Raw genomic sequence first — 141808 nt, 5'->3', positions numbered from 1 at the left:
AGACAGGAGTCTCCTGATTGTGGTCTGGCCTCAGGGGCAGTGAGTGCAGGGATTGGAGATGCCTGGGACAAGCTCCAAGTCCCCAAGTGCTGCGGTGTGGTCCTGAGGTCAGCTGCAGGAATAAGCGCTCAGAAAGGCTCCGGGTCAGACACAAAGGAGTGCGCTGTGCGGGGGCTCCTCACAGCACCGCTCTGGCGCGTCCTGTCCCGTCGCGTGCACCGAGCACTGTGGCGTGGCCCTGTCACCGCCAGCTCCTATGTCAGCACCTGTCACAAAGGGCCCTTTGACATCTGCTCCCGTTGCCACCATCCCACGGTGACCGTGCTGCAGCGTGTCACAAAGGGCCCTTGCACACACTGCCCTCCGCCCTGGGGCCGCCCCCATTCCCCCCAAGTGGCCCAGCTTGGAAGGAATCCCTTGCCCAAAGTGTCTAAGACAGCCTGATGGGATCTTTAGGAACAGCTTGTTAGAAATGAAATGGAGCCAAATTTATCAGCAAGAATTTTATTGAAAACTTTGTAAAATTTACTCATGGAAATGTCTCGGTGTTGAGAGACAGGTGTCTGCCAGGGAGGGCAGGAGCCTCCCTTGGAATGAAAAATGTAGACCCCCTCCCTCCGAATTATGATAATCCTGAAATCAAGGGACTCTCAGGCAGGATCAGTTCTTTACTAATATTTATAACCAGGCAAACAAACAATAACTACAGCGTTAACAAGAAAACAGAATCAGGGACCCCGTGACAGCTTTCTGGGCTGAGACGGGAAAGGATGGAGGAGAGGCTTTGTTTCACAAACCCCCTCGGGTTGGCAGTCAGTGCCAGTGCTCCTGCAGGGCTCTGAGGAACACTCAGCTGGAACAGCAGGGATGAGCTGAGAGCCCGGGCCAGTGGCTGAGGTGGATTAGCAGCTCCACGGTGGCTGGCACTGCCACACGTCCCGGCAGGACAGGGGGTGCGAGGCCACCAATGAAGAGGGAAGGAGGAAAAGAAGCAGCAGCTCCATCTGGGTGATGGCGAAATTCCCTTCTCCCCACCACAACAGCTCTGCACCCAAAGTGTTCTTCTCCGAAGCTGAAGAAGCCACCAAACTGTCCCCACCCTCCCCTTTTCCTGCCCCCTTCCCCTACTGGGGCCAGCCAAACTCTTTGTATTTCCTCAAGCACCCACCAAGTACCCGCAGTTGAGTTTTCCCTGCAAGTCATGAGTAAAAATTCCACGGGCAAGCCAGAACTAAATAAAAAATAAAGGACACCTAACCCCCAACACCTGTAAGTTGTATCTTGAGAGTCAGCCAGGATCTTTGTTTGCCAGAAACACCTCTGAAGTTTAATCAAGGCATTAGTCATCAAAATTATTTTGTAAATTTAAAGATCAAAGTAGCCAAAATACTCAATGTAACTAATTGCTGGGTATGTTCTCAGCTCAGGTTGGGAGGAATGGGGTTCCCTCGGAGGGCTCACCCTGTGGGGTGGCCAGAACTCTGTCAATGGGCTCTGATCGTAACAAATCCAGTGCAGGGACACTCACAGAAAACTGTGCTGTGGAACACAGGAATGCAATTATCGGTTTTACAGGATTGACTGAGATTTCCCTTCAGGAGAAACCAAGCCCTGTTCTAGTTGGAGACCACAATGTGAAAGGATTTCTGTGCTTTACCATCACAAGCTTACTCATTCTTTTTCCTCACCCTCATTCACGTTAGGAACAATAATTCTGTTGTCCATGGAGCTGGCACCTTTTGAATTCCAGAATAATGTCCCCAAGGTCCTTTGCTGTTGAGCTTTACCGCGCTGTCTGTGGCTAACAAGGCTTGCTGGGGTCCTTTCCCCTTCAGCTGGAGAGGTGCCGGGTCCCAGTCCCTGAGGGATAGCCAGGTGTCCTGGGTTGATTATGATGTTAAATTCTATCCCCATTCGTCCACCTAACCCAGACACAGGTTTTGTATTCCTAAAATTTCTTCTAAGAGTAAAAGTGAGTGGAAAAGAAGCACCGAGTCTGTTATCAGAGACTGTACTTGCTCCCCCCCGCATCGGGAGTTTTGACTACAGCACAGACAGACAACAAGACACAGATCGCCTTGGCTTTCCAACTAGCAGGAGCAGAGAGGTCTTCCTGGACAGTTTTCTTTCCCTTTCTCTGAAAGAAATCGAACCTGCTTTGGACTGGGGACTCAGGGGAGCACCGGGAGCTTGCATCCGTGGACTACCGGGAGCCCAGCCTGGGCAGCGGCATTTTCCAGCGCCAGAGGGACTGACAACAGAGAGAACACCCACAGGAAAGAGACTCTCTGAAGTTTGTCATCTCTTCTGAACGGCGAGAGGTTTTGTAATTTGATATCATTCATTTTTGTGCTGGGTAGTGCTGTACCTGTGAAATAAACAGGTTTATTCCACTTCTCTCAGAGAAATGTCTTCCCGAACCGGTTGGGAGGTGAGAGAAAAAGGCCACGTGGGTTTGCTCCCTGGGGGGAGCCCCACTGGAGATTTACTCCCAAATTTGCCCTAAACCAGGACAAAGAGTAACAATGAAAACCTCACAAATGGCACAACTCCCCTGTGCACAGGGAAAAGAAAGAACAAGTTGTCAAGTTCTTCAAACATTTGTCCTGCTTTGCTGCAAGAGTTGTGCTGCACTCACAGTGTGGGAAGCCAAGAGAAGCTACAGCTGGGGGCACATCTTGTGACAGGAGCTGCGCCTTGTTCTCCAGGACAGGTTTTTGGAAAGAACAGACAGGACTGTGGAGAAAATTCTGAGAAAATTGAAACAGCTTTTTAAAGAAATGAAAATAAAATCAAAAGAAACAACCAATATGTTTTTCTCTGTTTTTCTCTATTTATTTTTATGTTCCCCTTTTCCATCTTGCACTTTCTCTATCCCATTCATTCCAAATGGATCTCACCTCTAAGATCTGAGACTTGGCAAGTTTTAGACACTGTAAAATACCATGAGCTATACCCAGTTTACCTTCCCCTGTTTTACTTGGAAAGCAATGCTGGAGACACAAGTGCAGTGCTTGGCTCAGGTACAAATTCTGCATTCAGGGAATGTGCTCAGACAGTGTCTGACCCTCAGCAGGGACAAGGCACAGCAGCAGCCAAGGGCATTGCTGTGTCCCTGGGCAGGAGTCCAGACTCTGGCTCTTGGCTCACCAGGGCAAAGTTCCCGTGTTTGGCCAGGCTCAGGGGCTGCCCGGGGAGCGCGGGGCTCGGCGCGGGGCCGAGTGGGCAACGAACAAACGGACACGGGGACAAACAGCCCCGGTGCTTCAGTTGCAGCGGCAGCAGCGGCAGCAGCGGCAGCAGTGGCAGCAGCAGCAAGAAGAGAATTTAGCAATTTTCTGTCTCTCCTCTCCCTCTCTCGCAGTCCTGCATCTTCTCCCGGTCTCCCTTTCCCAGTGCCCAGCTGGGCCATGCCCCCGGCCTGTCCCTGGCCCCTTGAGGTGCTGCCCCGTTCCCGTCCCCGTCCCCGTCCCCGTCCCTGTCCCCGTCCCCGTCCCCACCCCTGCCCGTCCCGCGGAGGTCTCCTCTTTGCCTGGCTCTGGCTGTGCTGGGCGGGCATCAGTGCCTGGGGCTGGGGCGGCATTGCCACCCTTTGGCTCCGCCTGCCCCACCCTTGGCCCCAGCCCCGATGCAGGCTCCGGTTCCGGTTCTGGTTCGGGCCCCGGCCCCGGCTCCTCCCAGGGCCCGCGGAGGACACAGGCGGCGCGGCCGCTGCCGCCGCCTCCACTGCGTCTTCCCCAGCCCGAGCTCCGCCGCTCAGCGGCGCAGCTGCCAGTCCCGAGCCGCCGCTGTCGCGTTCCAATGAGGGAACACCTGCGGATGCCCGGCCCAGGGAGGTCGGGGAGCGCTTGGGGGCCATTCCTGGCCCCGGACCGAGCGCTGACGACTGCGTCTCTTCCACAGGGAAGGTGCAGCAGGCTCTGCAGCAGCGCTACAGGATCGGCTCGCTGCTGGGGCGCGGTGGCTTCGGCAGAGTTTTCGCGGCCACGAGGCTCTCGGACGGACTCCCGGTGAGCGGTGGGGCCGGTGGCGGGCCGAGGAGGAGGAGGGGGCAGAAGAGGAGGAGGGAGCAGAGGAGTAGGATGGGGCTGGATGTGGTGGGCGGCGAGCTGAATCCGCTGTTCCCTTTGGCTTGCAGGTGGCCATCAACAAGGTGCCACGGAACCGCGTCCAGCACTGGGGCGAGCTGGTGAGTGAGCGGGGCCAGCGGCAGAAGCCGGGGAGTGCCGGGCGGGGATGAGCCGGGGCCTGGAAGGGTGGGAGCCGCCAGGACACCAGGAGGGAGAGCGGGCATGGGGCCAGCGGAGAGCACGGAGCATCCCGGGCTGGCTGACGGCTTCCTGAGCCCTGGCACGGCCTCAGCCCAACTGACGGCACCGTGCTCCTCCTGCAGCCGGACGGCACCAACGCACCTCTGGAGATCGTGCTGCTGGACAAGGTGTCCACAGGCTTCCCTGGTGTGGTGCAGCTGCTGGAGTGGTTGGAGCTCCCCAACGCCATCGTGATGGTGCTGGAGCGCCCGGAGCGGTGTCAGGACCTGCGGCATTTCATTCCTGCACGGAGGTTCCTGTCCGAGGCATCTAAAATCCCTGCAGTAACTCCCCCTGAGGCCAGACCACAATCAGTCTGACCCGGAGCCTTTCTGAGCGCTTATTCCTGCAGCTGACCTCAGGACCACAACACAGCACTTGGGGACTTGGAGCTTGTCCCAGGCATCTCCAATCCCTGCAGTCACTGCCCCTGAGGCCAGACCACAACCAGGAGACTCCTCTCCTTGTCGCAGGAGCCCTCAAGAGCCTAGGGCAGGACTTGCTGTCCTGTAGTCTTGGCAGGACACACTTGAGTCTTGCAGGTGCCTTCCAGGCACGACTGCAGCTTCTCCCAGCTGGGAGCTTCTCCCAGGCATCTCTCCTGCAGGTAGCCAGAAATCCAATCACTGCCATGGAGCGGCGACCCCCGAGAGTGCCCAAGTTGGCCTGGGTTGAAGAGGAGGAGGAGGAAGAAATCCCTCAAACTGCCCCAGCAGCAGAGACTGAAGAGGTGCAGCCGTTCCAGCCACTGGAGGAGGGTGAGTGGCAGAGCTGGCCAACAGGGTTCTGACTGTGGCTGGCTTGGCCCCATCCCGTCCTGTCCTGTCCCGTCCCGTCCCCTGGAAAAGGCCACAGAAAGGATGGAAGAGAGGCCAGGGCTGCCTCTCCCCGCAGTGACCGTGCTGCATCCCCTGGGGCATCCCGGGACTGTCCCTGCCTGGGGAAAGCAGGGCTGGGCTGTGTTCTCCGGCCTCTCCCGCAGCCCCTCAGCTCTGGCTGCTCTTTGCCAGATGCAGCCATGGACGGGACACAAGAGCAGGACACCGCCCGTGGCCGCTTCCGCAGAGCAGCGCAGGTACCTGCAGCCATCCCCACCTGGGCTGGGCCTGCTGGCACTGCTCAGCCCAGCACCGCACTTGGAGCACTCCATGCAACTTCCCTGCCTTCCTGCCCTTCTCCTACAGCTTCTTTACCAATTCGTCACGAGAATTGGCAAGGAAGAGCCCAGACCCATGGACACTGAGGTCAAAGCATCCTCAGAGGTCTTGGAAGAACAGAGCAGCGCTGCCCAGCTGGATTCACTTGTAGAGACAGCTCTTTTCAGTCCAGAGCAAGTAAGCAGCCTGTGGCCAGCCTTTGATCCTCCAGCAATTGCTTGGCTTTCCCAAGCCACGCCTGCTGCTCACTTGACAATTTTGAGGCCATGGCAGCGTGGTGGAAGAGAAGCACTTGTCTGGGGAAGAAGCTGGGCACATTGCTGACTCCCTCTGCTAGCATTCCAAGGCTCCCTGTGCCTTCTCCAGGTGCCCGCCGTGGTGAGGTACATCCACCAGTGGCTCATGGCCAATGAGTCTGCTGAGCACAGGATGGACTGGGCCCTGATGCAAGTGGCCGAGGCAGAGCCCGATGATGTGGCCATCACTCTCCTGCGGGTGGCCCCAACGTGTGACAGGTATGGGGCCCACCTGCCCCGAGGCCTCAGGGCTCCCCAGCCCATCACCCTGGACAGCCTGGCCCAGGGCTGTGAGCAACACAGAGTTCCAGGGCCCTCTGGCTGCTCCCTTTGCCAGCCCTGCTACAAAGTCGGCCCCCGAGCCTGCTGCCGTGCTGCCAGCCTGCCCCTCAGGGGCCTGTCCCCACAGGGCTGGGCTGCCTGGCTGCTGCTGCCGCTGAGGGGCAGTGGGCACAGGCAGAGCTGGCGGCCAGCTCAGCTCCCCGCTGCTGCCCAGCCCACGGTGCTGTGTCTGACCCCGCAGAGCTGCTATGGCCATGTGGACGACCATCTTGCTCTCGCCCTGGATTTCTGAGGAAGTGACACCGCTCCTCATCAATGTGGTGGGGAGCTGGCCGCAGAAAAACCTGGGCACCTCTGATGGGGACAAGACGGCTGTCTTTTCCCTGGCTGTGAGTTTCTGCAGCTGGTCTTTGCTCACCGCAAGGCCGGCCGCCTCTCCAGCAGCTCTCTTGCCTCCTTCCCCCACTGCATCTCCCTGCTTCAGGCACTGGGCACAAACCTGGCCTAGGGGCAGCTTCAGGGCCACCAGGCCCGCTGCTCCCCCTTCGTCTCCCCCGGCCTCTCCCTGCCACGCTCAGGCCCTGCCACACGGACGCCCCAGCACTGAGCGCTGTCTCGGGCTGCTTTGTCCTCTGCAGGCAACTCTGGTGATGTGGAAGATCCTCCAGGGGCCCTGTTGTCCACAGATCCTGACAGTCTATTTCCCCCGCCTCTTTGTGCATCTCCTCTTCCAAATGCACTTCAGTACTTTGTATATGACAGAGGACGTCCGGACCTTCTGGAAGGAATGCCAGGAGCAACACGGCCTCTCCACCAGCCCCAACAGGTGCTCCATGCCAGTCCTCCTGTCCCTGCCACTTCCCCAGCCTCGGAGCCAGTGCTCCCAGCGTCACCTGGGCTTTGCTGTGCACACAGGTTTGCAGTGCGGACCCTGAAGGCCCTGCTCTGCAGTCTCCACTTTGAGCATGTGGTGGTGGCAATGGAACGCAAGCGTGGCTGGGACACGCTGCTCTGTGCTGACACCCACCGCTATGCCGTGGGTCTGCTGGCCAGGTGAGCCCCCCTTCTCCCCACTGCCTCTGACATTTGTGCCCCCGGCCCGTGATGCCCCCCACAGTCCCCGTGGCCATGGGCCTGAAGGCCTCGTCACCGAGGGCCTCGTCACCGAGGGATGGGCAAGGAGACTGGAAAAGGCTGTGAGAGGAGGGAGTCCAAGAGCAGCCACATCTCAAGGGCCCACATCCCCTCGCAGAGTGCTGGGGCTATAAGATATCTGTGTCAGTCAGTCCTGGGAGAGGTTTTTTGCACCCTTGCTGAGGCTCTTTGTGCCGTTTTCTGCCTTCCAGGGAAATGCGCCGTGCAGCTGTCCACTTGTGTAAAGGCATCTCAAGCTACCTGCTTGAGCTGCTCAGCAAACCGATGCCACACTGGGATGTCCCTGCCATGGCATTCCTTGTGGAGGTGAGCCTGATGGCCAGCACTACCTCGCTCAGCTCCCTGCCAGCCCTGTCCCCTGGCATAGCCACAGCTGCCTGGCACGGCACCCGCGCCCTGTGCTGCTGCCTGGGCCCAGCCCTGCGCACTTCCAGGCTCCTGCCGGCCGGCTCCCCTCTCACTGCCCTGTGCCTTTCAGCTCCTAGATTGCCTGGACTTGAGTGAATGCGGTGACAGCCTAATGGAGATCTTGTACAAGTACCTGTGGTTCAATAGCAGGAAGATGCATCACCAGGTTCTCAGGGCTCTCCTCCTGCTAAGGGACCATCCCTCCATGGTGAGAAGGGGGCAGCAGCTGAAGCCGTGTGGGCAGCATGAGGCTGGGCAATGCTGGCACTTGGCCTTGGCTGGCCTTTGCCTTGGGCGCTGAGGCAGCTCCTCCCAGCTCTCCTGCCTCCTGCTTCAGCTGCCCGAGTGCTTTGGGACAGGCCTTTGGCCTCTGGGCCCTGCCCCAGCTGCCCGGGCTTTCACACCCTTGTGTTCTGCACAGGCCGAAAGAATTCAGAGCCTGACAGGAAGACTAGTGCACCTCCTGTGGGACATTGATAATGACGTGGTCAGGATGAGCATTGTTCTCCTCGGCTACATTTTCTTGGATATAGACACCCCAATATCCTGGCGCAGGGCCCTGCAGTTGGCTGAGCCGCTCCTGAAACTCCTGGACAATGTAAGGCTCTGTGCCCCGGCCACGGCCACTGGCCACTGCCCGGACACTTTGTGCCCTCTGCATTTGAAGGGCTGTGCCAATGTGGGCCAGAAGAAGCCAATGATGAGGTCATTTTTCCTTCCTTTCTTTCATACAGCCTGATAGCCAGGTGCAGCTGCTCTCCATGTCTCTCCTTCAAAGAATAACGTCTTTGGCAGAAGAAGAAGGAAGAAAGCCCCTGAAGAAAAAAGTGTACCAGAGCCTGCTCCCACTCTTTTTCCACTGCCAAGATGAGAATCGGCATGTGGCAGAGGTGAGGACTCCTGGGCTGCTGCTGCACCTTGGCAGGGGGCTCAGCTGCCTCCTGCCCTGACGCAGGCTTGCAGGCTGCAGCCTCCTCCAGGCCTTGGCACTGGGACACTCCTGTGCCCTGGGGCTTGTGGGGCCATTTGCGGCTCTCTGCTGCTCCCCAGGCCTCTCGGACAACGCTCCTTTGCGCGGCTGAATTCCTGAAGAGGCCAGACCTGGAAAAAGCTGTGAGGAAGGAGAAACTGTGGAAGTTTGCCAAGCTCCTGGTAAGGACGGCCTGGAAGTGCCAGCCTCAGGCTAGAGAAGCCCCCTGGCCCCGGTGCTCAGTGTGTGGGGCTGGCAGCTGTGCCCCTGCCCACTGCTGCAGCCGGGGGCCGCACGGCTTCTTCTCCAGCCCCCTGTGGCCCCGAGCCGGGTGCCGATGGAGCCCCGGCCCAGCGGGGCTGCGGGCCGGGCCGGCACCGCGGCTCCCCGGGCAGCAGCCGGCCCTCTGCCCCCTCCAGAGCCCGGCGCCCTGGAGCGGCTGCTGGCCGGGCCTCAGGGCTGGCCGGGCACGGGAGGCCGGGGCTGGCCGCAGGCAGCAGCGCCCGGCCGAGGGGCAGAGCCCGCGCCAACCCTTCCCTCCTGCCGCTCTCTCCAGCTGGCAGACAACAGGATCCCCTTGGCCGAGCACCTGCGCCGGGCCCTGCAGTACCTGCAGGACCCACAGGAGACCCTGCGAGCGGTGGCCATCAGGGTCATCGGTGAGTCACGAGCCCCGGCTCCCTCCCCGCCCCGCCGCAGCTCGGCCCCAGCCCCGGCAGCGGCACCCGAGCCCGGCGCCCTGGAGCCCCGGCTGCCCTCGGGGCTGATGCTGCCGGCCTCTGGCAGCCGTGCCCTTGGGCTGAGTCAGGATGTGGCAAGGGCCTGGGCTGAGCCCTGCCGGGGCAGGAGGCCGTGTGGCCACAGGGCTGGCCGTGCCGCTGGCAGGGAGCTGTGCTGCTGGGACCCTGACAGGCTCTGTGTTCTCAGGGATGGCCGGGGAGCAGCTGAGGGGGCAGCAGGCAGAGCTCCAGGACTTGTGCAGAGGTGAGGCAGGGCAGCGTGCTGACAGCAGTGGCTATCGGGGGCAGCTGCAAGGCCTGGCCTGGCTGTGGAGGGCTCTGCTCCCTGTGCCGATGAGGGACGGTGTGGGCAGAGCACAGCGAGATTTCAGGGCCACGTGGGGTATTTGTGGCCAGCAGCTTCGGGCTGATCCCCTTTGTCCCTGCCCCCTCCTGGCCAAGGCAAGAGCCGGCTGGCATGGCCCTGGCAGGGGGCTCTCACTGGGCCCCCACAGCTCTGGGGTCTGACCGTGGCTCTGTTCGTCTCTCTTCCAGCCCTCGAACACCTGACGGAGGACAGAAGTAGTGACGTGTCAGACCTGGCACTTGAAACGCTTTATGTCCTCCGGGCCATCCAGAGTGCCCGATATTCCATTCTCCAGAGGATGCAAAACCAAATCGTCAGGGCATGGAGGACACGGCCACGTCTGTCGGGCCTGGGCTGGCTGCACTGCTGGAGATGTGGTCAGAGCTGACCTGAGAGGCTCTGTCTACTGGGGCTACCTGGGCGACATGGGATTTTTATGTTATATAAGAATTGTTCTTTTCCTTTTTTCTCTTCTTTTTAGTCTGTAAATAATATAGGATATGTTGTAATACACAAGAATCCCAAGGCCTTTCTTTTGCTGCCCAGGGTGTGCAGGGCATAGGGGAAGAGAGAGAAAAGGGTGCTTGTGTTCAGCAACCTGCCGGGGCGTGCAGTGGTGCAGGGGAAATGGGCAGAAGCCCCTTGGCCTTTGGTGGCTGTGCTGAAGCCACAAGCCCTGTGCCAGGCAGGAAGCGCCATGTGTGTCCTGCTGCCCGTGTGTTGCTGCCGTGATGGCTGAGGAGCTGCTGGAGCTGCTGTGGGGCTGCGGCGCTGCTGCCGGGCCAGGCTGGGGGAGCCCCTGAGGGCACGGGGTGCTGGGAGGCCGTGAAGGGATGAGGGGCTGCGGAGGCCCAGACGGGACAAGGCAGTGGGAAGGCACGAGGGGCATGTGTGAGGGAGTGAGTGGCAGGAGGTTCCAACGGAGCAGAAGGCCCTGGAGGAGCCAGGCTGGTGGGAAGCCCTGAGGAATTGGGTGTCAGAGGCCATAAGCAGCCCCCGGGCAGCCGCCTGGTTCCTGACACCCAGCTGCTCTGGTGCTTCCCCAAAATGTCCCCTAGGCCTGCAGCAGAAGGCCTGGAGGCTGGGACACCACCGCAGCGGGAGGGTGGGGACAGCCCGAGGTGGCCAGGCTGGGCTGGCTGGGGACATGGAGGGCAGGGGGTGCTGCCAGGCCACGGCCACTGGGTGCCTCCAGGAAGGGGCAGTGGGCAGAGGCAGGGCTGGCGGCCAGCCCGGGCTCTCGCGGCTGCCCAGGCCACGCTGCTGTGACCGAGGCCCCCCTGACACAGAGCTCGGGGCCCACAGAGCTGCTGCCACCATGGGGATGGTGGCCATGTCTCCTCCAGCAGGGCTGCCCAGTCGCTGCTGCCCAAGCGGCTCTGGAGCCCACAGAAACAGCAGCAGAGTGTGCACAGGAACAGCAGCAGCCCCAACGTCGGCACCTGCGCACTGAGGCGTCCGCAGCAGCCGGGTGCCAAACAGGGGGAGGCTGTGGGCACAATTGCCTTTGCTTTGGCAAAAGGCTTCAGCAGAGTTGGCCACAATGGCTTTCTCTTCACTTGCAGCCTCACAGCAACGCTTGCCAGCTTCAGCTGCTGCATATGCCCGTGACTGACTTGGATGGCCGTGCTTGAGGGCGAGCTCGCCTTCCACACTCAGGGGTCCCAAGGCAGTGGCATTGGTACCATTGTGAGAAAGAGAGAGAGAGAGAGAGAGAGAGAGAATCTGATGGGGCAGGAGCCCTGTGCTGCAGCTGCCCTCCCTCTCTTCTGTCCAGGCACCTTAAAGACACATGAAACAAAATCCTGGACTTGCTTGGAACAAAGGAAGAAGCAGCATGTGCTGAAAAAAAGCAGGGACTTACATGGATCAGTTTTGCTCTTCACTTGGGCAATCCCAGAATCCCTGAGCACTTGGTGTTGCAAAGTATCATCAACATCATCCAGTCTCCAACCACCCTGCCATGGGCACAGGTGGTGTGCAGGCACAGCCGTCACTAGAATTGGAAGAACACTTTTCCATGTTGACCTTTTCCTCTCCTGGATTTCAAGCAAAGATGAAAAAATCATCTGGTGAATCAAAGGTGAATAGTGTAGCTCACAGAACTAGGAGTAGGAGTCTCCAGTGGCCCATGGTGTGTCCATTCAACCATTGTTAGATGGTCCAGTTGGAGCTCAGCGCGGTGCAGCGCGGGCACAGGCACCAGGCTGGTCCATTTCAGCATCCCAAAGTCTTTGTGGCTCCCTGTGCACCCATTGTCTCCTGAATCCATTCTTGAATTCCCAGTTACTGCTGTGAAGGACATGAGAACACAGGAACAGCTTGTTTGGCTCATTCTTGCCTTTGCTGCTCCTGCCTAAAGGAATCATCAGGACTATATGCTGATGGAATGGTATCGTCAAACAGCAGGGACTTGGTCTGTAGTGTCTAAAACTAAAACCATGACTGACTGTTCAGACACTCTAAAATCCAGGGTGAGAATGACAGCTTTGGTATGGAAGAATCCTGGAAATCTTGATTTGTGATTTTTCTAGTCAAGGATTTTTATGCCAATGTGGAAACTACAAAAATATTCAAACTTGTTTTCATTGGCAACCCCTTTGAAATGGCATTAGCAGATTTCCAGGGGACAGGGTATGACAGTGGGGACAGTATTTGGCAGCTCATGGCTTCAGATGTGGGAGGTAAATATTTTGCCTGGGTACAGCCCGAAGTTCAAGTTTTCCCAGGGTTTGGATTGACTGGTCATTGCAGGTAACTTTAATCAAACCAAAAGGATGGAAAAGCACCGTTTCTGGAGAATGTGCACTAGGGAGAAAATAGGGAGAAAACCTTGAACACAGCCAGCAGTCTCTGGAAAAATTTAAAATAAGTTAAAATTAAAAATAGATGTAGCTCTGTGACTGTTCAGGCAGGACTCTTTTATCTGGAGGTGATCGTAAAACGTTTTTAAATCTTAGGAAATTCAGGAACTCGGAAAGAATTTCGGCTTGGCAAGCTCGGGAAGAGTAGGCCGTGGGAAATGTTAGGCCTTGAGCTTGCTAAAGATCAGGTCAAACTTCACCTGTGTAATCAATGTATGATAAATGATAGAATTGTTAGATGTGATTAGATATAATTATTGTTTAAAGAACATGAGCAACAATGTTACGGTGTTTGAGGGGGGAACACGAGAAATTCATGTTTGGGTAAAAACAATGCATACAATAGAACAACGTAAGCTTAATAATTAATATGTAAGTTGTATAATGATAGAGTATAAAACATGTTCAGCTCAAACCCAAGATGGGTCAGATTTGGGTCTGTGTACCCCTGACACCCAGAGCTCTTCAATAAAGCACCTTCATATAATCATTCTGTGATGATGTGTGTTCCTGAACTCTAACATTTTGGTGACCCAGATGGGACCTTGTGAGTGCTGCTGAGCGAGCTCGCGACCCGATCCTGCTCCAGCCGGCACCAAGGGATTCTCGGGGAGCCCATCGGCCGCGACCGTCTGCGCTGCTCACAGCATCCCCAGGAGAAGAGGTAAGGTGCTTTTACTTTGGTTTGGGTGCCTGCCAATAAGAGGCAGCAAAAGCTGCGCTTGGTTGGGCTAAAGGAATTCCTGTTGGTATTGCCTAGGCGCCGTCCGTCAGACGACTGCGAAAGCGCTGCAGGTTCGGCATTTGTGGTGTATTGTAGTTGTGACATGGAGAAGCTTAAAGGGGTTTTGGGCAGCAATGCTCTCATAGCATCTCTGGGGTGCTTATTAGCACATTAGAAACAAGGTAACTTTGGGGAAGAATTACATAAGGCTAAATTAATTTTGGCGACATCTCCCCATGGAAAAAGACCCCAGCGACCCCATCTCGTCTGTTGGTTGCTATAACCTCCTCTTCTCTCTTTCTTTACTTTGTTTTCTTTATCTCTCTCTCTCTCTCTCTCTCTTCCTCTCCTCCATCATAAAACCCTTGTTATCGCTAAAACAAAGGTACATTATTGTTGTTGTGATTTAAACTGAAATCCCTTGTGTCCTTTTTGCACTCTGAGATCAAACAAACTTCTCGTGACTCCCACTCATGTTTGTGAAATGTGCCATTTAAACTGGAGTCACGGACAGGATTTCTGACAGACAGAAGGGGCTGCAGGTTTGTTGTGCAGTCTGTATTAGGGGAAAGACGTTTTGCTCCAGCTGCACCCAGCCCGACACTCCCAAAAGAGTGAGCGGTGTCTAGAAAGCAAGGGGGGCAACTCGAATTTCCCACAAACTGCACACGCCGAGGTGAAAAGCACCCCACACTCACTTGAGGGCTCTGTCTGCAGAATTTCACAAAAGATCTCTTAGTGCAAACAGACAGGAATGTTTTTGTTGTTGTTGTGGGTATGAATTTTGACTGCTTGGTGTAGCGAAGAGAGAGAATCAGAATTTTAAACTGAAAGAGGGCCTCCCAAGCAGATTTGGTCTTTTTACCCATACAGGGAAGCAAAAAGCAGTGTGTGTGTGTGTGTGTGTGTGTGTGTGTGTGTGTGTGTGTGTATAATTGAAGTTTATACCTCCCTGTAGTGGTTTTCCCTTTGTAAAAATGACTGAAAAGGGCAGTGCAGAAGTTAAAGCTGCATTTTATGCTCTGTTAGCAAAACACAGTGCCAGATCTTCTCCAAAAAGGGAAAAGTGGGCCTTTAGTTACTGGTTTAATTTGGAAAATGTGATTGATAGAGTATGTTCTTTACAAGATGAAAGAAAATTTAAACTGGGCAAAAATAAAACTATATTCTGCTCAGTTTTGGGAGCTTGTTTTACAGCAGCTCTAGAAACTGGCTTTAAGCAAAGAAGTGAGGAAAGAACTAGAATAGACTCCCTCCAAAACCCAGTTGAAATTTTGCAAAAACAATTCAATGAAGAAAAGAGTAAGATCAATCTGTTGCGAGCAGCCGTCCGTGATGAAAATTAAAAAATACTGAATTGCTGAAAGAAACAGAAGAGGGGGAAACCCCTCTCCTGAATCAAATTTACACTCCAAAAGAGATAATTCATTCCAGTAGAAATGATGGACCTGTAAAAATCGCAGAAGAAAAATCAGAGAAAGCAAAGGTGTTAGATCCATTGGTTCTCTTAAGGAAAACCCAGAGAAGAGAAAAGAAATCTCTCACTGCCAGTATTGGTGGTCACTAGAGATAAAGAAGAGGGTCCCCAGAAAGGTCATAGATGGCTTCTCACTTCAAAGTTGAGTAAAGTTGTTTCTAATTGGCACTGTCCCAAGTTCATTGTATGGAATGCCCCATTGGATAACCCAGCACAGCTCCACAGGCTCTGGGCTGTGAGCCAAAGCCGTCTCCTTCTCAGCTTCTGGGAGTGGAGCCCAAAGAGCCTCAGAATCAGGGAAACTGGGAACTCTGCCTCTCATGGGTGAGCAGAGAGGCAGAGGTTGCTTTTATTTCAAATGCTCACTAGAAAGAACAAAACTGGAGACATACTGATTGCAGCAATAGTGTGTAGAGAATATTTGAACAGAAGGTGGGCATGATAGTTTAGTAAAGGCCTGTTTGCACAAACCTGCCTTTGGTATAAGTCGTGATATTAAAGGCTCATGTCCTTGAAACTTTCCTGAAGCAGAGAGAATGAAGCAAAACAATATCCTTGTGTATAAGAGAAAAAATGTAAACCTGTGTGGATTAACCAAGAGTAACTTGCTTAGCCCGGGGACCCTGTAAAACCCTATAAAAGTGTGCGAAAGATAGAAATAAACAACGTTCTCCATACTTCTGTGAAGATTAGGCTGAATAGTCTGAGCGGTTTCTCAATAATAGTGGGTCCTATACATCCACTTTTTACTTTCGTAGTTAACACTGGAGCCCAAATTTCTGTGTTGACCAATAAAGACTAGTGCAGGATTTGAGAGCAATAAATGGAATAACTGAAGATATTTGCCCAGTGGTAGCTAATCCTTGCACATTGTAAGCATCTATAAACAAGAAATAGAAATGATTTACTGTAACAGATTTGAAAGTTGTCTTTTTCTGCACATCCCTTGACAAAGAAAATAGGAAACTGTTTACCTTTGAGTGGGAAAATCCAGAAAATGGAAGGAAAACTCAGCTCACCTGAACACGACTCCCACAAGGATACAAGAACAGTCCAACCCTATTTGGAAGCCAGCTGGGGAAGGAGCTGGAGATTTGGACCGAGAATGGGCAAGTACTGAGAAAACAATACCTGTTGTTACAGTATTTTGATGATATACTGATAGCTACAGAAGAGAAAACAACCTGCATAAAGGTAACAATTGAAATTTTAAATCAACTGGGAATGGGAGGATATGAGGAGTCTAAAGAAAAAGGCACAAATTGCCTGGCAGACTGTGATTTCCCTGGGATGTGAAATCTCACAAGGGCAGTGTAAGCTGGGTACTAATTGTATTCAAGCTATTTGTGCTATTTCAGAACCCCAGAACCTGCATGAGCTGCGAGTCTTCCTTGGGATGACAGGGTGGTGCTGCCTGTGGATCATGGACTATGGACTAATTGCAAAAGCCCTGGATGAGGCCCAGAAGACGCAGCCGTTTTCCTGGGGCAGAGCACAGAAGGAGGCCTTCCTCAAACTGAAGGAGGCATTGACAACTGCTCCGGCGTTAGGATTGCCAGATTTGTCCAAAGATTTCCAGCTGTTTGTGCATGAAAGACTCCACCTAGCACTGGGAGTGCTGACCCAAGGTTTGGGAAGCTGGGAAAGGCCGGTAGGCTGCTTTTCCAAACAGCTTGACAAGGTGAGTGCTGGATGGCCTTCATGCCTGCGGGCAGTTGCAGCCAGCGTGATGCTGGCACAAGAAGCCAGGAAACTCACGATGGGGAGACACATAGATGTCTGTGTGCCACACATGGTGAGCACTGTTTTAGAACAAAAGAGGGGCCATTGGCTATCTCCAAGCAGGATGATGAAATTCCAGGGAATCCTGACTGAGCAGGGTGATGTCACACTAAAGACAACTGACCTCTTGAATCCAGCTTTGTTCCTAGGTACCACAACTGAAGAAGGCCCATTAGAGCATGACTGTGTAGAAGGAATAGAGGACACCTATTTGGCAAGAGAAGACCTGAAAGACATCCCACTGGAGCAAGCAGAGTGAGAGCTATTGACAGATGGAAGCAGCTTGGTGGAGAACGGGACCAGATACGCTGGATATGCGGTAACAACAGTCAGTACAATGGTGGAGGCAAAAGCATTATCAGCAAATCCATCTGCCCAGAGGGCAGAACTGGTTGCCTTAAGCAGAGCACTAGAATTGAGTAAAGGGAAAAGGGTAAACATCTGGACTGGCTCAAAGTGTGCTTTGGAGTAGTGCATGTCCACAGAGTACTGTGGAAAGAAAGAAGACTACTGTCTTCTCAAGGTACGCACATTTAACATCAAGATGCAGTCCTGCAATTGATAAAAGCAATACAAAACCTGAACAAGTAGCAATTATGCCCTGCAAAGCTCACCAATCAAGAAACTCCAAAATTCGTAAAAAAAATCGAAAAGCAGACTGGACAGCTCAATAGATTGCTCAAAAATTGCAAAGAACAATGGCATTGATATCTCTAAAAGTTAATGTATCTCAATTTAATTTGCCTCCAAACCCAGAATATTCAATAGGAGATGAGAAATTGGGACATTTGCTCAATGCAGAAAAGAATTCATAAGAGTGGTACATAACGGCACAAAGACAAATAGTGTTAACCCCCTTGATAATGAGAGAAATTCTATAAATTAATCACAACAAATGCCATTAGGGTGCAGAGGCATTGGTAAAATGGATCAAACAAAAATTAATCTCGGTACGGATGCCAACAATGGCAAAATCAACTCAGTGGCAAGACAGAGGCATAGCTAGGGAAGATTAGGATAGGAACAGAATCAAGATGACACTTGGCAAGAACCCTCTAGTGATGTGAAATTTAGGTGGGCCCTGGAGTCTTTGCTCGGTCCTATAGCAAACTATCAGAATAAAGAAATGTTGTACAAACCTACAGGTCAGGTAGATAAATTAGCAAGAGTGACCTGGGAAAGATTTAAAGAACTAAACATACAATTACAATTTACTACTCCTGAAAGAGCATGGAGTGTGTGGGTTTTTAAAGGGATGGATTGATCACTGCTGTGTCCATATCCCAAATGTGACTGTAGATGTAGAATATGACATCCATCAGTTGCAACAAATAGAGCATAGAGTAGAAAAGGGCAAAAAGATTTGACTATAAATTGGTTAGGCAAAATCTTCAAAGGGTTAGGGTGGAATGTGAGTTCATGGATTAAATCTATCATTGAGAGTGTGATAATCATACTAATTGTATTCTTAGCAATTTGGTTAGTTTACAACATCTTCAAGGGAGAAATACAGAAGAAAACATCCTTGAACCAGAAAATAATAAAGGCACTGAGACGAGATCCACCCCCACCATCTTCTGGTTCTCCAGTTCCTGACAGCATCCAGGACAGCGCTTACATCAATCAAGGATTCGAAGAACATGGAGTGTAAACTCAGAAACAAAGGACGGTATCAAGTGAAAACATTTGCACTTATAGTGAAGTGAAAATGCTTTCAAAAGGGAGAATGATAGGAAAGGGTTTTAAAATCTTAGAAAATGTGAGGACTCAGAAAGAAAGTTAGGCTTGGCAAGCCCTGGGAAAAGTAGGCCCTGGGAAATGTTAGGCCTTGTGCTTGCTAAAGATCAGGTGAAACTGCACCTGTGTAATCAATGTATGAGAAATGATAGAATTGTTAGATGTGATTGGATATAATTATTGTTTAAAGAACATGAGGAACAATGTTAGGGGGTTGAGGGGGGATCACGTGAAATCCATGCTTGGGTAAAAACAATGCATACAATAGAACAGTGTAAGTTTAATAATTAATATGTAAGTTGTATAACGATAGAGTATAAAACATGTTCAGCTCAAAAGCAAGATGGGTCAGATTTTGGTCTGTGTACCCCTGACACCCAGAGCTCTTCAATAAAGCACCTTCATATAATCATTCTGTGATGATGTGTGTTCCTGAACGCTGACAATTTCATCAGATTTTCCTGGAATTTTGTGGGATATTTGTGCAATTTTGTGGATTTTTTTGTGGAATTTTGTGGGATATTGAAGAGACTTTGTGGTATGCTTCTGTAATTTTGTGGTATTTTTGTGGAAGTTTGTTGGATTATGTAGAGACTTGGAGAATTTTGTGGGATTCTTCTTAAATTTTGTGGTCATTTACGTAGATTTTGTGGGATGTTTCTGGAATCTGGTTGGGTCAGAGATAATTCAAGGAAGTTTGTGGGATTTTTCTGGAACTTTGTGGGGTTTTTCAAGAATTTTGTGGGATTTTTCTCGAATTTTGTAAACATTTGTGGAGATTTTGTGATATGGTTCTGGAAGTTGGTAGGCTTTTGAGAAGATTTAGGGAATTTTGTGGGATTTTTCTTGAATTTTGTGGAATTTCTCTAGAATTTTGTGGGATTTGGATTAGACTTGAAGAATTTTGTGGGATTTTTCTTGAATTTTGTGGAAATTTGTGGAGATTTTGTGGGATGGTGTGGCCTTTCAAGCAAGGCAGACACCCAGGTTCAGGAGCCAGCAAGGTGACCACACCCAGGCCACTCGGACCATTTTACCCACAAGACATCAATGTGATGGATGGCGAAGAAATGGCGTTTATTGCAGGAGAATTTGACATTTTATAACCTGGGGTCACTGTGTTACTCCCATCTGCTTTCATCACAGCCTGGTGCTATTGGCTAATTGCAGGGGTCATTACCATATTACGGAGAGGGCGTTCACTAACTTTCCGTTACATCCCGAGATCTTCAGAACGCCAGACCTTACTACTACAACATCTAAGAAAAATCCCTCAACATTCTTCAAGTCTCCTTCAAATCCCACAAAATTCTGGAAAAGCCCACCAAAATTCCAGGAAAATCGCATAAAATTCCCTAAATTTTCACAAAACCCAATGAAATTCCAAAAACATCCCACAAAATCTCTACAAATGGCCACAAAATTCAAGAAAAATCTCTCAAAATTCTTAGTCTCCTCCAAACCCCACAAAATCCCACAAAAATCCCACAAAATCTCCTCAATATCCCAGAAAATTCTAGAGAAGTCCTCACAATTCCAGAAGAATCCCACAAAATTCACAAAATATTTTCAAAACTCCACCAAATTCCAGCAACATCTCACAAAATGTTCAGAAATGTCCACAAAATTCAAGAAAAACCCCACAAAATTATTGAAAAGCCCCACAAAATCCCACAAAGCGCCCACAAAAATCCCACAAAACGCCAAGAACATCCCACAAAATCTCATATCTCACAAAATTCTAGAGAAATTCCACAAGATTCCAGAATATTCCCACAAATTTCCGCAAAATCTCCTCAATATCCCACAAAATTCTAGAAACATAACAGAAAATCTCCACAAACTTCCACAAAATTCACGAAAAATTTCACAAAATTTTAGAAAAACACCACAAAATTCCTGAAAAATCCCACAAAATTCCCTAAATCTTCTCAAAATCAAAACAAATTCCTGAAACATCTCACAAAATCTCCACCAATTTCCGCAAAATCTAAGAAAAATCGCACAAAATTCTTCAAGTCACCTCCAAATCCCACAAAATTCGAGATAAGTCCTCAAAATTCAAAAAAAATCCCACAAAATTCCTTAAATCTTCTCAAAACCCTACCAATTTCCAGTAACATCCCACAAAATCTCCACAATTTTCCACAAAATTCCAGAAAAATCACACACAATTCCCTAAATTTTTTCAAACGCCAACCAAATTCCTGAAACCTCTGACAAAATCTCTAATTTTTACAAAATCTAAGAAAAATCATTCTCAAAATTCTTCAAGTCTCCTCAAAATTTCACAAAATCAAAAAAAATCCTACAAAATTCCAGAAAAATGCCACAAAATTCCCTAAAACTTCTCAAAACCCAACAAAATTTTAGCAACATCCTACAAAATGTCCACAAATATCCAGAAAATTAAAGAAAAATCCCACAAAATTCTTGAAAAGCCCCACAAAATTCCAGAAAAATCCCACAAAATTTTCTACATTTTCTTAAAACCCAAATTCAAGAAAAATCCGACAAAATCTCCAATCATTCCAAAAAAATCTTAGAAAAATGCCTCAAAATTCTTCAAATCACCTCAAAATTCCACAAAATTCCAGTAAAATCTGATGAAATTGTTAGCGTTCAGGAACACACATCATCACAGAATGATTATATGAAGGTGCTTTATTGAAGAGCTCTGGGTGTCAGGGGTACACAGACCCAAATCTGACCCATCTTGGTTTTCAGCTGAACATGTTTTATACTCTATCGTTATGCAACTTACATATTAATTATTAAACTTACATTGTTCTATTGTATGCATTGTTTTTACCTAAACATGGATTTCTCGTGATCCCCCCCAGCCCCCTAACATTGTTCCTCATGTTCTTTAAACAATAATTATATCTAATCACATCTAACAATTCTATCATTTCTCATATATTGATTACACAGGTGCAGTTTCACATGATCTTTAGCAAGCACAAGGCCTAACATTTCCCAGGGCCTACTTTTCCCAGGGCTTTCCAAACCAAACTCTCTTTCTAAGTCCCCAAATTTTCTATGATTTTAAAACCTTTTACTATCATTCCCCCCTTTGAAAGCATTTTCACTTCACTATAAGTGCAAATGTTTTCACTTGATACAGTCCTTTGTTTCTGAGTTTACACTCGATGTTCTTCGAATCCTTGATTGATGTAAACGCTGTCCTGGATGCTGTCAGGAACTGGAGAACCAGAAGATGGTGGGGGTGGATCTCGTCTCAGTGCCTTTATTATTTTCTGGTTCCAGGTCGTTTTCTTCTGTATTTCTCCTTTTAAGATGCTTTAAACTAACCAAATTGCTAAGAATACAATTAGTAAGATTATCACACTCTCAATGATAGATTTAATCCATGAACTCACATTCCACCCTAACCCTTTGAAGATTTTGCCTAACCAACTTGTAGTCAAATCCTTTTGCTCTTCCTGTGCTTTGTGCTCTATTTGTTGCAACCGATTGAGGTCATATTCTACATCTGCAGTCACATTTGGGATGTGGACACAGCAATGATCAATCCATCCCTTTAAAAACTCACACACTCCATGCTCTTTCAGGAGTAGTAAATTGTAATTGTATGTTTAGTTCTTTAAATCTTTCCCAGGTCACTCTTGCTAATTTATCTACCTGACCTGTAAGTTTGTACAACATTTCTTTATTCTGATAGTTTGCTATAGGACCGAGCAAAGACTCCAGGGCCCACCCAAATTTCACATCACTAGAGGGTTCTTGCCAAGTGTCATCTTGATTCTGTTCCTATCCTAATCTTCCCTAGCTATGCCTCTGTCTTGCCACTGAGTTGTTTTTAAGCAGATTTCACATTCTGACATTACTGATTTTGGCATTGTTAGCATCCGTACCCAGATTAATTTTTGTTTCAACCATTTTACCAATGCCTCTGCACCCTAATGGCATTTGTTGTGATTAATTTATAGAATTTCTCTCATTAACAAGGGGGTTAACACTATTTGTCTTTGTGCAGTTACATACCACTCTTATGAATTCTTTTGTGCATTTAGCAAATGGCCCAATTTCTCATCTCCTATTGAATATTTTGGTTTTGGAGGCAAATTAAATTGAGATACATTAACTTTTAGAGATATCAATGCCATTGTTCTTTGCAATTTTTGAGCAATCTGTCGAGCTGTCCAGTCTGCTTTTCAATTTTTTTTACAAATTTTGGAGTTTCTTGATTGGTGAGCTTTGCAGTGCATAATTGCTACTTGTTCAGGTTTTTGTATTGCTTTTCTCAATTGCAGGACTGCATCTTGATGTTTAATGTGTGTACCTTGAGAAGACAGTAGTCTTCTTTCTTTCCACAGTACTCTGTGGACATGCACTACTCCAAAGCATACTTTGAGCCAGTCCAGATGTTTACCCTTTTCCCTGTACTCAATTCTAGTGCTCTGCTTAAGGCAACCAGTTCTGGCCTCTGGACAGATGGATTTGCTGATAATGCTTTTGCCTCCACCATTGTACTGACTGTTGTTACCGCATATCCAGCGTATCTGGTCCCGTTCTCCACCAAGCTGCTTCCATCTGTCAATAGCTCTCACTCTGCTTGCTCCAGTGGGATGTCTTTCAGGTCTTCTCTTGCCAAATAGGTGTCCTCTATTCCTTCTACACAGTTATGCTCTAATGGGCCTTCTTCAGTTGTGGTACCTAGGAACAAAGCTGGCTTCAAGAGGTCTTTAGTGTGACATCATCCTGCTCAGTCAGGATTCCCTGGAATTTCATCATCCTGCTTGGAGATAGCCAATGGCCCCTCTTTTGTTCTAAAACAGTGCTCACCATGTGTGGCACACAGACATCTATGTGTCTCCCCATCGTGAGTTTCCTGGCTTCTTGTGCCAGCATCACGCTGGCTGCAACTGCCCGCAGGCATGAAGGCCATCCAGCACTCACCTTGTCAAGCTGTTTGGAAAAGCAGCCTACCGGCCTTTCCCAGCTTCCCAAACCTTGGGTCAGCACTCCCAGTGCTAGGTGGAGTCTTTCATGCACAAACAGCTGGAAATCTTTGGACAAATCTGGCAATCCTAACGCCGGAGCAGTTGTCAATGCCTCCTTCAGTTTGAGGAAGGCCTCCTTCTGTGCTCTGCCCCAGGTAAACGGCTGCGTCTTCTGGGCCTCATCCAGGGCTTTTGCAATTAGTCCATAGTCCATGATCCACAGGCAGCACCACCCTGTCATCCCAAGGAAGACTCGCAGCTCATGCAGGTTCTGGGGTTCTGCAATAGCACAAATAGCTTGAATACAATTAGTACCCAGCTTACATTGCCCTTGTGAGATTTCACATCCCAGGGAAATCACAGTCTGCCAGGCAATTTGTGCCTTTTCTTTAGACTCCTCATATCCTCCCATTCCCAGCTGATTTAAAATTTCAGTTGTTACCTTTATGCAGGTTGTTTTCTCTTCTGTAGCTATCAGTATATCATCAACATACTGTAACAACAGGTATTGTTTTCTCAGTACTTTCCCATTCTCGGTCCAAATCTCCAGCTCCTTCCCCAGCTGGCTTCCAAATAGGGTTGGACTGTTCTTGTATCCTTGTGGGAGTCGTGTTCAGGTGAGCTGAGTTTTCCTTCCATTTTCTGGATTTTTCCACTCAAAGGTAAACAGTTTCCTACTTTTTTTATCAAGGGGTATGCAGAAAAAGGCATCTTTTAAATTAGTTACAGTAAATCATTTCTGTTTCCCTTTTATAGATGCTAACAATACAGATGCTAACAAGGATTAGCTACCACTGGGTAAATATCTTCAGTTATTCCATTTATTACTCTCAAATCCTGCACTAGTCTTTATTGGTCAACACAGAAATTTGGGCTCCAGTGTTAACTACAAAAGTAAAAAGTGGATGTATAGGACCCACTATTATTGAGAAACCGCTCAGACTATTCAGCCTAATCTTCACAGAAGTATGGACAATGTCATTTATTTCTGTTTTTAGCACACTTTTATAGGGTTTTACAGGGTCCCCAGGCTAAGCAAGTTACTCTTGGTTAATCCACACAGGTTTACATTTTTTCTCTTATACACAAGGATATTGTTTTGCTTCATTCTCTCTGCTTCAGGAAAGGTTCAAGGACATGAGCCTTTAATATCACGACTTATACCAAAGGCTGGTTTGTGCAGACAGGCCTTTACTAAACTATCATGCCCACCTTCTGTTCAAATATTCTCTACACACTATTGCTGCAATCAGTATGTCTCCAGTTTTGTTCTTTCTAGTGAGCATTTGAAATAAAAGCAACCTCTGCCTCTCTGCTCACCCATGAGAGGCAGAGTTCCCAGTTTCCCTGATTCTGAGGCTCTTTGGGCTCCACTCCCAGAAGCTGAGAAGGAGACGGCTTTGGCTCACAGCCCAGAGCCTGTGGAGCTGTGCTGGGTTATCCAATGGGGCATTCCATACAATGAACTTGGGACAGTGCCAATTAGAAACAACTTCACTCAACTTTGAAGTGAGAAGCCATCTATGACCTTTCTGGGGACCCCCTTCTTTATCTCTAGTGACCACCAATACTGGCAGTGAGAGATTTCTTTTCTCTTCTCTGGGTTTTCCTTAAGAGAACCAATGGATCTAACACCTTTGCTTTCTCTGATTTTTCTTCTGCAATTTTAACAGGTCCATCATTTCTACTGGAATGAATTAGCTCTTTTGGAGGGTAAATTTGATTCATGAGAGGGGTTTCCCCCTCTTCTGTTTCTTTCAGCAATTCAGTATTTTTTAATTTTCATCACGGACGGCTGCTCGCAACAGATTGATCTTACTCTTTTCTTCATTGAATTGTTTTTGCAAAATTTCAACTAGGTTTTAGAGGGAGTCTATTCTAGTTCTTTCCTCACTTCTTTGCTTAAAGCCAGTTTCTAGAGCTGCCGTAAAACAAGCTCCCAAAACTGAACAGTGTATAGTTTTATTTTTGCCCAGTTAAATTTTCTTTCATTTTGTAAAGAACATACGCTATCAATCACATTTTCCAAATTAAACCAGTAACTAAGGGCCCACTTTTCCCTTTTTGGAGAAGATCTGGCATTGTGTTTTACTAACAGAGCATAAAATGCAGCTTTAACTTCTGCACTGCCCTTTTCAGTCATTTTTACAAAGGGAAAACCTCTACAGGGAAGTGTAAACTTCAATTATACACACACACACACACACACACACACACACACACACACACACACTGCTTTTTGCTTCCCTGTATGGGTAAAAAGACCAAATCTGCTTGGGAGGCACTCTTTCAGTTTAAAATTCTGATTGTCTCTTCGCTACACCAAGCAGTCAAAATTCATACCCACAACAGCAACAAAACCATTCCTGTCTGTTTGCACTAAGAGATCTTTTGTGAAATTCTGCAGACAGAGCCCTCAAGTGAGTGTGGGGTGCTTTTCACCTCGGCGTGTGCAGTTTGTGGGAAATTCGAGTCGCCCCCCTTGCTTTCTAGACACCGCTCACTCTTTTGGGAGTGTCGGGCTGGGTGCGGCTGGAGCAAAACGTCTTTCCCCTAATACAGACTGCACAACAAACCTGCAGCCCCTTCTGTCTGTCAGAAATCCTGTCCGTGACTCCAGTTTAAATGGCACATTTCGCTAACATGAGTGGGAGTCACGAGAAGTTTGTTTGATCTCAGAGTGCAAAAAGGACACAAAGGGATTTCAGTTTAAATCACAACAGCAATAATGTACCTTTATTTTAGCGATAACAAGGGTTTTATGATGGAGGAGAGGAAGAGAGAGAGAGAGAGAGAGAGATAAAGAAAACAAAGTAAAGAAAGAGAGAAGTTTAGGTTATAGCAACCAACAGACGAGATGGGGTCACTGGGGTCTTTTTCCATGGGGAGAAGTCGCCAAAATTAATTTAGCCTTATGTAATTCTTCCCCAAAGTTACCTTGTTTCTAATGTGCTAATAAGCACCCCAAAGGAGAAGTACCTGCTATGAGAGCATTGCTGCCCAAAACCCCTTTAAGCTTCTCCATGTCACAACTACAATACACCACAAATGCCGAACCTGCAACGCTTTCGCAGTCGTCTGACGGACGGCGCCTGGGCAATACCAACAGGAATTCCTTTAGCCCAACCAAGCGCAGCTTTTGCTGCCTCATATTGGCAGGCACCCAAACCAAAGTGAAAGCACCTTACCTCTTCTCCTGGGGACGCTGTGAGCAGCGCAGACGGTCGCGGCCGATGGGCTCCCCGAGAATCCCTCGGTGCCGGCTGGAGCAGGATCGGGTCGCGAGCTCGCTCAGCAGCACTCACAAGGTCCCATCTGGGTCACCAAAATGTTAGAGTTCAGGAACACACATCATCACAGAATGATTATATGAAGGTGCTTTATGGAAGAGCTCTGGGTGTCAGGGGTACACAGACCCAAATCTGACCCATCTTGGGTTTGAGCTGAACATGTTTTATACTCTATCATTATACAACTTACATATTAATTATTAAACTTACATTGTTCTATTGTATGCATTGTTTTTACCCAAGCATGGATTTCTCGCGATCCCCCCTCAAAACCCCTAACATTGTTCCTCATGTTCTTTAAACAATAATTATATCTACTCACATCTAACAATTCTATCATTTCTCATATATTGATTACACAGGTGCAGTTTCACATGATCTTTAGCAAGCACAAGGCCTAACATTTCCCAGGGCCTACTTTTCCTGGGCTTGCCAAACCCAACTTTCTTTCTGAGTTCCCGAATTTCCTAAGATTTTAAAATCTTTTACGATCACCACCAGAGAAAAAGTCCTGCCTGAACAGGCACAGAGCTACATCTATACTTAATATTAAATTTTGAAACTTTTCCAGAGACTGCTGGCTGTGTTCAAGGGTTTCTCCCTATTTTCTCCCTAGTGCACATTCTCCAGAAACTGTGCTTTTACATCCTTTTGTTTTGATTAAAGTTACCTGCAATGACCAGTCAATCCAAACCCTGGGAAAACTTGAACTTCGGGCTGTACCCCGGCAAAATATTTACCTCCCACATCTGAAGCCATGAGCTGCCAAGTACTGTCCCCACTGTCACACCCTGTTCCCTGGAGGTCTGCTGATGCCATTTCAAAGGGGTTGCCAATGAAAACAAGTTTGAATATTTTTGTAGTTTCCACATTGGTACTAAAATCCTTGACTGGAAAAATCACAAGTCAAGATTTCTAGGGTTCTTCCATACCAAAGCTGTCATTCTTACCCTGGATTTTAGAGTGTCTGAACAGTCAGACAAGGTTTTAGTTTTAGACACTACAGACAAAGTCCCTGCTGTTCGGCGATACCATTCCATCAGCATATAGTCCTGATGATTCCTTTAGGCAGGAGCAGCAAAGGCAAGAATGAGCCAAACAAGCTGTTCCTGTGTTCTCATGTCCTGCACAGCAGTAACTGGGAATTCAAGAATGGATTCAGGAGGCAATGGGTGCACAGGGAGCCAGAAAGACTTTGGGATGCTGAAATGGACCAGCCTGGTGCCTGTGCCCGCGCTGCACCGGGCTGAGCTCCAACTGGACCATCTAACAATGGTTGAATGGACACAGCATGGGCCACTGGAGACTCCTACTCCTAGTTCTGGGAGCTACACTATTCACCTTTGATTCACCAGATGATTTTTTCATCTTTGCTTGAAATCCAGGAGAGGAAAAGGTCAACATGGAAAAGTGTTCTTCCAATTCTAGTGACGGCTGTGCCTGCACACCACCTGTGCCCATGGCAGGGTGGTTGGAGACTGGATGATGTTGATGATACTTTGCAACACCAAGTGCTCAGGGATTCTGGGATTGCCCAAGTGAAGAGCAAAACTGATCCATGTAAGTCCCTGCTTTTTTTCAGCGCATGCTGCTTCTTCCTTTGTTCCAAGCAAGTCCAGGATTTTGTTTCATGTGTCTTTAAGGTGCCTGGACAGAAGAGAGGGAGGGCAGCTGAAGCACAGGGCTCGTGCTCCATAAGATTCTCTCTCTCTCTCTCTCTCTCTCTCTCTTTCTCACAATGGTACCAATGCCACTGCCTTGGGACCCCTGAGTGTGGAAGGCGAGCTCGCCCTCAAGCAAGTCAAGTCAATCACGGGCATATGCAGCAGCTGAAGCTGGCAAGCGTTGCTGTGAGGCTGCAAGTGAAGAGAAAGCCATTGTGGCCAACTCTGCTGAAGCCTTTTGCCAAAGCAAAGGCAATTGTGCCCACAGCCTCCCCGTTTGGCACCCGGCTGCTGCGGACGCCTCAGTGCGCAGGTGCCGACGTTGGGGCTGCTGCTGTTCCTGTGCACACTCTGCTGCTGTTTCTGTGGGCTCCAGAGCCGCTTGGGCAGCAGCGACTGGGCAGCCCTGCTGGAGGAGACATCGCCACCCTCCCCATGGTGGCAGCAGCTCTGTGGGCCCCGAGCTCTGTGTCAGGGGGGTCTCGGTCACAGCAGCGTGGCCTGGGCAGCCGTGAGGGCCCGGGCTGGCCGCCAGCCCTGCTTCTGCCCACTGCCCCTTCCTGGAGGCACCCACTGGCCGTGGCCTGGCAGCACCTCCCTGCCCTCCATGTCCCCAGCCAGCCCAGACTGGCCACCTCGGGCTGTCCCCACCCTCCCGCTGCGGTGGTGTCCAGCCTCCAGGCCTTCTGCTGCAGGCCTGGAGGACATTTTGGGGAAGCACCGGAGCAGCCGGGTGTCAGGAACCAGGCGGCTGCCCGGGGGCTGCTTATGGCCTCTGACACCCAATTCCTCAGGGCTTCCCACCAGCCCGGCTCATCCAGGGCCTTCTGTCCCCTTGGAACCTCCTGCCACCCACTCCCTCACACATCCCCCTTGTGCCTTCCCACTGCCTTGTGTCGTCTGGGCCTCCGCAGCCCCTCATCCCTTCACGGCCTCCCAGCACCCCGTGCCCTCAGGGGCTCCCCCAGCCTGGCCCGGCAGCAGCGCCGCAGCCCCACAGCAGCTCCAGCAGCTCCTCAGCCATCACGGCAGCAACACACGGGCAGCAGGACACACATGGCGCTTCCTGCCTGGCACAGGGCTTGTGGCTTCAGCACAGCCACCAAAGGCCAAGGGGCTTCTGGCCATTTCACCTGCACCACTGCACGCCTCGGCAGGTTGCTGAACACAAGCACCCTTTTCCCTCTCTTCCCCTATGTCCCGCACACCCTGGGCAGCAAAAGAAAGGCCTTGGGATTCTTGTGTATTACAACATATCCTATATTATTTATTATCCCATAATATCCTATATTATTTACAGACTAAAAAGAAGACAAAAAAAGAAAAGAACAATCCATATGAAACAAAAAAATTCCAGGTGGCCCAGGTAGCCCCAGTAGACAGAGCGTCTCAGGTCAGCTCTGAGCACAGCTCCAGCAGCGCAGCCAGCCCAAGCCCGACAGACGTGGCCGTGCCCTCCATGCAGTGACGATTTGGTTTTGCATCCTCTGGAAGATGGAATATCGGGCACTCTGGATGGCCCGGAGGACATACAACGTTTCAAGTGCCAGGTCTGACACGGCACTACTTCTGTCCTCCGTCAGGTGTTCGAGGGCTGGAAGAGAGATGAACAGAGCCACGGTCAGACCCCAGAGCTGTGGGGGCCCAGTGAGAGCCCCCTGCCAGGGCCATGCCAGCCGGATCTTGCCTTGACCAGGAGGGAGCAGGGACAAAGGGGATCAGCCCGAAGCTGCTGGCCACAAATGCCCCACGTGGCCCTGAAACCTCGCTGTGCTCTGCCCACGCCGTCCCTCATCGGCACAGGGAGCAGAGCCCTCCACAGCCAGGCCAGGCCTTGCAGCTGCCCCCGACAGCCACCGCTGTCAGCACGCTGCCCTGCCTCACCTCTGCACAAGTCCTGGAGCTCTGCCTGCTGCCCCCTCAGCTGCTCCCCGGCCATCCCTGAGAACACAGAGCCTGTCAGGGTCCCAGCAGCACAGCTCCCTGCCAGCGGCACTGCCAGCCCTGTGGCCACACGGCCTCCTGCCCCGGCAGGGCTCAGCCCAGGCCCTTGCCACATCCTGACTCAGCCCAAGGGCACGGCTGCCAGAGGCCGGCAGAAGCAGCCCCGAGGGCAGCCGGGGCTCCAGGGCGCGGGGCCCGGGTGCCGCTGCCGGGGCAGCAGCCGGGGCTGGGGCCGAGCTGCGGCGGGGCGGGGAGGGAGCCGGGGCTCGTGACTCACCGATGACCCTGATGGCCACCGCTCGCAGGGTCTCCTGTGGGTCCTGCAGGTACTGCAGGGCCCGGCGCAGGTGCTCGGCCAAGGGGATCCTGTTGTCTGCCAGCTGGAGAGAGCGGCAGGAGGGAAGGGTTGGCGCGGGCTCTGCCCCTCGGCGGGGCGCTGCTGCCTGCGGCCAGCCCCGGCCTCCCGTGCCCGGCCAGCCCTGAGGCCCGGCCAGCAGCCGCTCCAGGGCGCCGGGCTCTGGAGGGGGCAGAGGGCCGGCTGCTGCCCGGGGAGCCGCGGTGCCGGCCCGGCCCGCAGCCCCGCTGGGCCGGGGCTCCATCGGCACCCGGCTCGGGGCCACAGGGGGCTGGAGAAGAAGCCGTGCGGCCCCCGGGTGCAGCAGTGGGCAGGGGCACAGCTGCCAGCCCCACACACTGAGCACCGGTGCCAGGGGGCTTCTCTAGCCTGAGGCTGGCACTTCCAGGCCGTCCTTACCAGGAGCTTGGCAAACTTCCACAGTTTCTCCTTCCTCACAGCTTTTTCCAGGTCTGGCCTCTTCAGGAATTCAGCCGCGCAAAGGAGCGTTGTCCGAGAGGCCTGGGGAGCAGCAGAGAGCCGCAAATGGCCCCACAAGCCAGGGCACAGGAGTGTCCCAGTGCCAAGGCCTGGAGGAGGCTGCAGCCTGCAAGCCTGCGTCAGGGCAGGAGGCAGCTGAGCCCCCTGCCAAGGTGCAGCAGCAGCCCAGGAGTCCTCACCTCTGCCACATGCCGATTCTCATCTTGGCAGTGGAAAAAGAGTGGGAGCAGGCTCTGGTACACTTTTTTCTTCAGGGGCTTTCTTCCTTCTTCTTCTGCCAAAGACGTTATTCTTTGAAGGAGAGACATGGAGAGCAGCTGCACCTGGCTATCAGGCTGTATGAAAGAAAGGAAGGAAAAATGACCTCATCATTGGCTTCTTCTGGCCCACATTGGCACAGCCCTTCAAATGCAGAGGGCACAAAGTGTCCGGGCAGTGGCCAGTGGCCGTGGCTGGGGCACAGAGCCTTACATTGTCCAGGAGTTTCAGGAGCGGCTCAGCCAGCTGTAGGGCCCTGAGCCAGGATATTGGGGTGTCTATATCCAAGAAAATGTAGCCGAGGAGAACAATGCTCATCCTGACCACGTCATTATCAATGTCCCACAGGAGGTGCACTAGTCTTCCTGTCAGGCTCTGAATTCTTTCGGCCTGTGCAGAACACAAGGGTGTGAAAGCCTGGGCAGCTGGGGCAGGGCCCAGAGGCCAAAGGCCTGTCCCAAAGCACTCGGGCAGCTGAAGCAGGAGGCAGGAGAGCTGGGAGGAGCTGCCTCAGCGCCCAAGGCAAAGGCCAGCCAAGGCCAAGTGACAGCATTGCCCAGCCTCATGCTGCCCACACGGCTTCAGCTGCTGCCCCCTTCTCACCATGGAGGGATGGTCCCTTAGCAGGAGGAGAGCCCTGAGAACCTGGTGATGCATCTTCCTGCTATTGAACCACAGGTACTTGTACAAGATCTCCATTAGGCTGTCACCGCATTCACTCAAGTCCAGGCAATCTAGGAGCTGAAAGGCACAGGGCAGTGAGAGGGGAGCCGGCCGGCAGGAGCCTGGAAGTGCGCAGGGCTGGGCCCAGGCAGCAGCACAGGGCGCGGGTGCCGTGCCAGGCAGCTGTGGCTATGCCAGGGGACAGGGCTGGCAGGGAGCTGAGCGAGGTAGTGCTGGCCATCAAGCTCACCTCCACAAGGAATGCCATGGCAGGGACATCCCAGTGTGGCATCGGTTTGCTGAGCAGCTCAAGCAGGTAGCTTGAGATGCCTTTACACAAGTGGACAGCTGCACGGCGCATTTCCCTGGAAGGCAGAAAACGGCACAAAGAGCCTCAGCAAGGGGGAGAAAAACCTCTCCCAGGACTGACTGACACGGTTGTCATATTGCCCCAGCACCCTGTGAGGGGATGTGGGCCCTTGAGATGTGACTGCTCTTGGACACCCTCCTCTCACAGCCTTTTCCAGTCTCCTTGCCCATCCCTCGGTGACGAGGCCCTCAGGCCCATGGCCACGGGGACTGTGGGGGGCATCCCGGGCCGGGGGCACAAATGTCAGAGGCGGTGGGGAGAAGGGGGGCTCACCTGGCCAGCAGACCCACGGCATAGCGGTGGGTGTTCGCACAGAGCAGCGTGTCCCAGCCACGCTTGCGTTCCATTGCCACCACCACATGCTCAAAGTGGAGACTGCAGAGCAGGGCCTTCAGGGTCCGCACTGCAAACCTGTGTGCACAGCAAAGCCCAGGTGACGCTGGGAGCACTGGCTCCAAGGCTGGAGAAGTGGCAGGGACAGGAGGACTGGCATGGAGCACCTGTTGGGGCTGGTGGAGAGGCCGTGTTGCTCCTGGCATTCCTTCCAGAAGGTCCGGACGTCCTCTGTCATATACAAAGTACTGAAGTGCATTTGGAAGAGCAAATGCACAAAGAGGCGGGGGAAATAGACTGTCAGGATCTGTGGGCAACAGGGCCCCTGGAGGATCTTCCACATCACCAGAGTTGCCTGCAGAGGACAAAGCAGCCCGAGACAGCGCTCAGTGCTGGGGCGTCCGTGTGGCAGGGCCTGAGCGGGGCTGGGAGAGGCCGGGGGAGACGCAGGGGGAGCAGCGGGCCTGGTGGCCCTGAAGCTGCCCCTAGGCCAGGTTTGTGCCCAGTGCCTGAAGCAGGGAGATGCAGTGGGGGAAGGAGGCAAGAGAGCTGCTGGAGAGGCAGCCGGCCTTGCGGTGAGCAAAGGCCAGCTGCAGAAACTCACAGCCAGGGAAAAGACAGCCGTCTTGTCCCCATCAGAGGTGCCCAGGTTTTTCTGCGGCCAGCTCCCCACCACATTGATGAGGAGCGGTGTCACTTCCTCAGAAATCCAGGGCGAGAGCAAGATGGTCGTCCACATGGCCATAGCAGCTCTGCGGGGTCAGACACAGCACCGTGGGCTGGGCAGCAGCGGGGAGCTGAGCTGGCCGCCAGCTCTGCCTGTGCCCACTGCCCCTCAGCGGCAGCAGCAGCCAGGCAGCCCAGCCCTGTGGGGACAGGCCCCTGAGGGGCAGGCTGGCAGCACGGCAGCAGGCTCGGGGGCCGACTTTGTAGCAGGGCTGGCAAAGGGAGCAGCCAGAGGGCCCTGGAACTCTGTGTTGCTCACAGCCCTGGGCCGGGCTGTCCAGGGTGATGGGCTGGGGAGCCCTGAGGCCTCGGGGCAGGTGGGCCCCATACCTGTCACACGTTGGGGCCACCCGCAGGAGAGTGATGGCCACATCATCGGGCTCTGCCTCGGCCACTTGCATCAGGGCCCAGTCCATCCTGTGCTCAGCAGACTCATTGGCCATGAGCCACTGGTGGATGTACCTCACCACGGCGGGCACCTGGAGAAGGCACAGGGAGCCTTGGAATGCTAGCAGAGGGAGTCAGCAATGTGCCCAGCTTCTTCCCCAGACAAGTGCTTCTCTTCCACCACGCTGCCATGGCCTCAAAATTGTCTAGTGAGCAGCAGGCGTGGCTTGGGAAAGCCAAGCAATTGCTGGAGGATCAAAGGCTGGCCACAGGCTGCTTACTTGCTCTGGACTGAAAAGAGCCGTCTCTACAAGTGAATCCAGCTGGGCAGCGCTGCTCTGTTCTTCCAAGACCTCTGAGGATGCTTTGACCTCAGTGTCCATGGGTCTGGGCTCTTCCTTGCCAATTCTCGTGACGAATTGGTAAAGAAGCTGTAGGAGAAGGGCAGGAAGGCAGGGAAGTTGCATGGAGTGCTCCAAGTGCGGTGCTGGGCTGAGCAGTGCCAGCAGGCCCAGCCCAGGTGGGGATGGCTGCAGGTACCTGCGCTGCTCTGCGGAAGCGGCCACGGGCGGTGTCCTGCTCTTGTGTCCCGTCCATGGCTGCATCTGGCAAAGAGCAGCCAGAGCTGAGGGGCTGCGGGAGAGGCCAGAGGACACAGCCCAGCCCTGCTTTCCCCAGGCAGGGACAGTCCCGGGATGCCCCAGGGGATGCAGCATGGTCACTGTGGGGAGAGGCAGCCCTGGCCTCTCTTCCATCCTTTCTGTGGCCTTTTTCAGGGGAAGGGACGGGACAGGATGGGATGGGGCCAAGCCGGCCACAGTCAGAACCCTGTTGGCCAGCTCTGCCACTCACCCTCCTCCAGTGGCTGGAACGGCTGCACCTCTTCAGTCTCCACAGCTGGGGCACTTTGAGGGTTTTCTTCTTCTTCTTCCTCCTCTTCAACCCAGGCCAACTTGGGCACTCTCGGGGGTCGCCGCTCCATGGCAGTGCCTGGATTTCTGGCTACCTGCAGGAGAGATGCCTGGGAGAAGCTCCCAGCTGGGAGAAGCTGCAGTCGTGCCTGGAAGGCACCTGTAAGACTCAAGTCCTGCCAAGACTACAGGACAGCAAGTCCTGCACTCGGCTCTTGAGGGCTCCTACCACAAAGACAGGAGTCTCCTGATCGTGGTCTGGCCTCAGGGGCAGTGACTGCAGGGATTGGAGATGCCTGGGACAAGCTCCAAGTCCCCAAGTGCTGTGGTGTGGTCCTGAGGTCAGCTGCAGGAATAAGCGCTCAGAAAGGCTCCGGGTCAGACACAAAGGAGTGCGCTGTGCGGGGGCTCCTCACAGCACCGCTCTGGCGCGTCCTGTCCCGTCGCGTGCACCGAGCACTGTGGCGTGGCCCTGTCACCGCCAGCTCCTATGTCAGCACCTGTCACAAAGGGCCCTTTGACATCTGCTCCCATTGTCCCCATCCCACGGTGACCGTGCTGCAGCGTGTCACAAAGGCCCCTTGCACACACTGCCCTCCGCCCTGGGGCCGCCCCCATCCCCCCCCAAGTGGCCCAGCTTGGAAGGAATCCCTTGCCCAAAGTGTCTAAGACAGCCTGATGGGATCTTTAGGAACAGCTTGTTAGAAATGAAATGGAGCCAAATTTATCAGTAAGAATTTTATTGAAAACTTTGTAAAATTTACTCATGGAAATGTCTCAGTGTTGAGAGACAGGTGTCTGCTAGGGAGAGCAGAAGCCTCCCTTGGAATGAAAAATGTAGACCCCTTCCCTCTGAATTATGATAATCCTGAAATCAAGGGGCTCTCAGGCAGAGATTTGGGATTAGGAATAACAGTTCTTTATTAATATTTATAACCAGGCAAACAAACAACAATAACTACAGCGTTAGCAAGGAAACAGAACCAGGGACCCCGTGACAGCTTTCTGGGCTGAGACGGGAAAGGATGGAGGAGAGGCTTTGTTTCACAAACCCCCTCGGGTTGGCAGTCAGTGCCAGTGCTCCTGCAGGGCTCTGAGGAACACTCAGCTGGAACAGCAGGGATGAGCTGAGAGCCCGGGCCAGTGGCTGAGGTGGATCAGCAGCTCCACGGTGGTGGCTGGCACTGCCACACGTCCCGGCAGGACAGGGGGTGCGAGGTCACCAATGAAGAGGGAAGGAGGAGAAGAAGCAGCAGCTCCATCTGGGTGATGGCGAAATTCCCTTCTCCTCACCACAACAGCTCTGCACCCAAAGTGTTCTTCTCCGAAGCTGAAGAAGCCACCAAACTGTCCCCACCCTCCCCTTTTCCTGCCCCCTTCCCCCCCTGGGCCCAGCCAAACTCTTTGTCTTTCCTCAAGCACCCACCAAGTACCCGCAGTTAAGTTTTCCCTGCCAGTCATGAGTAAAAATTCCACAGGCAAGCCAGAACTAAATAAAAAATAAAGGATACCTAACCCCCAACACCTGTAAGTTGTATCTTGAGAGTCAGCCAGGATCTTTGTTTGCCAGAAACACCTCTGAAGTTTAATCAAGGCACTAGTCATCAAAATTATTTTGTAAATTTAAAGATCAAAGTAGCCAAAATACTCAATGTAACTAATTGCTGGGTATGTTCTCAGCTCAGGTTGGGAGGAATGGGGTTCCCTCGGAGGGCTCACCCTGTGGGGTGGCCAGAACTCTGTCAATGGGCTCTGATTCATAACAAATCCAGTGCAGGGACACTCACAGAAAACTGTGCTGTGGAACACAGGAATGCAATTATCAGTTTTACAGGATTGACTGAGATTTCCCTTCAGGAGAAACCAAGCCCTGTTCTAGTTGGAGGCCACAATGTGAAAGGATTTCTGTGCTTCACCATCACAAGCTTACTCATTCTTTTTCTTCACCCTCATTCACGTTAGGAACAATAATTCTGTTGTCCATGGAGCTGGCACCTTTTGAATTCCAGAATAATGTCCCCAAGGTCCTTTGCTGTTCAGCTTTACCGCGCTGTCTGTGGCTAACAAGGCTTGCTGGGGTCCTTTCCCCTTCAGCTGGAGAGGTGCCAGGTCCCAGTCCCTGAGGGACAGCCAGGCTCCTGGCTGGAATTGCTGTGGAAGTCCCTCAGGGTCCCATCAGCCTTCACATGGAGCCCCGTGGATCTGAGCATTTTCCAAAGGGGCTGTTGGGGCAAACAGGGAGATTTGGTCTGGCAGCATCTGTAAAACAATATCCCATCCCATTGACTTGTTCTGGCAGAGAACACTTGGCTGCAGGGACATATTCCCATTGTTCCTGCCCAGGTCTCAGGATTCAAACAGTGTTGTCTTTGCTCAGAGCTGTTCCTTTAGCTGGCTCGGGAGGGCCATTTGGCCTCTGGACCCACACTCATGGTCCTTTATTAGGACTGCTGGATCCAAACCTTTTATCTCCACGAATGGAGGTGATTTGAGGTGGATGTCCTTTCTTCACAATTATTTTTAAAATTGTGATATCAATATTTCTTCTACCTTGTCATGGGGTTGAACAATCAAATCTTGTTCACTGTTGTTTAACAGACTGACTTCAATTTCTCCTTGATAATCTGCATCAATTCCTCCTCCCATGACATGAACACTTTGTAAGGCCAAGCTCCAGTGAGCAGTTACCAAACCAAAGTGTCCTGGAGGAATCTGAATTCTTATTCCTGTATTGTAAACTCTCATTTGCTTCTGATTGATCCTAATGAATTCCAGTGCATGAAGGTCCAGCCCTGCAGCCTCTGGGGTGGCCCTGGCGGGGGCCATCACACCCAGAACAATTTCCCAGGCAGTCCAAGTCTCACTGTGCATGGTTGTGTTTGCAAATTGGGTTCAGCCCTGCACACCCAGGGGTTTCCATTTCCCAGTGGGCCCATTGTTAAAGGCATGGAGCCCATCTGGGAGATGGGTTCTCCACCGGGACAGGTTCCCATCTCCTCATTTTATCAACTGCTCTTTTAACAGCCTCTTCAGCCATTGAACCAATCCTGCCATTTGTGGATAGTGTGGTACATGAAAAACCCAGCAGTCTTAATCACTGTGTTTTTCACAGGAACAGACAAAGCATTCCACATCACAGCATTGCCAAACCCTATAAAAATAGCCAGTTTTATCCCTTCCTCCTTTATTCCTTGTATACAATTCACAAAGTTTACCATTGACATTTGGGTCTTTGCTAGTCCTTTATTGTAGGGTATTTTAGTGTTACAGTGAGCAGCCAAAGCTAACAAATTGGAATTGTCAGCATTATTTCACATTATCGATTTTTAGTTATATATATATATATATCAATATATATTATGGTGTTATTCTTATTCTTATTGTTATTGTTATTATTATTTTACTTGGACAAACAAACTTGAGCTAAAGACTAAAACCTTCTTCTGTCACTCTACGTGGGAGCATTCCGAAAACAATTGTTCCTTCTGTTGGTGCCGTTAACAAAATCCATCCTTATCTTCCCAAACCCATAAGTTCTTTTCCTTTTTCCATATGCAATGTTTGGATGCATTTTAAGACATCCAGCGGTTCAGCCTCTTTTAACCGACTGCCCTACTGCTTGCACGGTGCTCCGACCTCAGCCCCACTCCAGAGCCAGCGAACTCTGGGGAGGGCTTCCCTTCCGGGAATTACAGATGGGACTGATTCCTTACATTTACCTTTTAAAAGTGACATTTTGTTGTGATCTGGCTAGACTTTGCCAATTTTGTTTCACCAGCGGGCAGAGTCAGCACCAAAGGCACAAACACCACCTGAAGGAATCAGTGTCACTTACTGCAGCTCCAAGCAGCTAAGGATCACAAAAGGAGTAGCTCAGCAATGAATCCAATCATCACTGCCAAAGATTGCCTGCAGGGATTAACAAAGATCCAGCACCAGTTCCCCTCAGACTTTGCCATCCCCAGATCCACACATCAGCTGGGGAAGCTGTCACAGCCAAGGGCTGGAGAGCCACTCCAGACCTGGGAATTCCTGCAGGTGCCTTTCAGCCACAGGTGAGGCTCAACCCCTGCTGTGAGAGAGGGCCCAGCTTTGATAGGGCTGAATAAACAAACTGACAGCACTTCTGGTGTGGGAACATCTGGTTTCATCCTCCTCTTGGGTCCCTACCAAAGCCTGGCCAGGGCTCAAGGAGGAACCAAGGGAGTTGACTCTGATCATACACCCCAAACAAGGCCAGATGTCGGATTTCATAGCCTTGTCTGGCTTCTGATCACAGAAAGGTCAATCCATGTTTCATTGATGAGTGAATGCATCTATCACAGTGTTCATGACCATGCATATTTCAGTAATGAGCAGATGGACAGATAACCTTTGGCTGGAAGGTTCATCCAGAGATCACCTTTGGCTCAGGGCCTGTTGTTCAGGCCTCACTCAGGGCCTGTTGTGCAGACCTTGGCACTTGAGAAACGAGGTTTAGTGCGGGGCTTGACACTGCTGGGTGACTGGCTGGACTGGATGAGCTCAGAGGTGTTTTCCAGCAGAATGGATTCTATAATACCAGGATTCTATCTGCTGCATTCAGCTGGTTCCATTACTTAGCAGCATTACTTTAGTCCAAAAGCCCCCTCTTGCTCAGCTCTTGTGGCCTGAGGCTTCAGCTCCTTCAGCTCCTGGTGCTGAGCTGCTCAAGCTGAAGGAGACAACTGGGAGAGAAGAATAAGTTCATTCAATTCCTTCTGGGACATGGAGAGGGGAAATGTGAAAACAGGAGCATTGTTTGGTGTGGCCTCCTCTCTGCCCTTCACACCTTTCAGTGCTTTGAACCAGCCAAGAGCTTTCTCCAGGATTCAGTGAAGCAGCTGTTCCTGCTCCCAGCTCTGGCTCTTCCCAGTCTCTGACCTTGACTGGTTTTGTCCCTCTTGCTGTGCCCTCTGTTCCCCCAGGGGGCTGTCCCAGACTGAGGGATCAGATCCAGGCACTGCTGCTGCTCCCTCGGGACCAGCCCCAGTTTGGTTGTTGCTGTCAGTGCCAGCAGAAGCCGTGGCTGGAGCAGCGGGTGCTGACAGTGCCCCAAGGCCCGGGGCTGGAGGGGTCCCTGGGCTGGGGCTGGGAGGGAGCTGCCCCTTGTTCTCCCTCTGCCTCACACAGAGCTGGGCCGGGCACAAGTGGGGCAGCAGAGCCAACAGGGAGCCTGCGAGTCTCTTCCAGCCGTGCCTGCTCAGAGTTTGGCCTTGGTGCTTCAGGTGGGCAAAGGCAGCTGCTCTGGTCCCTCTGCGTGTCCCCGTGTTCAGCAGTGCTGCTCCATCAGTCTGTGCCCAGCAACGGGGAAAAGCCTCAGCCCTGCAGGGCCAGGAGCTGCCGGGCTCTGCCTGAGCAGCTCAGCCAGCGGGAAGGGAGCTGCTCCACACGGGAACCAGGAGCAAAGGACATGCCTTTTCTAGGACATGTTTTCTGTAAAAAAAAACAACAAAAAAAAACAAAAGCAAGCAAAAAAATACGAAAAAAATATGAAAGATAAAAATTACCACCAAATGTGTAGTGAAAAATCTTCTATAACACTGGAGTAAGAAAGAGGTAACTGATCTTTTGAAAAAGAGAACTCAGCTTTGATTTTAGTTCCTAAGTTTGTACATGTGCTAGTGAAAAGGATCCATTAGCTGCCTTCCTTTAGAGATTTTATGGATGTTTTCCAATATTAAGATATTTTACACTGCAGTTAAAGGAATAGGAAATTGAAATACATGTTCTTCATGACTGTGTCTTGAGTGTAAAAATTTTGCAGTTTGAAACTTGGACCTAAATGATGAGTTTGGTGGGAGAAATGCAGCACTCAATATGAACGATCAGCAAGTCTCATTTATTGGTAACTCTGAAACCACTTATATAGCATCAATAATTAGGCTCATACATAGTGCAAAAGCAAGCTCATTATTGGATATTTTTATTTAAGGTCAACTCCACCTAATTCCACATTCCTGTGATCGCTCATCTATGCTGAATTCACATTCTTCTGATCACAGTGTCCTGTTCTCAGTTAACAGTTATCACTAAGGTCTTCCTGACTTTGCAACATCTCACACCAACTGTACTCCATTGTCTAATTCTTTCCCAGCTAACTGCTGCATGGGAACATGACCTTTGCTAGCTAGCCATTCCTCTATAATTCCCCTGTGTTCTTTTTGTACTAACAAAACTGTAGAAGTAGCCTTCTTTACCATGTTTTGCAAGCATTGCAGTATGCAAGGAATAAACAGTAACACAATCACAATGATCAATATAACAACAATTGCTATCTGTGCCAAATGTTTTAACCATCCTGTGAGACCTAGGGATTGAAACCATTCCTCTAATGGATTTGTTTCCATGGTTAATTTTTTCATATTTTTCTGTAGTTGTTGAAGACGAGCATGAATAGACACTGAATGGTCAGAAAGATTCATGCAGCACATTCCATCAAAGTCTTCACAGCCATGGCCTTGTGCTAATAGCAAAAAATCAATAGCAGGTCTATTCTTTAATACAGCATGCCTAACACTGTTCATGTCCAAAAGCAAATCAGAGAAAACCTTTGATGTAATATTAAACTGTTTTCCTGTCCAGGACGCCAGTCGTTGTTGTTACCTCTCTCCCTTTGCCTCCTTTGGGCTCAATTCTCTGTGGATACAACTTTTCTCTAGTCTCTCTTCCTTCTTTGGGCTGAATTTTTCTGGGATCCTCCCTCGTGGGGAGTTCTACTTATCTCAGTCCTTATTATTCGAAGAAAACTCCTGGGCTCATTAGACTCTGATTTCTCGTGTTTATTGAAGGATCCTTACAAAACTTGGCAGGTCTATCCAGACTAACTGCACAAGCTTAAATCACCACAGCCTGGCTCATCTTGTTCTAATGATACAAAATGGCCCCAAACCACGCGGTCTTTTTACCTTTATACCAACTTTTATCCTATTAGCCACAGACACGTATATTGTTATTATATCTCAACAAATAAGTTTTCTATATCTACTCACGTAATTAAAAGTGCGACTAACTCTAAACCAATTATATTTTGTGCTTTTATAAACTGCAGAAGCATGGAGAAGAAGGAAGAAGAAGGATTAAAAACTACACCCTTTATCTTCCATCTTTACTCCACGTGTAGAACCCTCTTAAAACTTATACTTTCACCTCTGTGTCAAAAGAAACATTTTTCTACCTTCTATTTAATTTCTTACAAACTCTGGCTTACTCAGGGATATTTGGAAGCCTTTTTATCAGTATTATATATAATTGATATATTTTTTAAAGGATTACATAGACAGAGAAATGTCCCTGCATTTCTAGACTCCTACAGTTGTAACTGTGTTAAAGCTTGAGCACTAGATACTCCAGGTGTAAAAATAGATGACACAATCACTGTAGGACGTTCCCAAAGTTCAACCTGATCTTTGCATTCTGGCCCCAATTGGAACACACTTCTCTTTGTTCGTAACCTGGTTCTATTGGCTCCTAATAGTTGCTGTATAGTGGGTGCAAACAATGTCAATTTCCCAAAATAACAAGGCCCTCCATAAATGTTTGCTGGCAGTCCTTGCCATGCACGATCTCCACAAATTAGAAAAATACCAGGAGGTAATTGTAGAGGTGAACTGCTAGAATTTACTTTGTGACACCAATTGCCACAGTATGCATCATTATTTTGCAAATATAGCAAATTTCGTGGAGAAATATTTGTACCATTTGGCCCATGAGACCTTTTTGCATGATTGTTCCTAGCCCAATTGACAAAATTTAAACAGTAATTGCTAGGGGCTGAACCTAACAGTCTTAACTCTTGTGGTTCTGACCCGGTAACATTTAAACCTGTAGTAATGTACCAAATTTGAGCACCAATGGGATTTGCTGGGATTAAACATATGTCAAACAGATATTGATCATGAATCTACCTGATGGAATTTCACATAATGTTTTGTTTGCTTCTTCGGGTGTTTTCCAATTCTTTGTCCATTTTTTAAACATTGTGGCATTGAGTGAATCGCCTAAAGGTGCGCCCACTAAACAAGTTCGAAAAGGATCTGAAGGGGTGGCCATTGAAAGGCAAAAATTATCCTGTCCAGTTTGATTAGCCCACATTACCCACATATTTTGTCTCTCATCCATGTCAATCAAAAACCCTTCATTTCCCTTTATCATGGTAAACCACCATAACAACCTGATCAGAGGTAGTCCTTTAAGGACTTTAAAAGGATTGTGGCAGTTCAGCCAGCATCTTGGCTGGATCCCATGTGAGATCTTGCTTCCCTTTTCTTTTACCCCTCTGCCTCGCCCGTCGATTCAGTTGCTTCGAACCACGGGGTGTTCCATCTTCTCGGCAGCAGGGATAACTTTCAGGGAAGGGCCCTTTCTCTTGAGACTGCCATTTTAAGAATTGCTCCCAATTTTTATTTTTTACCCCTGGAATATCACACCTGACCTGTGTCTTATGACAGCGTATTGTGGTTATTTTAATAATATACGGCAAAGGGGTATTAGGATGATAACAATAGTTTTCTGGATTTATTCCAAAAGCAAAAATCTCCCACCATCTATCAGATCCTTTTTCAAATTGTCCTGTTTGCACACCTTACTGTAATGCAATCTCAGTCAAATTTCTTTCAAAATTGTAACACTCTGTACAAATCCCTCTTGGGGATCGACCCCACTTAGAATGTGTCCACCACTTTTCTTTACACACTTTCCAAATGTAACATACAAAAGGATAACATTCACAATTTGGTACTGTACACAAGATTTGCATGTGAGAGTTCATCAGATCCCGTCTCTATGTTGATGGTAGAGAGCGAGAAGTATCTGCTGAATTTTCTGGATCAGCTGAAGGTAAATCACTGGGATCAGCAGGTTTAGTCCATCGGCTCGGCACCCAGACAGGCCCTGTGGGGGTAGACACACAAAGATAACCACGTCCCCAATAGAGTACCTTGCTAGGACCTCCTCACAGACCTGTTTTTGGATCCTTATAGACCAATCAGTTTGCCTTAGCATTTCTTTCTCTTAAACCCACATCCCATTTGTGACTACGAATATGGATAATAGCAAAGGCAGCAATCCTCAACTTTACTGCTTCTTTGAAGCTGCAAAAACAGTTCATATAAACAAGGGTTTTTTACTTCCTTAATGTCTGCATTTTCAATACGTTCACTTACTCCTGCAACATATAAAGAATCAGTTACCACATTAACAGGACCCTTAAACTTCACCAAAACCCAAACAACAGCGACTAATTCCAGAGTTTGTAATGTGTCCTCCTTTTAAGCTGGAATAATGTGATGATTCCATTGTCTTTCTGAATCTTGCCATGTAGCAGCTGTACGAGATTTCTTTCCAGCATCAGTGAACACAGTTGATGCCCCTGGTAATGGCACAAATGATCGTTTGGGCTTCTCAGTCCAATTCTGCTGGCCTATCCATCGTAGTGGTATTCGAGGCACTTCCTCAGTACTGACCACACTGCTGTTGTCAAGCAATGCTTCTTGCAGTGTGGAGCTGTGAATTAAATACCAATCTAAAGTGTCTTTTTTATTGGTATCTGAATTACAGCTGGATCTGCACCCATAATTTGTCACAATAGCTTCTACCTTTGTTTTATTAAATTTGCTAAAATTTCAACTTTTTGAATTAAGGTATGTCTCTGTTGTAGTGGTGGTAACAACCACTCTAATACCCATATCTCCCCTGTTTTCTTTTGTTGCTGTGTCAGGGCACCGATGAGATGTTGAGGTCCAAACCATACAGTAAGATTAATGTCCAAGTCTGGATCTCACTTCTGAACAACACCTGTCTGGATACAGTCCATTATTTTATTGAGAGCTTCTTGTTGTTCACTGGTGACCTGTATGGGTGCTGTAGGATCAGTACCTTTTAACAAAGGTCGTAAAGATTGTAGAAGTTCATTAGGAATACTTACAACAGGTTTAAGCCATTGTAAATCTCCTAGCAATCGCTGAGCATCATGAACAGTATGAAGTGACATGTTTAATGACAGTTTCTGAGGGGCAACAGACTGCTCAGTTAAAGTCCACCCAAGATATTTCCATGGGGATGACAGCTGTATTTTCTCAGGTGCAACAATCAGTCCATTCTGAAGTAGTTGTGTTTGAATGTCTTTAACTTGTTTATCTGCAAAAGGTTGTGACTGAGCAAAAAGAATATCATCCATATAATGATAAATAATAGTTGTAGGCCACCGAACACGTAGTGGCTGCAAAGCATCAACATCAAGCTGGCACAAGGTAGGAGAATTACGCATACCCTGTGGTAAAACTGTCCATTCAAATCTCTTGTCTGGTTCTGCTCGATTTAATGAGGGCAAGGTAAAAGCAAATCTGCAAGTATCCTGTTCATGCAGTGAGATAGTGAAAAAACAGTCCTTTAAATCAATTATTAACAAGGGCCAATCTTTTGGTAACGTTGCAGGATTGGGCAAACCAGGTTGTAGTGCCCCCATTGGCTCCATTTGTTCATTTACTGCACATAAGTCGTGCAGCAATCGATATTTTCCAGACTTCTTTTTTATAACAAAAATAGGAGTATTCCAAGGACTTGTTGACAACTTTAAATGTCCTTGTTGATATTGTTCCAGCACTAATTGATGAGCTTGTTGCAGACTTTCCCTTTTTAAAGGCCACTGTTCAACCCATACTGGTTCCTGAATTATCCATTTAAGTGGGAGTGGGGAAGTCCAAACAATGGCCTCTATTCTAAAGGGTGCTCATTGGTCAAAATAACAACAAGTTGTGACAAAATATCTCACCCTATTAGACATTGAACCTTGTCTGGTAATGGAACAATTGACAAAGCAGAACTGATGACCTTCCCATCTAATTGAATCTGGATTTGTGGAGACCTTTTTTGCCAAAGTTAAGCCTCCCACCCCTGTAACAGTAACCATACAAGGCAACAAAGGCCATTCCTGGGGCCAATATTGTGGAGCAACAATACTTGAGTCCACCCCACTATCCAATAATCCTTCTAATTGGTGGGATTCTCCGTTATAATTAAGAACAACTGTTTGCTTGGGTCGAGTGTTTAAGTCCAGAGTAAGTAATGTAAGTCCTCCTGTGGAACCAAATCCACCTGTACCCTGTGATTGATTTTTCAATGGTGTCAACTGATGGGTATATTGCAGTAGTGGCATAAATTGTGCAATTCGCTGTCCTTTATCAATTCTGGCTGGTGGTGCCAGTGTATATGCCATGATATATATTTCACCAGAATAGTCCCCATCAATTACTCCAGGTGAAATAAACAGTCCCATTAGACTAGCAGATGAACGTCCCAACACTATTGCACCCATGGCTTTTCCATTTATTATCACTGGTCCAATAATTCCTGTGGGAATCTTGTAGGGCTGAGATGTCAATAAATCCACAGTCACTGAGGCTGCCAGGTCCAGGCTGAGGCTCCCTGCTGTGGCAGGCTGGAGGGAAGTTGCACTGATGTTCTGGCAGCTGCTATTTGTGTCGTGGTGTAGCGGCTTTTCGCGCTGACCTTCCCGTTTCCCGATCTCCGGCGGCAAACACTGTCAGTGTGGGTATTGGACCAACACTGATTGCACCAAACAGATGGTACAGTACATTCCTTCCGAATATGTCCAAGGTTGCCACAGTGAAAACATTTGAGTCGGGAGGCTGGAATCCTGCCATTGTTGGTTGTAGCCGCTTGTAGGGGTGCAAGAGCTGCTAAAACCTGACTTTGAGTAGATGCAGCCTGCTTTTCTAACCCCTGCCCTAGTTCTTTAATTGCCTGGACTGACATTGCCTGTGACCCCACTGGTATATTAGACATCCTCTCTAATGCCTCTTCAATAGTTCAGTTAGCATTTAGGGAATTTAAAACTTACCTGGTTGCTGGATTACAATTTTGTAATGCACATTGTTTTAATAATGCTCCCCTCATATATTCAGGAACACCTGCCTGCTCTATAGCTGCAGCTGCTTTATCAATAAATGCTCCAAATGGCTCATCTTGCCCCTGTTTAATACCCATATAAGATGGAATACCTCCTGGCTCTTTAATCTGGTGAAATGCAGCTCGCACTAACTGCATTCCTTCTCTCAACTTGTCTGGCCCCAAAATACCTTGTGCTTCCACCCGACTATATGCTCCCAAGCCCATAAGTTCCTCTAAAGTTAGCCCATGCAGTGGATCACCTGTCTGTCTTTGCACATTTACACTTTCTTGACAATAAGCTTGCCAGTGTGCATTAAACACCAACGGCTGATGCTGACTAAGAATCAATTTCATAATACTCTTACAATCTGCAGGGAATAAAATCTGTGTACCCCACAAATAATCAATCATTTGTCTATCCGGTTCACTGGTCACTCCAAACTGACTGACTGTAGATCGCAACTGTGATTACCATTTCCAATCTAAAGCTGTCATTTGAGCTTGCATTCCACCCCCTTGTATCAGTGCAAAGGTTACGGGACATGCTACTTCCAATACAGCGTCTGCTGTTTTCTGATCTCCCTCTTGCAAAATATTCCATGCCAATGCAGCCCATGTCTCCCTTCTTTCCAGTGCGACAGCCTCACCTAACTCATGCCCTAACTCAGGATTTCTCATAGGGGAGGGTGGTAACGGTGCCAAAGGCTCCGTTCCAGAATCAAGGTTAGTAGGTGAAGGTATTGAAGATGGCACAAAAGGATTAATAGCTGTGGCAGGGGTCAGTGACTGCGTGGGGGGAGTCAAAGTTACTGTATTCGTGGCGGGTGGCAATGGACACTCATTAATTCCCTCTAATAATCTATTTTATGACATAGCTGCAGATGCCTTTGTGGCAGCTGCCTGTTCAGCCTGATACTGCAAGAGAGCATTATGAACTGTCCGCCACAGTTTCCCCAATTGTATAGCAGTTTTATCATTATTAAAAACAGCTTCCCACAATTTATCTCCAAATTTTCGCCACTCACTTAATTCATGGACTGTATGGGGATTCTGAAAACAACCCTGAGCATACCCATAAGCAAGAAGTCCAGGAAGCTCCTTGCGTAAATCAAAGTCTTTAACCTTTTGCTTTTCTAAAAAGCAGGTAAATAAATCATATGCCGCTTGCCTTTCCATCTTACCGTCAGCACGCGCTGTTGCAGCCCCTACAAGGTTTGGGCAGCACGTTACAGCCAGGACTCTCCTCTGAGGTCGCCTGGGGCACGGCACCGTTGCTGTGTGATCAGAACTCTCCTGTGAGGTTGCCTGGAATGCAGCACAGCTGTTGCTTTTCACCGTCCTTGCTGCAAAGGACCTGTCCCCTGTCGCCAAATCCCTTGGCCGACTCCTTTTTAAGGTCCCAAAGGTTCCAAAGGTCCCAAAGGTCCCTGTTGTTCGGGCACCATTTGATGAGTTTGGCGGGAGAAATGCAGCACTCAATATGAATGATCAGCAAGTCTCATTTATTGGTAACTCTAAAACCACTTATATAGCATCAATAATTAGGCTCATACATCGTGCAAAAGCAAGCTCATTATTGGATATTTTTATTTAAGGTCAACTCCACCTAATTCCACATTCCTGTGATCGCTCATCTATGCTGAATTCACATTCTTCTGATCACAGTGTCCTGTTCTCAGTTCACAGTTATCATCAAGGTCTTCCTCACTTTGCAACATCTCACACCAACTGTACTCCATTGTGTAATTCTTTCTCAGCTAACTGCTGCATGGGAACATGAGCTTTGCTAGCTAGCCATTCCTCTATAGGACATATTGATCATTGCTGTGTCCACATCCCAAATGTAACTGCAGATGTAGAATATGACATCAATCAGTTGCAACAAATAGAGCACAAAGCACAGGAAGAGCAAAAGGATTTGACTACAAGTTGGTTAGGCAAAATCTTCAAAGGATTAGGGTGGAATGTGAGTTCATGGATTAAATCTATCATTGAGAGTGTGGTAATCTTACAAATTGTATTCTTAGCAATTTGGTTAGTTTACAGCATCTTCAAGGGAGAAATACAGAAGAAAATGTCCAGGAACCAGAAAATAATAAAGGCACTGACACGAGATCCACCCCCACCATCTTCTGGTTCTCCAGTTCCTGACAGCATCCAGGACAGCGTTTACATCAATCAAGGATTCGAAGAACATCGAGTGTAAACTCAGAAACAAAGGACTGTATCCAGTGAAAACATTTGCACTTATGAAAATGCTTTCAAAGGGGGGAATGATAGTAAAAGGTTTTAAAATCAGAAAATTTGGGGACTTAGAAAGAAAGTTGGGTTTGGAAAGCCTGGGAAAAGTAGACCCTGGAAATGTTAGGCCTTGTGCTTGCTAAAGATCATGTGAAACTGCACCTGTGGAATCAATCTATGAGAAATGATAGCATTGTTAGATGTGATTAGATATAATTATTGTTTAAAGAACATGAGGAACAATATTAGGGGGTTGAGGGGGGATCACGTGAAATCCATGCTTGGGTAAAAACAATGCATACAATAGAACAATGTAAGTTTAATAATTAATATGTAAGTTGTATAACGATAGAGTATAAATCATGTTCAGCTCAAAACCAAGATGGGTCAGATTTGGGTCTGTGTACCCCTGACACCCAGAGCTCTTCAATAAAGCACCTTCATATAATCATTCTGTGATGATGTGTGTTCCTGAACGCTAACAATTTCATCAGATTTTACTGGAATTTTGTGGGATTTTGAGGAGACTTGAAGAATTCTGAGGAATTTTTCTTAGATTTTTTTTTTTTGAATTGTTGAAGATTTTGTCAGATTTTTCTTGAATTTAGGTCTTGAGAAGATTTAGGGAATTTTGTGGGCTCTTTTTGGGATTCTGTGGGGCTTTTCAAGAATTTTGTGGGATTTTTCTTGAATTTTGTGGACATTTCTGGATATTTTGTGTAATGTTGCTAAAATTTTGTTGGGTTTTGAGAAGATTTAGGGAATTTTGTGGCATTTTTCTGGAATTTTGTGGGATTTTTGGGGGGATTTTGTGAGATTTTGAGAAGACTTGAAGAATTTTGAGGATGATTTTTCTTAGAATTTGTGAAAATTGGAGATTTTGTCAGGGGTTTCAGGAATTTGATTGGGGTTTGAGAAAATTTAGGGAGTTGTGTGTGATTTTTCTGGAATTTTGTGGACATTTGTGGAGATTCTGCAGGATGTTGCTGGAAATTGGTAGGGTTTTGAGAAGATTTAGGGAATTTTGTGGGATCTTTCTGGAATTTTGAGGATTTATCTAGAATTTGGTGGGATTTGAATTAGACGAAGAATTTTTTTGGGTTTTTCTTTGATTTTGTGGAAATGAGTGGAGATTTTGTGATATGTTGCAGGAATTTGGTTGGATTTTGCGAAGATTTAGGGAATTTTGTGGGATGTTTCTGGAATTTTGTGGGATATTGAGGTGATTTAAGGAATTTTGTGTGATTTTTTTTTAATTTTGTGGACATTTGTATAGATTTTGTGGGATGTTTTTGGAATTTGGTAGGGTTTTGAGAAGATTTAGGGAATTTTGTGGGATGTTTCTGAAATTTTGTGGGATATTGAAAAAATTGAAGAATTTTGTGGGATTTTTCTGGAATTTTGTAAGGTTTTTCAAGAATTTTGTGAAATTTTTCGTGAATTTTGTGGAAATTTGTGAGGATTTCCTGTTATGTTTCTGGAATTTTGTGGGATATTGAGGAGATTTTGTGGAAATTTGTGGGAATTTTCTGGAATTTTGTGGAATTTCTCTAGAATTTTGTGGGATATTGAGGAGATTTTGTGGGGTGTTCTTGGCGTTTTGTGCGATTTTTGTGGGATTTTGTGGGATTTTGAGGAGACTTGAAGAATTTTGTGGGATTTTTCTTAGATTTTGTGGAAATTGGTGGAGATTTTGTGGGATGTTTCTAGAATTTGGTTGGGTTTTGAGAAGGTTTAGGGAATTTTGTGGGCTCTTTGTGGGATTTTGTGGGGCTTTTCAAGAATTTTGTGGGATTTTTCTTGAATTTTGTAGACATTTGTGGACATTTTGTGAGATGTTGCAGGAATTTGGTAGGGTTTTGAAAAAAATTTGTGAATTTTGTGGGATTCTTCTGAAATTGTGAGGGTTTCTCTAGAATTTTGTGGGATATTGAGGAGATTTGGTGGGATTTTTGTGGGATATTTGTGGGATTTTGTAGGATTTGGAGGAGACTTCAAGAATTTTGGGGGATTTTTCTTGAATTTTGTGGTATTTGTGGACATTTTGTGGGATGTTGCTGGAATTTGGTATAATTTTGAGAAGATTTAGGGAATTTTGTAAAGCTTTTCCAGAATTTTGTGGGATTTGAAGGAGATTTTAAGAATTTTGAGGGATTTTTCTAGAATTTTTTGGAAATTGGTGGAGATTTTGTATGATGTCTCCGGAAATATTTAATGTTTTAAGACAATTTAGGGAATTTTGTGGCATTTTTCTGTAATTGTGTGAGGCTTTTCCAAAATTCTGTGGGATATTGAGGAGATTTTGTGGGATATTTCTGGAGTTTTTTGAGATTTTGATGAGATTTTGAGGAGACTTGAAGAATTTTAGGATGATTTTCTTAGATTTTGTGAAAATTGGTGGAGATTTTGTGAGAGGTTGCCAGAATTTGGTTGTGTTTTGAAAAGATTTAGGGAATTTTGTGGCATTTTTCTGGAATTTTTTGGCATTTCTCTAGAATTTTCTGGGATATTGAGGAGATTTTATGGGATTTTTGTGGGATTTTGTGGGATGTTTGTGGGATTTTGTGGGATTTGGAGGAGACTTGAAGAATTTTGAGGGATTTTTCTTGAATTTTGTGGCCATTTGTGGAGATTTTGTGGGATGTTGCAGGAATTTGGTTGGGTTTTGTGAAAATTTAGGGAATTTTGTGTGATTTTCCTGGAATTTTGGTGGGCTTTTCCAGAATTTTGTGGGATTTGAAGGAGACTTGAAGAATTTTGAGGGAGTTTTCTTAGGTGTTGTAGTAGTAAGGTCTGGCGTTCTGAAGATCTCGGGATGTAACGGAAAGTTAGTGAACGCCCTCTCCGTAATATGGTAATGACCCCTGCAATTAGCCAATAGCACCTGGCTGTGATGAAAGCAGATGGGTGTAACACAGTGACCCCAGGTTATAAAATGTCAAATTCTCCTGCAATAAACGCCATTTCTTCGCCATCCATCCCATTGATGTCTTGTGGGTAAAATGGTCCGAGTGGCCTGGGTGTGGTCACCGTGCTGGCTCCTGAACCAGGGTGTCTGCCTTGCTTGAAAGGCTACATGATTTTGTGGAAATTGGTGGAGATTTTGTGAGTTGGTGCCGGAATTTGGTAGAATTTTAAGAAGATTTAGGGAAGTTTGTAAAAGTTTTTCAGGAATTTTGTGGGGCTTTTCCAGAATTTTCTGAGATATTGAGGAGATGTTGTGGAATGATTCTGGAATTTTGTAGGATTTTGTGGGATTTGGAGGAGACTTGAAGAATTTTGAGGGACTTTTCTGGAATTTTGTGGAAAGTGGTGGAGATTTTGTGGGATGTTGCAGGAATTTGGTTCGGTTTTGAGAAGATTTAGGGAATTTTTTGGGATTTTTCTGGAATTTTTTGGAAATTTGTGGAGATTCTGTGGGATTTTTCTGGAATTTTGTGGAATTTCTCTAGAATTTTGTGGGATATTGAGGAGATTTTGTGAGATGTTTCTTGAATTTTGTGGGATTTTTGTGGCATTTGGAGGAGACTTGAAGAATTTTTAAGATGATTTTTCTTTGATTTTGTGGGAATTGGTGGACATTTTGTGAGATGTTACAGGAATTTGGTTGGGTTTTGAGAAGATTTAGGGAATTTTGTGGCATTTTTCTGGAATTTTGTGGAAATTCTCTTGAATTTTGTGGAATATTGAGGAGATTTTGTGGGATGTTTGTGGAATTTTTGTGGGATTTTTGTGGGATTTTGAGGCGACTTGAAGAATTTTGAGGGATTTTTCTTAGATTTTGTGGTAATTGGTAGAAATTTTGTCGGATGTTTCTGGAATTTGGTAGGGTTATGAAAGTATTTAGGGAATTTGGTGGCATTTTCCTGGAATTTTGAGGATTTCTCTTTAATTTTGTGGGATTTTGAGGCGAGTTGAAGAATTTTGGGGGATTTTTCTTAGATTTTGTGGGAATTGGTGGAGATTTCGCGAGATGTTTCAGGAATTTGGTAGGGTTTTGAGAAGATTTATGGAATTTTGTGGTATTTTTCTGGAATTTTGTGGAACTGCTCTAGAATTTTGTGGGATTTGGAGGAGATTTTGTGGGATTTTTGTGGGATTTTGAGGAGAGTTGGAGAATTTTGTGGGTTTTTTCTTATAGTCTGTGGGAATTAGATATTTTGTCAGTGTCATGGGGTGACTTTACCTTTAAGCTTTGGGAGCTGGGAGGAAGTTGAAGCTGCTGGTGACTGATGGGAGTCTTTTCTCCTGACCAATTCTCGGTCATTTCTAAGAATTGACAGCAGTTTTGACCATTGAAAAGTGAGATCAGCTTGTGAACACCACCTTGAGATGTAAAGCCAGGGCTCTCTTGTTCTCTTTGGTTTCTGGCTTCTGACGAGGTAACAGGCTCTGTCTCGGCCTCCTCCCCCCCTCCAGGCCGGACAAGGCCGCAGAGGGCGGGGGGGGAGAAACGGAGCCGGCCGGCCTGGCTTGGTTTGCAGTTTCTGCTGCTGGACTGAAACCTGACACCATGAACATCTGCAGCTTTCCCAGACTTTAACTCTTTTACTACCTGGATAAAACATACAGATTACTCCTTTTTCTCGGAGAGACAGAGAGAGAGACAATCAACATGAAGAAGACATCATAAAACCAACAGAGACAGTGAAGAAAAGAGTTAAGTTTTAGATGAGGAAGAGAGAATAAGGAGATGCTTTAATTAAGCTGAAATATTTTTCTGTTAAAGCTCTGGAGATGGACAATAGTGTTCAGAAAAAACTCCTTTAATTCATGACAGAGTATATTGGGAGGAATGGAGTGTTCAAAGTGTGGATTTTGAGCAAAAGGTGGAGTAATTGTGATACAGTGAGGTGCTGGAACAGAAGGGGAGAAATAATAGATGAAGATTTGGGGCCATGGTAGAGGCAAAGAAGAAAACTTCTGTTTCCAGGGAAGCTCACAGAGAGAGATGAAGAATAAAACTTGTGCCTTTGAATAACTCATCCTTAAAAATGACATCCCTAGACTCATTGACCCATACACACCTCAGAGTGATGTGAAATGGGAGGAGTGAACTGATGACAGATTTCTGGACAGCTGGCATCACAGAAATAGAAAACTATAACAGAAAAAGTTTTCCCGTGAAAAAGTCCATAAATTAACAGAAGAATTCTGTTTCTCTACAAAGGGTGATGAAAAGACTCTAGCAAGAATTAGGACTGCTTTAAACACCAAAGTTCCAAAGTTTTTGTCTCTATGTAGTCATGTGAACAAGAGAATGGTGGGTAGTGGGGGATAAAAGGGTTGTTCTGGAAGTTTATTCTGGTGTTCTTATTCTTGTAGTTTTGTTAAACTTTCTTTATTCCTTTTAAGTTTTAAGCCTGTTTTGATCTTGTTCTAATCCATATCTCACAGCAAGAAATAAGTGAGTTTTCTAGTAATTTTTTAGTTACTGCTTTAAAACTATGACATAACTTTGGTGCGCCGCCCGGGAAAATGAAATTAGCAAATCTAAACCACTACACTTACTCCTGTGTGCCCGTGAGAAACCTTCCACGTGGATGGAGGAGATTGTGTAGAGGACAATTGATTCCTGGATTGCCATTTGGCTTCACTGTCACTCAGTTGAACATGGTCCTTATCTAAGAAGGACTTGCAAGAAATGGGTAGGAGTTTTGGCTGTGAGAGGAGCAGAAAGCACATTTTCTGCACCAAATTACCAGCTGATGCAGTTTTCCTGCCAAAATAGTGATTGCCATTCATCTTCCTGGGAAGAATGTGAAGACCCATTCAGAGATCCCAGGTTCAGCTGGCCTTTGGCTTTGTGTACCTCATTTCACATGTCCAATTTCAAGGGCCACTAAAAGAGGCTCACGTTTGCCTTGCTACCCAGAAGTGCTGTAGGTATTTCCAGGAGAAAAAGAAAAAAATCGCTGTCCTGTGGTGTGGTAGAAATCCCAGCACAATTGTGACTCTGTGAGCAAAGACAGCCAGTGCTTTTTGGGGCTGCAGCAGCTGAGAGTGTGGCAGAGTGGTTTTGATATTCTTATTAGAGTCCTGAAAACATTGTTCCCAAAACAATCCACAACTTTGCAAGTGTGCCCGAAGAAAATGCAAAGAGAACTGGGGTGTGAAAAACAAAGAATGTTTATTTGTAGAAGAAAAGGAACAAGAATGAACTATACAACATATTTACATTGTAAGAATATTGGTAACAACAACAACAACAACAAACTATAGAACTTATTTACCTAGGAACATATCTAACAAAACTACATGGAACGTATTTACAGAAGACTTAAGCAAACTCTAAAACGTGGATCTGAACACAACAACTGTAAAACGTATATACAGCAGGGTGGCATCTCTGTCCGGGATGTGCCTCAGTCCTGGAAGAAAAACAAGTAGCACGGTCAGTGCAGTCAGGCATGGAGGGGTGTTCCATGTGCTGCCAGGCTGGGACACTGGCACAGGGGGACTCTGCTGCCAGAAGTGAGCCTGGCTGGGGCTGGGGGCTGTGGCCCAGGCACTGGAACAGGGCTTGTGTGGCCCAAAGCAAGGCCAGGCCAGGCCAGGGATGGCCACCAGAATCCAGTGCATGGGCTAGCGTGTCCCTGAGCAGGGAGTGCCCAGCCCAGCCCCAGCCTGGCAGCAGGGGACCCGCTCTGCCCGTGGGGAGCACCTGCCTGTTCTGCTGCTGGCATTGGTCTTCATCCCAACACCATGTCCTCCTCCTTGTCTTCCATGTCAATATCCATCTCCTCAATACTGTCTTCCATATCCACCTCCATTTCTTCCTCTGTCATATCCACATCCACTTCCATCTCTTCCTCTCCGGTGTTCTCTCCATCCACATCCATGTCCTCTTCACTATTAATCTGTGAATCGACCTCCATCTCCTCCTCTGTGTCTGTGACAGCCTGCAGAGGTAGCAAAATCTCCGAGTGGGGTCCCTTTCCCACACTGTCCCACACAGCTCCAGCCCACCCAGGCAGCTGCGGGGTGTCCACCTCCATGGAATAGTACCATACCTTCTTTGGAACAAATGCAGACATCGTGCAGGGATGGAGAACAAAATGCACACAATGGGGAGCTTTAGGGACTGCTGGGGATATGAGGGAGCAGGTGACAACAAGGTGACAGGGGTAGGCTTGGAGCAGGGTGAAGAGCGTGCTGACACAAGGAGCCAAGGGTTGTGTTGTGGCCGTTGCTGGATGCTGGAAGTTCTAGCTGGAGCGTGCACTGTGACATCACTGCCAGGAGTCCAGGCCCAGGCTGAAGTGGACAACGGAGACCATAGAATGATGGAATCCCTGGGTGGCTGGGCTTGGAAGGGACCCTAAAGACCATCTTGTTCCAAGCTTGTTGCTATATTTTATATATTAGTAAAGGCCTGTATGCACAAACCAGCCTTTGAACTAAGTCATGATATTAAGGGCTAAAGTCCTTGAAACCTTCATGCTGAAGAGAGAGTAAAGCAAAACAATATCCCTGTGTGTAAGAGAAAAAATGTAAACTGTGTGTGTTAGCCAATAGTAGCTTGTTCTGCCTGCAGACCCTGTAGAGCCCTATAAAAGTGTGCTAAAGATAGAAATAAACTGGCATTCACAATTACTTCTGTGAAGACTGGTGAAGAGCTGGCGATCTCTCAATATTTGGCGCCCGAACAGGGACACCCTGCGGGCAGGGGGGCTTCAGTGGATCCACACACGGTGGGACGGAGCCTTGGACCGAGGTTGGTGGAGCGGATCTGAGTGCAGACAGATGTCGGAGAAGGGAGACGCAGACACCAGGTGGTCGTCAAGCAAATCTCGTTTATTGATCATTACACTCGTGTTTAAATACATGATTTAATTAGCTCATACATATTGCAAAAGTATAGCTCATCATTGGTTATTCTGCTATTTACGTCACTGCGAAACATAGCTATGTGCTTCTGCATTCTTGCGGTTACCAGACCGTCCCTGGTCCTTCTTTTTCGTTCTGTTTACCACATTCTTGTTCTCCTTCCCATGTCTCAAGGGCAATCCGGCCTTGAGACTGCCTCTGCACTAGTTATGTTTTATCTCTAGCAAGTTTGTACAGTCATGGCCTTTCTCGCCTAACCATTCTGTCACAAAAGTCTCCACACTTCCCCCGTTTTCTTTTTGGATTACGAGGTTAGCGTGTTTTTCTAACAAGGCCGTAGTTAATGCAATTAAGCGGTTCTGAATGCATTGTAAAATACATGGTCCAAAAAGCAAAATTATAACAACAAGCAAAACTGGTCCAGCCAACATCATAAGTACATTTTTCACCCATCCTCTCATACCCCAGGAGTCCAACCATTCACCTACTGGGGCTGACTCAACGGTGATTTTCTTTTTTGGTCTGCTGTTTAAGTCCATTGTGAGCATGGCTATCCCTGATGATCCAAATCCTTGATTATTCCGAGGGCCTTGCATCAATGTTTGAATGCCCTTGGTTGTTTGTGGCAGTGGTATAAATTGGGCAATGCGTTGACCGGCTTCAACAGTAATTGGAGGGTAGAGCGTATATGCCATAATTTGTATCTCTCCGGTATAGTCCGCATCGATGACTCCAGGTAAAACAAATAGGCCCATCACAGAAATCGAGGAGCGCCCCAATAGAAGTCCTCCATATACTTGTCCCCTAATCCTTATTGGGCCGTAAACTCCCGTAGGAATTCGAACAGGGTGTGTTGTCATCAGCGTTGTTTTTATTGCTGCTGCCAAGTTAAGTCCCAAGCTCCCGGCAGTGGCTGGTTGTAGACACGAGGTGGCGCTGATGTCGCGGCAGCAACTTGTGTCTGGGCGCGGCCGCCATTCGCGCTCCGCCGCGAGTTTCCCGAACGTCGGCGGCAGGCAGAAGAGTTATGCGTATTGCTTTGACAATTTTGGCACCAGACCCCAGTCGCGCGGCATTGTCGTCTCATGTGCCCTCCTCCTCCACAGCGGTAGCATTTCATGGAAGGGGTCTTCTGGGTCGCCGCCGCGGGTGCTGCTGCTTGAGCGCGGAGCGGAGCAAGAGCAGCTAACACTTGTGTCTGTGTACTTTCTGCCTGTTTCTGTAACCCCTCTCCTAATGCTTTAATGGCATTCACCAGGAATGCTTGTTGCCCTGTTGGCTGTAATGCCATTCTTTCTAAGGCTTCCTCAATCGTCCAATTAGCCCCCAGGGTCGACAGAACTCTTTTAGTAGTCTCGTTACTATTCTGCAAGGCACACTGTTTAAGCAAAGCCCCTCGCATATACTCAGGGACCCCTGCTCGTTCTATAGCGGCAGCAGCCTTATCAACAAAGTCTCCAAAAGACTCCTCTCTCCCTTGTTTGATTCCCATATACATGGGAATTCCTGAGCTATCTTTCATCTGACTGATAGCAACTCTAACCAGACGCATAGCTTCCCTAACTTTGTCTGGTCCGGAAATCATCTGAGCCTCGGTTCTTTTATAATTTCTTAATCCCATCATCTCTTCCACTGTAATTCCCTGTAACGGATCACCTGGTCCTCTTTGAACTCCAACCGACTCTTGAACTAAAGCTTGCCAATGTGCGTTAAACAGCAGCTGCTGATGTTGAGTAAACATCAGTTTCACAATGCTTCTACAGTCATTGACAGTTAGCAAATGCGTATCAAATATGTAGTCTATCATTTGTTTAGCTGGTTCACTCTTAAATCCAAATTGACTCACTGTCTGTCGCAGCTGAGCTAATAACTTCCAATCAAGAGGTGTATAGGTCCCTAACTGAACAGCTTGTCCTTGTTGGTTTACCCCCGGGGTGTAAACTACAGGCAGAGCCCACGTCCTTGCCGCCTCCACGGTGACTTCATCCCCACTCTCTAGCCCATGCTTAGCCAATGCGTTCCATGCTTCTCTCCTCTGTCTAGCCATTTCCTCCCACAGGTCACTCTCTGCCCCAGGGACAGGATCTGGCTCTGGCGGAGATTGTGAACTACGCATTCCAGGCTTAACAGATTGGGCTGAAGGGTCCTTAATATCAGAGGTGGCTACGACAGGCACTTCAGCGTCCTCTGTGGACTCATTGAGAGGGGGTGCCGAGGGCCAAGCACAATCATCTGTGCCCAAACTGCTAGAAGCAGGTATAATTACTTGAGAGACACTTGGCGCTAAAGGTTCATGATCTCCATACCGTGCATTCCTTTTATAGGCTTCTACTGCTTGCTGAGCCGCTCTTTTTTCTGCCTGATGTTTCAATAGAGTATTATGCACAACTCGCCAAATTTTTCCTAACTTTTTTGCTGTTTTATCTTCTTCTAAGACTGCTTCACACAACACATCTCCTAACTTACGCCACTCACTCAATTCATGTACCGTGTGCGGGTTGGAAAAACAACCCTTCGCGTGACCCCATGCTAGCAATCCCGGTACGTCTTTTCTAGGATTTATGTCTCTAACCCCCAGCTTATCTAATAACCCCAAAAATAAATCATATGCTGCTTGCCTGTCCATTTTTGTCGTCAGCGCTGTTGCACCTTTCCGGCTCCGGCAGCACGTATGGCTCAAGACCACCGATGTAGTCCTTGAGGGTGCTCTCCCTTCGTCGTTTAGCACCGACCCGGGTGCATCGGGCCCCAACACTACTTCACCGACCGTGGCGCGTTCACTCCCCCGGTTTCTTTTCAGCAGGGGGTCGACGTCGGGGTCACCATTTGTCGGAGAAGGGAGACGCAGACACCAGGTGGTCGTCAAGCAAATCTCGTTTATTGATTATTACACTCGTGTTTAAGTACATGATTTAATTAGCTCATACATATTGCAAAAGTATAGCTCATCATTGGTTATTCTGCTATTTACGTCACTGCGAAACATAGCTATGTGTTTCTGCATTCTTGCGGTTACCAGACCGTCCCTGGTCCTTCTTTTTCGTTCTGTTTATCACATTCTGGTTCTCCTTCCCATATCTCAAGGGCAATCCGGCCTTGAGACTGCCTCTGCACTGGTTATGTTTTATCTCTAGCAAGTTTGTACAGTCATGGCCTTTCTCGCCTAACCATTCTGCCACAAAAGTCTCCACACATTTATGGAGATTTTGTGTGGTTTTGAGGAGAGTTAGGGAATTTTGTAGGATTTTTCTGGAATTTTGTGGACATTTCAGGACATTTTGTGGGATGTTTCCGGATTTTTGTAGTGTTTTGAGAAGATTTAGGGAATTTTGCGAGATTTTTTTCTGGAATATTCTAAGGCTTTTCAAGAATTTTGTGGGATTTTTAGGAGCTGTGGGAATTTTGTGGGATTTTTCTGGAATTTTGTGGGATTTTAAGTAGACTTCAAGGATTTTGAGGGATTTTTCTTGAATTTTTTTGACATTTCAAGACATTTTGTGGGATGTTGCTGGAATTTGGTAGAATTTTGAGAAGATATAGGGAATTTTGTGGGATGTTTTTGGAATTTTGTTGGATTTTTATAGGATTTTGTGGGATTTTGAGGAGATTTGAAGAATTTAGAGGGATTTTTTCTAGAATATTCTATGGGTTTTCATGAATTCTGTGGGATTTGAGAAGATTTAGGGAATTTTGTGGGATTTTTCTGAAATTTTGTGGATTCTTCTGAAATTCTGTGGGATTTTTGTAAGATTTTGTGGGAGTTTGAGAAGACTAAAAATTTTGAGGGTTTTTTCTTAGATTTTCTGAACATTTGTGGAGATTTTGTGGGATGTTGCTGGAATTTGGTAGGGTTTTGAGAAGATTTAGGGTATTTTGTGAGATTTTTCAGGAATTTCGTGGAATAAGGAGGATATTTAGGGAATTTTGTGGGATTTTTCTGAAATATTGTAGATTCTTGTAAAATTTTATGGCATTTTTATGGGATTTTGTGTGATTTTTCAAAAATTTTGTGGGATTTTGAGAAGATTTAGGGAATTTTGTGGGATTCTTCTGAAATTTTGTGGGATTTTTATGGGATTTTGTGGGAGTTTGAGGAGACTTGAAGAATTTTGAAAGTTTTTTCTTAGATTTTATGAACATTTGTGGAGATTTTGTGGGATGTTGCTGGAATTTGGTAGTGTTTTGAGATGATTTAAAGGATTTTGAGGGATTTTTTCTGGAATTTTCGTGGGGCTTTTCAGGAACTTGTGGGATATTGAGGAGATTTTGTGGGACGTTTCCAGAATTTTGTGAGATTTTGAGGAGACTTGAAGCATTCGGAGATACCTTTCTGAGATTTTGTGGGAATTGGTGGAGATTTTGTCAGATGTTTCTGGAATTTGGTTGGATTTTGAGAAGATTTAGGGAATTTTGTGGGCTCTTTGTGGGATTTTCTGGGGCTTTTCAAGAATTTTGTGGGATTTTTCTTGAATTTTGTAGACATTTGTGGACATTTTGTGAGATGTTGCAGGAATTTGGTAGGGTTTTGAAAAAATTTTGTGAATTTTGTGGGATTTTTCTGTAATTGCGAGGATTTCTCTAGAATTTTGTGGGATATTGAGGAGATTTGGTGGGATTTTTGTGGGATATTTGTGGGATTTTGTAGGATTTGGAGGAGACTTGAAAAAATTTGAGGAATTTTGCTTGAATTTTGTGGGATTTGTGGACATTTTGTGGGATGTTGTTGGAATTCGGTAGAATTTTGAGAAGACTTACAAATTTTTGTAAGGCTTTTCCAGAATTTTGTGGGATTTGGAGGAGACTTGAAGAATTTTGAGGGATTTTTCTTAGATTTGTGGAAATTAGTGGAGATTTTGTTAGATGTCTCCAGAAATTTTTAATGTTTTGAGACGATTTAGTGAAATTTGTGGCATTTTTCTGAAATTTTTTGGGGCTTTTCCAGAAATTTGTGGGATATATAGGAGATTTTGTGGGATCTTTCTGGAGTTTTGCGAGATTTTTATGAGATTTGGAAGAGACTTGTAGAATTTTCAGGGATTTTTCTTGAATTTTGTGGCCATTTGTGGAGATTTTGTGGGATGTTTTTGGAATTTCGTTGGGTTTTGTGAAAATTTAGGGAATTTTGTGCAATTTTCCTGGAATTTTGGTGGGCTTTTCCAGAATTTAGTGGGATTTGAAGGAGACTTGAATAATTTTGAGGGTTTTTTCTTAGATGTAGTAGTAAGGTCTGGCGTTCTGAAGATCTCGGGATGTAACGGAAAGTTAGTGAACGCCCTCTCCGTAATATGGTAATGACCCCTGCAATTAGCCAATAGCACCTGGCTGTGATGAAAGCAGATGGGAGTAACACAGTGACCCCAGGTTATAAAACGTCAAATTCTCCTGCAATAAACGCCATTTCTTCACCATCCATCCCATTGATGTCTTGTGGGTAAAATGGTCCGAGTGGCCTGGGTGTGGTCACCTTGCTGGCTCCTGAACCAGGGTGTCTGCCTTGCTTGAAAGGCTACATGATTTTGTGGAAATTGGAGGAGATTTTGTGAGTTGTTGCAGAAATTGGGTAGAATTTTAAGAAGATTTAGGGAAGTTTGTAAAAATTTTTCAGGAATTTTGTGGGGCTTTTCCAGAATTTTGTGGGATATTGAGCAGATTTTGCGGAATGATTCTGGAATTTTGTAGGATTTTGTGGCATTTGAGAAGACTTAAAGAATTTTTTGTGATTTTTCTGGAATTTTGTGGAAATTGGTAGAGATTTTGTGAGATGTGGAAGGAATTTGGTTGGGTTTTGAGATTTATTATTTTAAATAATTTTGTGAGATTTTCCTGGAATTTTGTGGGATTTTTCTGGAATTTTGTGGAATTTCTCTAGAATTTCTTGGGATATTGAGGAGACTTGGAGAATTTTGTGGGATTTTTCTTAGAGTTTGTGGGAATTAGATATTTTGTCAGTGTCATGGGGTGACTTTACCTTTAAGCTTTGGGAGCTGGGAGGAAATTGAAGCTGCTGGTGACTGATGGGAGTCTTTTCTCCTGACCAATTCTCGGTCATTTCTAAGAATTGACAGCAGTTTTGACCATTGAAAAGTGAGATCAGCTTGTGAACACCACCTTGAGATGTAAAGCCAGGGCTCTCTTGCTCTCTTTGGTTTCTGGCTTCTGACGAGGTAACAGGCTCTGTCTCGGCCTCCTCCCCCCCTCCAGGCCGGACAAGGCCGCAGAGGGCGGGGGGGGAGAAACGGAGCCGGCCGGCCTGGCTTGGTTTGCAGTTTCTGCTGCTGGACTGAAACCTGACACCATGAACATCTGCAGCTTTCCCAGACTTTAACTCTTTTACTACCTGGATAAAACATACAGATTACTCCTTTTTCCCAGAGAGACCGAGAGAGAGAGAGACAATCAACATGAAAAAGACATCATAAAACCATCAATCACCGGGAAGAAAAGAGTTAAGTTTTAGATGAGGAAGAGAGAATACGGAGATGCTTTAATTAAGCTGAAATATTTTTCTGTTAAAGCTATAGAGATGGACAATAATGTTCTGAAAAAACTCCTTTAATTTCGTGAGAGTATATTGGAAGGAATAGAGTGTCCAAAGGGTGGATTTTGAGCAAGAGGTGCAGTAATTGTGATACAGTGAGGTGCTGGAACAGAAGGGGAGAAGTAATAGTTGAAGATTTGGGGCCGTTGTAGAGGCAAAGAGAAAACTTCTGTTTCCAGGAAAGCTCACAGAGACAGATGAAGAGAACTTTTGCCTTTGAATAACTCATCCTTAAAAATGACATCTCTAGACTCATTGACCCATACACACCTCAGAGTGATGTGAAATGGGAGGAGTGAACTGATGACAGATTTCCCGACAGCTGGCATCAGAGAAATAGAAAAGTATAACAGAAAAAGTTTTCCCGTGAAAAAGTCCATAAATTAACAGAAGAATTGTGTTTCTCTACAAAGACTGATGAAAAGACTCTAGCAAGAATTAGGACTCTTTTAAACACCAAAGTTCCAAAGTTTTTGTCTCTATGTAGTCATGTGAACAAGGGAATGGTGGGTAGTGGGGGATAAAAGGGTTGTTCTGGAAGTTTATTCTGGTGTTCTTATTCTTGTAGTTTTGTTAAACTTTCCTTATTCCTTTTAAGTTTTAAGCCTGTTTTGATCTTGTTCTAATCCATATCTCACAGCAAGAAATAAGTGAGTTTTCTAGTAATTTTTTAGTTACTGCTTTAAAACCATGGCATAACTTTGGTGCGCTGCCTGGGAAAATGAAATTAGCAAATCTAAACCACTACACTTACTCCTGTGTGCCCGTGAGAAACCTTCCACGTGGATGGAGGAGATTGTGTACAGGACAATTGATTCCTGGATTGCCATTTGGCTTCACTGTCACTCAGTTGAACATGGTCCTTATCTAAGAAGGACCTACAAGAAATGGGTAGGAGTTTTGGCTGTGAGAGGAGCAGAAAGCACATTTTCTGCACCAAATTGCCAGCTGATGCAGTTTCCCTGCCAAAATAGTGATTGCCATTCATCTTCCTGGGAAGAATTTGAAGACCCATTCAGAGATGCCAGGTTCAGCTGGCCTTTGGCTTTGTGTACCTCATTTCACATGTCCAATTTCAAGGGCCACTAAAAGAGGCACACGTTTGCCTTGCTACCCAGAAGTGCTGTAGGTATTTCCAGGAGAAAAAGAAAAAAATCCCTGTCCTGTGGTGTGGTAGAAATCCCAGCACAATTGTGACTCTGTGAGCAAAGACAGCCAGTGCTTTTTGGGGCTGCAGCAGCTGAGAGTGTGGCAGAGCGGTTTTGATATTCTTATTAGAGTCCTGAAAACATTGTTCCCAAAACAATCCACAACCTTGCAAATGTGCCCGAAGAAAATGCAAAGAGAACTGGGGTGTGAAAAACAAAGAATGTTTATTTGTAGAAGAAAAGGAACAAGAATGAACTACACAACATATTTACATTGTAAGAATATTGGTAATAACAACAACAACAAACTATAGAACCTATTTACCTAAGAACATATCTAACAAAACTACATGGAATGTATTTACAGAAGACTTAAGCAAACTCTAAAATGTCTATGTGAACACAACAACTGTAAAACGTATATACAGAGGGGTGGCATCTCTGTCCGGGATGTGCCTCGGTCCTGGAAGAAAAACAAGTAGCACGGTCAGTGCAGTCAGGCATGGAGGGGTGTTCCATGTGCTGCCAGGCTGGGACACTGGCACAGGGGGACTCTGCTGCCAGAAGTGAGCCTGGCTGGGGCTGGGGGCTGTGGCCCAGGCACTGGAACAGGGCTTGTGTGGCCCAAAGCAAGGCCAGGCCAGGCCAGGGATGGCCACCAGAATCCAGTGCATGGGCTAGCGTGTCCCTGAGCAGGGAGTGCCCAGCCCAGCCCCAGCCTGGCAGCAGGGGACCCACTCTGCCCATGGGGAGCACCTGCCTGTTCTGCTGTTGGCATCGGTCTTCATCCCAAGACCATGTCCTCCACCTCATCATTTCCATCTACATCCATCTCCTCAACGTGGTCTTCCATTTCCACATCCATTTGTTCCTCTGACTCTTTCACATCCACGTCCATCCCTTCCTCTCCAGAATTTTCTCCGTCCACTTCCATTTTCTCTTCTATATCAATTTGTGGATCGACCTCCATCTCCTCCTCTGTGTCTGTGACAGCCTGCAGAGGTAGCAAAATCTCCGAGTGGGGTCCCTTTCCCACACTGTCCCACACAGCTCCAGCCCACCCTGGCAGCTGCGGGGTGTCCACCTCCATGGAATAGTACCATACCTTCTTTGGAGCAAATGCAGACATCCTGCAGGGATGGATATCAAAATCTAAGCAATGGGGAGCTTTAGGGACTGCTGGGGGTATCACAGGGAGCAGATGATAAGCAAGGTAACAGGGGTGGCCTTGCAGCAGGGTGATGAGCGTAGCACACAGGAGCAAGGAGCCAAGGGTTGTGTTGTGGCCGTTGCTGGATGCTGGAAGTTCTAACTGGAGCGTGCACTGTGACATCACTGCCAGGAGCCCAGGCCCAGGCTGAAGTGGACAAGGGAGATCCTAGAATGATGGAATCCCTGGGTGGCTGGGCTTGGAAGGGACCCTAAAGACCATCTTGTTCCAAGCGGAGCAATCTTCCCCCAGAACAGGTTGCTCAGAGCCCTGCTCCCAGCTGGCCTTGGATGTTGCCAAGGATGGAGCATCCCCAGGCTCTGTGCACAGCCTGGGCCAGTGCCCCAGCAGCCTGAGTGGAAAAGAGCAGCTTCATTAGATCCAACTTCAATCTCACTCCTGCAGTTGAAAGGCTTCTCCTCTCGGTGCCCATCTTTCCTAGAGCTGCAGGGAGGCCTCCCCAGCACCTTCTCTTTCCAGGCTGAGCATCCCCAGCCCCACATGGACAGCACTCAGATCCGTGGGGGGTCAAGGCTGAAGGGTAGCAAAGAGCATCAGGAAGTGAGAGATGGAAGCTTTGTCGCTCTGAAAACTCAGCTTCTGAGGTTGCTAACATAGTTTTCTAAAGACTTTCCTAGGACAGTAACTGTAAACATAGATATGTGTGCATTCTTTCTGTTACACGTCTTGTGATGGGCATCTCTCATGGCCAGTGCAGTGAGAAAGTGTTATCCTGACCACCCAATCCCTGGCCGTGGTCAAAAGCCTATAAATCCTGGGAGGGAAAATAAACTCGGCTCTTCTTTTCACCACACCTCGACGTGTGTCCGTGTGATCTATTCATCTTCAGCGGTAACAAAGCTTTGCCTCTAAATGTAGAAAATCAATAAAAGTAGAGGGGAAAATGGTGGGACTCTGGCTCTGTTCTAACTGGCGAAGATTTTCTTTTTCTTCTTTTCTGTCGTGCTGCCACAAGTTTGGTTGTTTGAAAGGAGGTTTGGCAAAATATCCATTGTCTTCTCCATTGGTGAAACACTGAGCAATGTCTGGGCAAGCTGATGATGCAGAGCAAAACCTGCAAATATCTCCTGGGGATCCTGATCCTGGGGAATGCAGCTAAAGCCAGCCAAAAGTCATTTCTGGAAAGTCAAGCCTGGTTTACGTTTTCTGGAGTTTGGCTGTGCCAACTTCACCAGTCATCTATAAAAAAGGAAAAAATCTCAATCCAAAAGAGACAAAAACACAAACAAACAAACCCAAAGGAACCAATCAAACAAATGGATAAAAAACCCCAAATAAAACCAAAGGGAATGAGAAGTTAGGATTAGTTGTAAGGATATCTCAGCAGGCGAATGGCTGCTTCCTACAGGATCACCATCAAAAACCACCTAGGACAACTTCTCCAAAATATATCCAACAGGAGAAATCTAAAAAGTGATCCATGGCAGCTTTGGGGGAGCTCTGCATTATGGTGAAGGATGAGCATGCTGTGGTACAGATGCAGCATTGCCCACCCTCCAGGCTGCTGTTTGCTCTGCTGAAAGACTCTTGCAGGACTGTGGCCCCTCTCCATGCAATGGAAATCATTGCCACAGCTCTCAGTTGAGGCACTGGTATTGAGAGACCGCCAGCTCTTCACCAGTCTTCACAGAAGTAATTGTGAATGCCAGTTTATTTCTATCTTTAGCACACTTTTATAGGGTTCTACAGGGTCTGCAGGCAGAACGAGCTACTATTGGCTAACACACACAGTTTACATTTTTTCTCTTACACACAGGGATATTGTTTTGCTTTACTCTCTCTTCTGCATGAAGGTTTCAAGGACTTTAGCCCTTAATATCACGACTTAGTTCAAAGGCTGGTTTGTGCATACAGGCCTTTACTAATATATAAAATATAGCAACAATTCCCCCTTTCTCTTTTTGCACAAACCAGGCTTTGGATAAGATAACATATAACTTAGACTGTCATCTCAATTAACATTATAAGTAAAGTCCATCCCCCTTCTAGCACAAGAGACTTCAGCCATCTAGTGATGCCCCAGCTGGCGAACCAACCTCCGATGGGATCACTATCTTCTTCCAGGGCATGCAACCCATCCTGTAGCTGTTGTAGTTGCTCATGGATGGAAGCTGAATGATCAGCAAGATCCAAGCAGCACATGCCTTCAAACTCTCCACAACCATGTCCTTGTGCTAAGAGCAAAAGGTCAATTACAACTTGATTTCATAGTACTGCATGATATACACTACTCACATCGGCTGAAAGCTCACTTAACATTGTGGATGTTAAGTTTAATTCTTTCCTAGTCCAGCAAGCGAGCCTTTTTAGAGTGGCTAAACTTTAATTCATTCAGGCTTCGCTTTGACTGTTTGATGTTCTTCATTTTGCTAGCTACATTCAACAATAGATGTAAGCTTGGGTGGAACAAAGTGAGTTTCCCAAGATAACAGGGTCTTCCATGTGGATTAGCAAGAATCTAATTCCATGCTCTATCTCCACAGATTAGGAAGATGGAACTAGGTAATCGCTTTGGCAATTGTCCTGTGAGATTGCACCACGAATAAAGGCTTTACTTTCAATGGTAGTAATGAGATCAGCTATAGGGCTGACTGCAACCCAGTGCTGTATTACTTTGTTAGAATGACTTTTTGTCGGGGGTTCAAACATTATCCATCCACCCGAGGTATTGGTGGAACATAACAAATCCAATTCTTCTGAGGGTTGTAACATTAAGAACTTTGGTAATTTTTGCTTGCTAACAGGCTTCAGGTTGTCTTAATGTGAAGCCAACAGTGCGACTGCACTCTTGCAACACTGCCAATCGATTCAGTCGAGTCTCGTTACTAATTAAACTTTTAAATGCCGGAGGATCCCATTCAGGGACTCCTGGGAGACAGGTGCGAAAGGATCTCCAGGTGTGGCTAGGCTCAAACACATTGACCTTTGGCCAGTTCAATGTGCCAGGGTGACCCATATGTTCTGTCATTTTTGGATGTTAGCAGATAGTTGGTCATGACTATACACAACACAATTACCATAAGCATTTTACCATGTAAATGACACCATATTTGCAAACTCACAGCTAGAACTTCAACTGTTAAATGAACTTTCAAAGATGCTTACACTACCTCTTGAAGAGGGAATACTTATACTTTATACTAACATAACAATTACTACACAAGCTAAACACTTAAACTATATCTAACTACTTTTAACACAGGTGCTCTGGTATATATGTAGTCTAAGCGTGAAAGCAATTTGCTGAAAGGGTAAACACATAACTACAATTTGCTTTATATACAATTAAATGGAGTCTCTACACTTCTTAGATCTTCTACAGAATTTCTCCAGCACGATTCAGTCCTGGAACGTTCACTGCTCCCATGATGTCAGCTGGCAGCTGATCGGTGACTGAGGGCTTTGATGTTCAAGTTGTTCTTCAGATCCTTCTAAATCTTAAAACAAAGGATAACTGAAAAATTGGTAGAGACACAACATCATAATAACAACATAAAATCTCTGTTGGCAACTGTCTATATAGTGTTCAGACACAACTGTGTCCTGACAGGTCCACTTCTGATCCATGTCTGGAGTACCAAGGCTGTGTGGTGACTTCTCTGTTCACTGGATCTCGTGTGTTCAGAGGCACACAGTCTGGTCAGATGGACAGGTGACCTTTCTGAACCTGCCAACAAAACACAGACACTTCTCTCCTTGAAGTTAATAAATTACACTAATTAAATGCTTTTAGGGCATCAATCTCCCCCGTCTTCTTAAAAAAAATAAAAATGAGATGTACTTCTGTTCAACATTAACACAAAACCATATTAACAATTAATAAGAACTTATACTAGTTAAAAATCAATTAAATCTTAAACATTATTAATAACATATATAATATAAAACTGCTATTAATTACTAAAACACTGCACTAGCATCCCATAGTTAGCAAATAAACAGAAACAAAAAATCAGTGAAGGATTGGATCATCACCTCCGGAAATGATTCTCCAAGCCCACTTCAAAATTGATCCAGCTGTCATATTAATAGGGTCAAATTGTTGAGTCAAAAAATGACTCAAATACTGATTTGGGACAGAAAATATCTGGATCTGTTGGCAAACATTCTGTCCAGGTAAAGTCAAGGCTTGGCCAGGGCCTTAGGCTTTAAACTGGAAAGATGCCTCTTAACTCATTTCTAAAACAAGGTTCTCAATAGTAGCGGCTATGAGATGCCTACAGCACAGCAAACTGTTAAAATACATTTGTACAAAGCGAATGATCAGGAGCCTTAGGTACCAGACCAATTAAACCATGCAGCAGTTGGTTTAATCTGGAGCCTTTCCTATGGCATTTGATCCTCAGCAATGGCACATCTTCTTAAAATTCTGGAAACACTGAAAAATAAGAAAACTATAACAAACAAAACTGCAGAGATTGCAACAACTAGTAGAACTCCTAATGGAGTCAAGGGTGTCACAAACTGCATTCACTTCTATCCACAAGCAGGTGTTCACCAGTGCTCCATCACAGCTGTCTCAGCTGTGGCCGTCCTCTTCACTCTAGGAAAACAACTATACTTTGCAGTTTAAACAAGTGTCTCCAATAAAACATAAAACAATTTAAATTAAACAATATCTAAACCCAACAATAATTACATATGACAAAAGGAAATAATAAACTTAACCTTAAAAGAATATCTAAGTTAGAAAACTTAACTTAAAAACATTCAAGCCTAAACATTATGAAACTTGACTATCCTTAATTCTATTAACACTTAATCTATATTAAATGAAAACATAACTTAATCTTATTCTGTTACTACAAAAAAGCAACTAAAAGTTTAATATATACCTTTTAAACACAATATAACAATAACATAAATTCACTATAAAGATTATAAAGATGTAGCAAACACATCACAATTCTATGTCATCTAACTTTGAGAATAACCCACAATAACTGCAAATGTTACTAAAAATACTTATTCATAATAGAAATTTGTCTAGTATATGTTTAAATTGGTTAGGATGTTAAAGTGCAGTTTTTCTAAAGAAAAACCACCACAACAACATGGGATTTGGCAAGTTGCCATCCAGCTTTTGTAGCACTTTTCAAAAACATTAAGTCCAATTTTTAAACTAAAATCTAAAATCCAAATTGGTATATATGCAGTTATATGCGTTTTATATAGCAAAAAAAACTTACATTAAAATTCCCTTATTAAAATTGTGGAAAAAACAAGCAAATAGATAATATATACCTTAACTTAGCTTTGTCTTATACAGTAAAATTCTCTTGACTAATTATTTTTTTTAAACCACAAATCTCTTCTGTAGATAACATTAATTGGAAGAAGGTTTTCCTAGAAGCTATAAATCACACCATATTTTAACCTTGGGTTCTAAAACCAATTATTGCAAGGCAACTTCTGTTAGTATTCACCTTAAACACTTTTTTTTTTTTTCTTTTCTTTTCTTAACTTTCAAAGAACCACAATAATTTCTCTAGTAAAACTCTAAAAACTGCAATTGCATAAACTCATAATTACTTAAAACACAAAATTAACTCCAAAAGGGTATACAAAAACACTCCGAAAACCCAATAAATCACGACCCTGCAACAAACCGGGCACCATCCCGGTGCCCCCCCCCGAGAGAGGGAGTGGGGGGGTCGACCGCCCGCCCCGCCGCTGCTGCAGCTCTGCTCTTATCTTTCTTCACATTCTCCACATACTCTCGCAGCGAGGAAAAACGGAGAGAAAGAAAAAAAAAAGCCTCATAAAGTTAACTTTAACAAATGCAGTTTTTTCTCTCAATCTCTCTTGTTGTTTGCTGATAGAGGAAAAAAGGGCATGATTATGCAAAAGCAGGCGATTTTACACGAAAAGTCTCTCACGGCCAGGTGCTAACAACGGCGATCAGAGGCCTTGGAACTTTTCTTGAGCTGCTTCTACCCCCAGGGTGCCTTTGTTCCCTGCGCTCACCTCGCTCCCTCTTATCTTCCTGGTTCGGGTGGAAACCAGTCTAAATCTGGCTTCTTTTCTTCCAGGGTGGTAAAGATGGAACTTAAATAAGATTGTAGTGCTAAAAGTTGTGGAGACTTTTGTGGCAAAATGGTTAGGCGAGAAAGGCCATGACTGTACAAACTTGCTAGAGATAAAACATAACTAATGCAGAGATAGTCTCAAGGCCGGATTGCCCTTGAGATGTGGGGAGGAGAACAAGAATGTGGTAAACAGAACGAAAAAGAAGGAACAGGGACGGTCTGGTAATCGCAAGAATGCAGAGGCAAATAGCTATGTTTTGTAGTGACGTAAATAGCAGAATAACCAATGATGAGCTATACTTTTGCAATATGTATGAGCTAATTAAATCATGTATTTAAACATGAGTGTAAGGATCAATAAACGAGATTTGCTTGACGACCACCTGGTGTCTGCGTCTCCCTTCTCCGACAAATGGTGACCCCGACGTCGACCCCCTGCTGAAAAGAAAGCGGGGGAGAGAACGCGCCACGGTCGGTGAAGTAGTGTTGGGGCCCGATGCGCCGGGGTCGGTGCTAAACGACGAAGGGAAAGCACCCTCAAGGATCACATCGGTGGTCTTGAGCCATACGTGCTGCCGGAGCCGGAAAGGTGCAACAGCGCTGACGACAAAAATGGACAGGCAAGCAGCATATAATTTATTTTTGGGGTTATTAGATAAGCTAAGGGTTAGAGACATAAATCCTAGAAAAGACGTACCGGGATTGTTAACATGGGGTCACGCGAAGGGTTGTTTTTCCAACCCGCACACAGTACATGAATTGAGTGAGTGGCGTAAGTTAGGAGATGTGTTGTGTGAAGCAGTTTTAGAAGAAGATAAAACAGCAAAAAAGTTAGGAAAAATTTGGCGAGTTGTGTATAATACTCTATTGAAACATCAGGCAGAAAAAAGAGCGGCTCAGCAAGCAGTAGAAGCCTATAAAAGGAATGCACGGTATGGAGATCATGAACCTCTAGCGCCAGGTGTCTCTCAAGTAATTATACCTGCTTCTAGCAGTTTGGGCACAGATGATTGTGCTTGGCCCTCGGCACCCCCTCTCAATGAGTCCACAGAGGACGCTGAAGTGCCTGTCGTAGCCACCTCTGATATTAAAGACCCTTCAGCCCAATCTGTTAAGCCTGGAATGCGTAGTTCACAATCTCCGCCAGAGCCAGATCCTGTCCCTGGGGCAGAGAGTGACCTGTGGGAGGAAATGGCTAGACAGAGGAGAGAAGCATGGAACGCATTGGCTAAGCATGGGCTAGAAAGTGGGGATGAAGTCACCGTGGAGGCGGCAAGGACGTGGGCTCTGCCTGTAGTTTACACCCCGGGGGTAAACCAACAAGGACAAGCTATTCAGTTAGGGACCTATACACCTCTTGATTGGAAGTTATTAGCTCAGCTGCGACAGACAGTGAGTCAATTTGGATTTAAGAGTGAACCAGCTAAACAAATGATAGACTATATATTTAATACGTATTTGCTAACTGTCAATGACTGTAGAAGCATTGTAAAACTGATGTTTATTCAACATTAGCAGCTGCTGTTTAACGCACATTGGCAAGCTTTAGTTTAAGAGTCAGTTGCAGTTCAAAGAAGACCAGGTGATCCATTACAGGGAATTATAGGAAAAGAAAATAATGAGAAAAAAGTTCCACAGGGAACGCTGAAACAACGAACAGAATCTGTTCAGTTATGGCAGGATGTGATACATCCAGAACTATTTGCTTCATTTTTGGAGTCATTTTTAACATTGCTATCTTATTTAAGTTCCATCTTTACCACCCTGGAAGAAAAGAAGCCAAATTTAAACTGGTTTCCACCCGAACCAGGAAGATATGGGGGAGCAGCGAGATGAGCGCAGAGAACAAAGGCATCCTGAGGGTAGAAGCAGCGCAAGAAAAGTTCCAAGGCCACTCTTAGCAATTACAGAAACAACTGAGCAGAAACAGGTGGCTCAGACAGCTTCAAAGAGAGACAAACTAGTCAAAAAAATCTCAAACTATATGGTATCTAGTTTAAAATTCATCCTTGTAATTAGAAGCTGATAAACCGCAATGATCACCGTTGTTAGCACCTGGCCGTGAGAGACTTTTCGTGTAAAATCGCCTGCTTTTGCAAAAGTATGCCTTTTTCCTCTATCAGCAAACAACAAGAGAGATTGAGAGAAAAACTGCATTTGTTAAAGTTAACTTTGTGAGGTTTTTTTTTCTTTCTCTCCGTTTTTCCTCGCTGCGAGAGTATGTGGAGAATGTGAAGAAAGATAAGAGCAGAGCTGCAGCAGCGGCGGGGCGGGCAGTCCACCCCCCCGCTCCCTCTCTCGTGGGGGGGCACTGAGATGGTGCCTGGTTTGTTGCACGGTCGTGATTTATTGGGTTTTTGGAATGTTTTTATATACCATTGTAGAGTTAATTTTGTGTTTTAAGTAATTATGAGTTTATGCAATTGCAGTTTTTAGAGTTTTATTAGAGAAATTATTGTGGTTCTTTGAAAGTTAAGAAAAGAAAAAAGAAAAGAAAAAAAAAAAAAAAGTGTTTAAGGTGAATACTAACAGAAGTTGCCTTGCAATAACTGGTTTTAGAATCCAAGGTTAAAATATGGTGTGATTTATAGCTTTTAGGAAAACCTTCTTCCAATTAGTGTTATCTACAGAAGAGATTTGTGGTTTAAAAAATAATTAGTCAAGAGAATTTTACTGTATAAAACAAAGTTAAGTTAAAGTATATATTATCCATTTGCTCTTTTTTTCCACAATTTTAATAAGGAATTTATGTTATTGTTATATTGTGTTTAAAAGATATATATTAAACTTTTAGTTGCTTTTTTGTAGTAACAGAATAAGATTAAGTTATGTTTGCATTTAATATAGATTAAGTGCCAATAGAATTAAGGATAGTCAAGTTTTATAATGTTTAGGCTTGAATGTTTTTAAGTTAAGTTTTCTAACTTAGATATTCTTTTAAGGTTAAGTTTGTTATTTCCTTTTGTCATATATAATTATTGTGGAGTTTAGAACAGTTTGCTATGCTGTAAGCATCTCATAGCTGCTACTATTGAGAGCCTTGTTTTAGAAATGAGTTAAAAGGCATCTTTCCAGTTTAAAGCCTAGGCCCTGGCCAAGCCTTGACTTTACCTGGACAGAATGTTTGCCAACAGATCCAGATATTTTCTGTCCCAAATCAGTATTTGAGTCACTTTTTGACTCAACAATTTGACCCTATTAATATGACAGCTGGATCAATTTTGAAGTGGGCTTGAAGAGTCATTTTCCGGAGGTGATGATCCAATCCTTCACTGATTTTTGTTTTTGTTTGTTTGCTAACTATAGGATGCTAGTGCAGTGTTTTAGTAATTAATAGCAGTTTTATATTATATATGTTATTAATAATGTTTAAAATTTAATTGATTTTTAACTAGTATAAGTTCTTATTAATTGTGTATATGGTTTTGTGTTAATGTTGTTGTTTATAACAGAAGTACATCTCATTTTTATTTTTTTTTTAAGAAAAAACGGAGGAAAATGGATGCCCCACAAGCATTTAATTAGTATAATTTATTAACTTCAAGGAGAGAAGTGTTTGTGTTTTGTTGGCAGGTTCAAAAAGGTCACCTGTCCATCTGACCAGACTGTCTGCCTCTGAACACACGAGATCCAGTGAATAGAGATGTCATCACACAGCCTTGGTACTCCAGACATGGATCAGAAGTGGACCTGTCAGGACACAGTTGTGTCTGAACACTATATAGACAGTTGCCAACAGAGATTTTATGTTGTTATTATGATGTTGTGTCTCTACCAATTTTTCAGGTATCCTTTGTTTTAAGATTTAGAAGAATCTGAAGAACAACTTGAACATCAAAGCCCTCAGTCACCGATCAACTGCCAGCTGACATCACGAGAGCAGTGAACGTTCCAGGACTGAATCGTGCTGGAGAAATTCTGTAGAAGATCTAAGAAGTGTAGAGACTCCATTTAATTGTATATAAAGCAAATTGTAGTTGTGTGTTTACCCTTTCAGCAAATTGCTTTCACGCTTAGACTACATATATATAGAGCACGTATGTTAAAAGTAGTTAGATAATAGTTTAAGACAAAGTGTTTAAAAGTATGTATAAAAAATAACATTAGAATTTTTAAGACTAATATACCTTATATTTTAGCAAATTAATTATTCATAGAGAGGGGAGAATATGTTATATTTAGGGCATTGCGCTGCGGAAGAATTCGGGATTGTAACGGGAAGCTGCTAGACCCCCTCTCTGTTAGGATAGCAAAACCTGCAATTAGCCAATAGCACCCAGGTGTGACGTATGCAGATGAGAGTAACACAGTGACCCCCAGGCTATAAAATGTTAAGTTTCCCTGCAATAAATTGCCATATTGCCATCCATCACATTGATGCAGTGGAATATGGACCGCGCGGCTGAGGATAGCCGCCCATGCTGGTTCCAGCCAGGGTACCAGCCTTGCTTTGACCCCGACATATGGTACCGAAACCCGGGAACAAGAAAAGTGAGACAAGAAAAAAGCAAAGATACCCTGAGTCAAGGAGCAGCGGTCAAGATAGTGAGTCTATTCTTGACGAGAGAGCCTGGGCCCAGAAAGATGATAAAATCATCGAAAAAGGTTAGATTGTAAGTTGTAAATTAATTAAGTCGTAAACCTAATTCGCTTGTTATTACAAGGCGTTGGGTTGTCAAAGTCATAAATGAGTTTGTAAGGTTTATCCACCCTAAGGTGTGGGACAGATGTACTAAAACACTTGCCAAAAAGAAAACGGGGGAAGTGTGGAGACTTTTGTGGCAAAATGGTTAGGCGAGAAAGGCCATGACTGTACAAACTTGCTAGAGATAAAACATAACTAATGCAGAGATAGTCTCAAGGCCGGATTGCCCTTGAGATGTGGGGAGGAGAACAAGAATGTGGTAAACAGAACGAAAAAGAAGGAACAGGGATGGTCTGGTAATCGCAAGAATGCAGAGGCAAATAGCTATGTTTTGTAGTGTCATAGATAGCAAAATAACCAATGATGAGCTATACTTTTGCAATATGTATGAGCTAATTAAATCATGTATTTAAACATGAGTGTAAGGATCAATAAACGAGATTTGCTTGACGACCACCTGGTGTCTGCGTCTCCAATCTCCGACAAAAAGTGACTTCAAAAATGAAGCAAATAGTTCTGGCTGTATCACATCCTGCCATAACTGAACAGATTCTGTTCGTTGTTTCAGCGTTCCCTGTGGAACTTTTTTATCATTATTTTTTTTTCCCTAACTCTCCCTCCCTCTCTCCATGGGCAATATAGATAGGAGAGCTTGCCCAGCAGTGGGAGGTAAAGGCATCTGCCGCTGTGACGCAGGTAGAATTACAGGGCTCACATCCTCAGCATATCTCGCTTTTCTGTTTTTTAAGGTATTAATTACAATCTGCCAAGTTCGACCGAGAAACACAGTGTCCTTGCTCTTTTCCGTAATTGCCGTTTCCCATATCAGAGCCGATATATCAGTCCGTTCTTGCCCCGCAAGAAGCAGTGAGCACTGCAAATGCTCAAGACAATTAGCCCATATAATGAGCATATCCAGGTCCCTTTCCTGGGCTGCTTCGCCTCGTTTAACGAGGATGCTGAGAAGCAGTTGATTTACTGCCATAAATCCCACATCCATGCTGACAGCACCCGCAAGAGGGAAGGTTGCGACCCTTCTACACACGCCCTTGCCTCTGGGCCCCCCCCCAGCAGCCCTACTTCCACGTCTAACCGCTCCGCGTCTCACCGCGCTCAGGCTGCCTATCTGGTGCCGATCCAAGCCCTCGACGTAGAGCCCAGATCCACTCCGATGACTCCAGAGTCCTTCTGCCCGCAGGGTGTCTCTGATCGGTGCGCCAAATATTGAGAAGACCCCCGAGCTGTTCACCAGTCTTCACAGAAGTAATTGTGAATGCCAGTTTATTTCTATTATCAGCACACTTTTATAGGGTTCTACAGGGTTTGCAGGCAGAACAAGCTACTATTGGCTAACACACACAGTTTACATTTTTTCTCTTACACACAGGGATATTGTTTTGCCTTACTCTCTCTTCTGCATGAAGGTTTCAAGGACTTTAGCCCTTAATATCACGACTTATTTCAAAGGCTGGTTTGTGCATACAGGCCTTTACTAACATATAAAATATAGCAACACCAAAGTGACATGCTGACCTGGAATCCCAATCTCCTTGCCTTACATTTTAATTTTTGCTTGTCTACCACACGAGCAAGCTACTGAGCTCTGCAGAAGGGCAAATGGAACAAGAGGGAAGGTTGTTATTATTTTGGGTGGCTTTTTTAATGAGTTGATGATAGCCAAGAATTGATTTCATAATGAGTGGGGCAAAGTACTTGTTATGCATTCACAACTCCATTCACAACTCAGCCACCAGCTCCAGTTATCAGATTGTGAATTGTTCTAGCAGAAAGATCAAAAACTCTCAGAAATATTTTTATTTTGACACATTATTGGAGGGGAGGAATTTTTTCCTCACACTGTCACAGACTGGAAGCTTTTTCTTGAATGACTTTGTTGCTAGTTTTAGATGTATTTCCCTTTTCCTTGCAGATAAGAGATGAGGAAAGTGGCTACAACAAAAATCTGTTTTGCATTCCTAAGCATTATGAAGAGGATTTAGAAAGAGTCTTCATTCCTCATGGACTCATCCTGGACAGGTATGAGGGTAAACAGAAAAGAATAGGGACAGTGATGCCAATTTTTGTCCCTCCAAATGAAAAAAGCCTGAGGTCCTGCCCTGTGCAGCCCATGAGAAACGGGGAAACCCTGCAGCCCGAACACTTCTGTCCTAAAGTCTGGTATAAGAGGGGGTTCATGGAGAGGATTCCTCTGCAAGCCCAGTCAAGCTTCCATGTTCCATCAACTATCTTCAAGCCCAGCTATCCTGCAATATTTGTGTTTATGGGTTAAATCTGCTTATGCTGTGCAAATACCTAATTTATTTTCCTACGACTTGCTGTGCTCACAATTTGCTAGTTATAAAAACCTAACAGCAAGATCAGAGTTTTTACTTGAACATTGCTTAATAGATGCACAAACAGCTCTGATACACAGAACACTTTCCAGAATTGCCTTTTTTTTCCTTCTTTCTCCCAGGACAGAGCGTTTGGCTCGAGATATCATGCAAGACATGGGAAGTCATCCCATTGTTGCACTCTGTGTCCTTAAAGGAGGCTATAAATTCTTTGCTGATTTGCTGGACCATATAAAAGCACTGAATCAAAATGGTGATAAATCTGTGCCCGTTACCGTGGATTTTGTCAGAATAAAAAGCTACTGTGTGAGTAACTTTCTTTTCTTTGGAAAATTGACTCTCTCCATAGACTGGCATTCTAAATACTGATGGTTTGTGTGAGAACCCCACAAAAATTGAGTTTATGTGTACATTCTCTTCAAATTACATACTAAAAAGGAACTGATTTACTGGTCTGCCCCAAAGGGTGGATATTATATATTCACTGGAAGAAACATAGCAGAACACTCAACATGACAGAGCCAGGGGCAGATCTCAAACTCCTTCCTCTTGCAAGAAGCAAGAGCAGCTCACCTTTCAAACAAATACAGGACAACACTTTGGGGCATGCTTTATGTGACTTCCATCTCTTCTTTCTCCTTCTAGAATGAGTCACCTGCAGAAAAAATCAGTTTTATTGGAGAGGAGCTGTCTACACTAAGTGGGAAGGTATGAATTGGCATCTTCAGCTTTTAAAGGAAAACAACTGTTCCTGTGTATTTTCCAGGAAATCCATCTTTATTAAAGATTTTGATACTGCATACTTCCAGCCTCTTAACACTGATTTAAAATGCTGGGCTTTGAAACAGTGAATAATTCCCACTGATCTCAGTGGAAACTTGAAGTGATCAGCAATGAGTGCTCCCAAAGGTCCCATTCCCCATTTTATTCCAGAACCCCCAGAAATGAACCACACTCAACTGATTCATTCAGTGCCTCTAGAATACAGTGCTGTACACAGAGCAAGATATAGACCTGACACAGGTGCCTTTATCACCATATTTTAAGCTTTCATAAATACTTACAAAAAGACTCTTCAGTAAGCATCAAAGTCAGTCAGTAGTTCAAGTGACAATCTCCTTTGAAAATCAAGGCAATTTCCTTGTAACTGAGGGGTTTAGTGTGCTTTTCTTGGCTGTATGGTTTGCTGAAAATTGCCATTTAAGTATTTTTTTTTCTTTCCCTTCTTTCCCTATGTAATCTCTTCCAGAATGTGTTAGTAGTAGAGGTAAGTAATGACTGAAGGAGGGGTGGAATGACACAGATTCTTTTCTCCCTTCTTTTCAAATGAATACATATTACATATAAAATAATAATTAATGAAGTTACTGGGCTGCCAGGTTGGTATGCTCTAATTTAATCCACTGACAGTCTGATTTTCCTTTCAAACTTGAAGGATAATTTTTTTTTTTTATCACTTTCAGGGCATTATTGAGACTGGTAGAACAATGAAAGCACTGCTTTCAAAAATAAAAGACAAGAAACCAAGGATGGTGAAAGTTGTAAGGTACAAGGATACAGCTGCTAACTAACACATTCAAATCATTTGGGTGAATAGTCATTGTATGCTGCCAAGTGCTTGTTTGGCTTGAAGTTTGGGGGGAAGAAAGCAAATGCAGGAAGCAATCCTTACCCAGCTGCTGGAAAATTAAGTGTTTCTTGAACTGGGAAATTTACCTGTGCACTACCATCCTCACTGCTCAAATTAATAAAGAAAGGTTTTATGGCTCTTTCTGTGCAGTCCGTGAAGTCTGATGGATTCCCTGTTTCTTACTTTATGTCTGAAGGAAATTGATGTCTTTCCATAAGTTTTCTAACGTTGCCTCAGTTGCCTCAATGCTGGAATGACAACACTCAGAATATCCCTTACTATCCTCAACTCTAGAAGTTTCCAGAATCTGAGAGTCTGTCAGCACTTGGAAGATGACTTCAAGCAGCATTCTAGATCTGCTTATAGTAGGTCTCTAAAATGAAATTTTGTGGACTATCCCTATGTCTGTCAAGTAATCACAATGCTTTATAAGAACAGTTGCTTTATGCACCAGTTATTCAGACAGGCCTTCTAGGGACTGTCCAGGAGGTTCTCAGTTTCTTCTGAAGTGCACAGGCAAACCAAGAATAGATAAGATTTTGCAGAAGAAATGTCCTTTTCTCCCTCCCTCCCCACTAAAATCATTCCCAGCCACTTGGACATGCTTCCCCCTCTGTGCTATTCCAGTGTCCTGAGGCATTGCTACGTGGAAGGGCAATGACCTGAGACACAGGATTGGAGGGAACTGAATACAAACCAGAGCCACTTGGACATAAAGAATGAACCTAGATCAGAGCCTTTGCTTCTCCCTCCACGACAAGGCTGAACACCACTTCTTTTTGTGAAATAATCTCACTGTCTTGATTTAATTGCATGATTTTAGAAGCTTATGGGGAGGTGTGGCAGAAGGGAAGTCTACAGCTTAGACATATTTTAAAAACCAATCTTCTCTGCTCTGCCTTACAGCCTGCTCGTCAAAAGGACATGTCAGAGTCCAGGTTACAGACCAGACTGTAAGTGCCATGTTTTTCTAGTATTTTCCAAAACACAGTCTTACAATTTCCCTTCAGGCAGCACATCTGACAACTGCACAGAAGTTTCAAGAAGGCCAAGAGAAATGGGGAGAAACTACATAAAAACTTGTGAACTAATGTCCAGCTATGGCATCCTGAGGCCTCATGACCACCTTCTGTTTTTCCCCTGGCTGGCCTCAGTGCAGGTTTAGCTATTTGATATATAAATTTAACTATTTAGATAGCAGAAATGAATCAAACCTTAACTGTGTGTTGCTTTGCTTTGGCCCTGGAGGGCATTTGTTTTGACTCTGCATTATTAAACTTGCCTTGTTTCCAAACTGAAAAGTCCTACTGAATCACAGTTCATCTACTTTCACTCAAGTAAAATCTCATTCCTTGTCTCTTCTCCCAGGACTAACTCATAACCAGGTTTTAAACAATTATTTTGTTAATAAACATAACTCTCTTAACACCTTAATTATATTACTGACTGATGGGAATGGTTTAGATTCTAACCTCTCTCATCAATTTATAGCTCAGATTCTTAAGGGAGCACCCTGAAAGAGATGATGCCTATTACCCTTAGCTCAAGTGTGTGTTGAATACAAGCTCTGCATTTAAAAGCTATTTCCACCACTGAAGTATAAAAAGAACTGTATTTTCTTACAGATAGAGGCTTTGAAATCCCAGATAAATCTGTGGTTGGATATGCTCTTGACTACAATGAATACTTCAGAGATCTAAATGTAAGTACATGCACATTCCTCCACTGCCAAGTATCAGGTACCCAGCAAGAAGATTTGCTTCTACTCAGAGCTTCTCAGCAATTAAAAAACCTTCAACTCCAGCTAGAAACTTCCAATAAAGGAGCAAAACCATTTTTAAGGTGCCAAGTTGGTAATGCAGTGTAGGTGCATGAGAAATGTTTGTGCTTCACCTTTTTATAATTCTTCTCCACAAGTCTCATGGCTCAGCCGTGCTGCAGAACATTCTGAACCCCCAGGATGGTGAGCAGCACACAATCTGTGACCCCATCTGAAAATAACTTGTAATTTGACTTTAATTGGATATTTGTCTGACTTAGTTCAACCCTGTGTTGCTCTTCAGCCACCAGGTCTTTAAAGCAGCCCTGCAGGGACTCTGGGTGAAGGTTTTCCATACACTTAGGGATAACATGTCTTATATCTTACATGTCTGTAAGAAATCTTCCCTTATTCCATTACAGCTTCTTCAGGCTGCACAGAGTAGTAGCCATGGAAACATCATAAACTGATAGGGTTGATCATTTTTACCTCCTTTGTTTTCCAAAGTACTTCCTTTATTCTGTTTAACTCAGAAAGTTTTTTACTTCAAAGCCTTTTTCCTAAGACAAAGCAGTCCTGCTGAAGACACAAACAGTCTGTGCTACTGCTCAGCAGCATTGAGGAGCATGCAGTAATTTAATAAACCTAAGTTCTTTAGAATATGTAAACCTATATATTACAAATAAACTTGCAAAGAATACTAAGAGCTGGAGTTTACTGCAAGTAGGAAACTTCCAACTATTACGGTTGTAGTGTGTTTTTAGTACAGTGCTGGGAATACAGCTGAAAATCAGTCTTACACTTCATTCCAAGATAAAGATTGATAAATATTGTACTTTTTATTTTTTCTTTTTTTTTTTCTTTTAGCACATCTGTATTTTGAAAGAAAACGCCAAAGAGAAATACAGGATGTGATAATCTCAGTCTTCTGGAGCACTGATTTCTGGCTGCTGATTAGGGGATATAAAGCATCCCATCGGGAAATTCCTTTTGCTACTTGCGTGTCCCGGAGCAGCAGGAGAAGCTCCCCGTTAGTGGCAGGAGCTGCAGCTCGCTCATTGCCCGTGTGCTGCGCGCTGAACACGAGCTCTGGAGACGCTGGGATTTTTCCTGCTGGAAGCAGCAGCAGCAGCAGCAGCAGGAGCTGGGTGCGGGGCTGTGGCCATAGCGAGAAACGTGCCCGGCTCGTTCCGGGCCCCGCAGCGGATTCCTTCGGCTCCCGGCGGGGCCCGAGGGAGCTCGGAGGGCGGAACAGGCCCCGAGCGGAGGCCGAGATGGAAGCCAGGGGCACGGGCAGGGCTCGGGGTTACCTGGGAACCGCGGCCGCAGCGCCCGCGGCGCTGCTGTTCCAGCTTCAGTTGCGTGGAGACCGCGATCCTCGGTGGGTGTGCGCAGCCTGGCCACGGGCACACGGCTCCACTGGGCCATTCGCCAGGGGAATTGTTCACAGGGAATGGGGCTGTGCGGGGCAATTCCTGCTGCTTTGCTCTCACAGCGAGTCCCGAGTTCGCGGTGCTTTGCTTTCTGCCAGGGAGTCCCCAATTCGCGGTGCTTTGGTCTCACAGGGAGTCCCGAATTTTGTTTAAAATTTAAAAAAGTTAAAGATTGACTAAAGTTGTACTTTTGGGTTTTGTCACAGCTCTGCCATGAATTGGGTTGTGGGTTTTCAGATCTGTTGTGTCACTTTGCATCCCCTGCACTCATCTGGTCCAAGGCCTCAGGCACGGCTCTGGGGGCTCGCTGCAGGTCTTGGCTGGGTTGTGACACCCCCTCAGCTGCTCCTCATGGCAATGTCCCCTGGATGTGGCCTTCTTGTGGGGGGAGGTTTTAGAGCTGAGCCAGTTTGTGGGAGGGAGGATGGGTGTCCACTGCCTCTTACATTGGGGATGTGGCACAGCCACAAAATTTCCTCCTTGCCCCTCTGTTGATGGGAGGTTTGTGCGCAAACCTGGCCTCAGCAGATGAGTCTGTGCCTGTGACTTCCCCACCCTGAAGCCAGACAGAGCTGATTCTCAGGACAGCTGCTGCCTTTGGCTTTGGTGTGGATGCATTTTTCTCCCTCAGTGTTGATTACTTCTGCCCAGACCTGAGATGATAGGACAATAGTGCCACCTTTATTTTCTCTCAAGTTCCCTTAGGTGGCTTAACTCACAGTCCAAAGTTCCAGTCAGCAGGCATTTTCAGGGAAGGGTGGGCTTTGGTGGGCACAGGGCAAAAAACCCTTTAGAACAAGATTTAAGCCATGAGCCATAACATTCCAGTCTCTCACACATCCTGTGAGGAGCAGCTGAGAGAGCAAGGGGTGTTTAGCCTAAAGAAAAAGAGGTCCATTCTAGCTATTTTTAAATAATATCAATATTTAAAATAATAATAATAATAATAATAGTAGTAGTAGTAATAATAGTATATTGAATCTAATAATATTAAAGCTACAGCTTTTACAGTCTGTTCTAACTATTATTAATGGTATTCAGTATTTTAGCTCCAGGTTTCAGTGTGATTCATTTTTGAATTGCACAACATAGCCATGTAGTTCAACTAGAGGCCTAACAATCCTGGCTACTCACACCAAACAAGCACTTGGCTACTTTTAAATACTATAAATTTTTTAGCACCAGTATATCTCTTGAGTCTGCTGTGAATTGGATTCTGGATTTTCAGAGTTCCATTCTTGCTCCTTCCAGTTTTCTTGAGGCATTGTTGATCTTCTGCGACTTCCTCCTTTCAAGATGCCTTCTGGATTTCCAGAAAAGACAACGACACCTCCTGAGCTTTTGCTCAGGGCAAGACTGAAGTCTTTCAGTGTAAGTAGCCTCTGGGGCTGTGTTAAGGCTGGAAATGGCCCTGGTGTCCCTCCTCTCCCTGCCCCTGCTGTTGTCCAGCAGCACTGTGAGGCTGCAGAGCCCTCCCCAGCTCTCTGTGCCGTGCTCCTGTTGCTGGGGGCTGTCCTGGTGCACTTGGGAACACCGTGTGTTGCTCCAGGGACACTCCAGTGTCTTCCCTGGCTGTGCCACCGGGGCCAGGTGAAACCAATGTCCAGCTGGAGCCCTGAGCAGGCGCTTCTCTCCCTGCCCTTTGTCACAGCAATTCCTTCTGTCAGGCTGGGCACTCCCCTGTGCTGCTCTCACAAACCTGCCCTTGAGCACCTGGGCAGCTCCAGCTCTGCCCAAAGCCTGGAGAGACACGGCTGGGGCCAGCAGCAGAGGTTCCAGAGCAGCTGTTCTCTCTCATCTCCTGCGTGGGGCACAGATCCAGCCCTGCACACAGCACTGGAGTCAGGGCCACAAAGGTCCCTTGGCTGTCTGCAGCTCACTTGACTGAAGATGCCCTGCTGCTGAGGCTCTGTCAAGGAGATCCCTCTGTTTTCTTCTGTGGAGGGCTGTGGGAGCCCAGACAGGGGAAGCAAATGCTAATTAACAGAGAGAACTAAAACCTGGACACTTTCCTGTGCACCTCACTCTTGGTACCACTTTGCTTTCTTGCATCTCCTGGACTCACCCAGCAGCGCTGTCTCCTCGCTGTGAGCTTTGAGTGTTGTGCAGGGATGGAATTAGGAAGTTCTGACAGCTCCTCCCCACTCTCTGAAAAGATCACTGCCTCAATCCAGTGAAACTAAAGAGGAAACAAATGCCCAGAGAGCAGAAATCCCTAAACGTGTCCCATCAAATCATGGGGAAGCTGAGGGACACAGCCATGTGGTTGAAGTATGTGTATTCTGCTCTGTTATTAATTTATTGATGCTAAGTATTTCAACAAGTAACTTAGAGAGCTTCCAGGACTGTCCTAGATGATGTGATCACCAATTAGTCACCAGTGCCACTTGTTCAAGAAAAGCCTTTCTGAACAAGCACATCTCTGATGCTTTTGCTGGGTTTTTTTTGCCTTTCAGCTGCTTCCCTCTAGATTCCCGAGAGAGAAGCTCAACAGGAATGAGGCCAGTGCTGGGGAGAGTAGTCTGCCCAGAATTGGTCCATTTCTACCCACGAGTGAGACTGGTCAGAAGGTAGCCTTTTCCTGCTCTTTTCCTTTCTGTCTGATGCAAAGTTTGAAGAGGGTGTGTGCTTGTGACAGGCTCACCTCCAGCAAAATACCTCAGTGTCCAGGTGCTGTTGTCGTTGCAAACTGCTGGTAGTGGTGGACTTGGAGTCCTGATCTGCACCAAGCCAACACAAATAACTTCTGCTGAAACTGCTGGGGTTTGCTGGAGTGGAGCTGCCATTGCTGAAACAATGGGGGGAAGGCTGGGGACACAAAGGCACAAATTTGCCATTTTCCATTTTCCTGCTGAAAGAGCCACCTCTTGCTTTGCTGTGGTCACCATCAAATGCTTGGGGTCATAGGATTCCCTCCACAGTGGCAGTGCTGGCCTTTGAAGGCCAAGGACCTGCAGGAATTACTGCAGATTTAACAAAAGTAATTGCATGAATGCTTTGGGTTGGAACAATGTGTTGGGAGCCTGAGAGATTCTGCAGGCTGCCAGGTGCACAGGGGACTCGCCCTGGTCAGGGGGGAATGGATGTGCTTTCTCTGGATCAGTGCCTACTTAGAGGTGTGTTTAAAGCTGCTTTTCCTGCAGGACTGGCTGGGTATATTGCACAATCCAGATGTGGTAGGTGGCCGAGGTGGGTGTTGAGCAGGAAATGGGCAGCAAGAGACAGTAACAAAGTGGTGAAGGATTGCCCTGGAGAGGGAGGTCAGGAACAGCTCAAAGAAGGGCACAACTAAGGGACAGTGAGCTGCAGCCACTCCCTTCAGCAGTGCAGTCCCACAGGAGAGCTGCTGGTGTGTCTGGAGTGACAGCAGTGTGGCTGGAGAAGGCAGACAACAGGGGAGAGTTTTCTCAAAGCAGTGTCTCTGCTCCAGAAGCATTTGCTGCTGTTGTGTCATTTCAGACATGCCTCTAGAATGGTATCAAATAAGATAGCAATAATAGACTACAAGAAAGCACCCATTTAAAGCTCATGGAAAAAGGAGATACTAACTCTACTCTTACCCAAGTTACTGAGAAAAGAACTGACCCTTATCCTCATTCAGTATTCACCTCATTTGTCTTTTTCCTATTTTCTGTGTTATTTTATTTTTGCCTTTACCTCTGTTAGGAACACACTAACTTTTAAATACAATTAAAGGGGACAAAGTTGTTGAAGCAAAAGAAAACTGTTCATTAGTGACAATTCAGCTGAGCTGGTTATCTCCCTGCCTGAGAGCTGAGCACACACACACCCTCCACCAAAATGGCTTTTTTTATACCCTTTATGCCCTTTTATATGGCTTCTTTTATACCCTCTATATCCTTTTATATGGCTCCTTTTATACCCTGCTCTGTGTGGCCCAGCAGCTCTTGAGCAGCTCAGAGCAGAGGTGGCTGAGCTACTGTTTCCCCAGTGTGGCCTGGGCAGACGTGCTCACCCAGAGTCTGTACTTCACTGGGGATCAGAGTAAGAGTCTCCTTCATGAACATTCCTCCCAGCAGCTGAACCTCTCCCTGCTCTCTCTTGTCTCTCCAGTTGTTGCCAGTTCTCCCGAAACAGAGCTTGTTTCGTGTTTCCCCACCAGAGCTGGTGTTTCAGAACTTCGTGGCTCATGAAGTCTCTGAAATGGAACTGTCTCTCACAAATGAGAGCAAGGTAAGTGCTGGGGCCTGGAGCTTTAACACCGTGCTGGAAGAGGGGAGTGGTGTAATTCCCATGGTGTACAGCAAAGCAAGTTACCTGCTGCAGCACATCCAGAAGAAAATGTCTCAGCACCTTTGTTCTGCAGGATGGTGGAAATCTTGCTGTGCTGGGAATTCTCCCCTGAGTTTGGCTATGCATTGATGGTATCTATCCCAAAGGATTTGCTTTCTCTTGAAAGCTCTGGATTGATAGGAATGTTGAGGGCTGTACAGTTCTAGCCTGCTTTCATGCTTTGCCTTGGGTCTATACCACATCCTGTGTCTCCTTGGTTAATCTTGGTTCCTGGTAGGAATTTCTGCCTCTCTCAGCCTGTTTGACTCCCTTTGTGCAGCTCACAGTCAAAGCTCATGGGCTGAGTCTTCTCCACTTTCTGCTGGAATCACTTATCACTAATGGCATTGGTACTGCAGGAAATGTGTTGTGAAACAGCCCTGGAGTCAGACTGATGCAGCAGAAGCAGTGGGAGGCCTTTAGGTGCCACTTCAGGCTCCTGCTAAGCTTCATCCAGCTCTGCTCACGTTTTCCAAAATCAACGTGGTGCTCTGCTTTCCCTTTGGAGAACCACAGCACATCCAAAGCCATGTGCTCCTGGAGGATTTCACCTTCACTTGAGGCAATTGTGATTATTTTGCAGTTTTCCAAGAGAGTTGAGAGGGGAAAAAGTTGGAAAATGTCAGCAGTTGTGTTCCACTATAAAGAGGAAAATTGAAACCATTTGAATTTCAGTCAGGGAAACATTTCCTCAAATGAGGCTTGTGCCAAGCGTGGACTGGTGGGAAGAGCCAGGAGGGTCAAAATCATCTGGTTTAGACTTTTTGAGAGCATTTTGGTGCTCGGGGGTTGATATCTATGTGCTAGAAAATGCATGTTTGCTGTGTCTGTGTATCCCAGAGGGCAGAACCTGTCCTGCTGGCTGAGGGCAGGAATGCCCAGCAGCCCAGCTCACCTGCACAGGCAGCAAGAGCCCCTGGGGAGCCAAGATTGCTTTAATGCTGGAATGTGAGTCAACACTGGTCATGTTTGTCCAGGCAGAAAATGCCTTTGCAGCCCACAGTCAATAGGCACAGCCTGTCTGTATTTCCATCACTTTTGGCAAAGCGATTGCTGTCATGGCTTTATGATTCTTCCTTGCTGCTTTAGTTGCTCATTTAAATTCTCTTTTGCCATCTCCATGTTTTAGGGATTGTCTTGCTGTGTTCCTTCTTTGCCTTTTCAGGTTTGCTTTTATTCCCAGTGAGGCCACAGTGTTTGGTCTCCTCTCTTGCTGGTCTGTTTGCCTGACTGTACCCCCAGACCTGCCCTAGCCAAACCTGATCTGCTAGAAGGGAATTTTTTCCTTCTCCCAGGATAATGTGCTGCTTTGCTTTCAGGTAGCACATCCCCTGTCTGGAACACCACTGCATGGCTGTGTGCAGGCAGAAGCCAGCAGGTTTTTTGGCCTTGTTGAATATGCAGATGACTTGGTGCAGGTGCTCTGTCTCCATCCTGCTGGTGCTGACCTGCTGGGCCCTTCCTTCCCACCGGGCACTGCCCTACTGCCCCTGGCCAAAATGAGCCAGACAGAAGGGATTCAAGTTCTCCCTTGTGAATGATGTGTCTGTACCTCCACAGCTGAAAGTGCTCTGGAAAAGGGATCAAGGAAGGATGTCACCAGGGCACGGACAGGTCTCCTCTCCACCTGTTTCCACAAGTGGCAAAATCATTGTTTCATGTCTTCCCTGCAGTGTGTTCAGCTGGTGCAGGTCTCCATGCAGAGCTCACCTTGTTTCAGGCTGGTGTGCCCCAACGAGGCGTACCGTGCTGTGCCGCGAGGTGCGACTGCCCGTGTGCGCATTCAGTTCACCCCCAACGAGAGCAAGGTGAGACTGGAGGAGCCAAAACACACAATTATCTCCAAAGCCACTGTTTTCCCTGCACTCTGGGACAGCCCATTCCATGCTGTGAGCTTGGCTCCAGGCTGTGGGCAGGCAGCCTGCAGCCAGGCTCAGCTTGGCACGTGCTGCCAGGCGCTGCAGCCAGGCCTGACAGGCCCTGCTTCCCTCCCTGCACATTCCTGAGCATTCCCAAGGGAAGATGCACAGGGAACAGGATGAAAATGACAGAGGGCTGTTGAGAGATGTTTGGCCATCTCTAGGTACAATGGAAGGGTTTCATTATTATGGAAAACACTGGAGGAATGAAGAGCTCAGAGAGCTTTCCTCCTTCCTGACTGGCAACAGCTTCCCTGCCTCACCCTGGGCTGGAGCAAAGTGGTGATTTCTGCCCCCTCTGTTGTCCAGCCTTGCAGCTGGGCTGTCCCACAGCACAAGTGACCAAGGTACAGCTGCAAGGCCAGGGCAGAGGCTGTGCTGTGCCTGTGAGCCCAGCCTGGCACAGGCACACTGAGCTCTAGGTGCCCTTAGCAGGAGCTTGGTGAGCTGCAGGGGACTTGGACACCTGCTGAAAGAGCTGGTGTAGGGCAGGTACAACCTGCAGGCAGAGCTGTGAGCCCAGAGCCTGTGGCAGTGACACTGCTGTGGCTCTGTCTTCATGCCTGTCACTGTGGCTGCTCTGTCAACTGGCACCCGTTCCGTGCCAAACGTGCTTTGGTGGGGAGATTTGAGCAGCAGTGCTGAGGCCCTGGAGCTCTGATCTCAGTGCTGGGATCTGGAGGTTTGTTCATACAGAAGGGTTTAGCACATGGCATGGAAGGGAGGAAGGGAAACAAACAACATCCAACAGCATCCTGCTACCTCTTAACACTGTTCTTCTGACTTGCTTGGAGAGGCAAAGTTAGAGGGGAGTTGTGAGCCAACTGATGTTTCTACACTAGACCAGAGGTGCAGGATCTTTTTGGGTGCAGCTGTTTTCTCACCTTCCTTTCCTTTTGCTGCTTCGAGTCAGTTTAACACTTTGTCCTATTCTCAAACAGCAGGAATACAGGAACCTAAAGAGGAATGGCCTGTGTTGTTCCCTAGCTCCATGTTCCTTAGAAGGGACTTGGAAATTATTTAACATCATTAAAATTTAGAGTAAAAGTTGTGGCCTAGGGCAGTTCTCTGTATGACCCTAATGGCATGAGAGCTTAATGCCACTGAGATATGTTTTGCAAAGTGCACTGGTGCCTTTAATAATAATAATATTGGTAGAACTTAGTGTTCATTTAGGGGTAGAATAGAATAGAATAGAATAGAATAGAATAGAATAGAATAGAATAGAATAGATGCCCTTGAAGGGTTCTAGGACATTGTTTTCTTCTGCCATGGGAATGGCACTAAATGCCCTATGCTGAGCTAGTTTCTTTTCCTGCAGGATTATTCCCATGAGCTTGTCTGCATCACCAAAACAGAAAGGATAGTTGTGCCAATCCGGGCCATTGCTGCCCGAGCTATCCTGAACATCCCAGACCAGCTGAACTTCTCGGAGTGTCCAGTCAAGAGCAGCACCAAGAGGACTCTGCTGCTTCGCAACACTGGCAGCCTGGAGGCTCATTACTACATCAGCACCCAGAGGTGAGGCAGCTCCCCTGTCCTTGTGCAAAACACCTTTGATAATAGGCTTGGGAAAGAGCAACAAAAGGAAGCTGAGCATCAGGGGTGCCCTGCAGCTCTGGCTGGAAGTGAGCAGGATGGATGGCATCTGCTCTTGCTTTCAGTGCTCTTAGCAGGATGCAGCCTTTGAGCTTTCTCTGTCCCACATTTCCTGGAGGGTGCTGGAACATGTGAGGAGCTGGCTTGCACCCTCCTGAGCACAAGCAGCTTCTGAAATGGTTCCCACTGTCAGCCAAATAGCCCCATTCTCTGGGAGGCCACAGGCACGTGGCTGCCCAGTGCTGCTCTCATGAGATGCCCTGCTAATGGTGCTTCATTTAGCTGGGGTTGGATCCTTCAGATTGTAAATGGCATCCTCCCTTTGGGTCTTGTTTCCATGTCTCTGTATTGCTCTAATCTGCATTTACACTCTTGCAGAGTTTTGATTGCTGCTTTTCTTAGAGCAGCTTTCATTGAAATGCTGATAAAATGTGCCCTTTATAGGCTAAATCGGGATATTTTCAAGGAAAAATAAACCAAAGAGCCACGCTGCAAATTCAACAGTAATTATTTCTTGGTCTTCAAGGAAAAGTTCCTTCTCCCTGTCTGATTCCTAGGCTGTAATCTCACAGGACAGGTAGTGCCCTAACATTTGCATCTCTTGAGATGAGGTTGATAGGCAGCAGGACAAGAGAAATTGCTGAGGCAGTGTCAAGTTGTGCATGCAGACAGCTCTTAATCCTCTCAGTGGTTTCCCAAACCATTCTCTGATGGGATTGCTGGCAGTGGGATCCTTGGGTCTCATTGCAGAGAGCTGGATGCAGGGTTTGGGGGAGATGAGGTCATTTTATCCCACAGGATCTCCTGAGGTCTGTATTTCCTCAGAAGTGGGTCAGCAGCTGTTTCTGATCCTGTTTTGTCTCTTTTCTGTTGCCTGTGGTTTCTTTGCTCCCTGCTTGCCCAAGGGACCTGCACTGCAGAAGGAATATCATCCCCAGATGTCCCCTGAGTCCTGATCTCTCTCTTTGTGTTGCAGTCCTTTCTCCGTGGTTCCGGCCATGGGAACTCTGGGTGCTGGTGACAGCGTGCAGGTGACAGTGGGATTTCACCCACTGACCACTGGTGCCCATTTTGGGTCCATGGTAGTGAGCTACAACACAGGTGAGTGCTGGGCACTGCACGGGGCACAGGACACTTCTCCACCACCACTCCCTGTTGTCCCAGCCTCCTCAATTCCCTCTAGATGTGCCTCCCCTGTTCCAGCTTTACCCCAAGGAAAACTGAGAACCAGTTGGTGTTTAGGGGGCTGATAAAGTGGATCCCCTCTAACAGGACTAAGAGTTTTGCTGAGAGTTGCTGAGTGGAGGAAGGAGGAGCCCTGATTCTCCACTGCCTTGTGGCTATGCCTGGCTGAAGTTTTGTTTTATTCTGGCCAGTGCTGTGTGTGAGGTGTGAGGTCTCCATCAGACTCTCTCCAATGCAGTGTATTTCTTGCACACCTCTGTCCCATAGGCTGCTGCTCCACTGGCTTGTCACAGACCCTTTTACTGTGTTGCCCTCTACACATATATATAGTTTCTGTCTAATAACATTTTCAAATCCTCAAGTACTTTTTGGTGACAAATCAAGACAATTTTTTCCTTGTCCCCATTTCCCAGGCCATTCATGCTGTTGCAAACCTCTCACATCTATCTCCCATTTGATTTCTAGACTGAGGAATCCCATTGAGTCTTCATGTAGAAGCTGCTCTGTACTTACTGATCTTTCCTTGGTCCCTTTTTTATTCAATTTGAAATGCTCCAGTTTGGTTTTTGAGATCAGAACAATATCAAATATTTCAAGACTGATGTGGCTGTGTGTTTGGACAGGGAGATGATGATGATGATGATTTTCATGGTGTTCATTTTGTAGTGGTTTGTCATATTGCAGAGCCAGGCTGGTTGTGTTTCCTCACCTGGGTCCCCTCCTGCTCTGGGCTTCACCTCACTTGTTCCTCTGGGCCTCCTTTTTCTGCTCACATGCCCCCAGGTGTATTTGCTTGTCAGCAACAAGGCATCCAAGGGATCAGGAGAGACAGGAATCTCATGGGATGCCCAGGGGAAACCCCAGACAAGCCAGGACTGAACAGGGCTCCTCAGCATCACCTGAAGGACTTGGATGCAGAAATCCTGGTGATCTGAGTGGGTCACCTGAGCACACCTGACAAACCTCACTGTACCTTGGGGCCCAATCTCCACAAACACACTCCAAAATCAGCTGTTTTAGGAGGTGCCCAGGACACCCTCACGCTGCACACACAGAGCTGTCAGGATGTTATAAATGTGCTGACCCATAGAACTGCAAATACAGCTAAAAGCTGTGACCCTTTCTTCTGTGACCTGTGGTTTGCTCTGTTCCTTGGGCTTTCATCAGCAACTGAGCTGAGCAAAGGCTCCCCTTTGCTTTGTTCCAGGTGAAGAAATGATCCACACAAACCTTCAGGGAGAAGCTGTAGATGTCAGCATCGGGTTGAGGACGTATTCCGTGGAGCTGAAGAAGACTTTCATCACCACGTCAAGCCACACAACCATGTTCATCGAGAACAGGAGTAACATCAGAGCCCAGTTCCAGTGGAAGACTTTTCCTAGTGAGGAAGATGAGAATGAAGAGAAGAGGAGGTTGGTTTGAAAGATGCATTTCAGTGAGATACATGGCCCAAGACTAAAACTAACGTAGGGCCTCAGGAGGGTGTTGGTGCTTTTGAATGGCTCAGGCCAAGTAAACCATCCCTGGCATCAGGGTGTGTGTCCCTGGGCTTCAGGAGCTCAGCACTTGACATTCCAGTTCCATTTATACCCCAACCAGGGATGGCATTTTGGGAAGGAAAGGTTGATGGCAATGACTAGCTTTCCTCAACTTCTAATTGGGCCTTTGCTTCTCTAATCTTCTTCCTGCATGACCTGGCAACATCCTTAAACATTTCCTGAGTTGCCAGCCCCTCTTTCCAAAGGTGATGCACCCTCTTTTTTCCCCTTAGTTTGTTCAAAAGCTCCTTTCCCATCCAGGCTGGCTGTCTTCCCTGCCAGCTCATCTTTCAGCACACAGAGACAGTCTGTTCCTGTGCCTTCAAGAATTCTTTCTTGCAATATGTCCATCCTTCCTGGACACGTTTGTTTTTAAGGGCTCTATCCCAAGGTACTCTCCATATCAGTCTCTTGAACAAGCCCAAGTCTGCCCTCCAGAAGTCCAGAGTGGAAGTTTTGTTGATGCCCCTCCTTGTTTCACTGAATATTGAGAACTCTGGTATTTCACAGTCACTGGACCCCAGACAGTGGTGGACAGATGAAGTTAATTCAGTTATTAAGGAATCTCCTGGTGATATCCTGGGCCCCAGGGAGGCAGCAGACTTCCCTGTGGAATGGATCCAGTCGATCTACAGGCCCTCAGTTCCCCTTAGAAGGGAGTTGCCCACTACCACTACTCTTCTTTTCTTCATCTGTCTGACAAAGTGCAACTGGGGAGACTCTCCAGACAGAATTTTTTCTTTAGTGTCATCTGCCTGACCCTCTGGATCCAGGGCCTCATAACTATTCTGTCAGGGCACCTGGGCAGGTGCTGGGGGTCAGGATGGATCCTACTACAGGATTCTACTACCATGCACTGGGATGGGACCTAAAAAGCTCTGGATCGTGAAAAGGTCTCTCCAGGAGTTTACTGTCTCCCTCCTGCACAACAAAGTTCCTTCCCTTCTCAGGGCCTCTGTTTTCATGCATATAAAACCTTGAATACCATTGAAGGGATGCAGTGCCTGAATTCATCCATTTCCTTTGGAAGTGCTCTGGGATGCTCTTGAGGAGGGCAGAGCAGGGAACAGGGCAGGTCCCAAACAGAAGAAACAAAGAGTGATGCTGGTACCACAGAGCTGTGACCCAGCTTCATCTCCCCCTCCCAGGGAAGTCCTGCTCCATGATCTTTATCTGCCTCCCCTGAGCATCTCAGTGGTAGGAAAAGCCAGCTGAGGTGGCTGCTGGATTCTCCCTCAGTTTTGGCAGAGGCTTTGAGGCCAGAGGTTCTCTTAAGGGATGCTGGCTTTCTAAACCTCTCCTGTGTTTGCAAGTGTGCAGTAAAACTACCTGTTGTACCAGTGAACAAGTTATGCTCTGATCCACCTGGGACTCCATGGCTTGGGGTCAGCCCTTGCTGGGGAGCTGCTGCTGCTCCTCCCCAAGTGCTTTGCTCTCCTGCACTTCCACTTCTCTCTGCAAATATCGGGCTTATTGAGCCATCTGCTGGCTCTGTCTGTCCCTGTGGCTGCAGGCAGTGTTACCTGCTGCGATCACCGAGAGAGGCCTGCGTGGACAACACGACGGAAGAGAGAAGAAGAGCGAAGAAGAAGGGTTCCTGTGAAGATCGCCGCGCCATCCTGAAGAGCAGCGTCCGGGAGAAGATGATGAAGCTGAAAGAAGACCCCATGCTATTCTCCAGTGATGCTTTTTCCCTTGAGCCAATGGTAAGTGATAGCTGAGAGCCTCACTTTCTTCCTCTAACTAACACTCTAACACTCTAACACTCTAACTCTCGAACTCTTCCTTTTCCCCTTCTCCTTCCTCCTTCTCCTCTTCTGTTTATGCAAGCAAACCCCCACGTTCTCCCATCAACCAGAGCCCTGATTCTGAGGATTGGCATTGTGAGAGGTGATGAATGCCTGGTGTCTGCACAGTGCAAAATCCCTTCTCATCTTGAGTAAACCCTAGAATAATCCCAACCCCTGCTTTCTTTCCAAACAGGTTAAACTAAAATTTTTATTTCCAAGGAAGGGGATCATGTTCTCTTCTTGTCAAGTGCACCAGTGCACAGAGGCAGTTACATTCTGCAGCTGACAGCAGCATGATGTGACCAACAGCTTGTGTCAGAGCAGTGGGAATGTTGTGGAGAGTGGGAGCTGATCAGCTGAACATGAAGAGCTTCCAGTGGTGTATTGAGCTGGGTTTGGAGCGTTTCCTTGGGCTCCTTGTGTTGTTCACTCATCATTGATGCTCTGAATAAAGGCTTACAGGACTGTGGTTGTAAAGGAGAAATGGGAAGTTTGAAGAGAAATGTTTTGCTGTCTCTTTCTGTTTCAGGAGGGAGAGATCGAGCCAAACAGTTCAGTCCAAATCAAGGTGACCTTTAAACCCCTAAAGGCCCGAGAGTATCGAAGTGTGGCCTACTGCAACATCTCAGGTACAGCTCCTTTCCCCTGCTTCTCTCACCCCCACTGAAGCCATGGTGCAAGCCTGAGCCCTCTGGGCTCCCCTGGAACTGCTGGGAAGAGTCCCTGGGCAGCAGGGCAGTGCTGGCACATCCCACTGCCCCTGCAGCTTCCAGGGAGTCTCCTGTGCAAGGCCAGGGTCAGAATCCTGGGTCTGGGTTACTGATCCCAGAACAACCCAGGCAGTGCAGGGAGAAGTTTTCATGGCACGGCTTTGCCAGCATTTCTTCAAAGGAAAATCAGAGTCAAAGAGCTGCAGAGCAGAACAGCTCTAGAGAACAAGCACCAAGCCCTGCTAGAGCACTGACCTCCAGGATGGGTCCATTTGGCATGGCTCCATCATCAGGCAGCAGGAGCTGAGTTAGAAATGTGCTCCCTGAGCCTGGATCACCTCCCACTGCCCACACACCACCAGACCAGAGGTGGCTGAGCCCCACTGAGCCCAGGGTCTTTGTAGAGGGACCACCCTTGGCCAGCACCTGCTTCTCTCCCTGTGTGGGAATTGGCACCTTGCAGCTCTCAGTCTGTGCAGATAGAACACAATGCTGAGTGTCAGAAGTTGAGGATTTTGGCAACAAAGTCTTGTGCTACTGGGCCAGGTAGTTTGGCAATTGCTGCCCAGCAATTTGCCAGGTACAATTGCCAAACTCTTGATGAGCTTTGTGCCTTCACTGAATGGATTTGAAAGCTCCTCTAGGTGCATGGGAAGGAAACCATAGAATCATGGTATGTTAGGGATGGAATGGACCTTAAAGATCGTCCAGTCCCAAGACCCCTGCCCTGGGCAGGGACACCTCCCACTAGAGCAGGTAGCTCCAAGCCCCAAGCAGCCTGGCTTTGAACACTTTCAGGGCTGGAACCTCCACAACTCCCCTGGGGAGCCTGCTCCAGTGTCTCACCACCCTCCCAGTAAAAAATTTCTTCCTAATAGCTCACCTAAATTTCCCTTCTTTGCATTGATACCCATTACTCCTTGGGCTGTCACTACAGGACACCAGAGATGTTTTAAACTCGGCAAACTGGTGGCTAAAATTGGAAACCAGCCCAAGGAATGGGTTAGAAATTGGAAGTCAGCCCCAAGGGATATCTCCTGAGTGAAGAGAAGGGTCCATATCTTCTCTTGCAGTATCAGGAGCTGGTTTTATCCAGCTCAGAGTCAGGGGCTAGCATTCAGGCAGGCTGGAAAATAGAGTGTAACAGTGGGAATTATTGTACTGAAATGAGCATCTCTCCCCAGGCCGTGGGAGCAGGCTGCCCCTGCACCTCAGAGGGGAAGGCCAAGGACCCGTGGTTGAATTCAGCCGTCAAATGCTGAAACTTGGGAACATTTCTGTCAACACCTCCCACGTCTATGAGGTGAGCAGCAGGGGTTGGGATGGATCCTGATGGCTCCTGAGGCAGCAGCAAGCCTGGTGGATCTGTGGAATTCCTGACAACATGGGCAGTTGTGGGCAGGGAATACTGGACGTAGTGGTCAGATCTGGTGGGGTCAGAAAGGTGTGTCTGCTGTTCATGAAGCCCCAGTCCCTTGGCAATGCCAATTTTTGGCAGCTTTCCTTGGGGATCAGCTCAGAAGCTTCCTGAAAAACAACCCCTTGGCATATGAAACCCAGACTGGGTCAAAAAGCTGCACATTCAGAGGCTTTTGTGGCAGCACCAGACACAAAGGCACCTTTGCATTGGACTGTTCAGAAGCAGCTGGAACAAACTGGCTGTGTTGAGCTTCAGTACCTTGCAAACAATTCTCAGTTGAGTGTCTCCTGCTTATTCCTGGGAGTCACAGGAAAGCCATCCAGCCTCCTGGCTCACTGCTGGCCCTTGCAAAGGGCTTGGGATTCTTTCCTTTGCTGACCACTCCCTCACCACACTCCAGCTTTGGTGCATCTCTGACTCTAGAAAGACAAAAGTGTTCCTGGGAATAAAGCTAAGGATCTTTCTAGCTATTTGCCTCCCTCTCAAAATAGTGTCAAGTTTGCAAAAAAAAATAGAGAGCAACTGAAAGAGGGAGAAAATAAGGCACTGCATCATGCCAGACTCTTTCAAAAGCTTGCCTGTGGAAAGGAAAAACACCTTGGGTTTTTTTACCAAAAGATGGTGCTGTCTCTATATTTGATGGTGATGCCTCGTTATCAATGTGTTGTTCTCATGATTTGGGAAAAGGTGAATGAGTAGATGGTCCTGTTGGAGCTGTGCTAAGTGGGGCAGTGGCAGCTCTCTGGTGATTGACTATGCAGCTGCCCCACATTGCTCTCAGGGCCAGCTCTGAATGAGCTTGGTGATGCTGGCCAGAGCTGGACTGCTCTGTGTCCATGGGATAAGCCCAGGGTGACTCTGGTTATGTGCAGTTACTGCTGCTTTGCATGAAAACCCAAAGGCAGAACTTGTCCTGTTGTATTTTTTCACTTCTGCCTTTCAGCAGCACAAAGCATCTTCTGACTTTTCTGGCTGGGAATTGCATCATTAGAAAATAACTGACAAGAAGGGAAGATTCCACATGAATTTCCATTTCGCTTTCTTGCTGCTGCAGGTGAAACTGATGAACCGAGGAGCTATAGATGCTCCCTTCACCTATATCCCTTCAGCCACAAACGTGGGCTGCTGCTTCAAGTTTGCACCCGAGGAGGGCGTCATTGCAGCAGGTGGGATCCGGACGATTCACATCTCCTTCAATGCCACCGTACTGGGGAGCTTTGAGGAACAATTCCAGTTCCGTGTGGCTGCATCTCCTACGCCTGTGACCCTGACAGTCTGGTAAGGACTCTGGGAGCTTGCTGGGCACATCTGTAGCTGTCTCTGGCACATCCCCCACCTCCCTCATTTTGGGGTCGAGCAGAGGAAAGAGGAGTTTCCCGAGGTCTTCATCTCTGCTCTGATCCTGGCACTGCCCCAGCGTAGGGTGCCCGGGGGCTGGAATGACTCCTCCCTGCAGGGATCTCCCTCTGCCTTGGGCCATGGCAGGCAGTGGGATGGAGCAGCTTTGGGCAGTAGCTGCTCTGGGCTGTCCCAGCTGAACACCCAGCAAAGCTCCCAGGGCTTTGGAGATGGGGCAGCCTGGGTGATTCTGCACCAGCAGCAGTGTTTTTAAAAACTTCTGCTCATAATCCATCCCAAATGGGCAACAGCAGCCTCACCTCACCTGTCATGGCCATGCTGTGGGGGACAAGCTGTGCTCCCAACTCCTGTGCAGAGAGTGCTCCAGTCCCTCCTTTCCACAGCCAGGAAAGGGCTGGGAGACAGGGAACTGTGCAGCAGGAATGTGCCAAGGACATGGGCATCATCCCATGGGCTGGTGCCATTGCAAGAGATAATCCTGGCCCAGCAAAGGGAGAAGGGGTGATAATGGGGGAGGCAGAGCTCAGTCCTCAGTTCCACAGCAGCATGAGGGCTTGTCCCTGCTAGCCTGAGCCATGTGCTGGTAGGATAATGTCGTGCAAGCAGGAAAGCTGATGCTGGCTGCTCTGGAGCTTTGGAGCTAGGCTGCTGCTGTTGGGAGGCACTGGATCAAGGCAGTAAAGAAATGAATGCAACCTACACTTGATTATACCAGTGAGATAAGGGAGATGGATAAAAAATGAATAAGAAAATTATGACTTAGCAAGAGGAAAGTGGTGAGTAGGTCTGCCCGTAGTGGAGAAACAATTATGCTGGCTTTGTTTTTGGAGGAAAAGTGCTGCTCTTTTATTTTGGAAATCAAGAGGGAACCTTTCACCATCAATTGAGTCTCCTCTGTCTCCCCCCAAACTGGTCCTGGGATATTATTGCATAAGCAGCTTTCTCCTTGGGCAAGGGCAGGTGTCTCTTGTAGAGATGTGTAGAGCAGAGCCAGTGGCAGTCCTGGGAACACAAGAGAAGGCACAGTTCACTGGTCCTTGATTTTTAACCAAAAAGCAGAGTGGGCATTGATTGGTGTCAAGCACAAAATAAACTCGTGAGTGTTGTGCAGCTTCAAGTGCTGATTTCAGTGGATGTTGGTGACTTTTGGAGCCTGTCTGCTGGGTTCAAGGACAGGTGAGGTGGCGTGGTAGATTCAGGACACCCATGTTTGGTTGTTTAAGCCATTGCCCTTGGCTGTGCCGGCTGCTGCACTGGTGACAGGCTGGTCCTTTCCTCTAGGATTCATCTGTCCACTGTGCAGAACTGTTGCTGCTCTTTTCAGAGGATGCTTGGGGCTTCTCTGGCTTCATGTCTCTAAACTCTGTCTGTAATGATTGTGTGGGTCAAAATCTCCTGAGAAAGCTCCTCCATGGGAACACCAGTTGGAGCTAAGAAGCAGCAAAGCAGGGAGCCCGTGGCTGGAAAGGCTGGTTACAGAAGTTTGTGGGGACTTTTATGTCCATCACATTACAGATGGGGAAACTGAGGCAATGGAGCCATGTCTGGGTGTGTGTTCAGGGTCCTTCATGGGACCACCAGCACCTGGGGGCTTTTCCTGCCTGCCCTGTGCACAAATCCCCACCAGTGGCTGTTGGCTGACGGCCACTTGGCTTCAGCTGCCTCCTGCCCACACGGACACTGTGCTGAGCACGTGGTGCTGTGTTGATTGGAAACCCACGGTGCCCCTGGCACCAGGCTTTATGTCCCCGAGCCACGGCTGCCACAGGCTCTGTGAGTCCCTTTAACCGAGGCATTTCCTCCTGCTCTGTGCTCGTCATCGCAGGGGCTGTGTCACTGGACCTGCTTTACACTTCGACCTCCATGAGCTCCACTTCGGTGACATCTCCTTTGGTGAGTGTTCCCTGGGCTTGGGCACAGCGTGAGGGACCTGTGCATTCCAAAATGAACCACTTGAACATAAAAACATCCATCACTCGTGTTCTGCCACAGCAGCCTCCTCAGGCTGTGAACTCCAGGGCTGCTGGTGCCTCAGGTAGCATTTTGCCATTGTAAGATCAAACAGAACCAAGGAATAGAAGCTCTGGGCTGTGCCTAAAGTTGTTTTTTCCCCCCATCTGTGTTCAAATGACTCTTGGTGAGCAGGCCTGGGAGAAGTCTCCTCCCCACAGAGCTGGCCAGCCAAGCCAGATGTGCATTGCAGAGCAGTGGTGGCTGGTGTCCGGGCTCTGCAGGACATCCCCACCATGTGTGGCTGTATCTCTGCCTTTCCAGCATGGAAAGCAAATCTCAGAGCTAAAGTGGGGTAAACCCTTGCAGGTAGCAATCACAGTGAGCAGCATGGGTGTGATGGCCCCCTTTGTTAGGTGAGGTGGGACATGGTTCCTAATCACTGCTCTCGAAGCAAGGCTCAGGTTTGCCTCCAGCTGAATGTGCTCTGAGCTGTCACCTGCTCAGTCTGTTTGGGCCAATCCAAGAGATGCCTTAAGGATGCTGCAGAGAGAAACTGCATTAGGGTGCTTTGCATCACGTTCTAGCTCCTGATTCCATCCTCACTTTCTTTTGCTGTAGCTTCTTCTCAATGACAACTCACTGTTTATACATCTTGCAAACAGAGGGAGCGTTGGCAGACTTAACAGGGAATTTTACAGCTTGAATTTTCAGAGTAAATGCTCGGTCTGGGTGCACAGTCATCAGGGAGAAATAACTGGTGCTGGTTTGGGGCAGGTGAAGGAGCTCTTCTCCATCAGAAAGAGAGACACTACCAGTGCTCAGCAGGGCTAAGAGTGGGCATTTTCAAGTTTGAAGTTTGGAATCAGTGTCAGAGGGAACTGAGTGATGATTAATTCCTCATGTAGCTTCTCGGTGAGCTGTAGTTCAGATAATAAAGAGCTAAACTCCAATCACCCTTTCGTCCTACCAGGGTATTCACGCCAGGAATCATGACACAATTGGTGCCTAAATGGATATTTGTGTCCTTTTCCCAGGCTTTCCCCGCACCATGACCTGTCGCCTCACTAACACCTCCCCGGTGGCCGTGACATTCAAGCTCCGCATGTCGGACGATGGCACGCAGCCTGCTGTCAGTAGTTTGGATCAGATATGCAAGGACAGTGACCCATCCTGGAGAAAGGGAATTCATTTCTATGTGGAGCCAAGGGAGTTTACAATGAATCCCAGCCAAGGGACCATCCTCCCCCAGGGACACCAGGATATCGAGGTATGGGAAGAGTCCAGCCACACACGCTTCAGCACCAGGGCTAAAGCTTCACTGGAGTGTGGGAGGGTTTTAGCTCTGCTGCCAGCTTTGAGGATCATGTGAGTGAGAGATCTGCACTGGCCTGAGGCCTCTGTTAGCTGGGTTACTCAGGATGTTCCTGAAGCAGCACTGTTTTGTTCCCAAAATCATACGCTGAGATCACATACTATATGGTAAAGTACTGGAGCCATTCTTGTGTTTTTGAGAGCAGTTTCTTTGACTGCAAGTGGGCAGAGGAAGGATGAGGACAGAATAAGAGATGTCATTGTAGAAAGCAGTTTGCTTTTCTTCTTGGTCTCATGTCTCCTCTCCTGGGGAGCAGAATGATTTGTGTTCATTGCAGGGATCTCCAGTAGAGACAAAAAGCTCTGCAGCCATGAACTGCCCAGCACCTGCTGGGCCACATTTGCCCTCAGCTTCCTACTGTAAAGCTGAACTCATTCTGTCCAAGTCAGCAGATTTCATCTGCATTTGTGTCATTGTAGTCAGATGAAAAATTGGCCCCTTAATTTGAGTACAGTGGTGTGTAGAGCTTTAGCCTAATGTTTTCATTTAGCTGACCTATGCCCTAATAGCAAGGTGTGTTTAATAAATCTGGGATTGCCAGAAGGCTTTTGTTACTCTCAGAGACTGTGCTCTACACATGGATCAGCAGAATAATGAAATTAAAAAATCCTCCCTTTCCTTACCATGAAACAAGAACTGGAGAATAGCACATGTGGGTAATGAGCTTTTATAAGGAAGAATTTAGTGCTCTTCTCTTCCACCAGGTGACCCTGTGCTCCAACACGGTGATGGAATACTACCGGAAAATGCTGGTGGACCTGGTGGGCCTGGAGGGTGTTGGCAAGGAAGTGGCATCACTGATCATCACAGCCAGGTACCTGCACTTCCCTGGCCTCTCCCAGCACACTGCCTTGCACAGGGTTTGCTGGCTGCAGCTCCCAAGGAGAAGTGTTGTTTCATGTTCTCATGTGGTGACCAGCTGGACATGAGAACAGCAGTGCTTGGAAAGCAGCCTGTGGTGAAAAGCAGCCCTGCTCACAGCCCAGCACAGTCCTGGGCCTTTTTCTAGAGGGACCAGGAATGATATCATTTATTGGCCTGGTTTTTGGTGCTTGAGCTGGAACACATTTCCCGAGGACCTGCTCTCCTTCTTCCTGCAAGAGATGGAGCTGTGCTGGGTTGAGACCCCCCTGCTTTGGTTTGGGGCACACCAAGCAGCCTGCTGAGAGTCAGGGTCTGGTTCTGTTCATGAGGGCACGTGACAGTGGGGAAGTGGCTCACAGCCAGAGTGGTGAGGGCAAGATCTTACAAGGGGAAAAGAGCCCTTGATGTGGCAAGTCAGCTCTAGTTTTTCTCCTTTCCTCTGCTTCCCATTTTGAGCTTTAATGTTTTCAGACTTAAACCAAAAGTTGTTCTTGCTGCAGCAGAATTCCATCCTGCCAGTTTCATGACAAGAGGGATGCAGTTCCCTGGTGCTGCTCCCTCTCTCAGGCAGAGCCGTGCAGTCAGTGCCTGGGCTGCAGTTTTGTCAAGCAAGTGCAAATGGGGACAGTCAGTGCATGGAGCTGTGGAGTGAAGGACCGAGGGAGCTGTAGGAACTGGGAGGGGGTGATCACCCACTCTGTAGGGCAGGTGGTGTCCCATGCCCTCCAAAGCTGGGGCAAACAGCTGAGTTTTCAGGCAGGGCAACAGCCCCGTGGGAGAGAAGGGAGTCATTTTCACTGAGACACTGGAGTCGTGTGTTCCTTGAGCCTTAGTGAGCACTGATCCTTGTTGGGAATGCTCCCCCAGAGCTCATGGATCACAGACACTGTTACAGGAGTCCTTGCAAGCCTTCTTGGGTAAAGGAGAGGCTGAGGCAGCTGTGGGACAAAGAAAGTGCTCTGCCTGGGGCACTTGGCAGCCTCTGGGTGCTGCCTCTCAGGGTTTGCCCCTCCTTGACAAGACATGTTTGAGTGGGAAGGCTTTGAAGGCAATTTATCACTGTAGGGCTGTTAAATGTCTGTTTGACAGTGACAAATGGGTTATCTATCTTTGGGGGTAAATGTTCTCTGTTCTCTCAGTATCTCTGATTCCCTTGGGGTCATCTCTTTGCCCAGATGTCTGGTTCCTGAGCTGCAAGTGTACCCCCAAATCATGCGCTGCAATCAGTGCCACCTGAAGGAGCCATACGAGAAGAAGTTCATCATCACCAATAAAACTGACCTTCCTGGCTGCTACGGGCTTATTCCCCAGGTTTGGCATTGCATCCACTTCCTCCTCTCAAATATTATTGAGGAGATTATTAGGGGAAAAAAGGGTTTGGATAAGACCTTGCTGGTTTCTATTCAGTCTTATTCAGATCTGCTGAGAACAGGATCCTACCTGAATGTAAACTTTAGGAGGCAGTTTAACCTCCTGAGGAAACAGTTTATGTTCTAGTCTTCAGGGTTTTTTCTGGTGGGAGATCTTAGAGGGTTGTGAAAAGCTGCTGCACCCCCAGACACCAAGAGCTGTGCTGGCAGCCTCCTTGCAGGACCCCCTGAGAATGCTAAGCCTGCAATTCTTGTATCTTACTTGGGCCTTTTACCTTTGTCCTGGGGATTTTGAAAAATGTGTGTAAGTTGCTGTGGCAGTGGATGTTAAGGAGTTTAAAGTTGAATTTGGAGGTCCCTCTGAAGTTGCATTTGATTCTGTCCCTTCTAGAAACGCAAGGAGGACTCTCCTGTGTTGTACTCCAGCCCCAAACCCTGTGGCATTGTCCAGCCTCACAGCACTGCAGAGATTCCGGTTACAATCGAGGTCCAAACATTGGGCGATCATCGCACCAATGTTCTGATCGGCGTGTTTGGGGATGAAAGAAACCCACTGGTGAGTGCAAGGGGAGATGTGTGCCTTTGTACAACTCCTCCTGGCAGGGTGCAGAGTGTGCAGGGATTCTTCTGGGAAAAACAGGCACAGGCTGCTGTGGAGAAGGACAGAAGGGATTGGTGGCATAAAGTGCTTATGCCTTATAGGTGGTAATCTCAGTGTCCACACAGAATGTAGTTCCTAAGATGGAATTGAGGATAATTTTAGTTAATTAATCTTTAAAATGCTATTAACTTTGGAAATATGTGTTTTCAAATGTCATCTCTTTAAGCACAAAAGATGATGTCAGAAGACTTCTGGGAACATTGAGCTTTGTGTAAAAGAAAGGAAAGCTGGCATTTGAAGAGTAGTTGCAAGGATTTAAACTTATATTAAAACACATTGAAGTGATGATGGCAAATTCCCTGGATGGCACCAAGTATCTGACCCTGGTCCATTGTGACACTGCATGTAAATCAGTCAGCAGGAAGGACAGGCAGTGCAGGCTGTGCCAGGGAGCCTGAAGTTTGACACAACAGTTGCTTTCAACTATCAGGCTGCTTACCTTAAGCAGGAGGGTTTCTCCCTACCAGAATAAGCAATTGTTTAACTGTCAGCCTGGTCTTAACTAGACATTTCTTGCAAAGCTTTTACCTTGGGCCAATAATTTGTATTTTGAAAGTTTCTTTTACCTTAATCCTTTTTAATTTGGAGGTGAATATGTTATTTTCTTATTTTTTTTCCCCAAAAGCCCACCATTTCAGCTGGAGTATGGTTAAATAATAAATAATAAATAACTTGAGTAGAGTTGAGCTGTTTAAGCTTTTTTAGGTTTCCCTGTTGTGGTTTGTTTTGGCTTTTTTAAAAATCTTTCTTTCCTGCTTCTTCCTGGAACAGAGAGCAGAACTCCTGAGCTCTGGAGAGCTGGCAGAAATCTATGGAACTCCAAAGAAGATAGACTTTGGCATGATCCCACCGCTACAGCCGAGCTCACAAACTCTTACCCTCTTCAACAAAGGTCTTGTCCCTGTAGACTTCAGGATAAAGATTGTAAGTACCTGTGGGGCTGTTTTCCAGGGAATTGACTGGTAAGTAGCAGCCATGACTTTTTATGACTGGTTTTTATATGCAAGATTTCCATCTGGCCCGTGTGGTGTGAGAGGTGGCAGGATACTCCAATATTCCATCTGAGCGAGGCAAGAGGAACCTGGCTCTGGAGTGGTTTTAGCTGGGGCCCTCGGTGAAATCAGGTGCAGAGATGTTGGAGCAGAAACGAGTCTGGATTGTGTTGACAGGTCCTCCCTTAACTTTATGGAAGGTCTTTAGATGTGTGTGTCACATTTTTGGAGCTCTGAGATCAAGAGAAACCTGTGGTCCTTTGCTCCCCAGAGAGCCTGGATTTCCCTATGGTTTCCCTGTTCCAGCTCCATTTGCTTTGTGCCAAACTGCTGTTTGTAGTGGAGAGCAGGGTGTGAGCTCTGTCCTCAGGCTGCAATTGTCACACCTCCTGTGGCTCAAGCCAGTTGGGCTGTGCACACCAAGATGTGTGGGGGTTGTGCACCCCCCCAGCCTGGGATCTTTGTGCTGTTGAAGAGCATCTTTGGGGAGCAGCTGCAGAGAAAGGCTGTTTTAATATGTGGAGCTTGCACAGGGCAGAAGGAGCTGGGGCTGCTCCCCTGGCAGGGAGAGCAGGGCTGGCACAGCCGGGAAGGGCTTGTAGGCTGGGGCTGGGGCTGGCTGGGTTGTCTGCTGGAGGGGGAGATCTGGGAGGGGCTTGAGGTTGGTTTTTCTTCATGCTGGATGTGTTGAACTTGTGGAGCTGCTTCAAACCTGATACTATGGCCTTGTATTTCTTTGTGGATAAAGCATCAGGCCATGTGGGAGAGTCCAGCCACAGCCTCCTGGGCCAAGGAGGAGGGCTGTGAATTTGAACTTGCTGCTTTTCCAGCTGTCTGGGGGATAAATGCAACCTTCAAGTGAGGGGTTTTTCCAGGACAGCTTTCTCTAACTCCACAATGAAATTCTGCTTTCAGCCTTTGCAGGGAGCAGTGCACCTTGGCTGGGTGGGCCTGGCATGTAAATGATGGGTTTCACATGCTCGTAGCAGGGCTGGGCCTGCAGAGCTGTGTCTGTACAGCTGTGCTGGTGCAAGACCTTTCCTCCCTCCTCTGAGCAGCTTCCAGCTCTCTTGCCCAATCCATGCAGTCCATGAGAAAGCAGATGACAAGAGTTCTTGGGAAGAGTGGGCCATGTGCACAGAGCACACATCATCCAGTTTCCTTTCTGCTTCTTGCTTTTCTGCTCTGCTATAACCATTTCGAGGTGGCTTTTCCAAACCAGAGGGCACTGGGGCACCTCTCTACAGCTGATGGTCAGTGGGAAGTGAGGGCTTCAGTCCTTCAGGGGATCTTGAGAAGCACTGATGGCCCCTTGGGCAAGAATAGTTTGGTGTTGGGGTTGCAACTGGTATTGCAGTGATGTTCTTCAGGATCTCAGCAGTGTCCTCCAGCTGTGTGGTTTCTGGAGTGGGATTTGAGCAGTCCTGGCTTCCTCTGGCCTTAAGCCTTTGTGAGAAGGCAGGAGAGAGAGAAAGCAGCTTTCCTTGGCACACACTCCAGAGCAAGAGTGGGGAAGGAACACTCTCCTGAGGATAAACATCCCTTGGGTTGGGCAGAACTGGGTTCATTAGGTGAGTCTGTTAAAGGAGAGGAAAATACAGGTTGGATGAGCTCTGCTGTTGCCTGAGACTGTAGCTCAAATTTAGGGAAATGAAGCCTTTATGATTTTTATCCTCCCCTCTTTAGTCTGTCCTTTTCTTATATCCCACAAGAGATGAAGGTGTATGGTTTCCATCCTAAATGCATCTTCTGCTTGTCTTACAGGCTGATAAACCCCAGTGCTTTGTTCTTGAAACGGAAGAAGGAGTGATCCCCGCTAGGGGTGAGGTTCCTGTGACTGTCACAGCCATCCTGGATGACACTGGGCATTTTGCTGACTCCATCCAGCTCTTCATCGGGAACAGCTTTTGGTTCAGCTTCTTACTGAGGGCTATGGGCACTGGCACCACAATTGTCACAGACAAACCACTGGCCCCAGAGCTCAACTTGGGATACCAATTCAGGTAGGAGATCTCCCCACTCCCACCTCTCCTCCTGTCTCAACAAGGAGCAGTTTTGCTGTAGTCCTTCAGGCAAAATCTTCTCCAGTGTTCCAATCCCTGAGTCCTTCCCTGAAGGCAGAGATTCCTTCAGAAACATGTGGTGGCCAGTTGAGAGTTGTTCGATATCCTCAAAAGCCACTGAAAGGGAAACCAGTTGCTAAATGGCCACTGAATTGTCTTTAGTTGTAATACATTTATGTCCTCACTTGATCAAGCAGTGGTGTCACAGCTGCCCCAGAACAAAAGGTTCCCAAAAGGGCGCCCGGGTGAGGCGGTCCCTCCGTGGGGCTGAGGGACCAAGGGAAGATGGCCTCACACCCTTCCCTTCTGAAATGGCACTTCCCAGGCAAGCAGGGCCTGGGAACAGAGAGACAGGAGGGTACCAACCCCCCCAGGAAGGCAGGAGCCCACGGAGCAGTTCCAGGGCCAGATGGAAACTGCTGGTTTGTGTGGGGCCCGCACTGCCCCTGCCGCTTCCTCCTGCTGTTCCTGGGCCCTGCTGCTGCCCTGCTGTGCCCAGGGCCTCGATGGCTTTTTTGCTGCCAGCAGAGTTTCCAAAGTTCACTTCAAAACAGTTTCTAATTGTTCTACAAACGGTAGAACTTCTAAAAGTTCTACAAATGGCTATCAGTGCAAAACCAACGATGCTGCCAAGGAGAGAGGCCCTGCTGCCCTGGCTTCCTCTCCTGGAGCAGGCAGATGATTTTTACCAGCTTGCTGGGATCATCCAGAAGCTGCCTCTGAGCTGCCTTTTAGAAATGCCTGCAATCATACCCCACACACAAGGTCCTCAAGGGCAGCATCTCAAAGATTCACTGACAGTGTCAGGCATAGAAAAATGCAAAATACAGTAACAGGACGAATCAGCCCAGAACAAACATTTTGGAGGAAAACACCAGGTCCTGTTAGTCTCGCCTTGAAAATGCTACATTAGCATTATAAGCAGATTTCTCTTTGCAATAATGACATCAGAAGGGCAGCTGATCAGACAGTTTCTGGTCCACATTAAGAGCTGGAAATGAAGACAGTCTCCAAGTTATTAACACCTCAGATTGCTGATTGGGAGCAATCTGATGACCAGGGAAACAGCTGCTCCCACACCATCTTCCATCCTGGCTTCTCTTCTAGCCACCTTCCCAGTACTCATCAGTTCCAAGTAACAAACAGGGGCCACCATTTCCATCGGCTCTTCTGGAGCGTGGAATGCTGGAGGCCACCCAAGAAGAAGGGCCAGAGCGTCTCAGCCCTCAGCAGCCCCAAGGCCGAAGATGATTTGGAGCCCCCCGGTCGTACAAGCGCCGTGTTCGGGCTGGAGCCAGGCTCATGGGAGCTGCAGCCAGGCGAGTCTGTGGACATGGTGCTGCGAGGCTTCTCCCACACCCCACAGGTGAGGTCCCCACCAAGGGCTGAGCCTGGGGAGCCCTCAGATCCCCTCCCCTGGCCTTGTTCCACAGTGCCTTGACATTTGCCTGGGGAAATGAGCAAGGGCCTTCAAGAAACTGGTTTAAGACCGCACGTTTCTGTGGCAGCACCAGTTGCTTTCCTTGCTGGCCACCAGCAGACCAGCTAAGGCTCTATTGGGATTCCACAGCTACCAAAACCCAGTGCTGATCCCAAAGCAGGGCTGGAAGGAAATAATGCTCTTTTGGGGCAAACAGTGTTGCATGCTGAGTCAGCAAAGAAGGGCAGAGAAAGAAATTACACTTAGGCTAGGAGCACAAAAAGAAAGTGAATTAAACAAGTGCCAAGTGGTTTCTCTGGGGTAAGCACAGATAAAACAAAAGCCATGTGAAGGGAGGGAAGTTCTCACAAGTGCCTTTTGTGGGCATTGGGGTGCAGTGTTAGAGACAACTGAGTGCAGAATAAATCAGCTGCATCACGGCAAGAAAAGGAGGCAGTGCCCACTGTACCTCTGTGGCAGGAATAGGGCCTGTGGTGGGTGCTGAGCCAATGCAGGGCATTTGCTGGTGCCCTGCCACCATCCACTGCTGACAAGTGACTCTTGCATGCAGGAGGTGCGGGATTACATGAAGTGTGAAGCTCTCGTTGGCACAAGCGTGGTGACAAAGAAGATAATAGAAACAATCATTAGCTGCAAGTTCATAGATCCCTCTATAGAAGTATCAGCCAGAAAACTCTCTTTCCGGGTGGAGAAGGTAAGTCTCTGGATTGTATCCTGGCATTGAACAGCATGGCTGAGGGGGGTGTGTCCTTGTGTTAAAGCCCCTCTTGGCTCTTCCTGAGGCACTTGGTAAAGTGAGTGAAGATGCTTTTAGAGATGAGACTGGTATTTAACTCCCCCAAAGTAAAACTGCAGTTACAGCTGCACTGCAGTGGGGATCATGGCCACTTCCAGGGAAATGCCAGTTTCTCTGCTCACTGTAAAGGGAGGTTTCTAAGGATCCTCCAAGGCACAATGATGTCTGTACACTGATGCTATAGGGAAGCTGGGGGGAAGAATGGAAATATCTGTGAATTCCTCAGGCTAAAGAGGAAAAACCCATCATCTCCTGTGTCTCTTTGCCTTCTCTGCTGTTGGCATGGATGCTTTATGGTATAGCTATAAGGTATAGCTCTGTGCATTTCCCTAGGCCTCACCTGCTTCAAAAGACCCCCAGACATCCTGCAGTGATGATAACACTGAGGCAGAGCAGGTGCCCTTTAGTCTCTGGATCCCAGCTTCAGCATCATCTTTCCCTCTCCTGCAAGTTGTCTGAAAATGAGAAGATGTTTCATGATTTGGTTTCTGTAGTTTCAGGCCTCTCCTTTGGCTCCCAGGCTTCCACTGAAGTACAGAATCCCTGGGACAGGCAGTTCAGATGTAATTAGAAGCCTTTCAGCTCTCCCTGATTCTGCCTGGGTTCTGCTCGATGCCACACACACAAACTGATTCATTGCACACTATGGCACAGCACCTGTTTGATATCAGTACATCCAGAAGCAGTTTCCCAAAGTCTCTGCTTTCTCTAAACCATGCAGGAAGCCCAGCACAATGCCCAGACAGGAAGGAAGAGCCTAGGCTGATCACAGCTTTGAGACCACACACACCTTGTCCCTGTAGCAGGGGCTGCAGGACACGTGTTGCAGACTGACTGCTTTTATGAGGCTGCTAGAGCCAATAAGGTTGTAAGAAATGACAGCATGTGAGTGAAGATCATCCAGTGCTGTTCTGCCCAAGAGAGAGACAAAACTGGAGACAAATGGCCTGGATTCACTTTCTGCTTTAGGTCTTGTTCAAGCAGCCACCTCCTCTCCTATTCCCTCATCTGTACATGGGAGTGGTGCCCTGTCCCCCAGAGGATGCTGTGGTTTCTAAACATGACAAGCATCTGCTATAAAGAAACATCTCCTGGAAAAGTAGAAACAAATAGAAAGGATCAATAGAATGTATGCACTTGTGGGGCTGAAAGATGTGAGATGCAACAGAAGCAGGAGGAGGTCTCTGGCTACTTGAGGCTGTTTTTCCTTGTTTCCATAGAAACCCAGTGATGTCCTAACTCTGCAGTACCAGCCTTTGGCTTTAAAAAACACCTGCTCCCTGCCGCTCCACCTCGTGCTGGACGTGGAGCAGCCGTTTCTGGTCTGTGATGAGGAGCAGCAGCCCCTCCCAGATGGCCAGGTGAGCAGCCCTGGACTCCTCCAGTGGGGTTGGAAGAGGAGGGATGTGCTGGTGCCTTTCTCTTGGGAGGCCCTTGAGTCAACAAGTTTATTGTGTAGTATCAGCAGTGGGCTGGCCTGGGCTGCATCAGCAGAGCTGCTGAAGGAATCAAAATATTACCTGAATTGAGAAGTTCCATCCTGGCTTTAAGGCACAAGGAGGAGGGAGCAGGCAATTTGGCCAGAGCAAGCCATGCAGTAAAGGTGTCTCCGGGAAAGCATCCCAGCTCTCCAGCAGCCATCCCCTTGTATTGCTGCTGAGCACAGAAACGTGAGCCTGAGGGAATCCTGGACTGGACTGTGGTGCCTGCAGTCAGACCCTTGCTATAAAGAAGTGAACAATGAACTGAGAAGCCCATGCTGGGGCCACACTTGGAGCATTCACTGTTTCATGCTGTCAGACCTTGGCATGTCATTAATTACTGTTCATCTCCTTGCAGCCTGTGACAGTGGGTGTAAAGGAGACCTGCCATGTCTACATCGCATTTGACCCAGCTTATAAACTGGAGCTTAATAGCTGGCAAGAAAAGAAGATTCTGAAGATAGACATGGTTAGGGACCATCCTAATGTGGAGCATATCGAGCTTTGGGGAGAAGTCCACTTCCCCAATCTCCAAATCCAGCCCAGCAGCCTGGAGTTTGGCTGCATCGTGGCTGGCACGGAAGCAGTGCGCTCTCTGAGGATGAGCAACTGCAGCCCCCTTCCTGTGGAGTACCACTGGTCATTCCAGGCAGACAGCCAGGTGCACAAGTTCAGGTATGTGCACCTTTGCCCTCTCCTCTTCTTCCTGGTGTCCTGTTTGTGCTTTGCTAAGAACAGAGCTGTTTGTCTAGGATCTGACAGACTGCTCTGACTTCTCCTTGTGCAAATAACACTGACCAGCTGTGGTCAGGCTGGATGCTCAGGGAATAGGTTTTCCACCAATTTGGTGCTGTGTACCCCCATAGTGGTTTCCCTTGGGATGGAGAGCTGGGGCCAAAGCTGCTTTCTCAGAGCTCTGTGGCCTGAGGCAATGTCCACCTGGATGAGGGGCTCCTAATCCCAGCTCCCACAGTGCTGCTGGAGGCCCTTTTGGGGGTGCCCTTTTGGCCCCTCTGCTTTGGGATGGGTCCTCTCTGCAGGAGCTGCTCTCTGCTCCTTGCCTTCCTCCCTTGCCTTGTGCTGGAGGATGCCCAGAAAGTCCCAACACCAGAGAAAGAGCTACTCAGCACCTGGGCTGATGCAGAACATCTCGTTACCTTTCCTTCTTTTCTGAGACAACTCCCTTAGTGCCAGGGTGATTTCTTTCCCAAGGGTCAACTCTTGGTGGACACCTTGGATTCTTCACTCCCTTTTTTTGTGACACTTGTTACTCATTTTGACTTTTCCCCACTGCAACATGTCCCTTATGGGTTATGTACTGCTGGACAGCAGGACTTGTTCATCACACCATCTCCTATCCCTGCCTCCCAGAGAGTTTCTATTTTAGAGTGAAAAATGTCATTGTCTGGGCACCATGGTCCTGGGAAGTTGCCTCAAACCAATGATTAAAACTAAAGACAGTGGAATAGATGATATGGGATCTCTTGGGGGTTATGATGAGAGATCCTCTCATCCAGAAATGAAACCCAGCCTTAGATAAGAAGTCACAAAGCTAAAGACAGTTATTCTTTGGGGAGCAGGTCATTATTGGCATTGAATGCCTGTCTGGGAATGGAGCATTCAGGTTGTGTTTGACTGTAGGGGAGCTCTTGCAGCTCAGCAGGGTGACAGGCAGGCACAGCCCAACTGTGTCCTCACATGGCATTAGAAACACAAGCAGAGTTACCCTGAGCACCTGCTTCAATCTAAAGTGGGGAATGTGACCTGAGCTACCTGGGAGTGTTGGAAAATGCCAACCACCCCCACCTGCACTGTCAGGGAAACATTCCTGATAAACAGCTGGTAGAGCTGCAGAGTTTCTGGCACTGGGCATTGGCAGGGCTGTGCAGGCTCATCACTGTCTGGGTCTGCCCTTGGTGCGTCAAATCTCACTTTTTGCTCTCCTCCTTCTCTGTCTTTTCCTCTCCCACTGTGCTTTTTGCATCCTCACAAGCTGTTAATCCCTGTCCTCTGTAGTTCCTCAATGCAAGCAGTTGCAGCTGCCTGCACCACTGCTACCTCAGTGTCATCCCTGGGCTGGTTTAGAACAGACCTGCTCCAGCCTGGATTGGGAAGGGCTGGATCAAACCATTCCTGAGTTCAACGCCCCAGCACCCAGCCAGGGGCTGCATCCTGACCAGGAGCTCCTCATGCAGGTGTCCCTCCCTCCCACTGCAGCTCCCTGCTCACAGTTATGTTATTTTCCAGGTATGAACTTTGCCCACCTCAATTCAGACCCCCACCACCAAAGCTGAAGAGTTCCTGTTTGAATTGCTCAGCATCTCAATGGAGCCACTGCAGTATTAAAAATGTGGAGGAGCCAGACACAGCCCTGAAAGAACCACAGGATCTTGGCCAATCTTCAAGAGCAGAGGTAGATTTTCTTGTACACCGAGTGCTGTGTTGTCTCCCCAGCTTGCCACCACCAAGTCATGCTCATGCTGACCTCCCTTTTTGCTGCCCTGCTGTTTTGTGCCTTGAGAGTGGGCTGGGCAGCGGGGCCTGTGGATGGACATGGGCTGTGTGGGAGGGACGAGCAGGAGAGTTTTCCTTGGAGAAGCCTGCTCAGATCCTACAGATCTAAGCTCAGCACAGATCTGTGTTGAGTGTGGGATTGTTTTGCCTTGTTTTCTTCACAATGTAAGATAAGGCTTTCATCTGCATCATGATGATAAGACCTCCAGCTTCCTTCCCAGAGCAAGCTGTGATGAGTCCTGATCTCCATGTACCCTCTTCCCAACCCTGCCAGAGCACCTGTTTCCAGGTCTCTGCTTTCACCTGAGGGCTGGTATTGCAGAGGTGGGCCTGAAGCTGTCTTATAAAATGAGACTTTGCAAAGTGTCTCTCTCTTCCTCTCAGCATAGAAAATGGCTTGTTTTTCAGCTGCCAACATATATTCGTGGAAGGCATTACATCCCAGTGGAGCTGGCAGGATTCAGTCACTCCGTGGATGTACCATGGACTCCCCTCAAAGTGGAGAAGGTAAGAGGGAATCTGTCTCCCTTCCACATTTTCAGTGTGGCAAGCAGGGCTGTAGCTCCCAGCCCCACTGGTGGCCCTCAGCATTGCCCACGGAGGGGCCTGGCATCCCTCCAGACCCATCACAAAGTGCTGCTGAAGCAACTGGTTATTGGAGAGGCCGTGCAGGACATGTTGTAGGGAGGCCCAAGGACGCTGTGCAGCACCTGTGGAGGGCATTGCTCCCCCTGGACATCATCAGCTGGTCCGTAGGAAAGTTTTGCAGGAGCTTTTGCTGTAGCACCTTGAAAAAGCAGCATATAAATCAGAGAGAGAGAGGGGAAAAGCCTCAGGAGTCAGATGAGCTGGGCTGGGGTCCTTCCCTGAGCTCCAAGAGCTCTCACTCTGAGTGTCCCGCTTTTCTAAAAGCAGTCATAAATGCTTTTTAAAGGCAAGTTGTGCATCAGAGAGAATTTCTACTGCCAGGAGACATCCCAGTTCACTTTAATGTAGTGTATTAGTGCATTGATCCGTGAGTATGGGAGAAGATTTTCCTCATGGTCCCTCCACTGGTCAGTGGCATGGATACAGGATGAGATCAGGATGATTCTGGCTGTGTTGTTTGAGGAATAGATCCCTCTGGCTACAGCTGCACTTTGCTCCAAGGTGCTCTTCTGCATCCATTTCCATGCTCAGCACCTCAGTCTCTGCTGTTCTCCGTGCAGGCTTTCAGTATCCTGCCGCTGTCGGGTGTGCTGCAGCCGGGAGAGAGACAGCAGGTCTCCTTCACCTTCACTGGCCACCTCAACACCATGGCCCATGTCACAGCGCTGTGCCACGTGGAGGGAGGCCCCACCTACGAGGTGAAGCTGAGCGGGGAGGCCTCACGTGTCAGCTACTCCCTGAGCGCCCGGGAGATCAACTGCGGCTCCCAGGTACCACACGGCTCCCCTGGCACAGCTCCTCGCCTTGCTGCCTTCCTGCCCCCCTCGCTCCAGGGCTCCCTTCCCAGCCCCTTTGTTGTCCCTGGGGCTTGGAAGTTCAACCTTTGAGGGACACATCTGGCATCCAAGCTTTCAAATGGCCGTCTCCAACCCTCTCCAAAATGCTGGGAATACCTCTTGTTCAGGGGACTTCACACTGCCTCCTGAGGCACCCCAGGGGGATGCTCTGGACGTCCCTCTGCTGATCCACTCCTAAAGCCTGACCTCCAAGGAGATGCTCTTGTCTAACGCTCTTCTTAATCCATGCAATAATCAAGGGAAGATCTTGGGCTTCCAGTCACTATAGTTGGAGAGACTGTCCCAGAATGATCCCCACTTCACTCTTTTTCAGCTGAAAGCCCACAGCTATTTCCAGCTGCTGGCCCTGTCTGTGTTGCTCTGTTGTGACTCCCTTGTTGCCTGTATGCTGCTTGCCAATACTTGCATGCAGGTGCCTTTTCTTTTGGAGTGCCTCAGTGCTGTCTCTGTTTCTCCTGGCTGTTGGTGACCCCTCAGAGGGCCTGTGTCCCCACAGTGAAATGTGTTCATTTATTACTGGCCCTCCCATGGTTGTTGCCACACCTCTGGGTGCTGCCAGAGCTCCCTGGTCCTGTGCAGGTGCCCTGTGCCTGGGGGTTCCCCGGGTTCCCAAGTGCCCCAATCTCCTGTCTGGTCCCTGCTCCCATCATGGGTCTGCTTTCAACCCCAGGAGAGAGGAAGGAGATTCCCAGCAGCAGGCCTGGGTCTGTAACTTCCCGCTCTCTGCCTTCTCTGCAGATGTTTAACGAAGTTCATCACAGCACGGTCATCCTGGCGAACACCAGCAAGATTAAATTCAACTGGGTGCTAGAACCCAGCACTGCAGACCAAGACCTGCCTGGTGTGTTTCTGGTCAAGCCCACCACTGTAAGTAGCACAAGTGACTGACCCCAGCCCTGTCAGGTGGCCCAGGAGAGTGTTAAAGGGGCAAAAGAGGGGGAGGGGGAAAAGGGAGAAAAATGTCCGAGGGGAAAACCCCAACCTCAGCCACGAGATAGAGAGGGCTGTAAGCAATTTCTTCTGGGGGCAGAGAAAGTCAAACAAGTGCTATTGAAAGTCAATAAAGCAAAAGGAACAGTGGTGGGTGCTTGGCTTGGGTGCTTAGCCACAGCCAGAGGCACACCAGTCAACACAACTACATCTATTATAGACCCTGGGTATTGCAACAGCCTAATACAAATTCACAAATGGTTACACATATTCAAATATTTTAATATAGTTCCTCCTCCATCCTGCCTTTTTGGAGCATGTACAGTTGCCCTAGTCCTGGTCATTTGGTACTTTTTGACAAATTCAACAGGTTTCCATTAACTTCATTGGTTAAATGTTAATATTACAGCAACTCTTCCCCAACACTGCTATCACCACAAAACATTTGCCTTAAAAAAATTCTAAACTTTAACAAAAATTCTTTGACAAAAGGCAGCATTATAAAACACACAGTATTTACTCTAACAATTGCAAAAGCCAACACTATAATGTATTTGTCACAAAGGTGATGTGGTCTGATGGTTTCTTCTAGATAGAGAACTTGTCTTCTCAGCCTGTCTGTCCCCTGAGCCATCCCCCAGCAAACACTCTGATGTATTCCCTTCCTCCTCTCCCATTCCTGCAGGGCTCCATTGCATGTGGCAGGAAGCAAGTGCTGAGATTCTCTTACATGCCAGGAGTACCAGGAGCCTTTAGCAGGACATACCAGCTTAAAGTGGGTGACCTGGAGCCGGAAAAGATCTGCCTGAAAGGAGAAGCGTCCTTTCCTATGATCAGTGTGAACCTGCCCTGGAACATCAAAGGTGGGCACTGCCTGTGTGCCCCCAGGAAGGGCCCCTCTGGTTTTGTTCCCTACCAAATGCCCATAGGGCAGCTCATGCCCACCTGCACCAAGCCTGGAGGGCTGCAGGACTCCCAGAGCCACTCAAGCCATCTGACTGCTTTGTGAGTCTTGAGCAGAGGATCCCAGGTGGGCTTTGTCCCAGGAACCATCCTGCAGAGCTTGCCAGCACATCTGGCAGGGTCCTGAAGGATGATGGCTGGACTGAAAGGCTTGGGAAAGCTGTAAGAGAGGCTGGCAGGGCTTCTGGCAGGGTTGGACTTGCGTGACATTGCAGGGGATGAGACGTTCCTCTGTGGGGAGGAAGATGGGTGGGAGCGAACATGAGGATTCCGAGAGGAGCAGCAGCATCCACTTTCCATAGATGGCTTGAGGGATTTCTTTCTAGAAGAAAGCAGTGTTTGGGAGGTAGGGACTTCCCAATTTAAGTGGGATTGGCACTTGGCTCACACTTCTCTTGGTGGATGTTTTCTTCCTTCAGGAAATGAGAAATGTGGAAAGCCACTACGGCTTGCAGAACACACGCAGCAATACAGTGAGACCCTGAAAATTCAGATCCCAGCAGCTCAGCCCTTAAAAAGTCCAGATGTGAAGACTGGGAAGCTGAAGCCGTGCATGCTTGAAGGCTCTGACATTGTAGTAAGAACAGCTGCAGCCCCGTTTGGCACATGCCACTGTCTCCATGTCGCCTGAGCCCCTTGCAGCCCACAGCAGCTTCCTGGTGCCCTGATGGCACTTGGGACCTCCCTGCCCACTTAGAACCATGTGTCACCTCAGCATTGTCCCTAGGGCTGCCACTCTGGCCATGGTCTCTTCGGGGGTTGGCTTGCACCAGCTTCCTGGCTACCCCAGGGACAGATCCTGAAGGCCATGCTCAAGGGATGGCATTGATGGTGTTTTGAAGGAGATGCAGGTCATTGCTGGGGAGTTTGTTGGTCCCAACCCAAGGCCTGCCAGATTTACAGACCTGAACAGCAGTTGCCTGATTGTGCCCTGGAACTGTGCTGGCTGTGCTCATCTCCAAGAGCCACCAGCTTGGGCTCGGTTCCCTTTCAAACCAGCTTTTGTCCAAGCTGCCTTGGTCCTGGCTGGGCACAGGCAGGTGTCTGGAGCTCTGGAAGATTCCTGGCTTGTCCGTCTGCCTGGCCAGATCAGCTTTGCTAACAATAGCTGGGCAGGCAGAGATGCTGGAGTTACTTCCCTGGAGATGAGGTCCTGGCTAAGAGAGCAGGAGGTGTCAGACACCGAGCAGCCAGACAGGAGAACCCCACACCCCTCTCAACAAGAGCAGGGTGGGATCCTTTCTCAGATGCAAACCTTGGGAAAGACCTTTGCTAACCTGACACTGTCTGTCTTCTGTTTCCTCAGGCAAACACTCGGCTGCAGATAAAGATGATCGAGAAGGCTGCTCTGGAGCTGCAGAAAAAGCTCACATCCCATCCCCCAAAGACCGAGTTCCCTGACAAAAAGCTGTGCCAGAGCCTTGTCAAGTGAGTAGGGACTCCCATCCCCATCTCCAGGTGCCCCGTGGGGAACAGCCAGCAATGTCCCCTTCTCCTGAGAGCTCCTTGTTTCTGCAGAGCTGGGAATAGCCTGGACTTCAGAGAGGCTCTTGTCCCGGTGGCTGTGACACGCTGCGTGTGAGCAGCTGAGTGCCCTCCCTTCCCCAGCACCACGCTGAGCTTTGGACTCAGCTCCCCACAGCTGTGGGGTTCTGTCCCTAGAGCTGAGGGGACCCACTGCAGACCTCCAAGCCCTTCCAGACAGCATCAATTCTGTCCCTGCTGACTAGCTCTGAAAGAGACAATTCCCAGCTGATGTCTTGGTTCCAACTAACAGAGCACGCTAAACAAAAGGAGGAGGGAATTGCACATGTCAGCAAACCCTTGAAAGCCCAAAATCAGATGCCTTGAATCCTGGTGGGGTGGCAGGGCTTATCTGATTAACTTGGTCTGTCCCTTGCACCATCATGATGCAGCACAAGCACGGGAGGCTTCAATTCAGGAAGATGCTCTGCAGAACAGATCAGGTGATCTGGCTGCAGAGCAGTGAAGATTTCCTGTGCAGGCAAATCTTATTCCTAGGCCCCAAAGCAATTTCAGGCTCAGGCTGTACACCAAGGCTAAGTAGTTTCATTTAGTCCAGTGGAGACCCAGTGGACTCACCTCTACTGGCTTTTCATGGCAGAGGAGCTGTGGACAGTTTCCATTTTAAACTAATTTTATTTCCAGGTACCATTAGTAGCTGATAAAAGCTAGGACCTGCACTCCTCCTGACTTCCCAAAGTCATTGCCAGCTGGTCAGGCCATGGGTTTCATGGGCTTGAGCTGAGTTTTTACAGCAGTGAATAAAGAAATAGCCACTTGATTTGTATCCTCCATCCACTTGGACATGTAGGCAGGCTGTGGTTTAAGGACTGCCCTTACTCCTCCTTGCAGAGTTGAGCTGCCAGAGTATGTCCTGGACATGGGCACTGTCCTGAAGGGTTTCACTGAGAGACGCACCCTGGAGATCACCAACCCTGGGCAGATCCCAGTGTCCTTCTGGGTCGATGCATCTGTCCTGCAGGACACAGGTAAGCAGTGCTGGAGACACTTCCTGGGGGCATGGAGGAGGTGTCTCACACAGATTAGCTGAAGCCACTGAACTTGGGGAGGTTTTTCAGTTGTTTCTTCTCACTGCCCCTGCTGGGAGCTTCAGAGGCAGAATTCTCCTGTCCAGCCATGCCCAGGGACCTGGCCTGCCTACAACTGCCCTGACACTCCAGTGTGGGGGGCAGATGGGCTCATCACCCTGGTCACCTCTCAGCATCTTCTGCCCTTGGCTCCCACGAGCATCAAGTTTCTTTGGGCACTCTTGTTTTGTGAACCAGTGAGGTCTGCTGTGTTTTGGAAGTGCTTTGTTTAGAGTTCACACTGTCATAGCACTTGTATTCAGCCTTTATTGAGGAAACAGCCTGTGAGATCCTCTGGTGGATCAAAAGAGGCTCCCAAAAGAGGCCTTGAGGCAAGGCTGCACTTCCATCACACAGTGGCTCGCTGTGTCGAGGCGTGTTCAGGTGCACTCTTAAGTTTTTGTCCTGGTCACAGCACAGCATGGGGTTTTTCCCAGACCTCTCAGCCAGGACAGCTGTAAGGCCTTAACGTGCTTATGACACATTGCTTGTGTTTCTTGTGTATCTCAGCTGCTTTGTTTTCATCTGTTCAAGGTTTCAGCGTGGACCTGGGCCAGATGAAGAGTCTGCCCCACATGCACACCCTGAGGTTTGATGTGAATTTTGAAAGTGCCCAGCAATCACAGGGTGATGTGGATGTGCTGCTGCCCATACAGGTACCACAGCTCTTGGGGCAGGCAGCAGGCTGGGCACAGCAGCAGATGTCACCTGCACCCTCTGCTGAATTCTCTGTCCTTCTACAGGTAACAAAAGGCCCCACGTCTCACATCCACCTCCGTGCCACTGTCTTGGAACTGTCGCTCGACCTCTCCAAGAACACACTGCACTTCCCCAATGTCCTCGTTGGGCAGGGCCAGGTTGAGACAGTCCAGCTCTACAACGGGTTCCAAGTGCCCTGCAAATGGTTCATCACTGCCATCAAGCCTGTTACGAAGGTAAAGCACAGGCAGCACTGAACACGTCACTTCTCGGTTGGGTTTTCTTTGTGTCTCCTGCCCTTTCTGCTCCTGTGGCTGCCCAAGCACTTGGGTCTCTGGCGTGTTTGAAGAAGCTTCTGAGGGTCTAGATCAAGGCTGGTTTTCCCAGACCTGTTCCATTAGCTGCTGCTTTGCTTTGCTGCCATCTTCACCCATTCCTCCTCCTCTGAGGACAGTAGTTCCCTCAGCCTGCCCTGTCTACAGGTTTTCCCTCCAGCTCTAGGCTATGGGGCCACACTTGGTTTGGCTGTGGGTGCTCTCAGCACTGTATCAGTGTCTCAGAGCACTACAGGAGCTGAGGCTCTGTCCTCACAGACTGAGGAGACCTCACACCATTGGTTTCTGTGTCCAGAGCAATCAACTCAGATACCTGACACGAGCCCAAGGTCAGAAGCAGCAGGCGCTGGAGGAAGGGCGCTGTCCCTTTGAAGTGACGCCCTCCAAAGGAACCCTTGATGCAGGAGCGTGGCAGAACTTGCAAATCCAGTTTGCACCCAAGGAGGAGGTGAGATTGGCAGCTGTCAGCCCAGGAGGCCTGTCAGGGCTATCTGGAAATGAGGGCCTGCTGCAGAGAGTGTGGTATGAGCTCTGCCTTCACAGGGGGCTTTCTGCAAGCGCTGTGCTCAGCGTGGCTCAGTTCACCCCACAGAGCACTCCTGGGAGATGTGCTCTGAAATGCCCACAGGGAGCTTGCACAGAGAGCATCAGGGCTCTGTGGCTGCCTCTCGGCACAGGGGAGGGATGTGCCCAGCTCCCCTCAGCCTCCCCCTTGCCTGGCCGTGTTTGCAGCTGCGACACTCGGTGCAGAGCAGCTGCACACTCGCAGAGGATAATCCTGGAATGGCCGCTCTAGGCCCATCCTGCTGCAGAACTGACTGGCAAAACAGCCACCAGACACCTTGCTGAGCATGGCAGGACAGTCACCTGTAGTGGTGTGCTGCCAGCAGTCAGTCCCTGGGGCTCTGGCCTGCCTGCACATTCCCACCCAGCTGGGGATTCAACTTAAAAGGATGGAGCATTCCCAAAAGTAGTTTGCCTGAGGCTGCTGGGTCTTGGAAACTGACAGTGTCTACCAATATGGACACAAGTGCTTCTGTGCCCACAGACAGTCCCAGGGACCTTTTAATTGCTCAAGAGATGTAAACATCTTGTGTCTGGCTTTGATCAGAGCCAAATACTAAGCAGACAAGGTGACCCTTATTTCTGGCCAGCGAGAGCTCATTTGCCTCTCTCCTGGATCTGGCGTTTGCCTGATGCAGCAGTGCCAGGACTGGGTGTGGACACTGTAACCCCAGGGCCCTTCTCTTGAGCACTGCACTCCTGCATGACTGGGTGAAAACACCTGGCACTCCATTGTCCATCCATCTGATACCCAATACCCAGTTACAGTGCACACCAGGACTCATCCCAGTTACTCACACCCAGACACAGGCACTGTAGTCCCTCGCATAAGTGAATATCTGGTTTCTGTTTACCTTGGAGGGACTGATAACACCCTGACCTTGGGGCAAGCGTTGGGGTCCTGTCACCTGGTGCTTCATGGACAAGTTTTCTGCACTTTTCTCTTTTCAGAGGTCTTACAAGTATGAGCTGAAGCTTAACATTCATGGGAGCAGCAATCACTTAAGGCTGCACCTCTTGGGGCAAGGTCTGGAGCCACGGCTGGAGTTCAGTCCCCCAGCACTAAAGATGGGATGGGTGCTGGTGGACAGCGATGGGGTGGAGGCCACAGTGGTGGTGAAGAACCCATGCGAATTCCCCATCGAGTTTTACTGCCTGGATTTGGATGAGCAGTACCTTGAGGAGGAGAAGGTGAGAAGGCAGGTCTGGTCCCCGTGTACATGCTGCCCAAGCTTCACAGCACTCCAATATTGCCAGGCTTGTGTCAGGGAGATGGAGGCAATGCCCAGGGCAAAGCCAGCTCTGCTGATGTGCTGTGGGAGGATTTAAAGAGTTTGTGTTGTTGGGAGGAAGGGAGGAGACAGCAAACCTGAGGTAAACATGATCTGCCCTGGTTGATGCCTGGGACCTTTGCATTGTCCTTGAGATGGGCAGGGGCTGCTTACAGTGGAGGCTCTGTCCCAGCCAGGGCCTGGTATGTGGGTCCATGGTGCCAAGCCCAGCTGGCAGGCTGGGCATGACTTGGGCTGGGAATGTGCTCTGGCAGAAAACTCCACTGGTTCTCAGGGCTTTGCTGGCAGAGTGCAGTCCTGGCTAGTGTGGCTAGTGTGGCTGCAGGCAGTGAGCAGCTCATGGTCATTGTTTGCTTCAGATGAGTCGCTTGGGAGGGGTTTCTCTCCCAGTCCTGCTTGTAGCTCTTGCCTCTGCTCTGGAGCCTGCTCACCCCACTGGGCATAACAAAATACTTGTACTTGATGGAAATCAAAAAGCCCATTTCCAAAAGCTCAGTGCCTTCAAAGAAGGAGTTGTGAGGATGAAGGTGACAGAAGTATAAACAGGATTTTCTCTTCTCTTTCAGATGCTGAGGCATCTGGGACTGCATCCCCAAGGGCCTCCCCTTCCCCCTGCTGCTGTCCTCTCCAGAGTTGACTGCCCAGAGGAGCAGCTGGGCTCTGCAGAGCATGTGAAGCCCTTCACCATTGTTACACCTGAAGACAATCTGGTGGGTACTGCAGTGGTGCTGGCACTGAAGGTGCCAGGGCAGGGACCAGGCTAGATGGGGGCATGGGGGACAGGTTGGATGGAAAAGGATCATTGTGGAGAGGTAGTGAAGATGTGATGGGGCCCCACATCTGCAGGTCTCCTTTCTGTCAGGGATGGGGCAAAAGAGACAGCTTTGCTGGAGACAGAGCAGTTCTGTAAGAGGGGAAAAATCACTTAAAAACATTAATTTCCTTTGAGGAGAAGATCCTGAGTTAGAAGGGGTGTCCTAGACAAAACAAACACCAGTAAGGAAAACCAAGTTCCTGGGCAGGTGCACTGATTTATTCTCTCTTCCACTGGTTGATGAAGGCCCATTTTTCTTTCCAGGATGGGAATGTCTCAGGGCTCACCCCTCTCTCCCTTTTCTCTCTCCCTTTAGGCCAGGACCCCAGATGAGAAGGGCAGTTCTGCTGAGGGCCAGCCAAAGACAGGTAAAGCAGTGAGCAGAGACAAGTCTCCAAAGGGGAACCAAATATCTACAGAGAGAACAGAAAGTCCCTCTTTTTTCCCAGGAAAAATTTCCCCCTGGGAATCCTCCAGCACAAGATCCAAAAGTACACTGGAAGGTGCCTCCATCCCCACAGAATTCCTCAGGTGAGCTGCACGGGAGGAGGTGATGCCTCTGCTTCTTGGTCCTCTTGCCAAGCAAGGTCCATCGTCCCCAGCTGCACAGGGACCCTGTGCCAGTGCCTCCATGGGATGGCCAGTGCACCCTCCTTGTTTCATTTGCTCCTCAGCAATGTCTGAAGCCTCCTCTTTAATTGCCAGGCTGAAACGGTACCGGTGGACAGTGCCTGCCCTCGGTGAGGTGGAACTGAAGGTCCACTTCTCCACCAAAAAGCCAGGGAAGTTTGAGCAGACGCTGAGGTTTGAGCTGGTGGGGACAAAGCGGCAGTACGAGCTGCCCTGCAGTGGCAGCGGCCTGTACCCCAGCATCAGCCAGAACCCACGGTAAGGCTGGCCCCTGGCAGCCTCCCACACTGCTGCCCCCGAGCTCACAGCCAGGGCTGCTCCTTGGGCATTCTGGCCTGGCCACATGGTGCTGCCTGACGTCACCCAGCATCTCTTTCTGTGCTGGGAGCTGGGAAGGCAGATGGTCCCTGAGCCACCAGGATGGGTTATGGCTTTCTGACTGCATTTCCTACCTGGAGCATCTCATAGCTCCTCCTTCCCTGCTTTCTCTGCCCAGGCTGGTGTTTCCACAGTGGAGGAAGACCATGAAGGAAGGTGAAATCATCTTCAAGGAATATGTTGAGAGCACCAAGCAATTCCACTTTGGACCGCTGCTGTGTGGGAAATCAAGAGAGTGGTATGTGCTCCCTGCTGGCTGTTGTACTTTTCTGGACACGCTTGGAGACGTGCTGTGCTGGTGGCACAATCCAGGGCAGTCCCTGGCAGAGTCCTGGCACACACCTGGGTTTGAAGGAGCACAGATGTGTGAACCTGAGCATACAAGAGGCAAATGAGCCTTGGGGGAGCCGCTCTGCCTGCCTGGTGGCTGCCTTGGCCAGAGCCCCAGGCTGCTGCCAGTCCAAAGGGCACTTGGGGCAACTTTTGTCTGCCTCCACATCTCAGCTTCACCCCTTAAGAAATGTATGGTGGTTTTTGAAGTGCTTTGAGCTCTGCAGTTAGCCTGATTGAGCAATTATTCTGTAGATGGTTTTGTAAACCTGTCATTGATCTGTAATTATTAATAAGATTTTATGGTTGACCTGCCAGTGGGTGTCAGGGGCTATGTACAGCAGGAACTACATTTGCCTGTAATGACATTGCATCATCACTGCTGGATAAAGTCTGCCTGAAAACGTTGTCATTGAAGCTATTGTGCATTTCTACTTTTACTGTCACTTTTTAAAAAATAGTATTTAACATTAAGTTCTTGTCTCCATGGGAGCTCTGGAGGGCTAAATCTATTTTGACAACATAGTTTCAAAAAACAGACAATCTTTAGCCAGCTTTATGGGATGGTCTGGGATTTTTGTTTGCCTCTTTAACCCTTCCACTCCAAAGTCATTTCCACACCTGAGAGAAGGGTCATTTGTTATCTTTTTGCATTCCTCTTGGGAAATTATGCTTTATATGTCTTTCTTAGACTTTGAGCTAACCCATGAAATCCAAAGCAGTTTCATGACTTTTTGGAAAGAGATCAGCTAAACTCTTTTTCCAAAAGCTTTTCTTTACACCCTGCAGGGAAGGCACCCCAAGAAAGAAGGGGAAAGCACCCATGTGCCTGGTGTACTGTTATTTTTCTAAGCACCTTTGAATTTACATTGTATTAAAACCACTTGAAGTGGCCTGAGCATCACCAGGCTTCTGGGGTGGAGGCACCAAGTACAGGGGAAGGCATCAAAGTCAGGCAAGGATGAGCACACGCCCACGCCCCTGGCTGGGATCCACTTCCCTCACTTGTTTGTTAGAGCAGGCTCTTCCAGCACCGCTTCCTCGGCTGCACACGGTGCTTTCCTCGATGCGTGGCAAAGGCAACAGTCTCCTCTGCAGCGTTTTCCCCTTTTGTGGACAGGTACAAGGCCCAGAACTGTCCTGGCAACTCGGAGAATATAACCATCCTCAACAATTCCCCCATGGACGTAGAGGTCCAGTTCTCCTTTGAGGATGATGAGAAAGCAGAGACCTTCCTTCTGGACCCTCCCAGCATGACCCTGAAACCAAAGAAGAAGCAGGTAGGAGAAGGGCAGGTAGAGCAGGCACCGTAGAAGTGCCCAGGAGCTGCTGCTCCTGCTCACACACAGTGCTCTTTCTGTTTCTTTCCATGGGGCCGGGTCCAGGAGCTGACCATTTGGGCATACCCCACTTCCCCTGGCTTCCTGGAAGACAAACTCATCTGCTGCATTAACAAGAATCCAGAGCCAGTGGTCTTCAGCCTGTGCTGCCATGGGGTGCACGTGAAGCTGGAGGTCAGCCCCCTGGAGCTGTCTTTTGGCAAGCTGCTTCTGCACAGGTCAGTCATCCCACACGCACTCCAAGACTTGTGACAAAGACAGAACGTTTGGCTCTGCTTTCCAGGGCTGGGATGGAGCTGCTCCAAGTTGCATTCAGTGGCGAGGCTGGTGTGACCAGCCAGCAGCTGATGCCAAGTGCCTCCTGTCTCTGCAGGACTGACAGCAGGACCTTGGTCCTGAAAAACAACACCCTACTGCCCATGGCCTGGCAGCTCAGTGGGCTGGATGACCTTGTTGAGGACTTCTCACTGTCACAAGATAACGGCACCATTGATCCCCGCTCAGAGATTGAAGTGACAGTGAATTTCAAGGCCCAGCAGATTGGCACCATTGAGAAGAGCCTTCGACTCGAGGTGAGAGGGACTGTGCCCTGCCTGGCACAGTGAGCAGCCACGTGCTCTTAGGGACAGAGTCAGGAAGAGCTGCTCCTGACAGACACAAGGGTGCTGTGACCCCAACTTCTGCCTCTACACAGCGTTTGCCAGAATGTGCAGTGCATCCACATCCCCCCAGATAACCAGACACTGCACCCTGAGCCTGTAGCACAACCACCTTGGCCCTGTGAATGGTTGAAGGTTGTTGTTTGGTTATACAGACTGCAGCGTGATCTCTACATTTCTCCTGGAGCTTGTCCAAACCTCTGGCATCGTGCAACAAACTCTGCCCCTGGCATTTTGTTCCCCATGGTTTAGGGGCTGCATTTCAGAGAGGGTGCTAGGTGATTGGAAAGGGTTGTCAATGCCACCTGCTCTGAGACACCTCACACTTCCTGTGGTTGTTCTTACATCCCTGTGCCTCTCAAGGATGCTTTAGCAGCAGCATTCCCTCCTGTAGGAATGCAGAGTTGGGCTGATGGGGTTTATACTGCAGCAGAATCCCACTGGGAGAGCCCACGAGATGAACGGGTTAGGAAAGCTTGGGTATCCACCAACACTTGTGAAGCCAGGGAGGCCATAGGGGAAGCAGCCAGCAGAGACAAGGACTTAGAGGCTGTCTAGCAAAAGAATAATCTGAACAGTGTTTTGTTTCTTGCTGCCTCAGGTTTCAGATACAGAAAACATCCTGGGGATTGTTCAGGTTGAAAACATCAAACTGTCTGCAGAGGTGTATGATGTTCTCCTGAGCATGGTCCTGCCTGAAGGTCAGTGGATGTCTCCCAAACAAAGCAGTCCAGGTGCACTGCCTTACCTTGGGTGGTGGGTGACCAAAGCACTTGGGATGGGATGGGATGCAAGGATGGCATGGATACATAAAGCACATACCCTGCAAGCTGCATGGAATAAAGCATTGTCAGGCCACTGGCAGCCTTAAGTCTCTCCCCTCTGAACTTTGAAGTGTGCAGCTTCACGTGCAGGTTGGATTTGGGGGCTTTGAAACAACAGTGACGTGAACAGGCAGTTGGCAATTCCCACAGGCTCAGCACAGCATGTAAAGTGATTGGATTTGTGCTTGGAAGTGAGGAAATGGAAGCCGAGCTCCTTAGCTACTGAGCCTGCAGATATCTTGAGTAAGAAGAGAAAGGGCAGACAAGTAGCTGGAAAACCCTTCCAAGAACAGCAACTTGCTGAAAAGGGTTTTGTGCTGGGACCTCCATGTAGCTTGGGACCTGGTGTATTCTGCAGCAGCTCACAAATACCACGTCTAATCTCGCTCTGCACATTGTCTGCAGATGGAACCTTGGATTTTGGAACCATCAATGTCCAGGATAATGTGAAGAACATCCTGACTCTAACAAACAAAGGGATGTACAACATCGAGTACAGGTGAGTCCAGCTGCCTGGTGGTGAGCATTTCCCTGGGTTCCCAGGCCTGCACTCTCCCTCTGTCAAAGGTTAGAACCTGTTTCCATGCAGGCTACCTCACGATAAACACAAAACCTGGGCTCTCTAATCTCAGCTATTTTACCAGAGAATCCAGCCACAAACCAGCAGTTCTCCCCAGTTCAGCAGGGAACCCAAAGGAGAGCCCCAAGAATTTCAGGCACTGAAATGCTGAGATTCATTGCCTTTCTTTGATGGTCACCTCCTTTCTCCTTCTGAGACTCTGTAAAAGAGTGAATGAAAAATTTCAGTGTCAAGGTTTCTTGCAATAACCTCGTGACCGTCTGTGCTCTCTGTCAGGATCCAGGATTCCCTGAGCAGAGCTGCACTCTCCCTTTTCTTCTTTTTCTGGTCCTATGCAAAGTCCTGGCTGTGCTGGCAGCACCTCTACTTGTAACTGCAGAGATCTCCATTCCTTCCCTTTCTGCACAGATTGATGCTGAAGGGTGCAGGTCCCAGGATGCGAGACTTGGCGTCCCACTTCACTGTCAAGCCTCAGTCGGGCAAGCTGATCGCCTCCCAGCCTGGTGTGAATATTGAGATATTCTTCCACCCCACAAGGGAAATCCTCCTCAAGAACAGCCCCATCCTGTACTGCCAGGTGAGCTGCCTGGGCCAGGCTGTGTTACCACACGGTGTTTTGGGAGCATAAACAGGAGAGGTGTCTAATGGAAGGAGGGCTTTAACTGGAGAATCCTCTCTCCTACGTACACAAACAAAGTCTTCAAAACCATTTGGGAGGCTTCCTAAGGGAGCTGAGAATCTGACTCTGGAGGAGGTGCTTTAACAGGGATGGGTGAACTGATGGAGGCCTGGGGTGGAGGCTGGGGACTGGGGTAGAGGACTGGCTGGCCCTCTTTGCTTTGTTTACCACCCCTTCCTGTGGACACAGGTGATAGATGCCATCTCAGGGGAAGGAGGCCAGACTGTCGCCAGCATCCCAGTGAGGGTGTCAGCAAGAGCTGCCTACAGCAAGTTCAGTATTGAGCCTGCCTCACCCATCAATTTCGGTGCCATGATGAAGGGCAGCAAGAAGAGCCAGACTGTCGTGCTGGAGAACACAGGCGTGATCAGCTTCAAATTCCGCATCCACCGAGCAACTGAGGATGAATCTCCTTTGGAAAGCAAAAGGTACAAGAAGCCCTGCACCACCCTTCCTGCCTGAGGAGGCACCACCCCACGGCTGGCATGTGGCAGGCAGCCAGGAGACCTGGGCTAGCGCCCATTTGCATCCCTGCCTTGGGGAGAGGGAGCAAAACACGCCTCAGTGTCCCCATGTGTAGTAGGAAGCTGGTGCTAGAGCTGCTCTGTCCAGCAATGGGTGCTGCAGGCTGCTCTCTGGGAACCATGTGGAGCAGGAAGGCTTTCCTCTGTGAGGAGGGATGTTGCAGCGGCCTCAGGGAGGCAAAGAGTTAACATTGTTCCACCCCAAACCCCTTGTGAAGGGCGGCCCAGGAGTTCTGATTGGGTTTGAGTCCCTGGGGGGTTCTCCCTTGCTGTGTTTCTAATGGTCCCTGACCCTGAACTCCACCCTCAAAGGTGTAAACCCTCGGGGGTTCTGTCCCTCAAAAACCCCTGCTGTGCCTCTGTTCGGGGCTCTCTGTTCTGGACCTGAGTTTGTTCTCATGCTGAATAAATGGTTTCATGAACGGGAGCCCGTCTCGTTGGTGTTTCATGCTGGTCCCCAGAATCCTGCTGCTTCTCTGGACGAGATCCTGAGGTTGCTGACTGCAACAGAGGAAGGCCAGCTTTGGCCTCAGAGAAAGGCAGGGGAGCTCAGCATGACAGATACCTCTGCTTTCTCCTCTCAGTTCAAAGCAAGGGGAGTCTGTTCCAGCAGCTAGAAAGCGCTCAGCGGGAAGGAAATCAAGCTTGACACAGGTGGGTGACTCCTGCTCCCCAACAATGCTGCTGCAGGGGATGTGAGAAGATGCTGCTGTGCCCAGGCTGGGGGCTCATCTCCACTGGGTGGGACGTGGTCTGCAGGATGGAGTCCAGGATCTGCTCAGTCCCACTGACAGTCCTGTACTCTGGCTCTGACCTGCAGTTGTGGGGTCAGCAGAGGGGAGCAGGTCCTGTGTGTGGTAGCTGCTGGCCAGCATAGGTCTGTGAACACCACAGAAGCAAAAACATCCCCCCCCCGAACTCCCAGTCCACAGAGCTCAGACAACTTTTTTTTTTCTTCTTTTTCTTCTTCCCAGTCCCCTACCTCTGTCCCATCATTTCTCACAGCTGTTTCTGCTCTCCTGTTACCTCTGGAGGCTGAGGATCACAGCTACCACCTTCATTCTTTACGCTCCATCTCCTTTCTCTCTGCCACTTGAGACAGGCTTGCAGCTCCTCTTGGCTTGTTGGGCTCAACCTGGAGCTGCCTTTGGGCCATGGAGTCATCCTTCCCTGCCCTGGGACTGGCTGCTTGGGCCCAGCTGGAGGCCAAGGCAGGACATCCTCTTTGCTGGGGTGCTCAAGGCACAGCTATTACCCTTCAGCCTCTCCTGGAACTTCTTCTGCAGGGTCAGCTCAATGTGGGCATGTTCACGGTGTCCCCGTGCTCCGGCTCCATCGCTCCGTGGGGCCAGCAGCAGATCACGGTGGAGTGCCTCGCAGGGCAGGAGGGGACTTGTGAGGAGCAGCTCTACATTGACATCGTGGGCAGAGACCCCAGGGACAATCCCCTCGGCATTCCCTTTACCCTGACTGCCGAGTCCTGCCTGCCAGGTACGTACTGTCCACAGGTTCCCCTGGTCACACCTGCTGCTGATCAGCACCTAAACTTGCTGCTTGGATAGGGAGGCATGCTAGCCCTGGTGTCCCCCCTTGAAATCCTCAGAGTTTCCAGCCCTCTTAAGTCCACTGGTGGATTCATCCCTCCCGGGCTGAGAGGGATGCATGGAAGGATAGAGGGAAAGCAATGCTCTTTAAGACTGAGGTGGACTGAGCTCCATCTTCATAGCCAGCTCCCCCACCCAAAGCTGGGTTTAGCAGTTACCTGGGCAGAAAGAGCTTACCAAGCCTTCTCAGAGGCCAGCAAGGCCCAGATGAATTCATCAGGGAGGCTTCTGCATGCTCATCCCTGTGGTCTGTCCACAGCATTTGCTGAGGATGCCATGTTAATCTTCGACGAGTACCCGATCTGCAGCAGCACTGACCTCAGCCACAAGCTGCTCTCTGTGCACGGTGTGGGCCTGTTTGTGAGAGATGAGAACAAGTTCATCTTCAACAAGATTCTGGTTGGGCAAGAGGCTGAAGCCCATTTCAACATCTACAACACAACTGCTCTGCTGTGTGACGTGGTCCTCTCCATCAACCCCCTGCCTGGACAGGTAAGAACAGGAGGCCAAGGAGATGGTTGCCCTCTAAGGGCCGTGTGAAAGCTGTTTTGTTCTCCAGATGCATTGCTTCCTGTGGCCCACACTAGCTCAGTGTAGGTCAAACTTCAGGGCAGAGCAGCAGAGCCAGGGAACAGTTGTGTTCAATTCTCATGTCTTGGGCAAGCTTTTGGCTCACACCTCTGGGTCTTTGGTGGGAGAAGTGAATCCTTCTGAACCTCTCTTGGAAGCACACTCAGAGAGGGGCTGTTATGAACTGACATGCCAGGGCTCAAAGCAGAGCATTTCCTCAGGCTCCCTGGCTTTTCCTCTCTTTGAAGGCCAGTTCTAGGTTATTTGCAGGGTTTTCCATGCAGTGACCACCTCCCACATATGGCAGGGCAGCTGCCAGCACTCAGAACACACAATGCTTTAGCACAAGGTCAGCGTTCCCTGCTTGAACAACTCATCCTTAAAACAATACCCCCTGAGTTCACAGCCCATAAACACACCTCTAGGAGGGCTGTGAAAATGGGAAGAGCTGTCACAATGCAAGATTTTTGCCTGGCTGGCTGCTATTCATAGAAAAGAGAAGCCAGGAGAAAACTGCTTCTTGTAGAAAAGTCTCCATAGCATGACAAGAAAAAACTCTTCTCCTTACAAGAACTGATCAAAGACTATTGTATAGTTGATGCTGCTTTACCGTCCCAGGTTTTGTCTCCCAGTGGTCAGCTGGGAAAAGAAAAAGTTGGGTAGGGGGAGAAAAAGTGTTCTGGAGGTTTTATTTTGATGTTTCTTATTCCTGTAGTCCTGTTAGTAAAGTTTCTTTATTCCTTTTAAGTTTTAAACCTGTTTTACCCTTCTCCTTATCTGTATTTCACAACAAAAAATGAGTAAGTGCCCTGGTGATTTTAGCCAGTGCTAAACCCCACCACGTTATTTAGTGCATTGACTGAGAAACTCCAATTAGCAAATCTAAACCACTACAGACATGCTGTTTTCAGTAATGTATTTATGAATAAAACTGGGTCGTGTTGGAAGGTGTTTTCTCCTAACACTGCTCTCTGGCTTCCCCCAAGGAAAAAGGCCCTATCACCGTTTTCAAGTTGCATCCTGTCCAGATGTCCATTCCTGGCTCATCCCACGCTGTTGCTACAGTGACCTTCACCCCACCAGACGAGCAGAACTACGACTGCACTTTTAAGGCTTCCCTTGTCATCCCCAAACGGTAATTGACCCTGAGAAATATTGGGGGAGGCCTCACTGACAGCTGCCTCTCCACTGGGAAGGCACAGACCTCTTGTTAGCTCTAATGCTCTCAGGAGCCTTAGGCAGAGTACTTGGCATGAGATGATTTGGGAGGCAGGAACTGTTAGATAGAGCAGAAAAATGAGGCTGATTTGTCATACAGGTTTAGCCTGGATGAGGAAATAGGAAGACAGGGAAATATTCGGTAGCCAACTGGAAGTTACTGAGATGTGCTACAGCTGAGCTGGGCATTTCCAAGGACAGAAGCTTAGATGGATCAGTTTCTGTGGCAGCAAGTCAGCAGTCACAATTTCCTCTTTGTTTCTGTGAAATTAAGTGATCCTCTGTGATTCCCTGCATTCATGAAGCTATTTCATGTGAGTGATGGGAGCTGGTATGAAAGAGGAGCCCTGTTCCTCTGCACTGGGACCTGTGTACAGGGGCTTGGACCTGCCCTTCCTCAAGCCTTTAGTGGCTGAATTGGAGCAAGAGAAGTCTAATTGCTAATAAGCAATTGCTTTTATATTGTTCTTGGAAGTGATCTTGGTGGATAGTGACAATGATTTCTTTTTGCCTTCTTGCTTTTGTTCTGCTTTCATGCTGTGCTTTTTTTGCTTGTTGCCTATGTCTCATCTCACTGCAGCCAGGGGATTTGCCGTATCTCATCTGGTGCCTCACTATGTATCTGCTGTACTGCATGATTCAATGAAGTGAAATTACTTTTAACTGTTACTGTGGAAGGCTCTGGCTCTTTGGAGCAGATTCCTCTTGTGAATGGCCCTGAGGGGACTGGGAAGAGGCTGGTGGGGGGCTGTGTTGTGGGGTACAGGAGCAGCAGGCAGGGAAAACAGTGTGGATTGCCCTTGCTGCTTGGCTTGCCCAGTGAGAAATGGGTTAGTGCCAGCTGGAATTGTTTCTGTGCCTCTCCTGCAGCTCTGTGAAAATCAAGCCCCAAACCCTGAGCTTCACCATCAGTGGGAGGGGGCACGAGCCGCAGGTGACAGTCGTGTGCCCAAGAGCTCGCAGCAAGAGAGGAAATGCCGTGCTGCGCTTCCAGAGGCTCCAGCTGGGGGATTTAGAGATGCTCCCCCTGGTCGTCCGTAACAACGGCATCGTACCTGTCAAGGTGAGCACCTGCTCAAGGAATGGTCTGGTTTGGGAATAAGTGCTTGTGGCACAGGGGAAGGGTCCCAAAAACCATGGCTGACCTGGCAAGAGGTGTCACAAATTCTTTTTAAGCAAGTGACTGACATCTGTTCTCCAAGAAGGGAGTTCTTGAAAATTTTCCATCCAGTCTTTCTTCTTTAAGTTGAACACAAGAAAGGTGGTGGAGTATTTTTCCCCGTCTTTCAGGTTTGTTCTCATGGACATGTGTGATTTTCCAGTTCCATTAGGTTATATTCCCCAGTTTACTATTTTAAGCAAACTTAGTTGTGGTTTAATTATATTCTGCTTATTGCTTTCTGTCCTGTTTGGTTCAGTGTTGGTTCAATCCAAATGCCTCTAAACACCCCTTTTTCCCAGCTGGTTTGACTTAACTTTTGTGCTCAGTGCTGTTTGCAGTGGGAGAGGTGCTGGGTTCCTATGCAGGACCAGCAGCACTGTGGTGTCAGTCCCTGTGCCATCCTGTACTCACACCAGTATCATTGTGCTCTGTGTTCCCTTTTCTCAGTTTATGTTACACCTGGAGGATGAGCATGGAGCATTCTTCTTGAAAGGCAGGCGCTCCACACTGGAGAGATTCCACACTGAAGATGTGGGAGAGGACTCTGTTGGAAATGGTAAATTTGTTAACCATGAAGTTAGATCGTGCCCAGAGGGAAAACGTGTGCCCTGCTCTTGGCTTCTCTGAGCTGCAGCCAGATGTTAGACACACTTTGTTTCCTTGGGCTCTCTGTCCCCCAAGCTTTTCATGGGGACTTTTTGCAGGGTTTCCTCCTAGCAAGTTGTAGGAAGTTCTTGTGTTCTTCTAGACGTGGTGGGCTGGGTTCTGGGGGACTGTCACTGCCTCAGGGGAGCCTCTGAGGTATTTGCAGCATGTGGCAAGGTCCCAGCCTGAACGGACACAGCCCTTGAGCACACAGGCAGCCAGCAGAAGCCAAAAGTGCTCTTTGGCTCAGCTTTCCATGTGGCTGGAGCTGGCTGGAAGCGATGGAATGAGGGCTGGGCATCAACCTGAGGTTAAGCTGCTGAAGTGGTGATGTGTCTGGAGATGGCAGCCTGGTGAACATAAGAAGAGGGTCTGGAACCACTGCGGGTAGAACCTGTGCTCAGAAGGCAGCTGGTTTCAACCTTCTGCTCCTCAGATATGGAAATATTTCCTCTGTACAACTGTATCACTTAATTCTGATTTCCATTGCTGTGCAGAGAGCAAGCCCCCAAAGAAGCCTCTCCTGCTTCTGCATCGTGGGCAATCGGCAGAGTTTGATGTCATTTTCAATCCCACCCTGGCTCGACGTGTGGAAGGGAAGATCCGTGTTTTAGTGGGGGACACCTACTCTGACAAGACCCTGATAGAGCTGGTGGGTGAAGGCCACAAGGATGAATTCACCCTCAACTGTCTAGAGGAAGACCCACAGTTGAGGAATGATAAGAGCAGCTGGAACAAAGACATCATTGATGGTAAGAGAGGAGAGGCTGCCAAGGGGGAACAAGGAAGAAGAAAATATCTGATCATGTGTGTCCTCTCTCTAGCCAGGCCTGGGCTGTCACCCCTGGACATGGAGGCCCGTGGGTGTGGCAGCCATGCATGCAGAGCAGTGTGTGCTGTGCTGCATGGCGCTGGCTCAGGGGTGTGCCAGGGTGTTTCCCTGACAGTGGTGGGATGGGGAACTGCCTGGGGAGCTCCCTGCCAGAGGGAGGAAGGCTTGGAGCAAGGAAGCATTGAACATACAGGAGTCTGTGCATGTGAGGGGGGCGGGGTGGAACTCCCTGCATGCTGAGATCCCTTGCTTTCCTCCTTAACAGCTGTCAGACTGAACCACATCCAGTTTGGGGACTGTCCTGTTGGGAAGCCCTGCCACAGGACCTTCACCATCACCAACCACACCGGCATGACGTTCATGCGCTTCGAGTGGGAGGCAGACGTCCCATTCCAGTTCTGCCCCAGGGTGAGTGGGGGCTGCTCTGCCTTTCCCCATTGCTCAAGCCCTGCCCTGGTGTTCCTGGGAGCTGGCAGGGAGACCTCCCATGCCAGTGCTAGCCCATTCCAGTGCCACATGGGAGATGCAGTCCCTGGCTTGGCTGGGCCAAGGCTGCCAGCCTTGCAGAAAAGGCTTCACGTTATGGGAGGTGGTACCTTCTCTTCATACTTTTGTCTGTCCAACTTCACATAAATCCACACTGAGGTGCAGGTTCCTGGCACAGCTGCTCACCACATCAGTCCCTTTTGCTATCAGTCCTGCCCTTGGCAGTGCTTCCAGTTTGGTCTTGACTCCCTGATTCTCCCTAGGTGGGACATCTCCACCCTGGCTGCACCAAGGCCATCACAGTGACCTTGAAATCAGATGTCCCAGCCACCTTCAGGAGGCACCTTGTGAAATGTAAGGTGACCAAGATCAAGTTTGAGCTGCCACCATGGAAGGTTCCAGACTGGGACGACGAAATGTGCATTGTCGTGTGGAAGGACATCACCGGGAAGGACCCAGCAGCCCAATGGCCTGAAAAAGAGAAGGTAAGAAGCAAAATGGCAAAAAAAGCCACCACAGCTTTTCCAAAAAGAACCACCATAACACCATCGCTGCTGGCTGAGCAGCTCCTGCTTCCTCTGGACATTGGACAGCCCTGAGCTTCACCAGCAGTGCATTCTAGGGGAGAGGTGGATGCACACGACCCTCACACAAGAGGGGAAGCCTGTAGACAAGAGACCATTAGCCACACACTATCAGTCTGTGCCACAAACACAAGTGCTGCAGCCCATGTTGAATGGGAGACAGTGTTTTATGATGATCTCATTTTATGGTGTTTGAAATCTCTCCATATGATGTGGTGCCCTTTCACCAACAAGGAGTTAAGTCTGCTGCACTCTGTCTCTTCTTTTGAAGTGGAGACAAATACACTTCTGCTGCACCTGCTGGTGAACTCCAAGTTTTGTCTGCATGGATACCAGAGATTTTGGTTGTGGTCTCTGTATTGGGAGGGTTATCTCATGGAGTAGCCCAGGCACTGTATGACAGTATGGAGGAGTCTGGAGAAGGATCATGTGTGGAGACTCTTGCTTTTATTGTCATTATTGCCAAACACACTCAGCTTGGGTGAAGGTTCTTTCCAAGTTTCTGGACCATTTGAAGGCCTCTAAACCATCCTCTTTTCTATCAGAACATCTGCAGTTGGAGACTTTCCCAGTGAGATCTTTCACGTCCCAAAATGCCCGTCCCCAGCTGCCAGCAGTGTGGCTGTTGCTCCACAGGTGACATCTGGAGAGCACTTTCTCCTAAGACAAGAAGATGCTTCCTAGAAGTCTTCAGTCATGGGGTTCTCCACCCACAGAGCTCCAGCAGGGGAACTTAACCCTAATTTTGAGACCTGCTGGATTTCTAGGGGACCAGGGAAAAAGTCAGTCCCTCGCCAAGGTTGAAGTACAGGGATTGGAACACCGCTGTAGTCTCCATGGGTACATTAACAGCTGTGGTAGGACTGCTTTGATTAGTGGGCAGAAACAACTCCTGCAGCACAACAGTCCCAATTCTGTCATCTTTCCAGGGAACTAAAAGTGAATGGTCCTTTCTAGTCCCTCTATGAGGCTGATCTTGGAGGCCAAGAGATTCCCTTCTCAGCCTGACTTTCTGGGCTCTGCTCAGTGATTCTTTTCTCCTCTGTTTGCAGACAGTGGAGACAGTCCCGGAACCGGCTCACACTGTGCTGAAGAAGAGCGGCCAGGAGGCCGAGCTGTACCTCAGCGCCTTGGTTGCCTACGCCCAGTTCAAACTGGACACAGTCGTGGTTCAGCTCAAGGACACCTTGCCCTTCCAGACAAGGACAGCCACGTGAGTGCTGAGGCCAGGCAGGGCCCTGCCAGCGGGAGCTGCCTTTGTGTAACTTTGTGCTGGCCGTGGGTGGGGAGACAAAACTCAGGACTCCAGGTGCTCCAGGTGCTCAGGAGACAAAACAGCCTCGTTTATTATTCAGAGCTCACTGAAATACCCAGTGCAAATCTCCCGGGCTAGACAGCCATTGGCTGAGATCTCTCTCCCTGCCCAACTTCCTGGCCAGGGGTGTGCTCACTTCTCAGCTTGGATGGGGCTGGCCAAGGGTCCCCTGTAACTTATCTGGGAACACGTTCAGGCATGAGCTAGGCCAGCTGAATTGGATTTGTGTTATGGCCAGATTCACTGTGTCCAGTCCAGACCAGCTGTACTGTGACAATGCTGTGACACCTTTGCCCAGGGCTGACCCAGTGCCTGCTTCCCAGAACTCCACTCCAGCCAAAACCAGCACAGGCTTGTTCACATGCATGCCAAGCCAAGCAGGAGAGGCTGGTCAGGAGAGGCTCAATGCTGCCATTTTCTGCTGAGAACAGCCATGGGTTTGCTTTCGCTGCGTGTCACCTGTCCTCATCTGCTCAAGAATAAGTTTGCAGTCAAAGCAAGACCTAAAGAAAGTCCAAAGTAAGCCCCTTAGCTTCAATGTCCTGGGCACCATGTTGGCCCTTTCCCCTTAAACTTCCAGACTTTGAAATACTTTTCTGGGCCACCCAGGACAGCAGTCTGAGCATGGCAGGGTTGCCTGGGGAAGAAGATGCTCCTCAGCAGAAAGTGGTAGCAGGAGTCCCTCAGACAATGTTACTGTACTATTTGCTTTCTATTTATTGGACATTTTTTTTAAATTCCTCCTTCTTGCTTTTCAGTTTCAGGATGCACAACACAGGGAAGGTGGCCCTGGAATACTTCTGGGAGGAAGCTGCACCTGCAGATAGTGAAGCAGTGAGGATGCCATATTCAACCACTCTGATTAGTAAGGGCATTTCATTTGGTAGCTGAGGGCCTGGGGAGAAGACCCTGCCCCTTCACCCCAAGACTTGAATTGCTTTTTCCTTCTTGTCCACATGTCCACTTTCATCAGCACCTTCCCAGCTGCAGCTGGAGAGTTTTATCCTTTCCCCCTCTGCCTTTCCGCCCCTTTTGTTCTTGCTGTGCCACTTCTGCTCTGCAAAGGAGCTGAGCCAGGCTCTGGGGAGAGCCACGTGCTGGGTCAGGACTGGGAAAGGGGACATCAGGTCATTGCTTTGAGAAGTCTGAGACTGGGCAGAGCAATGGTGTAACGAGTGAGCTGCCCTGCAGCCACTGTCTGTGTGCAGTCCCCCACTCCAGGGCAGCTGCAAAGTCACTGTCTAAAACCAACTCCTGCTTTGGCACAGGAGTGTGTGCTGCAGGCAGAGACCCTGCTCCCAGAAGCTCTGTTCCCTGCTTGGAACTTGGCCAGAGATGCTCCGAGTGCATCCCAGCTCTCTTCCACCTATGTGCTGCAGGAGGCAGCGTTGCTGGGAACACAGATTTTGTCTTTGAATGGTGTCCTCTTCCTCTCTGCAGGTCGGCTCAGCTCTGCTCCTGTTGTAAGGCAGCGCAGAAAGCTGGTGCTTCGTTTCCGGAGGGAGCAGGACCATCCTTTTGAGACGCATCCTTCTGAGCTGCGGCGCCTACAGTGGCTTGCCAAGGAGCAGCAAGATTCCGAGCAGGAACAGCTGCAGGATTCCGAGCAGGAACAGCCAGATTCTGACCAGGAGCAGCTTTCTGAGGAAGAGCAGCTGGATGCCAAGCAGAAGCAGCGTTCCAAGAAGCGGTGCCGCTCCAAGGAACGGAGTCTCTCCCCGCAGCGTGCCACTTCCTCCCTGGAAGTCCTCCCAGATGTCACCCATGACCAGTCACTGTTCTCCATCAACCCCAACTTCGGCACCATCACTCCTGGCCAGAAGAAGACCTTTCATGTGCTGTTCTCCCCAAAGGATGTGGGGAACTTTGAGACCACCATGCTGTGCAGGTGGGAAACATTGACACACTTGCCAACTCACACTTTTGATGGCTGTCACTGAATCACAGGCTGGGACAGGGTGGAAGGGACCACAGGAGGTCATCTGGTCCCACTTCCCTACTCAAGCGGGGTCATCTCAGAGCACGTGGCACAGAGCTGTGTCCAGAGGGCTCTGCAATAATTCCAGTGAGGGACACTCCACACCCTCTCTGGGCAGCCTGTCACCCGCAAAGGGAAGAAGTTCTTCCTCAGGTTCAGGTGGAATTTCCTGTTCAGGTTCTGCCCGTTGCCTCTTGTGCTATTGCTGGGCATCACCAAGCACAGCCTGGTTCATCCCCTAACACCCTCCCTTCAGTCCCTCTGACTGGGATGGGGAGGTGGGCCTGGAGACAAGCAGCCCCAGAGAGGCAGCAGCTCCCACAGGAGCGCAGAAAGATCATCTGGCCTTGGGAGGGAGACACTGGCAAAAGACACTGCATGAAACATTAAGCTCCTGAAGGGTTGCAAGATGTAGAATGAGAGACCCAGGGACCAGCCAGTCCCCAGCTCTGCTTCTTGCACAGAGCTGCTCACTGCTTGCACAGAGTGAGGATGCAACGCTGGGTGCTCTGTAAGGAGACAGAAAAGCGTCTGTCTGGAAATGTTTGTCTGGCTAATACCAGTCCCTTTCTCCCCAGCATTCCTAACCTGGAGCAGACTCACAGGACGGTGCAGGTGGTTCTAAAAGGCAGAGCCCGGGAGTGGAAGCGTTTTGGAAAACCAAAATGCTCTGCCTTACAGCAGACAGATGAAGGCCAGAGACACAAGAAGCAGCTGCACTGGCAACCAACACCAGAGTGACAGCATCTGTGTCATCTGGAGCATCCAGCAGGAGCTGGCAACATCTTGTTTCCTACTGCTGATGGTCTCCCACCCTTTACGTGACACCTCTGCAGCTCCCCTTCCCAGCTCCAGTAAACATCATCTTTTAATTAACTTTGTTAATTAAATAGTTTGTTAATTTCTTAAATAACTTAAGTTTCAGTTAACTGTTAATAACCAGTTGCTAATAAAATGTTAACTGTTAGCCATGGTGCCAGAGATCTTTCCTTAAACCCCACTACCCCAGTTCAAACCCCCAAGTTAGTACATTTTGAGGTTCCCCCCAGTTCTCCCCAGTCTCCAGTTACTCCG

The 141808-nt window shown here is 48.2% G+C and overlaps 2 protein-coding genes across 2 annotated transcripts; both read left to right on the top strand.

Annotated features, from left to right (window-relative positions):
• Window positions 1-77711: 77711 nt before the first annotated feature.
• LOC131590708 (hypoxanthine-guanine phosphoribosyltransferase-like) lies at window positions 77712-82844 on the top strand. Its single transcript, XM_058860976.1, has 9 exons — window positions 77712-77738; window positions 78117-78223; window positions 78663-78846; window positions 79186-79248; window positions 79790-79807; window positions 80004-80086; window positions 81077-81123; window positions 81796-81872; window positions 82797-82844. The coding sequence occupies exons 1-9, from the start codon at window positions 77712-77714 to the stop codon at window positions 82842-82844; spliced, it is 654 nt and encodes a 217-aa protein (XP_058716959.1).
• Window positions 82845-83203: 359 nt separating this feature from the next.
• LOC131590682 (hydrocephalus-inducing protein-like) lies at window positions 83204-141475 on the top strand. Its single transcript, XM_058860945.1, has 56 exons — window positions 83204-83310; window positions 85833-85932; window positions 87437-87556; window positions 89329-89463; window positions 90896-91095; window positions 92150-92274; window positions 93566-93770; window positions 95410-95602; window positions 96216-96315; window positions 97581-97699; window positions 98871-99094; window positions 101001-101068; window positions 102163-102395; window positions 103205-103314; window positions 104540-104675; window positions 105126-105290; window positions 106167-106319; window positions 108152-108390; window positions 109558-109816; window positions 110442-110585; window positions 111908-112048; window positions 112527-112843; window positions 115114-115189; window positions 115891-116100; window positions 116926-117054; window positions 117803-117980; window positions 118500-118657; window positions 119387-119508; window positions 120457-120593; window positions 121227-121348; window positions 121436-121627; window positions 122022-122174; window positions 123242-123481; window positions 124713-124764; window positions 125071-125284; window positions 125523-125642; window positions 126855-127014; window positions 127120-127292; window positions 127448-127646; window positions 128335-128434; window positions 128963-129056; window positions 129546-129714; window positions 130006-130244; window positions 130925-130994; window positions 131603-131831; window positions 132204-132436; window positions 133501-133649; window positions 134603-134795; window positions 135342-135450; window positions 136037-136291; window positions 136637-136779; window positions 137121-137342; window positions 138494-138654; window positions 139515-139621; window positions 140197-140644; window positions 141313-141475. Exons 1-56 carry the CDS (start codon window positions 83204-83206, stop codon window positions 141473-141475), a joined length of 9312 nt encoding a protein of 3103 aa, XP_058716928.1.
• The last annotated feature ends 333 nt before the right edge of the window (window positions 141476-141808 follow it).

Source organism: Poecile atricapillus, chromosome 34 (genome assembly GCF_030490865.1).
Source record: "Poecile atricapillus isolate bPoeAtr1 chromosome 34, bPoeAtr1.hap1, whole genome shotgun sequence".
Taxonomy (NCBI): Eukaryota; Metazoa; Chordata; class Aves; order Passeriformes; family Paridae; genus Poecile; species Poecile atricapillus.
The sequence above is the reverse complement of the archived record's forward strand: the minus strand, read 5'-3'. Positions and strand labels throughout refer to the sequence as shown.

Excerpts from the sequence above, each read along its gene's own strand:
- LOC131590708 (XM_058860976.1), top strand. The coding sequence starts at position 77,712 with ATGCTGACCTGGAATCCCAATCTCCTT. Across the intron at positions 77,739-78,116 it reads CCTGGAATCCCAATCTCCTT|ATAAGAGATGAGGAAAGTGG; the intron begins GCCTTACATTTT and ends TTTTCCTTGCAG. Across the intron at positions 78,224-78,662 it reads CATGGACTCATCCTGGACAG|GACAGAGCGTTTGGCTCGAG; the intron begins GTATGAGGGTAA and ends TCTTTCTCCCAG.
- LOC131590682 (XM_058860945.1), top strand. The coding sequence starts at position 83,204 with ATGGAAGCCAGGGGCACGGGCAGGGCTCGGGGTTACCTGGGAACCGCG. Across the intron at positions 101,069-102,162 it reads CTTCGGTGACATCTCCTTTG|GCTTTCCCCGCACCATGACC; the intron begins GTGAGTGTTCCC and ends TCCTTTTCCCAG. Across the intron at positions 112,049-112,526 it reads AGCCCCTCCCAGATGGCCAG|CCTGTGACAGTGGGTGTAAA; the intron begins GTGAGCAGCCCT and ends ATCTCCTTGCAG.